We start from the raw sequence: 122,770 nt of genomic DNA, 5'->3' as shown, positions 1-122,770 counted from the left end.
TCGGATGCTGGGTGTCTTGCTGGGTACAGACACAAATATTGATCGTCATGTACTTCCTCCCTGTTGAAGGTTTCTCGGGACAAAGACCAAGGTTCTCCTGTTCATGGCGATTTTTATTATTTCTAAATCATGAATGTTTTATACCATCTATTTGCTTTGAATGCGTTGAAGCAGATCTCCAATCATTCAAAGCTAGCTCATATAGGCAAGCAGGGAAATATACGACACATTTAACTGGATTTAAAATATCAATACGCGAATGACGCCGTATTAGCGCTAAATGCAATTTATTGGTTTCGAGTTAAAAGCGTGTTAGACTCATTGTTGAAATTCGATTTCATATTGTGATGACGGGAAATGTGGTTTGGATAGCAGGCTGCCTTAATGTTTTGCAGGATTTCTGGCTTTACTGCGGTAGGGAATCACTGTAATCTCACCACTGTTAACAATTTCATTTTGTTGGGGGCTTTTATGTTGTATTCTAAGTCACACAGTTCATGCAGTGCATCCATCTCTGGTTCTATTGATCAGAATATAGGCCCAAAGTACGTTCTGATTCAGATGCACGGGTGGCCCAGTCGTCTAAGGCGCCGTGATTCGCTGTCCAGAGTTGCGTCTATGATGAAACCTATGATTGTGGGTTTGAATCACGGTTCGCCCCGATTAGATTTCTAGGTTTGTCAGCACCATAGCCGTGCTCTTGGGTTTCACCGAAGTGGTAAACGTCTGAGACCTGCTTCACTTCGGGCTTTCCTCCCACATTAAACTGACACGCCGCGATATAACTGGAATACTGGTAAAAGCGGCGTTAAACCCAACTCACTCACTCTTCACGAATGCCATCGACCAACTAGATTAATGTAGATTTACAAGTTATTACTTACAGATTAATACAACACATGCTTTGTAAAAGACCGCTTTGGCGGCTCTTATGTTAGTCCCCTTCAAATGGTGTACACAGTAGAGAAGATGATCTTTGCGACCCGTGAAGATCCGGGTTAAAATTGGTCGTCAGCAACCCATACTTGTCGTAAGAGGCGTCTAACGGGATCGGGTGGTCATGCTCGATTGATGCATGTCGATGCTCATGATATCAATCAGACAATCACTGGTTTGTCTGGTCCAGATTCGATTATTAACATACCTCTGTCATATGGCTGTGTGTGGCGTTAAACAACAAACAAACAAATTAAATCTTTGCAGGGCTGATCGGTAAGCCGTGATGTGCATGTGTCGTTGACAGAATCAGTATATTTACATGTACTCTGAATTATGTAAGCAAGATGACAGTAGCTTGAGACAATGTGCACAGAAGTAGTCTTCGCGCGGGAGCGACGCTGTCACATGCAGCGGTATCGTGTATTTGAAAGGTGTGCATGTTGTTCCCTGCGGTCAAAGGCAAAACATGACAAACGTTTTGTATCGCCCTTTCAAGCGTAACGCCGACTGTTTACCACGCGTATCTGCGAATCTTCAATACATTTGTACCCATCTGCAGCGGCCAAGGCGTATGACATGCCTGTCCTGGTCCCAACACTCACAGTAGGTTTGACACTCAGAACAACACGGCTGTGAAATGAGGCATGTGTCACTGCATATCGACAGCTGGTCCAATCCCGGCCAAGGTGTCGTTCTACAAAACAACCTTAGCGCTACGACCTTCGTAAATCTATGTTAAAGTATGGGAGTTACGATCACTTTAGCGCCAAGATCGCTCTGCACAACGGCACCCTGGACTGGAACTAACTCCTGAATCTTACGGGTCCCAAAACGATAACATACAAAATGCCCAATAATAGTTTGAGTCGTTACAAAACCACTGCAACTAACTGTCTTGAGCTTGAATGTTTTTCATATTTCTCTTTCTACAGCTGATCTCCGTTTGATTGGAATATTATTTTCTATCTCATGTAAAACACCCTCTTAGTATGAGAATGAGTTCCCAACTTGTAAAAGTGAACACACAATGCCTTTCAGAAAGTGGTCAAAAGTAACAATTGTTATATTTGGGATAAAACTTTCTAAGTAATGTAATTTCTTAGTAAAATTTTTATTGGTGTAATGTACGTCTTTTATCTATTATTTCACACAAACCAGCATCGGTGGGGTAGCCTTCTGGTTAAAGCGTTCGCTGATCACCTAGAAGGCCCTGGTTCGATGTCCCACATGGGCAGTGTGTGGAGCCCATATCTGGTTCTCCCGCCGTGAAAAAGTGGCGTGAAACTCACTCACTCATAGGGACTAATTGTGCTTCAATGCCCTTCTTCTTGTTTTGACTTTGCATTGAACATTTATTATTATTTGTTGATCAACCCAAACATATTGTTATGGTATTGACATTTAACTTTCTTTGTATGACAACATATCATAAAGGAGGTCAATTTCCCAAATGTTTACTAACCACATAAGACAAAATAGGTCGGATACGGAAACAATGACCTACGTCAGCCCATTGTCTGTCTATTCTGTATGTCACCTCATTGCCATGTGATCACAAACAAAACGAAACGACGAAGCATTGTTTTAATTGCCAATTGGTATTCATTCAGCGCAGTATTTATTTTACCGTGTTCAGTGATCCGAACATGTAAGACGTCACAAAAGCTCGGTTTATTTGCTACGCAGAAACAACCCAACATGCCATAGGTGACACGTCTTTGTTTTATATACTATCGTTGATACAGGTGATATACCCGAGAACAGGCGTGACGTAGATGTAGGGGACAGAGGTCAACAGAACCTTCAAGGTTCAAGTCATTTGCACGTAGGGCAAAATTTGATGCGTAAAACCAACTTTAATTGTCGCACATCTCTCTGTAGATGTGTTCAGTGTATGGAATTCAGGCCTCGTTCCACGAAGCGACCATAAGAAATTGAAATTCAGTGTCTTAGTTCCATTGTTTTAGCACAATACCTTTAGGCGGACCCCCCCCCCCCCCCCCCCCCCATTATCCTTTTGAAAACCAAATGTTACGTAGTATGTTGTAGGCAGTACTATATCCGAGATAGGATTTTCAAATTTTGGTCCCTCCCTGTTAAAAATGCTGATACTTTTTGCTCGTGGCTTTCACCACTGTGGTAAACATTTAAGACCTGCATCCCTTCGCACTTTCCTCCCTCATTGAGCTGACACTCTGTGATAAACGTAGACTTAAGAAGCCGCTTTGTGTCACGGTCCTTGGGTGGCAGCTGTTTTCCGGTATGAGAGTTAATATTACAACGGCTTGTTGGCAATGTACGCTGGTTGTGATACACAGACACGCATGACATTGTTTAATTAGGCGAACGAATGTGAGGTTACCCAAGGCGTATGGAAAGCACCTACACTACACAAGTATTACCATTATCTGTATTCACTGCTTCTATTGGACCCTTCATATCTAAGATATCCCCTTTAGTCACCTGTTCTTGTACATGGTGGATGTGCAGGATTGCGTCATTTGCTCGTTCCAGGATCCGCTAATCGTTGGTTCGAATCCGGATTTCATCACGATTATGATTCTTGATCTGTCAGCACAATTTGGGCGATAAACGACCTGGAACCTGTTCCACACAGCGATCTTAGTGCTAAGTTGGTCGTTACTCCCATACTTTATCATAGGCTTACGATCAACGTAGCACTAAGATCGCTTTGTGGAACATGGCCCTGGGTTCTTGACTCTGTCCTTTCCTCTCCATTGCGTTGGTTCGCCTTAATATAACTGAACAAAGTGGCGCTGTTCCCCGACTCACTCAACAGGAATTCGGGGTTTATAAAGAGGTTTGTTTAATATTTTACATGCCAATTGTATATGTAACTAAGGATAAGATATATGGATGAACAACTTCTTTATTACAATTAGGGTCGACGTTCGGTGTGGGTTCTTACACCGTTATCAAGCAAGTGATGTACAGATTATGGTTGACAAGTATATATACAGGAAAGGAGGCAGTGTTTATACAGTTGAGTAGGTTTCAGATGCAGTTATACTGCTGGAGTGGAGAAGTCTGTTATGTGCACAGAAGGGTAAAACATATTGGCCCCCGAAGCCTGTAATGAAACAAAAGGGTGAAGCCAGTAATATAAACAATAAAAGGATTATGGCTGATTGGGGTCTTTGATGAGTTGGTGGTACGCCGGAGGTATGTAATAGCCTTGGTCACAGTTGTTTGATGGTTGGAGCCTTTTGATGTTTTTGACTCCAACTTGCTTGATAACGATGTAAGAACCCACACTGAACGTCGCTCCTAATTGAAGTAAAGAAGTTGTTCATCCATAGTTATCCTTACTTACTTAGACTCCAACTTCTAAATGAAGAAGAAAGAAGAATTGTATATGCTTTTTGTCTACATCGCATGTCATGTCACAGTACGATATTGTCGCGCCGCATTGTTGATGCTTACACACGGGATGTATTTCTATGCCAGATTAAATCCCTATTTTGACATAAACCCCAAACGACATCCATGACAGCTGTGACCATCTTTCCGAGGCAAGGGAGTTAACTGACCATAAAGGTCCAGTTCCGACCTTTGCCGAACTAGGATGGAAAAGGTGTCCAACCTCGCTATGAGTGCATCAAATATATTGTGGACATTGATTAAAAACATGAAAAAGATTTGGAAAATATCTACCAAAGCCGAGTTGACGGGACTAATTCTTTGCAAATCCTGTAGTCGACCGAAATCTACACGGCAGTTTACGAACCGGATGCCGATTTTATAATTGGACTATGTACGAGTATAGCTAGACTGGTTAATCCAACTAAACTCTACCTTCACAATTCCAGCCATGTACGGCAAGGGTGGAAACTGGACTTCTATAGCCAGTAAACGCCCTTGCCTCGGGTAGATGTCGGTGACAGTTAAGTACCAGTTATCCATATTTTGCTTCCACTAACCATATATATATATACCCAAAATGGGCGATGGATAAGTGATATACGTCTGGTAGTTTATTGGCAATAACACTGTGTGTGGAACTCATTCGACTTTTATCGAACATGAAGGGTGTATATGCTAAGAATACTTCCATAGTGAAGCCAGGGTTTTCGCGTTGGTTGCCTTGACCTTAACCCCTTTGATGCTTTGCACCATAGCGATCTTAGACTCAGACTGGACTTTGTTCCCGTCAAAACTCCGAGCGGTTTATATGCCGGGACATGCGCCAGGTGGCAAACTGAGATTAACCAAGAATACAATAACAGAACAGTTTCACTTCATTACATCAACAGCATGATGTATATTGAACAAGGACGACTGGCGTCTTATACCAGTGTCATAGTTTGGTTTATTACAAATCAGTGTCTGGCAGTGTTCGAAAAATTCACCTCTCGATGCACAGCCCATTGAACAAATAAGATAGTAATCTGCCACACAGACCTTGAAACAAACACATCTGGTATACTATTTGATAACTGTATAGATAACTGCAGTTTCAGGACATGAGACGTTGGGCTCCTCTTTATTATATTTTATTAAGATAATCTAACAACCGTTTCTTCTCTAAAATATTTTCATTCCTGAGACAGTTATATTCGTCTAATAAGCTAGTCACAGCCCAAGTATTCATATTTCTGTATGTTACACTGTTGTAATCTCTGGCGGCCTACACCTCCTGACCCTAACCACTTCAGCGATCACTAGCTGTCCACATGCCCACCCACCCTCCCTCCATGGGTTTGACCGTGTACTCGATGGTGATCAATGGCTCAGACTGGCTGTGTACAATGACGTCTTGTAGGTTATATGCTGGGACATACGCCTGGGTGAGAATCCCCACGTTCTTACAAAGTCAAGGCATGTTTTTCTTGCGATCACATATCTAAATCAACGCATATTAACAATCTGTCGGTCAGTTTGAGGCCAGTCACGAAATGAACAGCTGTCGCTTCAGCGGGAGTCAAGGCTCTGGTCACTCATTCATGTAAATGGGATTGGTGTCAATCACCGGGCAGAAAGTCCTAATGCAGTGCCCACTCAGATATGGAAATGGTTGTTAATGATTTTCAACTATTTTGGGCACTTGGTATTTAGATTTTACCAGGGAGCACGGGTGGTTCTGTCATCTAAAGCGCCGCAATTCCCTGTGCGGAGTTGGTGCCAAAGGCGTGCCAGAAACGCATGTTGGTGGGTTCGAATTCGAGATTCGCTATCTTTGTTTCTTTTTCAGCACCACATCAGTGATAAACTTCATCATTTCGGTCTTCCCTTCTAATTAATCGACAACATGATGTAAACTGAAATACTGTTCAAGTAGACGGAAAAATCACCACACTTTTACCACGACTACAATTTTTCTTTCCATGAAACATCAGCTTAATTGAGTTGCTCTTTAGGTTTCTCAAATTTTTCCTTGAACCCTATCCCTTTCTTTATGAGCAGAATTTGTATATCCACAGTAACCCTTCCATCAATGTGTGTACCCTGACATCGTCGCCCCCAGGATGGAATGTCAGTGTGACGTTATGTTTCGACTCACTCACTCTGACCATACTTATACCGGAAGTCGTCCTTGGGAAGTCGAGATAAGATGCCAACGAAATGAGGATCGGGTGGATGGACATTATAGAACGGACGTTTTCAGTCACCGGTTTGCATGCTCATACTCAATTATTTACAGGCCGACGTGATATGTCTGGAAGATTTTTAATACGGCGTTTACGCAGCATTCATTCACTAATGCAGTTTTCGCTAATGAAATCATTCTGGAGTTACTAGTCCTTGACCCTCCTGATGTAATATTTCTATTTCCTGCAGGGCACAAATAACGGCCAGAACGACGCTGTCCGATGCATCATAACTTCTGTAATGAGATAGTGTTCATGTTGTAATGATTAACCAGTGCTGACATGCTTGGATGTGGTGTGTAATTACGACCACCCGAGTCTTCGCTTGTGTTCATATTCAGAATCTTTACGTAATATTTTCTATTGATTTTATCACAGTTACACATTGATTATATAACGACCAAAACATGTCTTCCAACGTTGTTGACTTTGAAACTGGTATACAGACCCTGAAACAAATATATCCAATACAGCCCATGCAAGTCTATAATATTTGGCAAGTCTAGACTACTGCAGTATCTGAAAATGGAGAAAGTCTCTGGGCTCCTATTTATTATATTTTATAACTATAATTTAACTTTTTTTGTGTAAAATGTATTCATTTCAGAGACTTGATGTTAGTCTACTGGTAGGCGTATATCATCAGTTATTCCATGATGATCAAGCCAGAAATACAATTAAATGTAAAACAAATAGGTCTTTCCAACGCAGCATCTTGTCTCTGCAGATACTAACTAGACGCATTCAGAAATTGGTAGACTGCAAATGTACCTTCATAGTCGTAGGCATATTATTCCGTTTCTGATGATGATGACAGTGGGACTGGCACATCTTGAGTCAAGAGCATGAAAGTATTCATGCTTTGCACCCTTAACCATTAAGATAGAAAATCTCCCTCCGAAAATCGATAGCTCTCGTGTGTAATGTATACCATATCGCGTGTCATGTAGCAACAATTGATCTTTGTAAGCTATAAATATAGCTAGATCAATGCTGTTATTTTGATGAATGGAGTCTCGCCTAACGGCGCAGAGTTTCAGCTGCTACTTGAGATTCACATGTGACATGTCGGCATACAATTTGAAAAAATCCTCTTTGAGATAAATTAGTACCCTTTTTGTTCATGTTTAGGCTACGCTTCTGTCACGCTATTGTGATAATCTTGTTTTCTAAATACTATGAAAGTCCGTTTTATTCAAAACATAAATCTGCGCGTACCCTTGCTTCAATAAGTCGATGGAACCTCATCACAGACTCCAATAACTCCGCGGGTCAAAAGTTGAAATCGTTCCGACACACTTCTACTACGCAGCTAGAGGTTATGGCCGGACAACTGACCACATGTAGCAGGTTAATTACTGCCCACTACGGCCATCGTGTCCATTGATATCAATCGTCACAGCTGACCTGTTCCGCATGCGTCAGAAGGTCTGAACTTCAAAGGTGAAGGTCGCGTAGAAGGGTATCTAAGTCAACACGGTTTTTTTATCGTTGATTAATTCTCCTCCGTGAAAAATAAGGAGATCATACGCTTGATGTTAAGTTAATTCGCCGTTTAATGTATTACCCAGAATAGGCAGAGTAGGACAAGGACAGTCTGGTTTCACAAACGGACCCGGGTTTGATTCCAACCTGGGTACTGAAAATATAGCCGATTCCCGGTGTGACATGACTGACTGCAAACGTATATTATCTCACTCGCTCATTCACTACATTGTAACTGACTCATGCTAATACTACTGTTAATTACCCATAAGGTTAGAAATAACCGAGTTCATAAAAATCATATGTGCACTAGTGCAAATATCATTTCATGCGCACGAATTTGTTTACGTCATGTGGACGGCATTGTTGACGTCTTTCGAATCTTATAATATCTCCTTGTTCTCGTCGCTATATGGCTGGAGTAATTCCGATGCGACGTTAAATTTTAACACACTCACTCGGATCTTATTGTGACGTAAGGTCAGAATGACGTCACACTAAAAACGAAGTCAGCTGAAGATTATTGACGTCATTCGACAATTGTTGCTTTCTAAGACGGCAGTCGTGATCTGGGCATTTTTTAAAGGGGAGCTCAAGCAAAGAAATAATGGGTAATAACAAACTTATTATACTCGTATGTCTGTTACTCTGATTTTACGAAACTCATGAAAGAATTGATGTCTTACCCTCGTTCTAGCTCAGGAAATACAAAAAGTCTGACACTCGTTTCGTAAAATCAGTATGACACATGCTCTTATAATGAGCTCGTATAATAATCTCTATCTATGTACTTACAAATCTGGATTCATGCAATTAATAAACGACACTGTCACCATGAACAACTATTTAGACAGTTAAGAGTAGAAGTAGGCTATAAGTAAGTTTGGGGTGGAGAGATCGTCATTCTGTATATGTATTACTGTAATTGGGGAGTTGTTTCAAACCAACCAATGAGTACACCTTCTTTATGACTAAAACACTGTGATTTAATCATTTATTTCAGAAATGATGTTAGTTCAGCATTTTTGTCAATATATCTGTAACCTGTCGCCCCTTCAATAGAAAGACGTCATGTTGATTTCCATGAAATGACTTCATATGCAAATATGTAACAGAATGCCTTGAAATTAAATATTCTGAACCGCAAAAGAGACGTCACCCCAAGTAAACATTGCATGAAAAGTTGTCTTTTAAATATCTGGGTAATTTTTGTCAAAGTTTCTAAAATTTAACATTACTTTGTCCTGAAAAATGAAATTTGATGATAAAAAACAAAACAGATGACAATAAAACCGATCGCCCAAACGCATCACGGCAACGGCCATGGTAACCCTATGCACCTGAGTTACGTTCAAATTGAAACGCACATGCGTTCCCCCATTTCTTGCCCTATAAAAATCCACTCAGATCGGATAACATTCATTTGTTATTGAATTGCTACCGCATGCCAAGATTGACAAGAAATCAGCGACACCAAGCCATTGGACGATTGCAAGCTGGACAAACCGCCTGGCAAGTAGCCAATGCATTTCCACGTAAGGACCATATACAGGCTCCAGCAACGGTACCAGACCACCAACACTACAAATGACCGACCACGTAGCGGAAGACCAAGGGTCACCACCCGACGTCAGGATCGTCAGATTCTTCATCAGCATCATCAAGATCGCTTTATTACTGCTGCGGAAACTGCTCGACAGACCATGGGGACACACCAGCGACACATCAGTGCGGACACCGTGCATTGACGATTGACGAGCAGACACCTCCACTGTCACAGGCCACACCGAGGACCGATTCTGACACCACATCATCGCCGGGACCGTCTTCAGTGGGCAACACAGCACTAGCATTGGCGCCACCAGCAGTGGAGAAGAGTCCTCTTCTCAAACGAGAACCGTTACTGTATCTCAACAGCAGATGGCAGAGAGAGAGAGTGTCTGCCGACGCTGTGGGGAACGTTATTCGGATGCTTGTGTTGTTGAGAGAGACTCGTGGGGTGGTCCGAGCATCATGGTGTGGGTTGGAATTGGTCTTACACAGAGGGTCGGCCCTGTGGTCTTCCAGAACATCGGACCCGGGAAAAACAATGGTGTCACAGCAGCTCGGTACATTGATCAAGTCTTGAGACCACACGCCATACCTCATTTGGCACGTCGCCGCAACCACGAGTTCCAGTATGATAACGCCCATGCCCACACTGCGAGAGCAACAAGAGACTTCCTCCATCAGAATGGCACCAGAACCATGCTGTGGCCTGCCCTCAGTCCCGATTTAAATGCTACTGAGCACCCGAGGGACGAGATTCAAAGACGGCTGAATGACGTCCGACCAAGGCGTTCCTCAGAGTGTGGGCCTTCATCAACAGCCTCATCCATTCCATGTATCGACGTTGCACGGCATTCATCAATGCACATGGCGGACACACGAGACACTTACTTGTGATGCCATTTAATCAGAGACTAGTGTTGTATTTCACTTTAGAACATTTGACACTTTAATATCAACCTTGATGATCAGTTTGCCAAGTTTCATCTTTTTAATATGTTTCAAAGTATGTTTACAGTGTTTGGACAAATAAGGTTTCTCATATGTCTATCCGTGATGACGTTTCTATTGCGGATTCTATATATATATATATCTCTCTTGAGAGTTATTTCATGAAATATATTTGGAAACAGTGTATATACTGAACTACTATGGAGTCAATAATATAAGTAATTGTAACTTGCGTATTTCTGTTTATGTTGGTCACCAGCTCTGACCCTAGTCTGTCTTACAGACCCTGATACATTTATATCAACTACAGCCCATGCAAGTCTATAATGTTTGGCAATTCTAGATTACTGCAGTATCAGAAAATGAAAAGAATCACTGGGCTCCCTATTTATTAGATTTTTATTAAGATAACTGAACAACTGTTTTTTCTGTATGATATGTTCATTTCAGAGACTATATGTTAGTCTACCCCTGACCCCTGTTCGGTGCGTTATGGCTGGCCTATTTGTCCATGTGTAAGTACGCATTCCAAGAAAACACCGTTGTTAAAGCTCTCTTGTCGTGATCTTGAAATGGAGATAATCCCATTGTGTTTTAAACATTCCTATGCTAAACGCTTGGTTCCAATTATAAATAAAGAAGCATTTAATATACAGTTAGACTGCAGTACCCCATGTGTCAAAACGTATTAGGTTTATCTCCCGAGTCACTCATTCGCTCAAGACCGTTTTGTTTTATATTGATGTTTTAATCATGTTTATTGATAAAGTGAAACAGAAACTAAAATCACACATAACTAATGATGTCCAGAGCGTGATACCCTGAACAGATATGTCTTTATATGGCTAAAACATCGCCAACGAAACGTTCAATCGTAACTAACGTACTCACAGAAAGGTCGAAAGTCAGCTGCCTTTATGTTTGTAAACTCTTAGGAGAGTCGACTGCAACTCCTTCGCTTGGGACAACCAAGAACATATAAAACGTCAACGCCAGAAAATAACCAGTTTCGATTATCCAACGAAACAGATTCCAATTGGTGCATAAAATAGCGGTGACACTTATATGAATGAATCACTGAAAACCATTGCTGACATCAGGAGTTCGCGAAAAGTGTAAACACTCCCTGCGCAACCGGGGGCACCCGCGCCACTCCCCTAATCTGCTTGAAACGCTCGTCGAGGGGTCTTTAATACTGACTGCACTTGAGTGTATAACGTACAGCAGCATGCATTGCACAAAAAAACTGTTGTGTTTGTTTACAAATGTTCACACACATGCAAGCGAAATTTAAAAATTAAGAGCAGATTTGATTACGCTAATTGAGTGTCTATGCTGATAATGCACAGCCTGACATATTTTGACAGCATCCTGCTGTCTCAAGTAACAATATTTGCGCCAGGCATAGATATACAGCACCACGTGTGGTCAGGGGCTTCGTTTGCACTTAGGTGCAGAACGCACATCAACGATGATACACCGTTCGTCACTGGCTGCGTAGTCTGCATCTACAGCGCGTTTGAGATAAGTACGGTTTTGTGTCTTATTTTCGTTACGACAGAGTTAAATTTATAAACGTGATGCATTATTCTGATATTTTGAAGAAATAATAGTAATACATCTTGTTCAAGAGAGTTTGTTCAAAACACGTATATATGCATTCAGTAATATGCATGTAATTTGTGAAACTAAATCTTGGCTCGCTTCTAGAATTTTAATCTGGGGAATATTTCTGGAGGAAAGTTTCATCTTACTGTAGTGAAAATAATTAGTGCGTTTAACTAGAGTTTGCTAATTTTAAAGACATGTGAGTTGATGGAATGTTTTCAGAATAGACAGAAATGAACAAACAATATGATAAGACGCAGTGGTCCTATTCTAATGCACATCTTGCTTCAGTCCATCGGTCTGGAAATGTACACCTTTTGTGAAACTGAGACATTGTCGCATCTGATAAGTGTATTTTTTCTTTGGCGGATTGAAGATGATAACAAAAGATATATTATCAGGCGAGTGTTGTTTGAAGGCCTGATTAATAATCCAAGGCCATCGAACCAGGACTCCTTATTAAAACATTTGTTAGATATAAGATAGAGGCATGAGTTATATTCGCGCAGAATTCCATACAGCTCAGCATTTTCTCATCCATACACTCAGCTCACATATGAATTATGCACATGTAATATCACAGGCTAGTATGTCATACAGGCCCTCAGGCCTGAAACAAATATATCCAATAGAACCCATGCAAGTCTGTACCACTTGGCAAGTCTAGATTACTTCAGTTTCAGGAAATCAAGTGAGTCCATGCAGGGGCTCCTTTCCTAGTATATTGTATTAAGATAACTTAACAACTTTTTTTCTGTAAAATATTTTAATTTCAGAGACTAGATGCTAGTCTTACCCAGTGTGTTAGTTAACGTTCTAGACACCCCACGGTCAGCTGTTGGAGCGGGTCATTACATCCATTATCAAAGCAGCGAAATTGTAGACGCTGGTATTTGTGACCCAGATAGGCATGTATTCATATATGCGAGCTTGCCACAAGGTCACGCATTGTGATCCGACCCTACTGTAAACATTACCAATAACATGAAATTCTTCTATACTCTATAGGTAAATGTCCCAGCAGAAAAGATAGTATCTAACGGCGGTGCGGCGATCATTCAACGCCTATTGGACTGTTTTCCTAATCTCAACTACAGGGCACTGTGGCCGGCTACGTACGTAGTTAAGACGGCAGTAATGATTTGTTCTGATAGACACTAACTACTTGCCGCTGGCTGTACATTTGAATTACAGTCCATTACGAGAAAGTCAGGACCAGCGGAGACTGTTAAGATTTGACTGACGTTAGACATTAAGACGTTAGTTATGTCAGCGTCACACTGATCTCATATTCCGGACATTCTTTGCATTGTGGGACAGAGAAAGGGGTGTGATTAAGTCGGGACAAAATGGTTATCCACACCAGGGAGACGGAATTGGGACGGGAATGTGGTTATCTGGAACAGAGGAATTGACTTTGGAACCAGAGCATGTGTGATTGTTTTGTAAATCTGGACTGATTTCATCACAAAGAAAACAGGAAAACGATTTGATGGTTATTACCCCGACGGGTAATTCTAGTCTATCGTCGTCGGGTGACTCCATAGTTGCATCTGTGATGACATATTAACACTGATGAGGCGTGTGAATTAACACTTGTGACTGAGGTTGTATTACCCTTTGCTGCAATTTCTTTTGTATCAGCTGTGCGTCACCAGTGACAGCGACTTCCTTTACCCCCACCTCTTCACCTCAATCATCCTCCCTGATTAGGTTCTAAAGAACCACATGTTTTTTTTCCATACAAAGTGAACGGGCAAGGATTTTCATCCATATCATTATTAGATTTGAAATAAAACAAATCTTCAGGACATTTTGGATGACATTTACAGGAACAGACACTAGTCAGGTAGTCCGATACTATTGAAAATCTAGACTAACATTTAGTCTATGAAAACTTATATTACACAATACCCTTCTTGACTCTAAAAATAAAAATATAATTTTCCCCATGCTGATTTCATATGATAACCACATGTGTGGAGATCAGACATCCCAGGTCACCCTGCCCCCTGGTATCCCCTCAATGCCTCTCCCCACTGCCTAGCTAGCTGTATTTTGTTACAATAAACTAGATGGGAGCACTGCCAGTGCTAGGCTGTCATCTGGCCAAGATTCTCTGATATGATGAGGGACTTAAATACCGATCTTCTCCCCAAAATAATATGACTGTGGAATCGAGCTAGATTGTGTTTGTTTTTTCATAAAATAAACATATTCCACAGTTATGGAGCAGGACTATTGTCTTCTTCCAAGATTTAGCTATAAATACATAACCCACTACTCCGAAATGAGCTCTCAACTATTTGGATTTGACCAAGGTGTCTACTCCTGAATCATTGATCACTGTCCTAGAAAATATACGGGTCTGAATACTTTGTTCTTCATATTCATCTTAACCTCCAATACAAGATCCATATCTTTAATACAATCACCTCGCCGTTACCTTATCTTTGAATTCATCCCCGAACGAAGATCATAATGTCTTCATCAGAATCACTATATCTGAAACATGATCCGCACTTGTGATAATCCCAATCCCACTTTTTCAATAGCTAGTCCTCTGTACATGCGACATGAGTTCCACCGTTTAACTTCACCTTCACCTCTACTGTTGATGAAGATCACATTTAACTTATCACCCACATCTGAGATGCACAGTTACATCCCCAGGCCCGTTCATGACCTATTCGCCCTTCATCTTTACCCGCTAAACCCAATTTAACATCCTCCAGTCACTGTTCTGAACTCGACAATGCACATTTCCCTCACCCATCTATGATAAACAGTCTGATACCCGCCACGTCAACCGTGACTGTGACGTCGTTTACAAATCCTTTTATCCTTAAAGGTATAAATATACCTTGTGTTGTTGTAGACCCCCTGCGGCAGCGGACCCATCCCTAACTATCTGCCACGATACATCTTGGACTCGGTAGCCCCTTAATTCTTGGTCCATCACAAGGAACTAAGTAGTTCATTATACTCTTTCATCATCCCTTATTTATTTCACCCTCATCCTTTATATGTCCATCTTAATCCGCTGCACCTCTCTATCTTACCCTGACACTGTATCTAGCCTTACATACACCAGCAAATCAACCCTTACACACCACAAGATCTACTCTGACACACACCACCAAATCCACTCTTACACCACCATATCCACTCTTACACACCCCACTAAATCCACTCTTACACCACCATATCCACTCTTACACACACCACTAAAAACTCTCTTATACCACCATATCCACTCTTACACACACCACTAAATCCACTCTTACACCACCATATCCACTCTTACACACACCACTAAATCCACTCTCACACCACCATATCCACTCTTACACACACCACTAAATCCACTCTTACACCACCATATCCACTCTTACACACACCTCTATATCCACTCTTACACCACTATATCCAATCTTACACACACCAGTAAATCCACTTCTACACACACCACTAAATCCACTCTTACACACACCACTAAATCCACTCTTACACACACCACTTTACACACCACTAAATCCACTCTTACACACACCACTAAATCCACTCTTTCACACACCAATAAATCCGCTCTTACACACACCACTAAATCCACTCTTACTCTCCACTAAATCCACTCCTACACCACAAAATCCTCTCTTACACACCACTACATCCCCTCTTACACACTCCACTAAATCCAGTCTTACACCACTAAAACCACTCCTACACACACCACTAAATCCACTCCTACACACACCACTAAAAACTATCTTACACACACCACAAAATCTACTCCCACACCACCCAATCCACTCTTACACAGCACTAAATCCCCTCTTAGGCACACCACTAAATCCGCTCCCACACCACCCAATTCACTCTTACACTGACGACTAAATTCACTCTTACGCTCCACAAAATCCACTCTTACACAACTAAATCCACTCTTACACTCCACCATCTGCCAAACTTATACACCCACCACGCCACCTTCCCTCCATCAACACTATAAACAACACACTGTTACATGTAACTATGTTTCACACACTTTGTGATCTGTAACCGGGAGAGATGCATTCAGTCGTGGCGCGTGAAGTCAGGTGCATCTTCCTGCTTGACAACGTAGTACATCGTGACCTGCCTCTCTTATCGGTGTGATCCACCTCAAGTATCTTACTGCAGGTCATTAATAATTTGTAACCAATGTAGGTACCACTGATACTTCATTTAATGGGAGATTAGTTTTCGGTGAGACGTTGGCTTTAGATAAGTAACGAAGTCAATATCCGAAAAATGACAATCAACGTTACTGAACGCACTGAATTTTGATATCACTGTTGAATTGCATGTACAGTGAGTGAGTGAGTTGTATTTAACGCCGTTTTTAACAGTATTGTAGTTATATCACGGCGTGTCAGCTTAATGTGGGAGGAAAGCCCGAAGTGATGCAGGTCTCAGACGTTTACCACTTCGGTGAAACCCACGAGCACGGGTATGGTGCTGACAAACCTAGAAACATAATCGGGGCGAACCGGGATTCGAACAATCATAGGTTTGTGGCGTGCCCAAGGGACGCAACTCTGCACAGCGAATCGCGGCGCCTTAGACGACTGGGCCACCCGTGCCCCCCCGAATCGCATGTACAGCAAGCTGCATTGTTACAATATCACGTAGATGATTGCTAAACTCGCAATACTTCAGCAATATGACGGCTGCCTGTACATAATCGTCAAACCAGTGATTGAAAGTTTGATCAATGATTACTGATTGAAAGTTTGACAAACCAATGATTAAAAATTGCTTGATCAATGACCAACGCCGTCGGAGTACGATGTTTCAGCAATATGACGGCGGCCTGTAGATATCGAGTCTGGACCAGCCAAACCAGTGATTGAAAGTTTTGATCAACGATCAACTCCGTCGGGGTACGATGACGCGTAATTACCGAGCCTGACCACTGATCCATTCGGTTGCTGTGGTTGCTATGGACCTTGGAGAATGCGTTTTATTCCGAATTGACTGTACTTTGCAACTGAGAGGAAAATCTTAGTTCAAGTGCTTAACCCTTCCTAACAAGGAGGCCATTGACCCGATGGAATTCGGTTTCACACGTAACTCTTTCATGTAAGGTTTTCTGATGAAATTCGACATTCCAGATAGGAGTTTTTGTTATTTGTCTTTGTAGATACATCCCTAGAATAACATTTAGTCTCTGAAATCTTATACTACACAATATCCTTCTTGACTCTAAAAATAAAATAAAATTCTCTATGCTAATTTCAGTGCTGTGGAATAGAGCTAGCATGAGCTGGCTAGACTTGGCTAGACTTGCTTTCTTCATTATTTTTTCAAATAAAATAAATATATTCCACGGTCATGGTGCAGGACTAATACTTCCCCCTACTCCGACATCGTTTCGACGTGCAAATCGTAACCGACCGTAAAAAAAGGTCAAACTGATGTATTTATAACACCCAGATCGGTGATTATGAATTATATGAGACGAACAGAGCACCCGCCTTGCTGGTGAAATCAGACGATTGACTATATGTCAAATAAAAACGCTTGGTTCTCCATGTGTTTAGTGTGCACCAAGTCGCTCATCTCCGGAGGCGCAGGGCAACTAGTACACGATGGTTGCATGGCCGGATGATGCAGTGTTCTGTGGTGCGTGGAAAATGCACTGTGGGACTGGGAGGGGGAGTGGAAATAACACAAAAAGGAGTGATCGAAATGTTGAACATTGAAAGAAGATAATGTAAGCTAAGATTGTTTGTACAACAGCCACATCTAATGATGTGAAAAAAGGCTTACACCCCATCTGCTAGAAAAAAAAGTTTGCTAATGTTATGGCTTCTGCAGACATGTTGTATAATTTTCGGGTTACGTTGACACGACATCAACCAAGGTCAAGAAACTGACCACCCGTTAAGTCGCCTCCTCTGACAACCATTGGTGACTGAAGACCTGTTCTAACCTAGAATCCCCACGGGGAATTTATATACTGACATATTGTGTTCATGAAGGTTTGGTTTGGTATATTGTTTAACGCCGCACTCAGCAATATTCCAGCTATATGACGGCGGTCTGTAAATAATCGAGTCTGGACAAGACAATCCTGTGATTGACATCATGAGCATCGATCCACGCAATTGGGATCGATGACATGCATCAACCAAGTCAGCGAGCCTGACCACCTGATCCCGTTAGTCGCCTCTTACGACAAGCGTAGTCGCCTTTTACGGTAAGCATGGGTTGCTGAAGAGCTATTCTACCCCGGATCTTCACGGGTCCATTTTGTATAAAGGAATAATGAGATGTATTATTTCAAAGTAGTGCAATACACTATTCACGAGGGGGAAGGCGTCGGTATACTCTGTGTAGACCCTTACACGTACCAGGAATCAGGGACCGCTTCCGTGGTCTAATGGTAGAGCGTCCGCCCGGAGTGCGGAAACTCGAGGGTTCGATCCCCGTCATACCAAGACGTTAAAAGATGGTACTTGTTGTTACCCTGCCTGTCGCTGGACATAAAGGGGCTAAAACAAGGACTTGTCTTGAACGCGACGTAAAACGCAATTTCATCTCACCTCATCTCACCAGGAATCAATGATCGTGGGGTGATGGTTCAAGGTGTGTCAGCTCGTGTGTTTCACCAAATTAGTTTCAGACCTTTATCGTTTCGGGTTTTCCTCCCACATCAAGCTGACTCGCCTTGATATAACTGAAATTTTGCTTAAACTCTCACTCAACCACCCATCCACACTCACTCACTTACTCACTCACTCTTGGTCATGATAACAGGGATATTCAGGCAAACTGGCAGCCCTAGCCTTTCATAACGTGGGACGTGTCTTGTCGATGGCGATAGTTACAGGGACGTCGACGGGAAAGATTGACTGCTTGATTTCAGAAACAGAAATCTAATCACGCGTTTTTAAAGCATTTTTGCTGCGTGTATCACAAACCGCAAAGTTATAAGTTAAAATTTTCTTTGTCAAATATTTCAGAAATGACTCGAACAAAAATGTCGATAACTGGTCGTTAGTAAGTAGGTCTAGATTTAACATGGTCAACGAACCGTGGAACATATTGCCCATCTTAAAAATAAAGTCTGTATGCTATAGGGATAATTGTTTAGTTGAAGCCTAACGCCCTTATAATCTTTGGCGAAATCAACATTTTGTGTATTCATAATTCATATCCTTCAACTAAAATTCGGTATTTCGTTTTTTCTTCACATTTCATATTTTTCAGAAACCTAATACAGGTATTGTTGTCTCCCGTGGGAAGCAAGCAGAAGGGACCTCTCCTCGATCAAATAGCGATTTCCTAAGGCAACATATAACATGAAGTCGATATTCTACCAGACATATAAGTCACAAGTAGCATGAGGTCACACTGACACCGCTAAACATCCATCTATTACCTCCGTGTATACGACGCGTACTCGTTGATAGGCATTTCCTCCAATGTAATTGGTGTGTTGACATATTCATTGCGAATCAAATAGTAAAAGTCGCAAACAATGTCAAAACCGTTTCCATTATCACAATAATAATATCAATGTAGCAACAAAACCCTGTCTATATCCAATAAAAATCTCTGCATAAAGCAGAGTTGACGCTGTTTATGAGTCACTATCAAATAGTGATGATACCAGGTGTAAGAAATTTCTATTGAAAGTAAAGTCCATTATGCGATTGTATTAAAATGAGATATGTGTTTATGCATCACTATCAAATACATCGTGGGATATATTAATGTGCGAGATGACCATTTATCCCTGAATTTATCGCTTCTCTATTGTCTGATTCTGCTGGTTACCTGGAGTGGTTTACGTAATCTTACGTTGCTTATTATAACTGGTCTCTTTTGCTTGTTTGATTGTTAAGCGCCACACTCAGTAATATTCCAGCTGAGTGACTCTTGCGTGGAAATAACCGAGCTTGGGACAGGTAAACCAGTTGGATTATAAGAACAACGTCCGATACGAAATTTAACGATGTCACTGAGATTGACCATCTGTTACATGCATGTAGTCGCCTCGTATGACCAGCACAGATTGTCGGTGAACTATTCTAAGCCAGTTTTCCCACGCGTTTTTTGTTACTATGGCTAAATTTTGTTACTGGCGCTGATGGATGTGCCATAGTATGTATCGGGTGATTGCAGTTGGTTGTGTTGCCGTAACTGATGGTCTGTCATTGAGGCCAGACGGAGTGGATCATTGCTTAAGCAGTTAACAAAACGATTGCCTGGCCCAGACTCGATTATTGACAAAATGACGCTATATAGCTAGAACTTGGGATGCATTATTCCGTGATTCACCGGTATGTTAGGCGAATAGGCAATATTATGACTAGGAATATTATGGATAACAACTTATTTATCATACACACAGAGCATTTCACGTCTCCTCGTCCCCTCATCGGGTGAATAGGAAACATTACATACCTAAAGCCAGCGAAGCTAGTTACGATTATATACATCTAAGAATAAACAATACATACTAATTTAGCCTCATTATTTTTATTACAATGCACCACATCTCTTGTCAGGCGGAACGTCGAATATTGTCTTTGATATCACATGGATAAAAGACTTAAACACCTAAAAATCTGAAGTAATGGTTCTCATCCAAAGAATGCATTTGAAAAATTTATCAAGAACCTCATTTTGTACTACGGAACGTTTCTCGGTATAAATAGTCCTCTATACTCCTCAAATCAGGTTTGATAGGAAACGTCAACAGAATATATATGTGTGTGTATTTTAGTAGTAACGTGAGACGGATATATCTTCGCTGTCATGCACCTGATCAATTATCACCTCAGTTCACTGCTGCCAGAGAGTCGATGGGCGCAAAGATTACGTAGATTTTGTTATTGTGATCATACCAAGTGACACCGAGGAGATGTTTTTCTCTTGTTATGCACCAGCTAACCTCGTTTTATAACTTCATTGCGATCCGACCACGACCTGTCTGGGGGCAGTGCTGTTAGTATTACATCTCCAAGGCATTGTGAATCGCATAATATGTTATGCTTCAGTTGCAAGAAACTGAACTCAAACTTGCTGCCTTTTGGGCTTGTTGGCACAAAGCGCCACAGAGAACAACCGGTTATTTTACATGGGATATATAATCACATGCCATTCATATAATCGAGAATAAGAACGACAGTTTTTATCTTCGGTTCAATAAGTTTGCTCTCGCAATGGATGCGTAACACACGATCTGGTGTTGCAGGAACTGAACCATTGCATTACGTGAACCAATTTAGTCCTTTGCACTCAGTGCGTTGTGCATGTGTCACAAAAGAGAGAGAAAAAACTGTGTTCATGGGGATCGACGTTTCAGTGTATATTCTTCTCCATATTAAAACCCAGCTTATTTGCTTTTGAAACGCTTGTTTTTGTAACAATATCGAGTGCTCTCTCGAATACTTGATGACCCTCTGGTTGAATATCAAATACTTCATGATAACTTCTCATTATTGTTGATTCAGCGATGTTGTCCTATGCCATATGTCTCCCAGAGGAGATGTGCAAACCCGGACTGAGAGGCATACCAGAAGATTGTACGGGCAATATGAACTGTGTTAGACTCGTCATGTCTCTGAAATGAAAATATTTTACAGAGAAGTTGTTAAATGTTAAATTATTAATGTTAATAAAATACAATAAAAAGGAGCCCAGAGACTCTCTTCATTTTCAGATATTGCAGTAATCTATACTTGCCAAATATTTTAGACTTGCATTGGCTGTATTGGATATATTTGTTTCAGGGTCTGTATGACAGACTAATGCTCACACTCAGACATGGGTTACTGAATCAGGCTCATCATGAATGACGCATAAGACTACACCTAGTATAGACTTGCATGGGCTGTATTGGATATGATATATTTGTTTCAGGGTCTGTATGACAGACTAATGCTCACACTCAGATATGGGTTACTGAATCAGGCTCATCATGAATGACGCATAAGACTATACCTAGTATAGACTTGCATGGCGGATGTATTTGAAATATTTGTTTAGGGTCTTTATGACAGATCAGAAGTTTGTGGCCGTTGTGAATACACATATACGTGTTGCGCATAGACTACGTAGAGAAGATATCCTTAGGTTTGTCCTGGAGGCAAATACGTGATGATGGGTTGACGCCACTTTCTTCCATATCATCAGTTTCATTTTGATATTCAAACGGGACCAATCCGAGTTTTAAGGACGGTGGAGTACCCTAGTGGTTAAAGCGTTCTCTTGTCGCATCGATTCTCAAAACGTACAATGTGTTGATCCATGACTTATGTTCAACGGTATGGTAGGACTGGATGTGTGTCAAAACAGGGTAAAATCAACTCACATATGACTGTCATCATAAAGGTAAACCCCCACATCAAACTCAAACTCGCGGTGGAAATTGATACACCGTTCTGGAAACAAGAACAACTCCTTAAATAGTATAGGACTTAGTTCAAGCTCGGCCATATCCTACACCTCATCACTGACAACTTTATCGCGACTCTATCCTTATTCCTTATCTACATTCGACTGTTTATACTTTAATATTCAGTCCAACCCAAGTAGAGTAGCAGTGGCTATATTCTGGGTAATTACTGTCAGTGCTAGATATTCAATAACTTGACACCAGAGGCTATCTCAGTTGGTCATCAATGTTGAGGCACGCCTCTAGTTTCTGGTCCTGATATAGGCCGGGATTGTAAATAAGTCAGCATGTCAGAGCAGCTAGGTCTCCGGGGTGATGCTGTTGTAAACGTTGATACAGGTACCTGTTACACATCATCCGGTTCCTCAAACGCAACGCGGGCAATGGGTTAGTTTAGTGGTGTAAGGGTTTGCTCGTCACGCTTAACACCTGGTTCGAGTTTTTACATGGGTACAATGTGTGAAACAGTGTGTAGTTTCTCCCGACGTGATGTATGGAATAATTATAAAAAACAACATTATATCTTACTCGAGGTTTTCAGATCGGTTCATTTTCTAGGACACTGACTGATTGTATTATCCAAAATGCCCATAAGATATTTTTTCTTGTATGGTGATGGCATCGAAGAATGTCTTGTCGAAATTTCCTAAAATCATGCGACTGTCAGTGAAACGGACCAACTGAAGGCCAGAGGACTTTTGCGGAAAGAACGCTGGAAAGTTGCGAATACATACGGCACGTTTGCGAGTGAACGCTGTATATTTGCGGAATACAATTGTACAATCGTACAATTGTTCGGTCCCCAGCGTTATATTGCTTGTCATAAGAGGCGTAATAGTAAACTTTGTTGGGTAATCAAGCTCGGTTGATGGCGTGTCATCACACCTCGACGGTTTTGGAATTTCGTCATGATATCAGCTACTGGTTTGTCAGGGCTAGACTCGATTGATTGCAAACCGCCGTGATATATCTGCATCACTGACTGCGGCGTAAAAACACATTCGCCCACTCACTCCCCTGACCCAGTGACACAAATAATATCGGCATATTGCTAATGAACAATCTCCTCAGTGTGCCTATGTTCCCAATGGAAACGACAGTGTAGCGCGATCCACAGGCTACTTAATCATCAATACTTATTACTCTTAAATTTAGTGATGAATTAAGCATTGACGCTATTTTGGCCATGGATACTTCTCATGGGGTTTTGTTTCAGAGGGAATATATCTCATTGTTCTATACAAACCAGTTTCAGCCACAAAATGATAAAAGGTATATGCTGAAATTCATAATGCATCATATAAGTTAAATCACCGTCTGTGGCGATGACAGTAGGGAACTCGATACAACCAACAGAGCAGCATGGGGATTCTGGGTGAAATAGGTCCTCGATCAGCACATTCTGGGCGTGAGAGGCGACTTAATAAATTGAGTGATAAGGCTTGATGATTTGGAGTACCATCGTTTATCGATTTCATCGTACCACTACAGCGTGGATCGTTGCTCACAATATCAATGCATTGCTCGGACTTGAGTATTTACACAGATTTGCCGAGTAAACAAAACAACCATGGCATTCTCACTGTGGGGATTGCATTGCAATTTTTGTTGCAACCCTTTTTTTGGTTCATTGATGTGATATTAATAAAATAATAAGTCAAATAAAAGCAAATGATTAGATGTGACCGGGTTCAACAATTTGTAGGAATTGTGGCTTTAGTTAAGGTAGACTGATTGTAAGAATGCATAACCCGAATGGTTGATGTGATGGTAGGGAAAGACATGCTCGTTTCGCGAACACATGGTGTCATCACTCACTGTGTAACTTTACTTATTATATTGTGATTCATGAGTGGGGGTTCTTCAATTTGTCGCTTTGAGGTGAGGTGAAATGGGGTTGTTAACGTCGCGTCCAAGATTATTGCACTTATATAGCGCCGTACATGCACGTGTATGTGTGTGTGGCTGCTTGTACTAATCCGGACTGATGCCGATTTATAGTGCTAGCTCACTGAGATACCATGCCGCAGTTTAACATGAATACCCCACTCAGACACAGTATACTGACTCCGAGCCGACCAGTCCTTGTTTTAGCCCCTAAATGCCGAGCGCCAGACAGGGTAACAAAAAGTACCATCTTTTAACGTCTTTTGGTATGACGCGGCTGGGGATCGAACCCCGGACCTTCCGCTCTCTTGTCGCTTTGACCCATTTCTCCTCTCATGACAGTGATACGAATACAAATATCCATACCATGCTATTTTTGTCTGTTCGTTAACGCCGCACTCAGCAATATTACAGCTATATGACGGCGGTCTGTAAATTATCGAGTCTGGACCAGACAATCCAGTGACTGATATCATGAGCATCGATCTACACAATTGGGATACGGTGACCTGTATCAACCAAGTCAGCAAGCCTGACCACATGATCCCGTTTGTTGCCTCTTACGACAAGACAAGAATAAGTTGCTGAACACCTTCTAACCCGGGTCTCCACGGGGCACATGATAGTCATTACCTTGGTGTTTCCATTGCCTTTGTATCATAGGATACAAGCGACATATATTCATGTTCATATGACACTATATCAAAGTAAATCGTGTTTCAGTGACACAGTTTGTCAAAGATGCGCAAGGAAGCAAAAGAATGAAGTCTCGAAAGTAGACATGACATTGAATGATTTTACTTTTTAGAACTTAGACTTGCTTGTATGGACGTACAGGACAGATTTGTTGAGAGAAGGTGTCCAGTGTTAATTAGCTGTGAGATGTCCTGCTTCGGCATGTATCACGAACCACACATTTAGAGAATAGTCGCTCCCACTCCCAGAGCTTGTTATTTGGAAATTGGGATCTGCAACAAACACATTTTCAGATAGTGTGTGTTTGTTGTTTAACGCCACACTCTGCAATATTCCAGCTATATATGAAGGCGCCTCTAAACAATCGATTCGGACGAGCCCACCCAGTTATTGACCTCATGAGCAAGGATCGACACCGTAGGGGAACACTGACACGCTTTCAACACCCCTCCCCCTTCTGGCGAACACCGTTAGGTTGCATCTTGCGCCCACATAATTTGTAAGGGACGAATTTGGTGAACGATGGTGATTTGTCATTTCATGGTTGGAATTTGTTAGCTTGAGTATTTAAAATGCAGGCACTAAGCTATCCTTAAAGCTAGTTGTGATACTACTACTACTTGTACTACTACTACTACTACTACTACTACTACTACTGCTTCTGCTGCTGCTGCTGCTGCTGCTACTACTGCTGCTGCTACTGTTACTACTACTACTACTGCTACTACCAACACTACTACTACTACTGCTGCTGCTGCTGCTGCTACTACTGTTACTACTACTACTACTGCTACTACTGCCACTACTACTACTACTGCTGCTGTTGCTGCTGCTACTACTGTTACTACTACTACTACTGCTACTACTGCCACTACTACTACTACTACTACTACCACCACTACTACTACTACTACTACTCCTGCTACTACTGTTACTACTACTACTAGTACTACTGCTGCTAATACTGCTACTACTGCCACTACTACTACTACTACCACTACTACGGTTCGCTGAAGTAAGATGACGATACCCGAAAGCATACATGAAAACCTGACGCTTATTACGTCAGAGGCCACATTTCATCATCATTAGGAACGACTGGGGACCCGAGCAATGGTATTTAGTTAATTAAATTTGCCATGGTTTCAAGAGTATATTGCAATTTAATTATTTGCATCCAAAGGGAGCAGTTCCAAAGCGGGTCGTTAACAGGTCTGCGAGTTATCCATTTCAATCAACTGCTCATGGTTTTTACCGTTCAGTAAATAACGGCCATAACTGTCATATTATTTCAGTGGACAGTGAACATCACGAACACTGTTATGTTCCTATGTTTGTCTGACTCTTTAGATCCGGGTTAGAATATGTCTTCAGGAACCCATGCTTGCCGTAAAAAAACGACTATGCGTGTCGGAAGAGGCTACTAACGGGATCAGGTTCGCTGACTTTGTTGATACATAACATCGTATCCCAATTGCGTAGATCGATGTTCATGATGTAAATCACTGGATTATCTGGTCCAGACTCTATTATGTACAGCCCGCCGTCATATTTGGTTGGCTGGTTGATTTGTTGTTTAACGCCGCACTCAGCAATATTCCAGCTATGTGACGGCGGTCTGTAAATAATCGAATCTGGACCAGACAATCCAGTGATTAATATCATGAGCATCGAGCCACGCAATTGGGATCGATGACATGTATCAACCAAGTCAGCGAACCTGACCACCTGATCCCGTTAGTCGCCTTTTCCGACAAGCATAGTCGCCTTTTACGGCAAGCATGGGTTGCTGAAGACCTATTCTACCCCGGAATCTTCACGGATCCGCCGTCATATAGCTGTAGTATTGCTGAGTACGGCGTTAAAAAAACAACAACAAACGTTGCGACTGATACTGTGGTTTTCAGTAGCAGACCCCATGCTTATGTCCCATCATAGTCTTGTACTTGAAATACGCCTTCTTTCAAAAAAAGTATCGATTATAGAACTCATCAACATAACAGTGAATGTTGTGCTTCAGTCCCACAACAACACAAACCAGATCCCACAACCCGACATAGATGTTGTGTTCCTGCATGTCAGTCTTCACAGTGCAACATGGCTGTTTGCAATGTTGTTTACTGAAACTACTGGGCGAACATAGTGGTGTCCCTTGTACATGCCAAAATTTGAATATCACCATATCGCGAGGTGAAGACTTAAACAAAAACAAACCTGTGTATCATACAAACCACCATCTTCGGTAAACATGTTTTCAGACTGAAAGAACACCAAACACTGGCCATGACCGCAGCGCAGATAGGACGAATGTAGGTTACACTTAGAGATGAACTGCATCACTACCCTATTTAATATGTTTGGGGTGGTGTCTGGTAATTTAGGTGGAGACGGGTATGTCAAGACATACAATTGTTTACTCTAAGAAGCCGAACGATTTTCTTTGTTTGTGACTGGTGTGTAATCGATATGTGTTTGTACTAAAATATTCTTTGGCATTTTCTTGAACATTTTTTTGGTCATAAAACCTGCCGGTCCCTACAAAGCACATATTCTACCATTCTGGGTAATTAAGAGTACGATAATGTTTCAAGTTTCGGTGTGGTTCCTGATATCTTTACCAGACAAGCTGGTGATGCTCAGAGTCTGGGTGGTGCAGCCCTTCACGATAACAACGGCATCTCGTGAACTCCAGTCACCATGCACGTAAATGGCCTAGTTTCAAATGCCACAGGAATCTGGATTGCTTGACACAGAAAATACTTAGAACACAAACAAATACCAGCCTACAAACAAACAGCGTGTTACGATTGTGATACTCCTCAGTCGGCGTGAATGGTTGTTTGGTTTGTGTTATTTTTTTTTATATGTTGATCTGCCGTGCTTGTCAACATGGAAGTGTATATGTAAACAAGATTAACGACATATTTTGTGTGTGTACTTTTGTAATTCAGCAATAACAGGGAGTTATTCCAAATATAAATGTGGGCACGGGTGGCCTAGTTTACTAAGCCGCCGAAATTCACTGTGCGGTGTAGCGTCCCCTGGGCACGCTTTAACCTATGATCGTAGTTTCGAATCCCGGTTCGCCCCGATTCTGTTTCTAGGTTTGTCAGCACCATACAGGTGGGTTTCACCTAAGTAGTAAACGTCTGAGACCTGCATCACTTCATGCTTTCCTCCCACATTAAGCTGACAGGCCGTGATATAACTGGAATACTGTTCTAGGCGGCGTTAAACCCAACTCACTAACTCACTTAAGTAAAATCTCATGTTTTGATATTGTTCGGGGGATTTCATAAAATATTTCGATCGTGTCACAACTCTCGTCATCTCGGAAATCGGTTATCTCGAAATCCGTGCTTATATGAAGCTGTACACGGTCACATTACTTAAGTGTAGCTGGATGCAATGGTCTTATGGAACAGCCGACAGCAGATCACTTAATTAAGTGTGATGGACATACTCCTCACTTGAGTAAGTGCGTTTGACGAATATTGATTTAGTTTATTGCCTCTTCAGTCATGTGTTCCCAAACAGATCGTCCGAGGTTTGTCAATTAACTCTAAGACGTAAAAGGAAAACTTCTCCGTAAACCTTTAACACTGACGAAACCGTCGAGTTTCCCGCCAAAGTCCACGCGGTCATTTCTTATCGTTTGATGACAGGTTATATATGTAGTCTATTTTATATTTATATAATCAGACCTTATTTGAATTACGAAGTATCCTCACACACAGGCAGGAACAGTACACTATGTTCTCTAGACACTAGCTGTATGCAGAACAATACATAATTTACTTCATACATATCCTGGCAGGTTGATGGCATGACACAAACACTCACAGAGACAATGCATGCACAGTAGCAGAGGCAGGATATAGGGGCACCTGGATGTATTCCCGGCAACCTTGCCTTGTCAGTTTAACAGCTGAAGGAGACGGACGTCTGTGAAAGTTGAGGTTTTGTGTGTAAAAGTTGACAAGACATGGTGATTTCACCGAAAAGCTGGACATTTTACACGCATGCCCCGTTATTAACCTTTGTTTGGCTATTTGACAAGGAATCTGTCATATTGATACTTTTCACACCACATCTTGATGTCAGATAGCTGTACGTGTACTGCCTTAGTTAGAATTAACTTACATGTGTTATTAATTATACACGTAAAACGGAAAATCAAAGACTGATTTAAACAATTCAGCATAAGCACTTTGGTGAAAACAATGTAATATCAAAAGAATCCTTGCGGACTTCCACTGAATGAAATATGATAATTGTAATATTTAAAGACGTTCATGCATGTACAATATGTAATTGATACTGTCTGGAACTCGAATAAACTGCAGTAGTTGAAGGTCATGTCAACGTGACCTAGCACAGTGTAGGTCAGCATTGACGTCAGGCGGGGACTGAGAAATACATTGTGAACAAGTAAACCTTTCCCTTCTTTGAACGTATACACCTCGGAATTAAGACGCTCTGAAAGCAAACAAGGACGCGGGGCTGATTGAGCTATTTCAAACAAAAGCAAAAGAGAAGGTTAACATCTAAGTTTGTTAAAATCACATCATGTAATCTGTTTCAAGTAACGAGCATTTATTAACGACTGTTTCAAACCAATTATTCAGCAGCTTGAACAGGAAGACATCACATGAAGGCTCCTTGGTTCTAGTAAGAGAAAGATGACGTTTAAAGGTGAAACACTTCTTGTTTCGCTTGAACAGAAAGAAATTACATGTCGGCTCCTTGGTTCTAGTAAGAGAATGATGACGTTTAAAGGTGAAACACTTCTTGTTTCGCTTGAACAGAAAGACATTACATGTCGGCTCCTTGGTTCTAGTAAGAGAAAGATGACGTTTAAAGGTGAAACACTTCTTGTTTCGCTTGAACAGAAAGAAATTACATGAAGGCTCCTTGGTTCTAGTAAGAGAGAGATGACGTTTAAAGGTGACACACTTCTTGTTTCGCTTGAACAGAAAGAAATTACATGTCGGCTTCTTGGTTCTAGTAAGGGAATGATGATGTTGAAAGGTGAAACACTTCTTGTATCGATTGAACAGAAAGACATTACATGTCGGCTCCTTGGTTCTAGTAAGAGAAAGATGACGTTTAAGAATGAAATACTTCGTGTTTCGCATGACTCTTTTTGTCATTGGCTCTTGTCGCCTGTGCCGCCGCATTTCTTGTCTATGTCTCTTAGGCCTGCCAGAATCCTATGATCGTGTGTTCGAATCTCAGATTCGCCAGCACCATATCCTTGATTGTGGCTTTAGCCAAAGTGGTAACTGTCTAAGAGCCTCTTTACCTTGAAGACCGCCTCCGTGGTCTAGTGGTAGAGCGTCCGCCCGGAGAGCGGAAGGTCCGGGGTTCGAACCCCGACCGCGTCATACCAAAAGACGTTAAAAGATGGTACTTGTTGTTACCCTGTCTGGCACTCGGCATTAAGGGCCTAAAACAAGGACTGGTCGGCTCGGAGTCAGTATACTGTGTCTGAGTGGGGTATTCATGTTAAACTGCGGCATGGTATCTCAGTGAGCAAGCTCTATAAATCGGCATCAGTCCGGACTAGTACAAGCAGCCACACACACACGCGCATGCACGTCGCTATATAAGTGCAATAATCTTGGAAGCGACGTTAAACCTAATTTCACCTCACCTCTTTACCTTGAACTGAGCGATACACATCGGTCAGGGGAGTCAATGTATTGACTTCTAGAGCCAAGCTACGGTGTCACACCTTGTATTATCGAATTTTATTGATGCATATTTCGGTGTGAAGATCACGTATCTCTTTCGGCATTTGTATTTATCGACGAAGTGGTTAATTATCGACAATCCGCTTTTATATGCTTCGCATATAGAAGATTCTTTTGACATCATAGCAACTTTGTTTTTTCTGTTTATTTGAAATTTATTAAGTATCAACATTATATATTATGTTATTTGGGGAAAACGACTTTTTATAGAATTATTTTGATTGAAGTTAGAACTTCATCCTGGCTCATAATATATTTGCTAATAATGTGAGTGTATATAGATCGCCATGTCGCATTGTCGATAATTCTAATAGGTATCGAATATATACAGCTAAAATTGATTGCGAACGAGTAGAACCCAAACATGCGATGTCACTATGATCAGGTCGTATGGCGCTGCCAGTTTTGATATTTATGTGTTATTATTTTACGGTTTTGAATTTCTTAGTAGAACGGCTTAATTTATCTACCGAGCATTTCATCACTTCCTGTTTCAGTCACTTTAGGCGTCTTTTTCTTAAAATTGAATTAAAATATATAATATCTCCTTATATTTCAGAAATATGCTTCCGAAGACCCCAAATTCTCAGTTTAAGACGCCATACAGAGCACACACATCTCCTGCCACAGTCTCGCCACCAGCAACATGGTCTCAATGTCCCGACCTCCTTCAAGCTACGACCCCCAGCTTTACCATGGCGTGTTCCCAGATGTCCACTCCCGGTATCACCGTCGACGTCCTGCAGGCTATCAGAAAAAAGCCGTCGGGAAGACGTGGCCGTGACAAGGAAGGTATTAGCACAAATCCAGATAATGGCCAACTGACAAAGAAGCAAGGCATCCACAAACCCATTATGTATCGACAAAGCATGAAACAGAGTAAAGGAAATGGGTTTCGGGTGACTTCATCTCCTGATGGAGGAGGGATTGGGAGTCATGCCGAAACGGTTCTGTCTGGAGAAACCAACACGCACTCAGGAGCCGCTGTGGCAATAAGTTACAAGGGTAATACAGGCCAAAAGACCTATGGTTGTCACGACTCAATGGGAGAGTTTTGTGAAAGCCCGGTCGTACCTGTGCAGACCATCAGAGAAAATAACAAGCCTGGATATAGAGAGAAATTACACACTGTCAGGAACTCTTTACCCCAAGCAGCTTTAAGCAAAAGAAAGCAAGCGGCTTTTACTTCCAAAGACGTCACAGTTAAGAGACCAAAACAGGTTGTCAAGGACACTGTCAGAACCAAGAGTATTCTTGATAAATATTTCAAGACATACTTAAATTGTTCAAAATCAGGACATTCTCTGTCTTTTGTTGAGAAAAACAAATTGGAGAAGTCACACGGGGCAACAGATCAGATTGTTTTAGTAAATAAGGATGACTACGTGTATAGAGATACTGACGGGGAGATAAGGGATGTAAAAAACACCCCTGCTTCACCAGAGGAGGCGTCCCGGACCACTTGCAGAGCCAGGAAGAAGAAGAAGAGAAAAGAACAGGTGATCGGTTAAAAACGTCCATAAAGTAATCCGTTGTGGTTGTTTCAGTGAGTTGGGTTTAACAGTTCTATATGAATGATGCTGAACGTTGGAAGAAATTTGTACGTGATATTCGTGGGAAATTTGGGAAATGTATTGAGGACTATGACATAGAAATATGTTTTTTTTATAGATAGAGCAAGACCTATTTCAGGTTACTACGAACAGGAATGTTGCAACAAATGCACCGTATATATATTGCAGCATGAACTATTTTTGAAAACATATACAGTGTTTCGTAACACTCCATTATTAGCGTGTTTTCTAAATACCAGTAATACGTTTTATCTCCCGATTGATGACATGCAACCAAAGGTCTCCAGACAATGGTTATTCTAGAGCACGAGGAAGAGATCAATGATGGTTTTATGTTTGCATCAGTCTCATGCCAATCCTCAGAAATGAAAAAAATAGTGTGTGCGTGCTTGGTTTCTTTTTACGATGGACTGTCTCAGATTGTAACCAAGGACCCGTTTGGCTGTGAAATTGTTATCAGTGTTCTTGACATTTATGTTACCCTTAGTACTTGGACGTCCCTTGGACGAAATTCCTCAAAGGGTTGTTTTAACGTAGCAAACTCATAGGACTGATGGCTAGTTCAATTTATATGAATATTTTTCAGCGTACAAGTTGACAGGTTATTATCACAATCAATACAACGTCAAAATAAGCAAGCATGATTTACAGGTTAATAGAGGTAAGATAGAGCTGGAGATTAAATGGAGGCAGGGCTACCAGACTAAAAGGCCATCAGGCCCTTTTGGGATTCGGGGCAGAACAGGTCCACAACGTCCACCCATCCTTTAAGAGCCAACCGCAATGATGTGTGACCGGTCTGGTTATCAGATCAAACAATGGCTTGTGTGTTCAAGATTCGATTATTGCCATACCATAGCAGTGATTTCGCTTACTGCGATTTGAAACAATTTTGACTCTCTCGTTACCCCTCATAAATCATGAAGCCAATGTCTTCCTTTCCGACTCCGTGATGTTGTAGGTGCGACTTCAGGTGCTGAAGACCATCTACATGATCGAGACGGAACTCGCTGTACTCCGATACAGGAGGAAGCAAATCCAGGAAAAGCTGAAAAAAGGTTTGAGTAAACTCGGGGATCATAATGATGATTACTTGACATGACGTACTGTGTGACAGAAGGTTAAAATAACCTTTTAATGAAACTGTGTTTCTTTTAATTATGATATATGTTCTTTGACGCTTTTTGTTATTGATTTTTAAAAAAAGAATATTTAGTTTTGCTCGATATTTTTACATTTGTTCTCTATCTGTATGTATATAACTATTTGCTTTTTGCTTTTTGCGTGCGTGCGTGCGTGCGATTTACCATTAATGGTAGGGTGACGTGATTACGGCTATTATTTTTCAAATTTCAAAATGTCACGAAATATTCAGTAAAGACTTAGATGTTTGAAATACACATATTGGTTCTTTTAGTCATTAATCCCATAGTTTCGTACTTATAAACTCATATTATCCATGGTTGTATGACGTTTAAGATATTACATTTGCTATCCATTTGAACTGGTATTACATTAAAACTCCTCGATGGTTCCGTTTGGCTTTGTAAGTTGAATGTTCACAGAACATTTAACATTTTCACAATCGGTGACTTGAAATACCGGAGAGAAAGATAGTCTTTGCGCTGGGTTCAACGCCGATATATTTCAATTATTTCAGTGCTTGTACACATTCAGCACTTTGGTTTGACCTGTGAACGCGTTATCAGACAAAGTACGTGTTATCAGACAAAGTGCGTGCGTGGTCGGGGCTAATCCTGGAACAGCACCGCGAAGGGATCACCAGGCCACCCGTGAACACAGGTGACAATCCTTGCGTTCGATTTCAAAAGCCTGGACAACCCAAGTGAACCTTGATTGACCAATGTCAGTTCATGTTAACTGATGTACGTCATACTTCGGTTGATCTAAGTTGTCCATACCTACTGGGGTGCGATACTCTGGTTAGCTGTCTCCAAGTGACGACATCGTTAAAGCTCATTAGTATCTTTCATTTATTGATTCAATCATGAATATGAGCCGTTTAATGAATACAATTAACCCGGTAGTGATAGTATATATGTATTCTGATGTGCGTCAGGGAAATTAAACTTTCGAAAGTTGATATAAATACTTTGGAATCAATAATGCAAAATCGTTGATTAGTGTGAATCTCGTTTGATTTTCAACGTTATTTTGAATTTTCTTGCTTTGAATGCATTGAGTAGGAACGGTGCAATGGCAGCTTTGTCAAGCAGTGAAACACAGTAAATCTTGTAACCCCTCATAGCTATGTGTTATAGCGATGACTGTTGCATTTCTCCTCCTCCTGGTAGCCATCATCATAACAAAGGTTGAAATTTATGCGTTTTATTTTGGTTACTCCGCAAAGTTCCCCTTGTTGAACACTGGTGATCTGAGACGGAATCTAGTCAACCCTGGTTGCGAGAAAAATGGTAACCACAGTAGACTCATGTTACTCATATTTACGTAGTAGTAATGCATATACCATGTGTAAACAGTTCAAACTAAAAGCTGAAACCACGATCGAATAAGCAAATTGACTTCATTAAGCAAAAAGATACTTTAGGCTGAAAAATAGATTCTCAAATAACCAATTTGAATATACATACGAGGAAGCACCCCAGTATATTACCTATATATTGGCACTCTTACGTCTCACAAACAGCCACTCCGATTCCCGCAGAGCAGTCGACAGAGTAAATGCATACATCTTGGAAAATTAGTATACATTAGGCGCCTTTTTCTCATTACTCTAATGTAAACGTAAATTCTTGAAAAATATCAGCCACAAATCGATATCATTATTGGCCGTCTCAGGTTATTACTGAGTAAAAATTGGAAATGAACGTACAGAATTCAGTCGGTCGCTGGCATACATCAAGTGTGAATTACGTCTAGTGGAGTTACATCATTAAACAGAGATGAATCTTTATCGATTGCATGATTTAACTACAGGAGCCCTTCATGCTTAATTAAGGAGTCCCAGAATGGGTTCATCCCCAGGAGTGAGCGGCGATCTTGACTAACTCTCTCCCGCGAGCCTTCGACCCAGCTGCTTGGCGTCACTTCCTGTTCATTCATTACTGATACTGCATTATGGCAGTGTCATGGGGCATGATTTCGTTGGTGTTGATTACAAAAATGATTTTAGTTACTTTTATTGATTACTGTAAGGATAATGTGGTTTGATTAGTGTCAGTGTAAATGATATGCATTGTATACTCCTCCATAAAAAGTTAAAGAAAGCGCGGTTCGTTCATGTTACTACAGTTAATATGTCATGGCATGACGTGGTTCTTTCACATAACTGACCGTGATGATCCAGGTTCGAGTTTAGACGCCAGGAACCCATTTATTTACAGACCGCCGTCATATAGCTGGAATATTGATAAGTGCGGCATGAAACAAACAAACAAACAAACGCTTATGTTATATGAAAGAATCGGTTGTTCTTTAACGTTTTTTGAGTTGTCTACAACCGGATTATATTCATGTCATATATATCTGGTGGTTGTCAAGGTTACTGATGTAGATAATATTTCTTATCTAACCAGATCCCCACGAGGGTGTAATGTCGACCTGTCCGTCGTTGATCTTTACATTGTCGATACCTGCTCTGAAACTCCGGATCTCTGTAGAGATTGCGAGGCTGTATAGGTCCCACGAATACCGTGCTTGTCGTAAGAGAAGACTTCAAAAAGTTGTCATAATGTATGTCATAGTTTATTGTGTACAATAATGTCTCGACGGCGTGGATTGCTGCTCATGTTATCAACCACTGGTTTGCCAGATACTTACAATCCACCGTGACGTATCGGGAATATCGCTGTTTGCCCGTAAACAAACATTTACTCACTAACTGCTGGCAGACCAAGGGTCTTAATCGGGGCGAATCTGTGATCCTAATACCTAATACCTTATACGTCAGACCAGCTGCAGAACTACGTCGTGGCACTTCGTTCATAAACCGCCATACGTCTAGCGTGTTGTCATCCTGCGGATAAGTAATCTGATTAGTCCTAGAACCGCTTTATGCCTGGACATACACATTACTATTTTTGACGATGCATCTCATATGTTTGCGCTCGATTTACGTCATACAAAAATCTTTTTACAGCTCTATGATATGGATTCTCGGCATGAGGTATGAAATAAGGCCGGGGTTATAGAGAATAAGCATATGTTTTGACGTCATGATTCCAGAAACCACGGTTGAATATATTTCGATAAATTTACTTACTTTTGTAGCGCGTTATGTGACATTTTCAATGAATATTTTGTATAAAGCCAAACTGGCGCCTTTAATGTCTTTCGTCTTCATAACTACTAAGATGTCTAACATCAGCAAGACTACGCGGGAGTGTAGTATGACGGCGCCTGCGTTATGCCTTTATGACAGACCTGGTGTCTAACGTCAATATGACGGTGCGGGCGTCAACATTTGTATGACGACGTTGTAGTCTAACGTCAGTATGACGTCGCGTGTGTGTTACGTTTTGGCGAAGGCCCTGATGTGTGAAGTCACTTTGACAGCTTAGGTATCGTACATCAATATGAAGACTCTTGACTAAAATGTAACACTGATGTCTAACGTCAATGCGACAGTGCGACTGGTTTACGTCAGTATGACGACACTGTTGTCTAACGTCAATACGACAGTGCGACTGGTTTACGTGAATATGACGGCGCTGATGTCTTACGTCATACGACAGTGCGACTGATTTATGTCAATATAACGGTCCTGGTGTCTAACGTCAGTACGACAGTGCGACTGTTTTACGTCAGTATGACGGCACTGTTGTCTAACATCAATACAACAGTGCGACTGTTTTACGTCAGTATGACGGTGCTTGTGTCTAACGTCACTGTAATAGTGTGACTGATTTATTTCAATATGACAGTCCTGGTGTCTAACGTCAATGCGACAGTGCGACCCATCTACGTCAATATGACCACGCTGGGGTGTCTAACGTCAATGTGACAGTGCGACTGGTTTACGTGAATATGACGGCGCTGATGTCTAATGTCAGACAACAGTGCGACTGGTTTACGTCAATATAATGTCTCTGGTGTCTAACGTCAATATGCCGGCCCCGGTGTCTTAATGGCAATACGACAGTGCGATTGACTTACGTCAATACATCAGTGGTGTCTAACATCAGTGTCATCAGTATGTCTTATGTCAGTTTGACGGCGTGGATCGTCAACATGACGAAATATCGAAACACAATCTACCAACCTCCGGTCCGCCAGTCAGGAACATATGTTGCATGGATCCAAAACCCTACTAACAACGTCACATCACTTCTGCCTTAATATTCAAAACTCGAACATCTACCTTCAACGCTTAAAACGATATGCGGTGGGGGAGCTGGTGTTCAAACTTCAAAGGGAATACGAGAGCTTGTGCCCACCTGCAGAAAATCTAGTGATCTCTAAAACTAATCCTTGGAGAGAAAATTGAGAAAATATTGAAACAGGAAAAAGTTTAAATCGATAACCTGTTCTGCCTTTTCCGGGGGAAAACGACACTGTGCTGCTTTGCTTTGAAGGAGAGACTTTGTGGGCATGGTTAGATTTGGTGATTAATTCGACAGCGACACATCAAAAAGACTTTTGTGCAGAGATTTGTATTTTTAGCGACAGTTTTTTTAAAGAGACAATACAAGATTACTCTGTTTTTACTTCATCAGTTTATTAGTTTTTATTTAGTTGAATTTGTTAATTTCTGGGTAGATATGACATGAACTTCACCAAACAGATGAGAGCTTTGGTCCACCGGGCACAGAGGGCATCATTAAACAACCTGTTCAGTTGGCACATGGGTTATATTGTCACACGACAACTTTATCAAAACGTAATTTATGTCAGGTTGTACTGTCATTATAGTGACAATATATTATAACATTCTGGATTGTGTGAATAATAATTTTAGAATTTGTGTCAGTATATACATAATGTCTTCAGGTTAGCTAAAAGCTTCATGTTTGAAGGGGCGGTCGGGTAGCCTAGTGGTTAATGCATTTGCTCGTCACGCCGAAGACCCGGGTTCTATTCCCGACATGCGTACACTGTGTGAAGCTCACTGAGGGGTTCCCCGCCGTGACATTAATGAAATATTGATAAATGCGGCGTAAATACACACTCACTCACTTCATGTTTAAAACACCAACGTTAAACCTTTCAAGCGTTTCCAGGAACGTTCCTTTCTGTTAAGATGAACAATTGACTTGCCTTTACATGTGTTTGTGACGGGTGCCACCAGTGGGGCAGAATACGCTCACGTTTTCGCGAACACCTGGTATCATCACTAGTTGATAGCGTTTCACATGCTCATGATTTAGTCGAAATATAACAATAGACTTTTTTGGGCAGAGATTTCTTATGAGTATGGAAAAAGTTTTGTTGCTTTTATTTGATTGAGTTAATGAATTAAAAAAAATACAAAATTTGTAACAGATGTTTGCGGTGACTAAAATTGTACATGCGTGATACCACCTGCCATAGATTGCTCACAATATGAGGCACTTGATAGATAAATGATTTTCCCAGTTGTATTTTGAATTGTGACCATTTACCTTTCTTATTCAAAATACAATGTGACACTTTCGGTCAAGAATCAGGTGAGCGACACACCCCACTGTTTTGGGTGATTATTTGGGGACATTCTTATTATTGCAAATGCAATACTATGGCGAGAGTTCAAACAAAGTTATGCTCTTGCAATAGGTGTCCCGCAATAAAAATACTTATTGATATAGGATGGACTGTACATATACTTTCCCACAATACAGATTTCCTTGCTTTATTTGAAATATCAAAATCTAGCACGTCCGTTATTGTGTAGCTGTTATAAGTGTGAGTGAGTGACTTTAACGCCGCTTTGAATAGTATTCCAGTTATATCACGGAGTATCAGCTTGATGTGGGAGAAATGCCCGAAGTGATTGCGGTCTTTGACGTTTACCACTTTGGTGAAATCCACAAGCACGGGTATGAAACTAAATCGGGGCGAAATGGGATTCGAACCCAGGATCAAAAGGTTTCTGGCGAGACCTATGGGACTCTGCACAGCGAATTGCGGTGTCTTAGACGACTGGGCCATCCGTGTCCCTTAGGTTTTATAATTGCTATCTCTGAATATTGTCATACATGTTTTTCTTATCGTGTGCATGGAAACTATCGACACTGTAGCGAGCCATCGATGTTGAGTAATGACACTTACGTAAGCGTCGACAAACAGCCGGTTCAAAGGAAAATGCTAGTATTTTGTTACTTACACACCAACTGATTCAGTCTTCATATGGTAATATAAGGTAATATCTAGTAATGCTCTTTTGTTGAAATAGTAAGTTGTTTCTTTTTTCAGATAACAGGATGAATACATTTCTCGGATAACAACTATAACCAAAGACCACAGGTACAGTAAACGGTTAACTGTTAACTGATACGTTGTATTGTGTTAGTACAATTGGATTTGTCAAAACCGGTCTCTGTGCTAATAATATCGGACCCATCCAAATGCTTTAATTTCTCATCATGTAAAATCTGTATACCCCGGAATTCCGTCCAGAGTCCCGGCTGAAAATACCCGACAAAGGATCAATATATATAATGACCAGTTGTCGCTGCCTGATCCGGATGTAAACTGTGCACACACCTCACTCACACGTCCATTATCTGTTCTTATCAATACTCTGCAATACATTATCCGGTATGTCACAATAACTTTGCGTGTACAATACATAGAAACGTAATCTTTGCCATCTGACCTAATATGTCTCATTTGATTGTGGACCCGTGAAGATCCGGGGTAGAAAAGGTCTTTAGCAACCCATGCTTGCCGTAAAAGGCGACTATGCTTGTCGTGAGAGGCGACTCACGGGATCGGGTGGTCAGACTCGCCGACTTGGTCATCGATCCTAAGTGTGTGGATCGATGCTCATCATATTAATCACTGAATTGTCTTGTCCAGAGTCGATTATTTACAGACCGACGACATATAGCCGGAATATTGCTGAGTGCGGCGTTGAACAACAAACCAACCAACCAAAAAATCATTTGATTGTGCCAAATTTGCTATTTCTTGCCATGGATGTCAAGGACCACTGTCTAATTAAACCGGATCAACCACACTGCTTAGACAGATTCTACTGTATACATATACCAAAAAGACACAAGTTTTTCAGGTTTACTTATCCGAATTGACCACGTTCATTAACCGTTAGTAGGACATGCCCCTGGGGCAGTTGTATGATGACCTTGACCTCACTGTCGGCATGACGGAACAGAACGTGTCAACTCGTCTCGTCTTGCGGAGATCAGGTGCACTGTAAGATGCAATGATTCATGAAATATTTTTCTTTCTTTTTGTGTTGACTCATCGAACAAATATAGGAGTGTGAATCATTCACCTGATGAGTAAACATTTACTCAGAAACGTTGTTTTCCTGATTACATAGAAGTTGACATATTAATTCTCTTCCTTGTGTGCATCACTTCTAAATGTCATTCAAAGACGTGATATATTTACTTCAAAACCGTCACAACAATCGTTGTCAATGGGCAGGAGACATTCTGAAGCGGTCAAGACGTGCCCATTCTCTTTATTTGCCTTTATATTTAGATTGTAGGTACTAAGCCGTCATCTCACCACAGACAATGTTCAGTGAATGCACTAATACGGCATCAGCGCCACATAATATGCACATCGCAATCCCGATTTACTTTCTATAGTTGCTATTGCAAGCATCTGACTGTCATAATAGATGATGACAACGACGGCCTATTTGAAACACGTAGCTAATGAAAGCATATTTAAAACATAAGCAGCTTTACTAAATCCCTGTCATATTTCTCAGCAATTTGTGATTAAAAAATCGAATATTTATGCGGATTTTAGCACTTGATAAAACATGTCAGCCTCTTCAGGTACATTTATTGATTCAGTGATTCATAAACACAGGCTTATGATATTGTAGGAATTAATTGTGGAAAGGGTTTCGATGTTTTTATTAAAATGCTCCTTCTTTACACCCTTTGCACTTGTCACAAACACATGCAAAGGCAGTCAATTGTGTACCCGAAAATAAATACGGATACATATCAGCCAAATAGTTTTGGTACTGATGCGTATGTACCATAAAACATTTTGAAAGATATCCTGAGGCTTGAATGTTAAAACCTTGATCAAACAACTTTTGAGCAAGAGTCACATGATGCATTTTTAAATCTTCGTAAAAAGAGCAAGCAAAAGCAACCACATCACTAGCGATACATCCAGTATATCTATGTATTAGCTTGGGGTTTTCATACATGACCGACGGAGGTGAATATGCATGGGCACTATAAGTTAGATTTTGACACGACTGGTTCTCATTTTTCTTGTTGTCTCATTCCGAAGGGATTTCGGGGTAGAATATGACCCCACAGACCGAGTTGTGAGCCGGGTAAATGAGGAGTTCTCTGAGTGTGTCATCGTATTTCGTTATTCGTTTCTCATGATGTCACCCACTAGTTCGTCTGGCCTAGACTCGATCATTACCAGATGCAGTATCACTCTCTATTACTGAAATTAGTGATAACCATGAGCGATAAGTCAATACACTGGGTACCATGTGTGTTAATATTATCTTGTTGCATGCATTGCAGGGGCGGTCGGGTAGCCTAGTGGTTAAAGCGTTCGCTCGTCACGTCGAAGACCCGGGTTCGATTCCCGACATGGGTACAATGTGTGAAGCCCATTTCTGGTGTCCCCCGCCGTGATATTGCTGGAATATTGCTAAAAGCGGCGTAAAACCATACTCACTCACTCACTCACTCACTTACATGCATTGCATGCTGGTGTAATCAGGTACGGAAATAAAAGCTACGAAGTTCATAAATATTAATCATATAGCGTTGTATGTCAAGCTGGCAGTTGATTTACGAGAGGCCAGATAAATAAAATACCTAAATACAAACAATATAATATGTTGAATGTCAAACAAATAACAGAACATGATTGTAGTACATGTATCTCAACATGGTCACTGAATTATAATATACATGCATCACCATCCCAATGACTACAATGGCAAAAGAGTGAGTGAGTTGGGTTTAACAGTATTCCAGTTATATCGCAGCGTGTCAGCTTAATGTGGTAGGAAAGCCCGAAGTGATGCAGGTCTCAGACGTTTACCTCTTCGGTGAAACCCACGAGCACGGGTATGGTGCTGCCAAACCTAGAAACATAATCGAGGCCAACCGGGATTCGAACCCACAATCATAGATTTCTGCCCAAAGGGACGCAACTCTGCACATTGAATCGCGGCGCCTTAGACGACTGGGCCAACCGTGCCACAATGGCAAAAGAAGAACAGAAAGGTGTATATTAGATGTCAGTACACTATCGTCGTCCATGTGTCGGACTGTGAAGGTGGCAGCTGTGATGTCTCCGAATTCGAAATTTCTGTATCTCTGTTGAAGCATCGCAGTTTGAGCACTTCATTGCGCTTCAGACGTATACTGGAATCATTCTCATACAGCAGTAAACGATATTCACGGAGGTGAAGACTTACTGTCTCAATTTCAAAGAAGCATGTTCAGCATGTCCCAAAGGTGTATGTCATTTCATCCGTTCTATAGCTTATCAACAGTGAGACAATTGAAATCAGAGGTTCGGTTTACAACGATAATGTTTCCATAGTCGAGTGAACAATCAGTCAAAGACACAGCTAGATCAATGCTGTGAACAGGAACCAAGTGATTGACTGTATGATCTTTCCAAACTACTCTCACCAGCCTGTTCGAGGTTTTATTCAATTTGACTGCTCACCACCGTGCCCCATCTTATTGTGTGTGATGCGTTTGTTAGTTAGTGGATGGGTGTGCGCGTGTGTATGGTTGAGTGGGCTTGTGGGTGGCTAAGGGTAAGAATAGGCCCTCATTTCCCCACACCTGTACTTTATAGACCTGGCTTATAAGGGGTTAATTGTGCAGTTAAATGGCTCTAACACTTTGATGAGTTGCGTCCCGCGTATGGACCCGAGCTGACTCGGGACTACTCGTATGGAGATCGTAGCGAGGTCGTACTCGGGGATACCTCGCACTGATCTACGAGAGTTTTGGAACTGCTCAAAACACCCGGGCCGCCAGCCAACTCTCGCCAACAAACTCGTAACACACTCGTCCTACTCGTAGTACCCTCGTGGCGACCTCGTGCCGCGTTGACCGAGTCTAATACGAGCTATACGAGCCTCCATGTTAAATCATGTGACAAATTCCCGCCGAATTATTTAGCAGCTCGTAGCCACCGCGTACCGAAGTCGTACCAAACTCGTACAGCTCGCATCGAGATCGTTGTGCTCGTATGCAACTCTTAATAGACTCCTATTAGACACCTATTAGATTCCTATTGGACTCCTATGGGGCTCGTACGACACTCGTATATATGTAGTCTCTTCCCGAGTCTTAGCCGAGTTAGGCTCTGGATAACTCGGCAACCACCTTGGCAAAGTGTGAGAGCTGCCTTACGCCCGTTGCATTGTTTAAGATCACTTCACGGAAGGGTATCTTTTGGAATGAACTTTGTAAGGCTTTTGTCTGATTGATAAATTGCGTCTTCTACTCAAACAATGTTACAGATATCCTCCGGTATAGTCGGTACTTTATTTGTTTGTAACGACTCTGGACATATCCGCTACTTCTCTGAACACGATTGGACATTTTCCCTGAGAACAAGCTACGGAAATGGGTGATGTTGGCCGTCTTCGCAACTATAGCTCCGGTTGGATGTGACGTCATGATCTCCGTCTCTCTTACTGGTAACTTCGCACATAATTTATCTAGAATTTGAGTGTGTTGGATGGGAAGGCTATTTCAAGCGTCGAACCTGACTCGGAACGAAGCTCTGATGGCTAATAGGCCCTCGCTTCACAAAGCTACCTTAGGGCTACGAATCATCGGAATATCGTGCGAGGTGTGAGGTGTGCGAAATAAGCACCTGCCTAAAGTCTGTGGCAACTTGGTGTTTTTTCTGGCTACTGAAAATATAATCTAGGTTGCACGACTGGCTAGCTTAATTTTCTATCTAATAAGTTATAATATTGTTATTCAACTGTCAAGTATGACAGTTTAATAAGGGAATTCCTGCATAAATAGTCAGTCAGAATTAAATGTCTGGGATGCAGTATTACATTTGTCATACTTGTCGTCCGTAGTCATTAATTCTGCCAGAAACCTGTTTGATTCTGACTCAGATTTAAGTTCTAACCTTGTTGAAACCTGAAAAAATATCCTGTTTCCGGATTTCACCTTGTATCCGGTAGGGTAAAACCCATGACTACTCAATTCTTAAACTTGCACGTTCAAAAATATCTAGCTAACCTGCAGGTTATTACTGTTGAAAAATGGTCACACACTCGCGTTAGCCTTTTATAAATATGGGAGATACGATCGTCATCGCACAAAGATCACTTTGAAGCCCATGGCATTACCATTACAGACTAGAGGTATAATACATTCATTTGGGTAATTAAGTATATCGTTCAAGCAAAATGTAACATTATATGACCACAATTAATGTTTCTTAAGCAGCGGAGTGCTGACACAGCTACTCTGACCCTTACGTCACCGTTACATTGAAACCATGCGTTCTTGTACAATACGATGTGGCAAATGTAGGTTAAGTGTGTTAAACCGCAGTGGGAGAAAGCTGTTGCGTCCATAATGCTAAATCTCATTACGTAGCCTACATACATGGGCCATTTTGGACAGTTGTGTGAGCATTTCAAACAATCAGTCACCAAACCCCTTTGCATTGTGGCGCACATGTACCCTGCAATTGCCTCGCTTGTAACGAGGCACTTCAGGAAGCTTTTAGATCGGCTTGCAATCAATCTCAGACACATTTCAATTTCCTTCAGACTTACGAGTGCTTGGAGAAGATTCTTAAAAGGTGATAATTATATGTCGCCAAATTGTGAAGTGTCTATACCGCCGTGCGGAACCGAGGTCGATAACTCCTGTTGAAATAATCATGAATGACACGACCCAGCAGGCTTGTGTGCATAAAGAGTTGCACTCTTGACAACGGGTTATTTCTTCGTTTAGACGATACATTCATCAATTTTGGCGTCTTCTCATTAAATGTACTTCAACTAGTAACAAATGTGTTGCAATTTTGGAAAATTACATTTCTAACGAAATGAAAAACCAGTCATGTGTTTACACAAAGATTTATGTTTTTCTTCATACTGTAAAAATGTTTCAAACTAAAATTTATTCATGGTTACTGGATACATTCCATTAGCCCCTTGGGTATCCGACATTGTGTCTTCGGTAAACGATTTAAGAGGAACGTTAATAATTCAGATCGTTTGATGATATTTATTTCATTAGCAGTCTTGGTTTGAAGCATTAAGACTTAAGGTAACGCAGACTGTTAACGTTCGCGATGGTTGAAGTTATTGAACGAGAGGAGAAATAACTAAGGATAGTATAGACCGGAGAGAGAGGCAAAGAGCAGATAACTAGGTCACAGTTTGTTGATAGATAAACAGACGCCATGTTTATTACCACGATGCTGACAAGAATTTTTTTTTGTTGACGTCATGTATAAGGTGGACTTTGGCAGGCAATTGCTTGGTAACTTAACATAGGTTTTTATCCCACCATCACGGGGCACCGTCAGCTGGTGATAAATGATAACGCCGTGACATTACATATAGACCGCCCCATGGTAAAATATACCCAAGATACAGCTTAATGTGTTTAATCATACGGTTTAATACTGTAAGTCCTGATGTGTTTTCAATAGTATCTTGAATATATATGGTATATGGGGGAAATATACGTGAATCATTACGCAACCAGTTTCCAATTCTTAAAGCTATGCCCGTTTGCGCTTAGGCGGAACCCAGTCGCAAAAATGGCCACGAGATGGGCACGGGTCGCTATTCGGCTTGTCCCGGAATAACACGAGTTGGTCACGAATGGTCGTAAGATCGGCTCGGGTGCTTACAGTGTAGCCTGAGTCTGTCAGTCGTATGTTTGTTGATCGTCCCATCACTGTCCATATACGCAGTTACTTACAACCCCATCGTATTTTTCTGGAATATGTCTAACTGTGTTTTAAAACAGTATTCTCTCACCTAAATAGGATCTATCTGTGTCATAGATTCGTAGATGATGATGTTTCCCTTAAAAATGCACGAATAAGCTGAACTAGATCAGATATTAAGTAAAAGTATTACGGACAAAGGGCGTCTTGATTTAGCACGTCACGCATCCGTTAGCATTTTATTTACATAATCCATCTTTAAACGTGTAACTAAAACATGTGGACAGTCACAGCTTGCAGGAAATGCAACTGACACGGGCCTCGGAAGTATTTATTTAAAAAAATGGTTCAAACTTACAGATCGCCGCCAAATAGCTAGGATAATGCTGAGTATGCCGTCAAACGACTTACAAACAAACAACACACACTTGTCATGGAAGTCAGGTGTATTGATTACAGCTGGTCATATATGTTAAACACTTACTGACCGCTGTCCATGTCTTGTGCTGATTGCTTCAGTGTTGTAGATATGTATGTGCTAATTGTATGTGGACGTACTACTGCTTCGATTGTATTTATTGATTCTAAGATCGAATTACCTTCGTGAATACTGATAGAATTCGGTGACCCTTTTCGGAGAAAAGCGCAATTCTTCAACTACACTCAACAAAATTTGATTGAAGCTAAAAATACACCACAAGTATGGTTCGATAAGCAAGATCGTTGTTTTCGCGTACAGTGAAACCACGAACTTGCAATTTGCAGACAAACATGGGATCATTACCCTTGTAGAGGCAGGGTGAGAACCATCAACAGTCTTCGTGTCACACAGGGAACGTCGCCTCGGCCTCGAGCTTCGTTAGAGGAAGTCATCGAGGGATACCAAAAGACTGGAAGATATAAGTAACACGTGATCAGAAGGCGTCACAATGGAATTCCTTTTTACACACAACACTAGTGTTTTTACAACCACTACATTATACAAAATGTGGATGAACGTATCACTCAAAATAATTACATGGATAGAAAGTCCAGTAGCGATTAAACAATGACGTTGATTGTTTGGGGATGAAACGATGTTGTGAATAAGTGCTTTTTACAAGCAAACTGATCTCAACCCATGGGGAATAAACCGTAGCAATAAAGTAACAGTGTTATGAAAGGTAGCCCCTTAATTGAGAAATAATTCCAAACTTAATAAAACATATTGAATTACAGTCTGGAATTAGAGTGCATTTTTGTTGATCAAACAAAACATCATCTTCGAACCAAATACTCATGCCATAACTATGACAACTACAGCTATTTTAATTCTGCTGAATCTGTACGTGTGGTGTGCCATGATGCATTATCTCACAACGTGATAAAGGAAACGTCACTCTTGACGAAGTAATTCCGAGAAGAGAGGTCTATCTAGAAGGAAGCTAGGTAATCAGGTGCATCTTCAACAGGATGGCTAACTGAGTTTACCTGTTGTCTACCTGAGCCTCTAACTGGGCCAAGGTAAGATTTGTGTAATCTGGATCAGAGGCCAGCGAGTGTAGGACCAGTATGAGAGTTGTGATAGAGGCTGGCTACGTGACGGTTGACACGGACTGTTTTACTTGGGATCGGGTAGGCACGTGGATGGGTGGGATGGGCCGGTCGCGTGACTGAATAAGTGGCCCTTGAATCTGTTCTGGTTCATCATCCGTCTTGTATAATCTGAAGTAGTTCAATGTTAATATACGTGAAGTAAGTATTATCCTGGAGATGTCAACGTTGCTTTTGTTTGGTCCAGCTTTCGTTCTGGTAGACAAGCAATATTCTTGTTCTGTGGTATCTAATTGTGTCATTGATATCAGTGACAGTGTGACAGGGGTATCTGACTCTCTGTAAACAAGATAATCATGACCGATAGTAGCGGTAGTATTTGTCGCGTCATGCCCCCTTAGCAAATAGTAATCGAACATGGCTGGTCCAGTTCTCCGTCCTGTGGTATGTGTATGAGTACAACTGATAATGGAATGAGCGTTGGATAGAAGTTGGACATTGAAATACCTAAGTGGGTGATTGAGTTTAAACGCCGCTTTTAATAGTATTTCAGTTATGTCGCGGCGTGTCAGCTTAATGTGGGAGGAAAGACCGAAGTGATGCAGGTTTCAGACGTTTCCCACTTCGGTGAAACCCACGCGCACGGGTATGAGGCTGACAAACCTAGAAACATAATCGGGGGGGAACCGGGATTCGAACAAACAATCATAGATTTCTGGCGTGCCAAAGGGACGCAACTGTGAACAGCAAATCGCGGCGCCTCTGACGACTGGGCCACCCGTGTCCCCTGGAATACCTATGAAAGTATACCAAAGTAAAGGTATTTCAACAATTTAAGGTAAACTTGATCCATAAGATGTAGTGTTAGAACCAGTCATATACTATTAAATGACGCGTCATGTTAAACGCCCCCTCAGCAATATTCCAGCTACATGTCGGCGGTCTGTGAACAGTCGAATCGGGATCAGGCAAACCAGTGATTGAGAATGAATTGCCCACTTTTTCAGCAGCATGAGACATTTGTGACCGATTCGTCTGAGGCCACAATCCGATGTGCAGATTCTCTCTGATTTTGATTCTAGGTTTGTCAGCACCATACCCGTGCTCATGGGTTTCACCAAAGTGGTTACCGTGTGAGTCCTGCATCACTTTAGGATTTCCCCCCACGACAAGATGGCACGCTGAAATATTGTTCAAAGCAGCGTTAAGCTAACTCACTCATAGCAACACATAAATACTCTATCTCTCTATAATGAGATCTTTTGCTCCTGAAGGATACCCCTCTGCAAGAAGATTTTACCACCCCTCCATAACGCTTATGGTTTAATTTGTTATTATAGCAGACCGATGATACTGTGCACCTCTGTATCTATTATTGATTAAACTGAATATGATTAAATATTCACAAAACTTGTGAATTCATTTCGATTACAAAAGAGACTGAAAATGAAAAGAACTATTGCAAGCAAGTCAAGCTAATGTCTGTTAGTTTATTTGTTGTTTAACGCCGCACTCAGCAATATTCCAGCTATATGACGGCGGTCTGTAAATAAGCGAGTCTGGACCAGACAATCCAGTGACTAATATCATGAACATCGATCCACGCAATTGGGATCGATGACATGCATCAACCAAGTCAGCGAGCTTGACCACCCGATCCCGTTAGTCCCCCCTTACGACAAGCATAGTCACCTTTTACGGCAAGCATGGATTGCTATTCGACCCCGGATCTTTACGGGCTCAAGCTTATGTAATGGGTTAGAATGACATTTGACAATGAAGGTGCTGGTCCTTATCGGTATTCTCCACAGTGTCTATGCGACTGTGATACTGCCCTGAACAAATGAAATGTCGCAGCAAAAGGTCAAAAGACGTCATTTGCATCTTGAAGGGTATAATGAAGTTATTGGTGGACAGCGAGCAGCATCAAGCATGGGCTGATCTTGCAAGTGTCTTGGTTACCGGAGTGGAAGTTGTTCCCCGGAGGAACATTCACGCGGTTATTCTGAGCGTGAAGTGTCCATGTTAGGTTCCCAGTTTATGTTTTGGGAAGCCTTGTGGCTCAAGCAGTGAGTCGTGATGGCGCAAGAAAGGCTCAGACTTGGAAATAGTGGCATACAATGTTCGACAATGGTGATCAGAGTGGAGGGGTCAAAATGGTTTGAAGTGGTCTATATTTTGTAACATGAAGTTTATGAAATACTAATAAGCCTGTCCTGGGTGAATTGGTCACAATTCTCCATGCATGTCGACCGAGCCGGCCATAGGATTGAGTGGTCTTATGTAGGGGCGGTCGGGTAGCCTAGTGGTTAAAGCGTTCGCTCGTCACGCCGAATACCTGGGTTCGATTCCCGACATGGGTACAATGTGTGAAGCCCATTTCTGGTGTCCCCTGCCGTGATATAACTGGAATATTGCTAAAAGTAAAACCATACTCACTCACTCTAATGTGGGTTTGGCTCGATATGTAGACAAACCTTTAAAATATGTCCGTACAACATATTTATCTGCCTATTAAATCATGTATGAGTATTATTTATATATATAGCTACCAAATAGCTATTTATATATTTCTACACTGTTATCTATATCAATTTGTGCCCAGAATGATGTCCGCTTTAACATGTTGATGTCTTTGTTGTTAAGGAGTGCCGCCGTGTTGATAGACTGTAATAACGTACAAGTCAGTACAGTTTTGTAGACAAACTTTACCATCCCATTTTGACCGATTCTCTGCGTTTCGGCCAATAACCTTTATGTGTGGCGTAGCTGATTAGTTGATGGCTCGAAATGTGAATCATGCTATGAAGACGATTCGGCTTATTGCGACGTAGTAATCTCTTGCTCGTGACTGAGAACTGCTGTTTGATAAAGGGACAGTAAAGTGAAGCAAATGAAGCAGATAAACAACTAGCTGATAAGAATTTGCACACGTTGTAGTACGACAACACACTATATTCTCACAAGATTTTGTCCTCAGAAATTGTATCTAGCCCTGTGACGAAGTCATGTTATATACGAGTGAGTGAGTGAGTGAGTTGGGTTTAACGCCGCTTTTAACAGTATTCCAGTTATATCACGGCGTGTCACCATAATGTGGCAGGAAAGCCCGAAATGATGTGTTATATACGAATAGAGGAAGTTACTGATTATCAATATGTTATGATAAAATATTTAGTGAGTTGATATATTGAGCTACAACCCAATACTCTTCTATAGCCATGGTTACATCACGACCGCAATAACAAACACAGGTTGGTTTTTACGTCGTCGTTCATTACATATCTCCGCTCTCGCGTTGGAAAGGGCATGGGACGTTGTGAAATTATTCTGTCTGTTGTTTTGTTTTTTCCAAAGAAATCGGTCAAAAGGGATCGGAAAAGTCGAAGGTCGTAGGTGCCAGGTGCAGTATGTCATTGTCAGATGATTTGTGATCTATTAATATTCCCAACACGATTCACCGCCACTAGATTTCGACACCGAATAAATATCTCTCACAGCATGAATTGAATAGACAGTGTGACACCTGTAGAAGGTGTTTGTTTCGTTAACGTGAATTGTATTTGAAATTTGTTGTCGGTTTGTTGTCGAATTTTGTAAAATATAAGATAATGTAAAAAAGTTTTTTTCATCACTATTCAAATACGATTATATGCCTAGTGTTCAATGTGTGTGTGTGTGTGTGTGTGTGTGTGCGCGCGCGCGCGTGTGTGTGTCTGTATGTGTTTCTGTCTGGTGTGTGTGTATCTGTGCCTGATATGTTTGTGGGTGTGATGTGGGTGTGTCTCTTTGTGTGTGTGTTGTTTGGGTGGTGTGTGTATGTCTGTCTTTATGTGTTTGAGTGTGCGTGGTGTTTGTGTGTGTTTCTTACTTTCAGTTGTCAAACCAATACCTGTGCTCGTGGGTTTCACCAAAGTGGTACTAAAAAACCCGTCAAAGACCTGGATCACTTCAGTTTCCATCAAACATTATGTTGACACGCCGTGATATAACTGAAGAACTGTTCAAAGCGGCGTCAAACCCGACTCATCCACTTAATCGCCTTGAGCGAGAATAGAGGACGAAATTAATTTATCATAGCTTTTATTGACTCAATGTTAGACGCTAAAACAGATGTCCTTCTGCTAAAGGCGTGTTTTATAAGCTGTGCACACTAGAAGCTACATATGTACCCATGCTCGGCAGATGCTAGACAACGAACTCACGTCTCAGACAGTTGCAGGTATCTGCCAAGAAGCACTGGTTTTACATACATGAATGTGATTTATCGACGGTATAAAAACCAACCAACCCGATATCAGGACATTAACTCTGTGATAGGTCTGACATCATCTTGTAAATGCAATCGACCCATTAACCTTACCTATTGCACCGGGGACGCAAATGGTGACGGTATGTCCAACATGGCTGCGGTACAATGAGTGTTTCCCCGTGTTATTGGTTTTCGGACGCATAAGAAACATTCACAGGGTTCTGGCTATAATCACAAGCACAAATGTACTCTCACCCGCTTTTAAAAGACAACTTGATCTTTAAAACGAACCATCATCTGAGTATATTTACAATGTCTGTGTGACGCCACACCCCTCGTTAAAGCGCGAGTAATCGATATAAATGCGGCCGCCCGAAAAAGTTCAATGATGACACATACATGAAACTTACGAGTGAGGATACTTGCCAAAAGGCGCTTGCTTTTTTCTTCCAAACCCCAGTAACCTTGTGGGGATTCCGTTTGACATATGTCGTCAATACCTTATGGGTTTTCAAGAGCCGAACTGAGAGGATCGGGTGGTTAAAAGTACGACCTGCTGACTGTGTGTCATCGTACACCGACGGTGGGGATCGTTCCTCTTGCCATCAACCACCGTTGTACTTGGTACAGACTCGTTTTAAGTTTATATACCCGACCCATGACATATCTGGAATATTGCGGCGCAAAACAACACTGTTTTATAGCCCGTACCATGGGCGGATACAGGGGTGTGTGTGGGGGGGGGGGGGGGGTGGGGTGGGGGTGGGGGGGGGTGGGGATGCGCACACACCCTTTTTATTTCGAAAAAAATCTTTATTTCTGTATGAATTACCACCACAGACAATAAATAGATCTTAATTGTGCACCCTCCCTTTTCAAAAAAGCTGCATCCGCCCATGCGTACATTAGTTCGAGTAAACTGGCCCCCAGCCTATTTTAATACCAGGAAATATCCATGATAGCCCCATGACGTATATACTGCAAGGTTCTTGTTTATTTCTTCTGTTTCAACACAGGGCAAGATCGTTTGCAATAAACATTCGCATTAAGGCATTAGTTGGTGGTTGTGCCTCACCCTTGCGTGTGGCTGTTATAATTGTACATTTATTATCTAGTTGAAAGCACTAGAGCACATATGTAAGCCCTAAGTAACTGTTAGATCATGGACAGGTGTGTTTTGTATCTTATCGTTGTCTTCTCGTTTGATAACACGCACATACACTGATGTTGCTAAAACGAAGCGCCGTGAAACACGCATTTTTATTTTGAGTTTTTGAGTATGGTCTAACCGCGGTTGTTCCCTTAGTGATTCTTTTGACGTTTTTTCAGCTATTTTAATCGCCAGTTTCTTAAAAGGCCAAACAGGCATGTTATTATATATTGTATTTTATTTGACAATATTAATGTGGTATGTGGAGCATAAATATATAGAACGTATGCGTTTAGGTCCCTGGTTTGATATTGGACCCAACTATGACCTCTAGCCATCACATTTTCTAGTGTTGCTTTTAAATATATTTCTTAAGTATCATCATGTAGTTTCATGTGTAGTAAAAGCCTATGTATGCTCAAACATGTTTTGCTTGTATTGTATTTTGTTGACACATAGTAAACATTGTCCTTTAAGTACTGCTGTGGCTGCAAATAGCACTATGGCAGTCATGATGAACGAGTATATCCGACGCTCTATATGACATCATATGAAAAAAGTTAGGTGATATATTATTTTTTTCAGAAATTGTAATGATATATAGCTACGCTAGCTGACTGTTATATTCGAGGCTGTTAGCCAATTTCCCCCTACACTAGACTGCCCAAAGTAGATCCCAAGACCAGAATAGGCCATCGTGTGCTCAGACCGACTCCGTGGTCCAGTGGTGGTCGGGGGTTCGATCCCCGACCGCGTCATACTAAAATACGTTAATGATGGTACTTGTTGTTACCCTGTCTGGCGCTCGGCATTAAGGGGCCAAAAAAGGGACTGGTCGGCTCGGAGGCAGTATACTGTGTCTGGTGCCAAGACCCAGAAAAGGCCATCGTGTGTTCAGACCGACTCCGTGGTCTAGTGGTAGAGCGTCCACCCGGATAGCGGAATGTCGGGGGTTCGATCCCCGTCCGCGTCGTACGTCTTGTGGATCGGGACGCCACAATGGCTGCTGAGGACGAATGGTACTTTCCTATCAAGACCCATGTACGAGAGAACTCGTAACCAGAAGGCTACCCCGATGCCTTCCAACACGATGAGACCCGTGAAGATTCCGGGGTAGAATAGGTCTTCAGCAACCCATACTTGCCATAAAAGGTGACTATGCTTGTCGTAAAAGGCGACTAACGGGATCGTATGGTCAGGCTCGCTGACTTGGTTGATGCATGTCATCAATCCCAATTGCGTGGATCGATGCTCATGATATTAATCACTGGATTGTCTGGTCCAGACTCGATTATTTACAGACCGCCGTCATATACATGTAGCTGGAATATTGCTGAGTGCGGCGTTAAACAACAAACCAACCAACCAACCAACCAATCCAATGAGAGGCAATTAGTATTAAATCAAGAAAAGAAAACAAACTAGATCTTTTGAGAAACGTATTCTTACCGTTACGAGGATGTGCTGGTATTATAAAAAAACATACTTATATTCATAATATACTTTACATACAGCATAAATACATGTAACGCTTTACTATTCCAGCCCTATGACTGTGGTCTGTACATTATCGAGTCTAGAGCAGACAATTCAGGGAAGGATATTATTAGTAACGACTCACGCCGTTTCCACGTCATTCAAAGTAGTTGTATTTCTGCCACATTTCAATCGTAGAATATGTGTTCTTTTAAATTTCGGCTAATTGAACAATAATGGTCAACATCAGATTATTGTCCTGAAGGGATGGTGTTAACCCTGCTGGGTCCACGGGATAACAAGGGTGCTGTAAGTCCCCGTGTCTCTAGTATTGTGATCTACTTTCAGTCGCTGGTAATTCATAGCCGATAATTTAATTGCGTTGCTGAGTGATAATTTATTCTTTAAAATGTTCTCAACTAAGTTTTAAATGGAATCTGTAATAATCTAGTTATTGTACTGTCCATCGATGAAAGGTTCTTATTCCGATTAAATATATTTGTTATTAATGTATAACTTCTCGTATGGCTGTAACGGACCGATGACCATGTCACCTGGCTTGACCTTCCGGTCCATTTTGTAGCTTCCTTCGACAATCATAGATTACTATATGGGAACCTGTTTTAACCCGGAATGTCTTGGAAAGAATTACAACATTATTATTATTTATTCAATTGGAACTATCTGACATGAAATATTGACATATATACTTTGGGGAATAAGGATTTGCAGTTGTAAAATGATCTCTCTTATCTGTCTGTACCATTAACTTACTGCTCTCAGCCATCTGCAGTTCTCCAACTATCCGTGCCAAGCCTGTCCCTACAATAAGCCATGTAAGGTTATTGTTAACTGAAGAGCGAAGGGAAGGTCCCCTCTGTCTATATTGAGTCTAGCTTGTTGAGAATGAGTGGCCTTGCTGTGGCTTTAAACATTTAAGGGTCTTTAAGTTCTTTTTGGCAATCTTAAAATAATCCTTCTTATTTTTGGGAAGGGGGTGGTGGGGTAGTCTAGTGGTTAATTGCGCTTGTCACGCTGAATGCCTGGGTTCGATTACCCACATGGGTATATTAATTGAAGGCCATTTCTGGTGACCCCCGCTGTAATATTCCAAGATTATGGCTAAAAGCGGCGTAAAACCATACTCGCTCACTCACTTATTTTTGGGAAAATATAACAATAAATCAAAGTTTCTTTTGAGCTAGCATGGATATCATAAAATACTCAGCATGTCTATGCTCATATTTCCCTCTTCTCCTGCTAAAGGTTCTGATTTTGGCTAGGGTATATTGCTGCATAGTGAAATGTACCTGGGGTACGGGTCTATACAACCCGTGACGGCAGCGAGACCTCCGTGTATCATGAACATGCTGACTTTCTTGATGCATGTCATCGTTTCCCAATTGCGAAGATATATCAATCACTGGTCGGCCCAGACTGGAATATTTACAGACAGCATTATTTGTTTTATACTTCAGTGTGAAAGAGTGAGTTTTCTGAAGTTGAGGAAAGTGGTATTTTCACCGCAGTGAATATAACACTTTGACGGAACTTTTGTCTAACAAGAGTTACCTCCTCGCAAATTGTCTCAAATTCATCGTAAGTGTCTGGCTTGTACGCGAACTGTTGACGTCCTCTTTACGTTAGTTCCACATTGACAACGCAAACTAATGACAGGGGGTAATTTATGGAGTTAATATGGCTTCTTTCTGTTTGTTATTCTCTTGAAAATGTTTCGTTATGAACTGTAAATATCTCATTTACCTCGTCATTCGAGACTCTTCGTTTCGCAAATCATTTTTGTGACTTGACCGGCGTGAATTCTTTCGCTTCTAACAGCGGTCCCGTGAAATATTTTTTGGTTGAAGGTGATTTTTATAGTGAGTGAGTGAGTGAGTTGGGTTTAACGTCGCTTTTAACAGTATTCCAGTTATATCACGGCGTGTCAGCTTAATGTGGGAGGAAAGCCCGAAGTGATGCAGGGCACAGACGTTTACCATTTCGGTGAAACCCACGAGCACGGGTATGGTGCTGACAAACCTAGAAACATAATCGGGGCGAACCGGAATTCGAACCCACAATCATAGGTTTCTGGCGTGCCCAAGGGACGCAACTCTGCACAGCGAATCGCGGCGCCTTAGGCGACTGGGCCACCCGTGCCCCCTGATTTTCTATAAAATCATATCCAAATGTATGATAGAAAATTTTAATGACCTCAAATGCTACTTTTGTACATATCATTTTAAGGTTTATCAAACACAGAAGTGCGTTTTAAGTCGAAATAACAAGAGGTGGTGAAACGTCCCTGGGTATTCGGTATGGAGAATTTACGTTTCAGGGTTTTACATTTGTAATGAAATAATGTAATTTTCTAGTACACATCAACATATAAAGTATACAATCAATATAATATTCAATTTGTCGAGTGGAATATCATTTTATTTCACTCGACACATAAATATTATCTACATATCTGGAATATTGCTGAGTGAGTCGTTAAACTACAAACAGACAAATTAACACACACACACACACACACACACACACACACACACCACTCCCCGCCCCAGTGTCGAACTCTTCCTCACGCCTCCCATCTTCACCCACGCCTCATCCCTGTACCAGATGTCGATTGTTGACATTAAAACATCTGCCAGATCAAATTGCCACAATCAGCCTCGTTGTCACTGAGGCGACACTCAATGCGTTGCGATCTGGTGCACCACGTGCTGCTCGCGTGCTGCTGACGTTACGTGCCGCACGTAGTTTGTGACCTTGCTGGCGCTGGTGTTGTGACGTCACGACCCGACAAAGACAGCTGCAACCTCGCTCACAGATGTGTCTCTTTCATTCAACAACATGTGTGTCGGATTGACAGACTTATGATAAATATGTACATATTGTGAAGGGGTGATCTGGTTGAGACTTACAATATTACATGATACACGTGGGCGGTATTTTCGTTTGATTAATATTAGGGAAATATGGATGTTGGTTCCTTTGAGTGGGTGATGTCTGTCTGCGACTTCATCAACTCGATTGAGTGAGTGAAAGAATATTGCTTAACGCCGCATCATCAGTCTTGTAGCTTTTCGCGGCCCGGGGGCACGGGTGGCTCAGTCGTCTAAGGCGCCGCAATTCACTGTGCAGAGTTGCGTCCCTTGGACACGCCAGAAATCTTTGATTGTGGGTTCGAATCCCGGTTGGCCCCGATTATGTTTCTAGGTTTGTCAGCACCATACCCGTGCTCGTGGGTTTCACCGAAGTGTTAATTAAACGTCTGAGACCTACAACACTTCAGGCTTTCCTCCCACAATAAGCTGATATAACTGGAATACTGTTAAAAGCGGCGTTAAATCCAAATCACTCACTCACTATTCGCGGCCAACATCTTGTTTGTTGTTTAAAGCCACACTCAGCAATATTCCAGCTATATAACAGCGGTCTGTAAATAGTCGAGTCAGGACCAGACAAGACAGTGATAGACATCATGAGCATTGATCAAAGCAATTCGGAAACGATTACATCCATCAACCAAGTCAACGAGCCTGACCACCCGTACCCGCTGGTTGCCTCTTACGACAACTGGGTTGCTAAAACCAATTCTAAACCGGAAGTTTCACGGAACTGTAATCTCATCTAATAAAAGACCATATAGTAAAATGATGCAGACGAGACAATTTCGGCCTTGCAACCTCAAACGATATTGTCGTTAATGCTATATTTTAGGAAGGTTACACAATACTTCCTATTGTAAGGTTAAGGGAATTGCAAGAGAACATACAAAACATTTATGAAGTCAATGAGTCTAATATTTTCCTCACACTCCTTGCATGTACTGTCATAAAATATGCAATTTATTTCCATGACTAATAACAGATACCGTATTCGACATAATAAGCGCCCTGCTCTAATAAGCGCCCATGGCGATAATTGCTAACATATTAGCTAGTGAACAATCCCAATTAGCACTCCTTCCGATTGATCAATGTACACAAGACTTTTATATTCGCGTATAATACGCAATCGTGTGTTATATGCACCCTTAATTATGGGCAATTAAATTATGGAAAAATATATCTGTCGTACATAAACATTTCAGGCTGTCACCATAAACCACGAAATTTATCTTTCAACTGTTTTTTCCACCAAAATAATATTCTAATAAGAGCCCACTATGTGTAATTTCGAGAGCGTCCTGGGCGCTTATTACGTTGAATACGGTATTCGTTTTAACATGTCACCATTGCCGTGTATGGATTCGGGGTCAGAACAGGCCCAAAAACCTGTTATAAGACTTCTAATTAGAGCATCGTGTTGTCAACAGCGTGATGAGTACGGCGATAAACAGCAAACAAACATGTCGTCATTGTATTAGACGAGCATCCATGACACGACCTATTTTACATTAAAAAACCAGTTGTTTATTTAAATTAATATAATAGAAAAAAATTGAGCCCAGAATCTTTCTCCATTTCCGAATATGGTAGTGATCCAGACTTATATTATAGACTTGCATGGACTATATCTGATATATATGTTTCAGGGTCTGTGTGACAGGCTATCATTGTATACATTCATACTTATTAATTCGAATAGGTTAAGGGTCACGATGCGATACACATCTCGGGAAATAATATGGCGTTGCACCTATTAGAGTTCTACTGCGTAACGCCTCCGATCTGAAAAACGTTATTACCACTATGAATAATATGCACCTCTTAAACTCCAGTTGTTATTTTTGTATTTGTATGTAATAACCCTTATTGATTTACAGTAGCTTTCCATGAGACATTGCCTAGCAGAAAATCTCGTTTTGCACCGGAGCTAATCTTTTGTGTTCAGAACTTAAAATAGAAAAGGAATCCATGTTTATGTACCAAGGTAGGGGTTGGCGATCATACATGTCACAATCGCCTTCATACAATGTTGTCACGTGTCCTACAGTTCCTCCTACAGGTGGGGATTATAATTAGTGACTGCTCGGTATTCGCACTGTTTACATTATTATATAAGGATATGTTTTACACCTGTCGATGATACGGCTATCGACCTGAACTAAACACAACGTTGCATGTTGATATGGTCCCTTTCTATAAATGTCCTATCTGTGAGTGATCATGTTTTGTCGGGGCACGGTGGCCCAGTCGTCTAAAGCGCCCCAATTCGCTTTGTAGAGTTGCGTCCCTTGGGCATACAGAAACCCGTGATCCTGGGTTCGAAACTCGGTTTGCACTGATTATGTGTTTACGTTTGCCAACACCATACCCGTGCTCGTGGAATTCAGCAAAGTGGTATATGCCCGAGGCCTGCATCACTTCGGGCTTTCCGCCCACATGAAGCGGACACGCCGTGATGTAGTGAGTGAGTGAGTGAGTGAGTATGGTTTTACGCCGCTTTTAGCAATATTCCAGCAATATCACGACGGGGGACACCAGAAATGGGCTTCACACATTGTACCCATGTCGGGAATCGAACCCTGGTCTTGGGCGTGACGAGCGAACGCTTTAACCACTAGGCTACTCGACCGCCCCCGCCGTGATGTAGATGAAGTAGTGTTCAAAGCGGCGTTAAACCCATCTCACTCGCTCATATTCTGAATAGACATATACTGTATACAGATACAGTCAGACCTATATCAGCCAAAATGCCCATACCCGTGCTCAGGGGTTTCACTGGAGTTGTGGGGCGCTCGGTCCGAAGACCCGGGTTCGATTCCCGAAATGGGTACAATGTGTGAAGCCCATTTCTGGTGTCCCCCGAATATTGGTAAAAGCGGCGTAAAACCACACTTACTAACTCTCTCACTCACTAGAGTGGTAAACGTCTGAGACGTGCACACTTCTGTAAGCTCACACTCCGTTATATAAATGGAATAGTATTCAAATCGGCTTTAAACCAAACTCACTGACTCACTCAGCCCAAATGCTTCTCACGAGTACGATCCATATAGCTTTCTCAGTTTCTATGCCCAGTTATGTTCATGTCACGGTTGTCCACGGTTTATTGGTTTTATTATGCAGAATTAACGGACAAAATTCGTCACAAGACTGACGAGAGAGTTCATTCTCTACCATATATCTTGGGATATGTCTTTGTTCAGCCCCCGTGGGAATTCCGGGTTAGAATTGGTCCCCCCCCCAGTAACGTATGCTGGTCGTACGAAGCGATTTAATGGATCAGGTGGCCAGATTCGCTGACCTAGTTGATGGCGTTACATCATTCCCGACGATGTGGATCACACACACACGCACGCACGCACGCACGCAAGCACACACGCACGCACACTCGCACGTGGATACAGCGTGTAAATTATTTTGATTAAACCAAACTAAGGAACTCGTCCCAAAAATCTCTGTATTTGAGATATTTCCAACAATATTTTTATTTGGTCATTGAAGCGGTAGCCATGCTTTAAACACAATTAAAATGATATAAACAACGAAATCGATCTCCCCGTCCCTTCTCTAAGTGATTTAATTCTCAGAAATGTGAGTTCGGCCAATAACCAAACGTAACTTCATTATGAAATATCTGCTGAGCGTAGAACAATTATTGTTTTCTGCATCACCGCATTGTGATTTATAGTTATTGCAAATCTACCGCTAATATCTGACAATTGGATTTTGTCCTTGGTCTGTCAGTTATACAGTAGTAGTATGTGGCCAACATGCTGCATGTGGCAAGTCAGGGCCGCGGTCGGTGGAAACAGCTGGCTTGTCATATATTGTAAACACCTTCGCCATAACCTAACCTCGTTTCACTGTCGACAGGTGGACACGGAACTGCATTAATGGCGTTTTTGTGAATCCGTGTGACAGTTGTAGCACTTTTGATTGAATTTCCAACTAGTATGATTACATCTGGCACACGCATATTGGGACATTATCTTGAATTTATGAGTTTAGAAGTAGTGACAGAAAACATATTTTGTCTCAGCAAACAGAGTGCTATCAGCTGTTAATGTATGTAGGTGAACAAGCCTGGTCTGAGACCTGCATCACTACTGTTTGTTTGTTTCTGTCTTTCTTGTTTAATGCCGCACTCGGAAATGTTACAGCTATATGACGGAGGTCTGTAAATAATCGAGTCTGATTGAAATCATGAGCATCGATCTACGCATTTGGGATACGATGACATCATTAACCAAGTCGGCGACCCGGATTCCCCGATCCTGTTCGTGGTCTCTCACAACAAAAAATAGTCGCCTCTTACGACACACATGGGTTGCTGAAGATCATGCCTGACCCAGATCTTCTCGGGTCGCTTCACGGCACCCACATCAAGCTGACACATCCGGATATAACTGAAATACTGTTTAAAGTGGTGTTGAACCAAATTCACTCACTGAGGTTCAGATGCCACTACCCAGCCCCGCTTCCCTTAAGAGGCGATTCCTGGTTTGAATAGGTCCCCAGTGCCGATGTTGGTCGTAGGAGGCGTTCGTTTCGAGTATCTAGACTCAGGTGGTCAGGCTCGTTGACAGCGTGTATCGTTTCTCACAATATCCATCACTGATTGTCCAGGCTCGATTTTTCCAAGGCTGACGTCATGTGTCTGGAATACTGCGACATCAAACAACACGCAAACATAGTTTTTGTGTTTACATCCAGTAAAATACAGAAAATAATAAAAAAAACTTGTCCTCGATGAAAAGTCTCCAAAGTCAACATATTACTTTTGATCCTGTTAATTTATGTTGCAAGTGTCACTGTAAACTCCATCTTCCCTCAACATGTCATCAGTCTCTTTATGTAATTCCTTGCATGCTAATAACACTTATCAGGGGTCAGATATTTGTGTGATTTCCCCAGAGAATATTGTGACCAGTTTATACCCATCGGTGGATTCTCTAGGGCTGCAAGGTCATTTTAGGTCGTGACCTTTCTATAACCAGGTGGTTTACGGCAAGGTCAGACTGATAGCTAATTTCCGCTTGGTGACAAAGAGGGCCTTATCACTGGCAGCTTGTTGGCAGGATTCAGCTGTCACACTTGCAGCGTAAAATAGACACGGATTTAGGTGCCGGATAGGCATCGTTCTGTCTACAGCACTTGCTGTCGCAGTAATTTGCGTAATGAGGTTGTACAGCGCGTTACTCTCTCATACTTTTTATGCTTGTACTCTTCTGTATAATTATGCAATGTTCTACCCTCTTTTCCGGAGCTCATATTTTCAATTCATATTTTATATTTCGCATATATAGTTGTTGTTGTTTTGTTGTTTTACGCCACACTCAGCAATATTCTAGCTATATGACGGCGGTCTGTAAATAATCGAGTCTGGACCAGACAATCCAGTGATTGATATCATGAACATCGATCCACGCAATTGGGATCGATGACATGTATCAACCAAGTCGGCGAGCCTGACCACCCAATCCCGTTAGTCGCCTTTTACGACAAGCATAGTTGCCTTTTGGTACTTATTCTACCCTGGAATCTCGCATGTATAGAATATTATTGCTGTATATCAATAACAACACTCCCAAAGCCATTGTGTACCTTGAATTAGCAACCTATTTATCACAAATTCGACTGATAGCTTTTTTTCTTAACACCTAAATTGATACCTTAATAACTAGAGGTCAAATTCAATATTTTAAAAATCCTAGTAGCTCTTAAGAAATTAGTAAACTTACTGCAACATTAGTTTTCTTAAATGCCATGCATTGTAAGATAATATTTAGTCGGGATTTATTTTTGATTCAATAGGGAAATTATTACAACCTAAGCTTCGGTAAAGGAGCTTAATTTGTGAAAATCAAAAGACTATGGAGAGGAGGAAGGGTAGTTTATTCAATGTAATCCGTCAGTCAACGTTAACCCAACCAGCACGGTGATTGATGTGAAATCAATGTAGTCTGTAAAACAATACGTTTTTTCGGGTTTTCAAAAACGAGAATGTTTTGGACCAAATGTCTTTTATGCCGCTCAACTGTTCCACTATTACGAGCTGATGACGTTCGTTGTTGGAATGTAATTGTTGTGACTGAGTGAATGATAAGTTGGTAACCCAGATTTGAGAAAACTTACAGTTTATAAATCCCCGAGAACACGTATGTTTGTTACAAAGCAGAGATCATAATCGGGGAGAATCGGGGATTCGAACCCACGATTAGCGGGTCCAGATTATAGACTTCTTGTGTACCTATCGTTGAGGTCAGGTTACACTCAATAAAGACATGTTTTAAGACATTTCCCAGCAATACAACAAAACGAGAATATAAGCTTTTGATGTATATCCATGCCCTTCATTTTACAAATGTGGGCCCACAAAGCCAACCTAATGTAGCTAAGCCTTTTACAAATGTGGGCCAACCTGTTCCGATCCCAATATGACGGAAAAAAATGCCCCCATATTTAAGGAAGTAGTTCGCAATAAGATTCACGATTTAAAAGCCCTGTCGGCCCACGTTTAGACGTTTAGATATTGATTATCAGCGCTTATCCAACATAAAAAAGCGACCGCCTCCATGGTCTCGTGGTGGATACAGCGTCTGTCGACAGAGTGAAGGTCGGTAGTTGGGTCCACGGCCACATCATACTAAAAGACGCTCGGCACAAAGGGGATAAAACAGTGACTGGTCGGCTTGGAGTCTGTATAGGGTGTATGTGTGAGGTATCCATGTTAAACACACACACACGCGCACACACACTCACACACACACGCACGCACGCACGCACGCACGCACGCACGCACGCACGCACACACACAACTCGTGAAGCTCGACCGCACACAAAATGTGAGCCAACTTGTTTCAATCACCATATATGACAGTGGAAAAGCGGACCTACATGGTTATCAGGAGTACAACAACCTAAGAGAATGTGCATATCACACACACAACATCGTACAACTACTGACTTACTTAAATGTGCGCCTACCTGCCGCCATGTCTATACCGAAAAAAACTACCATGGGACGACATATGGAGAAAACTACTATTCGCGAATATGTCATTGGGAAAAACCGTTTCATTCGCTGCATGTGATGGCTGAGAAGATGGAAATAAAAAATATTCAAACATTTGATTAAAAATACTGTTTACGGTAAGGATTAGAATTAATAATTTGACCAACGACGTGCAGCGTGACTAATTCCATTTTTTCGCAAATAACGGTGACAGGTCCAGATTGTAATTAGAGTGACCTCCTTTATTAAACATGAACCACCGATAATGCTATTTCCCCCATATTTCTGCTTTTTATTTCAGCAAAATGTCTCACCGTAAACCTCCAGCCGGTTCGTGCGGCGACAAACTACACATATCGCCGAGAAAGTAGTGTTATGTAATCATGATGCATATGTAAGTGTAAGTGTATGTTAAGAAATACCTATTTTCGGAAATCAAATTCACTTCAACAGCCTCGGATTCAGAGCTGAAGATTATTGACCTTTGTATATATATCCCCGGGCCTGTTTGACTTTCACACGCCCTCTTCCCCACCCTGGCCACTTCCCCTCGCCTAACCCCCTTCCATTACCCCAGGTGACTAGCCCAGGACAATTGGGTATATCAGTGGTGCAGAAACGCCTCATGTCTCGCTCCTGTCACTCATGTTCCTGTCACAAGCTAAACACCTGCCCTGTCACAATTTGCATTTTCGCAGATTCAGCGTTTCGTTTCATAACATACAATCGTATATTCGGCTTTCACACACCTCACAGATTTACGGCCACTGGCCTTACCACATTTGCACAATGAATGTATCACGAAAGTTCAACCTTTCACCTGTGACATGTATGTCAAACTTGCACATATGGTAATTAAAACCGTGACAATCGATCGTTAATGTAAAAGTAATCTGTCTCTGTTACCCAGGATTGAAGATACACTGAAGCAGAGTGAGCACTAAGATCTCTCTTTAACCCAGAAACCATTCATCTGAATAGGTCAGAAGGAATGATGTATCCTACGAGTGAATAATAGCTGCCAATTTCCGCCATCCGTCAGATATTGCCTCGTTGTCTCTTGTCTGTAACGAGAAAGTTACGAAAGACGACAAAAAACTTCCTGTGCCCAATTTGTATACACTGACCCGATGTTATTCATTACGACTGCTCTGCCAACTGACGGAAACACTCTCTGATGTGTTAGATGGTTCAGTCTATGAATTATTCATAATAGTCCATGATTGTAGTCAGAGAGGGTGCCCAAGTACATTGCGGTTGGGTGACATGAGTTTGTTACACGTAGTAATGTGTTAGTGAGTGTGACTTTGGTTTTACGCCGCTTTTAGCAATAGTCCAGCTATGTCATGACGGGGTACACCAGATAGGGGTTCATTGTACCAAGTGAGCGTTTTAACAGCTGGACATACCCATCGCCCCACTATCCTTAAGGGAAAATAGGTCTCCAGTATCGCCTGGATATCTCAGAACCCTACTAAAGAGGATTGCATGGTCAGGTTAGGTGACCGTGTAAATTACATTTCATCGTTCCAGAACGGTTTGATCGTTACTCAGGCTTTCAGTCACTTTTTTGTCTGGTCCAGCAGGGTTAGAAACTAACAGTTTTCGTCCACTAGTCCTTATAATGATATAATATAGCAAGACCCTTAAAAATGACAAATTTCTACTAGTCCTTATGATACCTGTACCATTGGGCACTTTGGCAAGGACTATAGAACTAGTGCCAATTTCTAACGCTGTCCAGATTCGATTATTTAAAGACGAAGACTACCCATACCACTAGTTCTTGTCAAATGCTACTGGTACTACTTCTCCTATAAAGACTTTCACCTTCAAAGCTTTTCCGTTCAGTAATACCAGGTTCTATCGACATTTCTCTCCAAACCATACTTTGCTTTAGAGAAAAGATTGATGACAGAATGACAAAGGCATGGTATTTACTGTCTGTGTGTAATGGTAGTGTCATGTTCAGTATATCTGTCTGTATTGTTAAAGATTGATTTCTTTTTGTAAACAAATGAAGATGTAGCACACATTTGCTGACACATAGTTAACAAACTTGCCATAGCATATTTGGATAAAAAGGACCAACGTAGTTGTGTCTAGCTCCAAAGTCGACACGACCTTTCAGTGAATATCGTGAAACTTGAAGAACGGATGTTTTCGATCTGCTACATAAGAAGAATTAATTTACTGGTCACGTGAGTTACTTAAGACGTTATATAACTTAAATGTTGTAAGTTAACTTCAAAGAGGCGTTAAACTAACTCTTAAATTTTGTGACAATATTTAGTTTGGCTTAGACTCTGTATGTCTAAGAACACGCCTCTCCGTCTTTTGGGAGATTCCTCCAATCACGACATTCTTTGTTTGCTCTCCTCTGAGTTTTCAAACATGAGTGTGACCTCGACACAGTTTTATTTTAGCCTGTCTTTCTTTCCTGGTGTCTGCATTTGCATAGTTAATCCTGAGAACAAAATTTGTAAAAGCTGCAGAATTAGTTGTGTCTATTGGCACTCGACATCGCTCTGATCCTCAACGAGCATCCGCGGGTTACATAGCTGACCTGTACCATGACCTGTGTCATCCTGCCCTGTGGCGTGGACATTTGCTGAAGTTGTCAATCACTGGTTTTCTGGTTAGTCCAGACTCGATTATTTACAGGGGTGAGTGAGTTTTACGCCGCTTTTAGCAATATTCCAACAATATCACAGCGGGGGACACCAGAAAACGGGCTTCACACATTGCACTCATGTGGGGAATCGAACCTGGGTCTTCGGCGTGACGAGCGAACGCTTTAATCACTGTTGTACCCCACCACAGTGATGTAGATGTAGAGTAAACTTATTAACTAACTCTTGCTATGGAATACAGTTTTGAAGCACAGTGTAACATAAAACATGTATTTAATTAAAGTAATAAATGTCTTGTTTTGCACAGCATTCATATATGATGTATGTTCGGTCTTGTTCTCAAAAGTATCGTTTTCATGAACATTTTCATCTGTGATTTGAAATCATTTGGAAAAAGTTTGATAATGTATACGTAAAGTTCCCGCTTTGTTGGTGAATTTTATTTGTCCCTAACATCTGTTAACCAGTAATTAATTGAAAAATGTTGAGTTTGATGGGTGGTGAGGACAGTAGAATAGACGACAAGGGAAACACGTAAGAAGGAGTTAGAACCCTGTAGTCCCATAGCAGAGGCTGATAGCTACTGCACGGTTTCTAGGATGGAGAACACATGGACAATGTTCCTAATGTAGAGGGGTCTTTGTGGCTTAGTGTTTTAATACGTCCTTTAGCAGAAACCATCCGCTGTTCGTCGATTAACATGACAGAGTCCCTTATCGTGATTCCTCTTGGTCCGTCAGCATCATACCCCTTCAGATCTGTTTCCGTACAGAGGCAGTCCTCCCACACGCCGTGATAGAACTGAACTATTGTCCAAAATCGGCATGACACTCACTCACTCTTGGATTTAATGACAATGTTTAGTTTGGCTTAGACACTGTGTGTCTACAACACGCCTCACCGTGTTTTGGGAGATTACTCCAATCACGACATCCTATGTTTGCTGTGTGCTAAATCCACTGTAGATCTCGTCCAAACGTGAATATGACCTAGACATAGTGATGTTTAGCCTGTCTGATCTTCCCTAACGTCTGCGTTTGTCTAGTTAATCGTAAGAACAAATTTTGTTAAACTCAAATATTGCTGCGTTTGCAGTTATTTGTAACTGTTGTTCATTTCATCTTTGTGTAGATGCACCCACACCCAAAATACTGTCAAACATATTCAGTTATACGTCAACCTCAGTGTAATGCATTATAAGGATTTACCCTTGATAAGTAGGCTGGTATGTTAACAATGGTATATAGGATATGCAAGAGGTTGGGTAAGGCTGACGTTTAAATATATCATGCGACTCGTAAATACCTTCATTTGAACAAAGTTGATTTATATCAAGCGAATCTTCAGATTAATGGCCGAAAGCCTACACAAATAATGACAAGAATTATTTACATTCATTTAGTTATCATCTATAATTTGGCATTAAATCTTTGTTGACAGCATATTCACTCTTGTAAGATACTTTACTGTTGAAACGTCAATTTAACAAACTTTATATTTCTTTGGATTGTTATCTCAGTGTCGACATAACATGGCACCTTTGGAATGACCTATAATTTAAAATGGCGTTGTTAGGTTCATACCTGACAGTGCAAGTATGACTGAATGTTGCTGTATTTTACATAGAGCCAAATGCTTTCTCCAGACTGGTTAATCTGGATCGTAGGTTGTGCCAAATGCGACAATGACCAAGCAAAACTAATTCACTTTGACGATCTTTGCCCTGAGAAACCTGACGTAACGTTGTCTCTGGGCGAGTCTGTGTATGTTGCATCCAAATGATTAAAACGTCAGGTGGAGAAACGACTGTAGCTCCCACGGTAGTCTGTGGTACTCGTACCAGAGGTCGATCATGGATTTTGTAAACGGTTAGAGAGGATATTCTTGAATATAAGGGAGCGGGTATTCTTAGAATACTAGTATATTGGAGGGTGTGTGGGGAGGTGGGGACAGTTTCAATTTTAATCTACAGTATGATGGGGGCGCAATATATGCGTTATATTGTGTTAGTTTGCGTGGTCCAAACATTGTTCTATTCAAATGGGGAGGTAGAGTGGAGAATGGGAAAAGTGGGATTTTATATTCATTCATTTAATGTGCCACACGATTATTAAACCAGGTATCTTACACAGGTGAAATATCCATCGTAATGGATACCCGTAGCTATATAACACATGCATACTACTTACGCAACGATACGTTTAATTCGATATCCTTAAAACACGTCAATTTCGTAAAGAAAATGAAAAAAAATACAATGCAGACATGAAAGTTTCACGTGTTCTTTTTCAAAAGGAGGTCTTTGAGATTAAATACGACGCATATCTTAGAGAAACTTGAAACTTGGTTCATATTTTTATCACTTTCACTGATATGAGGTACATATGGCCGAAGCTCCTAATTTTTTAACCTTTTCAAGGTTTATTTTGAAATGTGAGAGTCAGCCGATGAATGAACGTAGAGGAAGCACGAGGTGTGAACATGTTTGGAATGGGGACACCTGTCACACGTACACACGTATTGACGAGGTGTATCCAGTGCCTGGTCTGATAACCTACATCCCGTGGGACTGTGTCATCTCACATGGTGCCAGTCATTACACTGTGAGCAGTCCACTCTCAAGACTACGTGTGTACCGTCACATGTGTTTCGTGTTTATTCTGTGCTCAGTCTTTGTTCATGAATACGTTCGTTTGTATGTGTTATGATTGCGTGTGTTGTGCCTAGCAATTCATGAGTTGACGGACAATCCGCATTTAAAATGATCAAAATCATATCTAGATGATAAAAAATAGGAACGTCTAGCTAAATCAGCATGAAAAATAAAATAAACGAGAGAAATGCATTGTTTAATGAAATATATTATAGATATTATGTAATTAGTTCAATGAATATCTGTCTGTGGTTTGTTTTGGACATTACGGCCGTGTTAGAGTCGTTGATTACTTTCATTTCGCGTTGGGCTGTGGTGTGTCGTGTGTGATCAGTATAAAGAGTATGAGGTTGGATTGTGGAGTGAGGTGGAGGGAGTGTTGGGGTTGGGATGTGGAAAGTTAGGTTTGGGGAATTGGGTGTGTGGTTTAGAGCTTGAAGTTGGGGTTGTTGAGAGTTTGTTAGGTGATAGATGTTAGGTTTGGGGAGTTGGGTGTGTGGTTTAGAGCTTGAAGTTGGGGTTGTGGAGAGTTTGTTAGGTGATAGATGTTAGGTTTGGGGAATTGGGTGTGTGGTTTAGAGCTTGAAGTTGGGGTTGTTGAGAGTTTGTTAGGTGATAGATGTTAGGTTTGGGGAATTGGGTGTGTGGTTTAGAGCTTGAAGTTGGGGTTGTTGAGAGTTTGTTAGGTGATAGATGTTAGGTTTGGGGAATTGGGTGTGTGGTTTAGAGCTTGAAGTTGGGGTTGTTGAGAGTTTGTTAGGTGATAGATGTTAGGTTTGGGGAATTGGGTGTGTGGTTTAGAGCTTGAAGTTGGGGTTGTTGAGAGTTTGTTAGGTGATAGATGTTAGGTTTGGGGAATTGGGTGTGTGGTTTAGAGCTTGAAGTTGGGGTTGTGGAGAGTTTGTTAGGTGATAGATGTTAGGTTTGGGGAATTGGGTGTGTGGTTTAGAGCTTGAAGTTGGGGTTGTTGAGAGTTTGTTAGGTGATAGATGTTAGGTTTGGGGAATTGGGTGTGTGGTTTAGAGCTTGAAGTTGGGGTTGTGGAGAGTTTGTTAGGTGATAGATGTTAGGTTTGGGGAGTTGGGTGTGTGGTTTAGAGCTTGAAGTTGGGGTTGTTGAGAGTTTGTTAGGTGATAGATGTTAGGTTTGGGGAGTTGGGTGTGTGGTTTAGAGCTTGAAGTTGGGGTTGTTGAGAGTTTGTTAGGTGATAGATGTTAGGTTTGGGGAGTTGGGTGTGTGGTTTAGAGCTTGAAGTTGGGGTTGTTGAGAGTTTGTTAGGTGATAGATGTTAGGTTTGGGGAGGTGGGTGTGTGGTTTAGAGCTTGAAGTTGGGGTTGTTGAGAGTTTGTTAGGTGATAGATGTTAGGTTTGGGGAGGTGGGTGTGTGGTTTAGAGCTTCAAGTTGGGGTTGTTGAGAGTTTGTTAGGTGATAGATGTTAGGTTTGGGGAATTGGGTGTGTGGTTTAGAGCTTGAAGTTGGGGTTGTTGAGAGTTTGTTAGGTGATAGATGTTAGGTTTGGGGAATTGGGTGTGTGGTTTAGAGCTTGAAGTTGGGGTTGTTGAGAGTTTGTTAGGTGATAGATGTTAGGTTTGGGGAGTTGGGTGTGTGGTTTAGAGCTTGAAGTTGGGGTTGTTGAGAGTTTGTTAGGTGATAGATGTTAGGTTTGGGGAATTGGGTGTGTGGTTTAGAGCTTGAAGTTGGGGTTGTTGAGAGTTTGTTAGGTGATAGATGTTAGGTTTGGGGAATTGGGTGTGTGGTTTAGAGCTTGAAGTGAGGGTGTAGGGGATTTGGAGAGTGTATGAACTATACTGTGATTATTTGTGATCCATAAACTTAGTTGTATACGGACTAAAAGTTATATTTCACTTGTCAACATGAGTACGTGCCAACCAACATATGCACATTTACATATTCATAACCAGGACTAGATCTCCCCCCCCCCCCCCCCCCCCCCCCCATTTCAAGACAATCTACATGTTTGTGCATATATGCGTTCTCGTGATAAGTATACTATTAGTTATGGTGTCTTTGGATGCCGTGTCATATTAGGTTAGCAGAACCAAATAAGGCGAGGCGTTAATCTAACCTAACCTAACCTAACCTAACTGACGGTATAGTCGCATATTAGGTCAGTTACAATCATCTTGGATAATTACTGCCGGCGTATATGGGCTCATATGGGGTTAGTAGTATTACTCTCTGATTGGTCAATCTCACTTTGAGGCATGCAAAAGTCGTGCAATGGATGCACTGTGGATAACCACGTGGCTTAAGTATGAGTTGACTCAGCTCTGATATAATACAGAGAAACATTACGTCACGTTTGGACAATGAAGATGGTACCATTTAGTTTGATTTCCATGCATTGTTAATTATTTAGCACGACACGGCGGCTTCCAGCCATATCAGCGTAGTTCAACGCGACCATTGTAACCTTTTAGTGAGTGAGTAAGTTAGTGGGTTAATGAGTGAGTTTGATTTAACGCCGCTTTCAGAAGTAGTCCAGTTTTATCATGGCCTGTCAGCTTGACGTGGGAGGAAAGCCTGAAATGACGCAGGTCGATGGTTACCACGTCACAGTCTGTGTATAGTGCTGTAAAACCTGCAAACATACAACCCCTTGTCATACATTTAGTTGGTATAACAAGTGGTTGTATGGACTGGCTTCTAAGGCAAGTGGTTGTACGGACTATTGTTTGTAAGGCAAGTGATTGTGTGGACTATTGTTTGTAAGACAAGTGGTTGTGTGGACAATTGTTTTTAAGACAAGTGGTTGTACGGACGATTGTTTGTAAGGCAAGTGTTTGTACGGACTATTGTTTTTAAGACAAGTGGTTGTGTGAACTATTGTTTTTAAGACAAGTGGTTGTGTGGACTATTGTTTTTAAGACAAGTGGTTGTGTGGACTATTGTTTTTAAGACAGGTGGGTGTGTGGGGACTATTGTTTTTAAGACAAGTGGTTGTGTGGACTATTGTTTATAACACAAGTACTTGTATGTACTATGTGTGCAAAACAAGTTGTACAGAAAACTGTTTTTAAGACAAGTGGTTGTACGGACTATTTTTTGTAAGACAAAGGGTTGTGGGACTCACGTCTTGTTTGTAAGACAAGTGGTTCTACGGACAATTGTTTGCACGACAAGTGGTTGTATTGACTATTGTTTGTAAGACAAGTGGTTCTAAGGACAATTGTTTGTGAGACAAGTGGTTGAATGGACAATTGTTTGTAAGACAAGTGGTTGTATGGACTGTGTGCGTGAAAACACATCTAGTCATGTATCTACCGTTAGCCAAACAAACACAGGTTCAAATTGACTCTCAACCCCATGCACATGCCTACATGTGTATTCACGACTACAATCCAACAGAACAAGCGTTCTGTAAGTACATTCCTACATGTGTATTCTAGACAGCAACTCCGTTCACGGCAACAGTACAAATGTTCTATAATTCATTACATGCCTACATGTGTAATCACGACAACAATCCAACACACGGCAACAGTACACGTGTCCTATAAATCCATGCCTACATGTGTATTCACGACAACACTCCAACACACGGCAACAGTAAACGTATTATACAAGTACATGTCTACATGTGTAATCACGACAACAACCCTGTACACGGCAACAGTACACGTGTCCTATAAGTACATGCCTACATGAGTATTCACAACACTCCAACACACGGCAAGAGTACACGTGTCCTACATGTATAAGTACAGGCTTACAAGTGCTTCCATGACAACAACCCCGTACACGGCAACAGTACACGTGTCCTATAAGTACATGCCTACATGTGTATTCACGACAACACACGGCAACAGTACACGTGTTCTATAAGTACATGTCTACATGTGTATTCACGACTACTATCCAACATACGGCAACAGTACGTGTGTCCTATAAGTACATGCCTACATGAGTATTCTCGACAACAATCCAACACACGGCAACAGTACGTGTGTTCTATAAGTACATGCCTACACGAGTATTCACAACACTCCAACACACGGCAACAGTACACGTGTCCTATAAGTACATGCCTACACGAGTATTCACAACACTCCAACACACGGCAAGAGTACACGTGTCCTATAAGTACATGCCTACACGAGTATTCACGACACTCCAACACACGGCAACAGTACACGTGTCCTATAAGTACATGCCTACATGAGTATTCACAACACTCCAACACACGGCAACAGTACACGTGTCCTATAAGTACATGCCTACATGAGTATTCACAACACTCCAACACACGGCAAGAGTACACGTGTCCTATAAGTACATGCCTACACGAGTATTCACAACACTCCAACACACGGCAACAGTACACGTGTCCTATAAGTACATGCCTACATGAGTATTCACAACACTCCAACACACGGCAACAGTACACGTGTCCTATAAGTACATGCCTACATGAGTATTCACAACACTCCAACACACGGCAACAGTACACGTGTCCCATAAGTATACGCCTACATGAGTATTCACAACACTCCAACACACGGCAACAGTACACGTGTCCCATAAGTACATGCCTACATGAGTATTCACAACACTCCAACACACGGCAAGAGTACACGTGTCCTATAAGTACATGCCTACACGAGTATTCACGACACTCCAACACACGGCAACAGTACACGTGTCCTATAAGTACATGCCTACATGAGTATTCACAACACTCCAACACACGGCAACAGTACACGTGTCCTATAAGTACATGCCTACATGAGTATTCACAACACTCCAACACACGGCAACAGTACACGTGTCCTATAAGTACATGCCTACACGAGTATTCACAACACTCCAACACACGGCAAGAGTACACGTGTCCCTATAAGTACATGCCTACACGAGTATTCACGACACTCCAACACACGGCAACAGTACACGTGTCCTATAAGTACATGCCTACATGAGTATTCACAACACTCCAACACACGGCAACAGTACACGTGTCCTATAAGTACATGCCTACATGAGTATTCACAACACTCCAACACACGGCAACAGTACACGTGTCCCATAAGTATACGCCTACATGAGTATTCACAACACTCCAACACACGGCAACAGTACACGTGTCCCATAAGTATACGCCTACATGAGTATTCACAACACTCCAACACACGGCAACAGTACACGTGTCCTACATGTATAAGTACAGGCTTACAAGGGCTTCCATGACAACAACCCCGTACACAGCAACAGTACAAGTGGTCAATAGATACAGGATGACATGCAGATGTACACACAGCCCGATGACCTTTGTGATTACATAAAGTGTTCTTATCTCAGTTTTCCACAGTCTTTTTCTCCCGAAAATGTCAAGGCCTCCAGCGCAATACCTTTGTTGATTACAAACACACTACATGGAGGTGAACTCCTGTACGTGGCATCAGTAGCCGATACCAGCACCTCTGTACACATACTTACAGGACTACAGACATAGTATTGGTATGTCTGTTCAAGGCTCTGTGACATTTCCCCTGAATTCCAGGGTAATGCCTGTCCTGTCGCATAAACTCTGTACACAAAGAAGTTTTCAGCGTTTGGATTCCGGTTAGTTTGGTTCTTAGCAACCCACATGCTTGTACGTGGCGACTTTTTGGATCGGATGGTCAGTCCGGGGCCCACTTGCACAAAGCGATCTTGGTGCTAAGATGATCGTAACTCCCATACTTGAACATAGGCTTACAATAGTCGTAGCGCTAAGATCGCTTTGTGCAAGTGGGCCCTGATGACTTGGTTGATTGCGTAACCTGACGACGTTGCTGAGAATATGACTCACTGGTTTATTTCCCCCAGACTCGATAACTTACATGCAGCCGTCATATGGCTGGAACACTGCTGAAGTGATTAAACAACAATGACACTGTGGGAAATCGCACAACTTGTAGGACTAGTGGCACCCTGCCCCCGTGAACATCCGGGTTAAAATTGGGTTTCAGCCACCAATGCTTGTCGTAGGAGGCGACTAACGGGATCGGGTGGAACACTTGCAGTGTAAAGTCACCGCATCCCAGAACTCGTACCCTAGCGCTGTGAACTCACACCACACCGGGACTAGTACACTTGCACTGTAAACTCACACCACAACGGGACCAGTTAACTTGCACTGTGAACTAACACCACAACGGGACTAGTAGACTTGCACTGTGAACTCACACCACACCGGGACTAGTAGACTTGCACTGTGAACTCACACCACACCGGGACTAGTAGACTTGCACTGTGAACTCACACCACACCGGGACTAGTACACTTGCACTGTGAACTCACATCACACCAGGACTAGTACCCTTGCATTGTGAACTCACACAACACCGGGAACAGTACCCTTGCACTGTGAACTCACACCACACCAGGACTAGTACACTTGCACTGTGAACTTACACCACACCAGGACTGGTACCCTTGCACTGTGAACTCACACCACACCAGGACTGGTACCCTTGCACTGTGAACTCACACCACACCAGGACTGGTACCCTTTGCACTGTGAACTCACGCCGCCATCACTAGGACCCTGATAACGTCAGTGGATCACCACTGTTTATAGGTCATAATTCTGAAACAGTCGGTTTTGGGTCTGCAAAACACATTGCACACCGCCTGACAGACAATTACAATCTATAGTGCGAAATGATGTTGTTTATGCAGTTGTTCATATATTTAAAATCAGTTATTGACATACTTATTGACTGACAATTTCATTATTCTCAGTCGTCTAAACACCTTTAGTATACAAAAAACAACACAAGGTTAAAAATAGCAACTGCTCGGTGTTCGTGTACAAATGCGCGACGCGTGTTTATTGATTTTGATGTGTAAACATACAGAATTCATTGTTTGGTTTGATACTTCTCGGTGCGAGGTAATTGTAATCAGACTATGTCTGAACTGAGAAAACAAACCTCCGTGCAAAATGGGAAACAAGGCAGGAAGAATGAACGACAAGTATGGAATCCCGATACGGACACTTTCCCCACAGTGTTATCGAAGGCATGCCGCATTGTACGGGTGACCCATATACCCATCTCGGACACTTGACACAGTTGTCATCTGGCCCCACGGGACAAACGTGTCGTTGAATCGTTCCCTATATATACACTTTGAAATATCCCTTTGAAAGGAGAAATACTATAAAAAGAAAGGTTTGGGCAAGCTGTATTTATTTCACGTGGGACATATTTGATGAATTAAATACGAATGAGCCAAGTGTTATAAATGTTAATGTACATCAGTACTCAGAACTATGCCGTTTAACATGTCATAACAATGTATTTTAGGAAACGTCACCTGGGACCTTGACGTCCTCCGACAGCCAACTGAAGGTGAAGGTCAACATGGGCAGCCATTGTAACCTTGGGAAGGTGCAATGAAGATGAGGCTGACACGGCGGTCATGGCCACAACGCCATACGTTTTCTTCAACTACACCATCAGTGATAATGCTGATTAGTTTTGGAAAGGCGGTCCCTTCGTTTTTATTTATTTTCGTTAGTTCTGTTATAGTTGATTTTGTTAGGCTCGAAATGTTCAGAGGCAGCTCACGAATATATTTATGTTTCAAGTGGTGTTAGCTTTTGGAAGTGTTTGTAAATAGTCTATTTCAGGTTGATATTGTGATATGTGATACATGGGTTCTGTCGAAGTTCACTGTGACATCAGGCTGTGGTTTTCTCTGTGATAGTTGTTACAATATTATTGTCTGTAATATTTTGTATGACCTATTCATCGTCTATTCGATTTTTTGGTAAAAGAGTCCTGAATTAAACACATTATGTTTGACGTTATGTTTTTTCTAAACACTACACAACTAAACTTAATTCAAAATTCACTTAACCAAGTGGAATATTTTCTTATGTCTCAGCGATCATGAAGTTTACGATCCCAGTCTATTGGGAAAATCACTATTAACGTGAAACTAATCTCAAATTTCCATTAATTAAGACAGCGAAATTCTTGTGTCAGTTATGCGTTGCTGATCGATGACATAAAGTTCCACAGTTTGCTTTGAAATTTAAGGGAAACGACCATAATATGACAGGAAAATGTCCTTTTTATCGGGAAGAAATACAGTTGTAAGTTTTATAACTGAACCTCACTTATTGTTTATTTATTTAAACAGTGAGTATCACAAAAACATAAAACACTTTCGAAATTATAGAAGTGAGTCCGTTTGGTTGAATGCTGTTTTGTACAGTATTTCCGATTTAGACCCCCGGTTCCCCTTCATGTGGGGCGGTCGGGTAGCCTACAAAGCGTTCGCTCGTCACGCCGAAAACCCGGGTTCGATTCCCGACATGTGTACAATGTGTGGAGCCCATTTCTGGTTCCTCGCCGTAATATTGCTGGAATATTGCTAAAAACGGCGTAACACCATACTCACTCACTCACTCCCCTTCAGACTGAGAGAGACTGCCTACAATTTTTTATCGAACCTACGAGTATCAGTAGGATGTGGACAGATCTCGGACCATAACCATTAAAATCTGGGATTCAAACCCCACCACAGTGGATCCTGGAGCGACTAAGGGACTTAACTCTGCACGGGACATTGCGGCGCAACGACAACTGGGCCACACTCGCCTCGCCTATCGAATACGTTTGTATATATACCGATTATTTGGACATATTCGAATGAATGGAAAAATGAATAGCGCCATTTTTATGTCTCGTTTAAGACGAACATACGAATACCATACCTAGAGAATTATTTATTTACACCTTTAGTGTTAATCATATTTCAGTAACACAATCGTTTTTGTTCATCACAGTATTCTTTTTCGCAAAGATAATGAATATATTGGGGATTCAGATTTAGCTTTAACTCGTTTCCTTACATGGTACTTGATCATCATATCCGTTTGTCCTATATGTCTTCATCTTTTTTAGCTTCATTATGTCTTCATGCAATATTCCTATGTCATAGGAATTTCGATCTTACGTGCATTGGTTATATCTGAAAGTTCAAGCAATTGTGGGGGGCACGGGTGGCCCAGTCGTCTAAGGCGCCGCAATTCGCTGTGCAGAGTTGCGTTCCTTGGACACGCCAGAAACCTATGATTGTGGGTTCGAATCCTGGTTCGCCCCGATAATGTTTCTAGGTTTGTCAGCACCATACCCGTGCTCGTGGTTTGCACCGAAGTGGTTAACGTCTGAGACCTGCATCACTTTGGGCTTTCCTCCCACATTAAGCTGACACGTCGTGATATAACTGTAATACTGTTAAAAGCGGCGTTAAACCAAACTCACTCACTCACTCAAGCAATTGTTTAAAACAAATGCGAGCTATGTACGTTTGGAATTGCCTCTGTGTGTCATTATATGAGAATTTTTTTTTAGCCCCATAGTTAATACAACACTAGCTTCAGCCACGCTGCCCCAGACAGACAAGGGCACACGGTGCAGTCTGACCAAATATTTATACATGTGATGGCAATTTTACAATGTCAGCCCGCGTAACCGTTCGGGTAATGCTGGAGTTAACCCCGTGATGTAGACTATTTACACGGCGACCCCAGCATTGAAAATTTCGGCCTCACAGCCGGGTTCTTGAACTTCACAGCCGTTCTGACGTCATAGAAACACGTCCAGACGTCACGTGGACATTGCATTAACGCTCGTGCCTATGTGACAACACCGATATCTGTGTAACATTTGCTGGTTGTGACCTTGATCGCTTAAGGTCAAAGGTAACCTAATTACCGCCATTACTTCTGTAAAGGTCAAGATAGCTCAGACCCATTTGATCACGTGAGTGCTGTACCAAATGACACGAGTCATCGCTGGGGGTATGTTTTTCGCGTGTTTCCGTCATATGGTAATTAAGTTTGTATAGAAGAAGGATGCGCAAGCAATAAAGCTGTGCCCTGGGCAGGTTTCTCAATAGCTCTTATATTAAAAAGTTCACTTAATCCTCGCTATATGTTGCAGCTTGTCTCTGGATTTAATTTATCACGCTGGGATATGACAAAGTGATGTTTTCGTCCCAGAATGCTTCTTCTATAACATACATGGAAAACATTTTTCGAAATACCTACTGTCTCTAGGCTGGTGGTATTTAGTACGATAAGTAGATTAACTCAGTTAATGATGTTTGTGTGTTTGTTAACGCCGCAGTAAATGGCGTGTCAATATCTAGGTTGGATATCTAGGGATTGATATTGTGAGCAATACGATGACACGCTGTCACCGAGCATGACCAACCGTATCCAGTTTGTCGCCTCTTACGACCAGGGCCCACTTGCACAAAGCGATCTTAGCGCTACGACTATTGTAAGCCTATGTTAAAGTATGGGAGTTACGATCATCTTAGCGCTAAGATCGCTTTTGCAAGTGTGCCCAGAATATCATGTCTCTTTTGTTTCAAACGTTCAATAAAGATGTAATAGTGAACTCAACAGAAAAGGGATTCTAATTTGGCGTGTTTAGGCCACGTGATAGTTTAGGTCTGCCATCCTTTTGGTATAACTCCATGACTATCTCAGTACACATTTATTAACACTCTTATCACACAGAGACAATGTTGAAGTTTAAAACATGATACTATGTATGATGTCTCGTCTAGAATTGAACTTGAACCAGACCGTAGAACATTGTTCCACTTAAAGATATCTGATTTGACACAGGTAATGTGATATTTCAAACTGTATGAAAAAGAAACACATGTTTTTCCTGAACACGATATCGATCGAAATGTACATACTTCAAGTTCAGACAGTAAAGTAGTTCACCGAGTTCTTGAATTTCAACTGATTATCGATATCAATACAGCACGTACATTTTGCGTTCATGGTAATTGTATTATTCGAATATGCAGGAAAAACGAACCACGCTATAACGTATACACAAATAGTATCACTTCAGAGGCCTGATATGAATCAAATTTAGTCTCGACCAGCGAATCAAATAGAAAAAAATATATTCCATTTATATGAGGCTTTTTGCTATCCAAAGACACCCCGATGACATTTCAGAAGTCATTAAAAACCTCTTACTTCTCCCGTCTGTAATTAACATGCGATACACGCCGAAAATTATCAAGCCTCAAATTGCTTCAAATACGTGCATGATTCAATGGTAACAAAGTGGTTCTAATGTAAAAACGAGCATAGACCTGCAGTCACTCTCGCATGCCTAAAGTCAATTTGCACAGGTCCACAGCAAGCAGCTTGCTCTTGAAACGATATGGCTAACTTCATGTTCTTTGAGCAATACGTTTAAGTGCCTACTTGGAATGTAACTTAAGGTTTTGCTTGTTGGGAAACTTTCAAATCCGGCATCAAAGCACGCCACCCATTTATGTAAAAAAAAAACACCCACTGATACACTTAGAAAACTACGTAAATATGCTGTATGAAAATGACATTTCATCTGATCACGAGTGACAATATTGTAATGCATAGCCTTTTGAATGTAACCATGGAAGAGCTCATTTTCTACACTTATTTACTTGCAGCGACATGTAAATTTGTCTAAGATGTGAACATGGATCGCAAGCTGCGATATCATTTATACATGTAGAAAGTGCACGTCATTCTCAGGAGATATCATCACAGCAATGAGTCATGTATACTTTAGGGAATACGTGTTCCAGCCACATAAGAACATGTGTTCACGTCTTTGTAATACCAAGTCACGGAATATATAGACCGAGTCGTAGCTCTCAATTTACGCCCATAGCATTCAAATTTATATCATCACTGTTGGGGCGATCTGAACTGCTCCTTGTTGGGAGCTTGAACATGATATCCAGACAACATCAGACCAGAATATTATCTCTTGGGACCGATCATTTGACACTTGGGGGTGCCATGGGTTAAGAACATAATTTGTTCCGGGAAAAAGTCATTTTGGCTTAGGTTTTACGAAAAGTTTAATCGTTGAAATAAACGGATTGTCACAAATAGAAGTCTCCGGTCCCCTTCAGAGAAAATCTTTTAATTTTTAAAAAAAAGTAAATTTAAGCAGTGATCTGAGGAATATTCTGTCTCTACACATATTTCAGTCTCTCCTAGAATATTGTATGGAAATGAAAAGGATCCGGGTAAGAATCTAGACCCAAGCAACCGAGATTTAAAAGGCGATTTAATGGATCGTGGGTAACGCTCGGTGACTTGGTTCCCGGTGGATCGATGATCATGCTGTCATTGAATTGTCTGGTCCAGAGCCGATTATTTTCAGCTGCCTTGCAGTAAGTAACTCAACACTCAGTTACCGTAATCGGGAGATAGAAAGAGGCAGATACACTAACACGCCTGCAGCCCAGAGATGATGCATACTCTGCAACCTAAACAAGGTAGAGGACTAAATACACTTCTGTGATGCCCATGCTACAGTACAGAATAGACAGTTACTTCTTCTGACACTAGATTTATCAAACTGTCAAAATTTTAGCAACTGTCTTTACTCCTTGCAAATTATGGCCCAAATGTTCTGACGTGTTTATGAAAAGAACCTTTCTGACAATGCTTAGACATGAAGTCAATCTTTGATAAAACATACTGTGATTTATTACTGATGTATTTCATTATGTGTACGTCATCAATCAGCTTATGGTATATGTAAGGTGAGGTGAAATGCGTCCAAGATTATTGCACTTATATAGCGACGTGCATGTACGTGTGTGTGTCGCTGCTTGTACTAGTCCGGACTGATGCCGATTTATAGTGCTAACTCACTGATATGCCATGCCGCAGTTTAACATGAATACCCCACTCAGACACAGTATACTGACTCCGAGCCGACCAGTCCTTGTTTTAGCCCCTTAATGACGAGCGTCAGACAGGGTAACAACAAGTACCATCTTTTAACTTTTTTTGGTATGACGCGGTCGGGGATCGAACCCCGGACCTTCCGCCATCCGGGCGGACGCTCTACCACTAGACCACGGAGGCGGTCTGGTATATGTAAACCTTTATGTATCTTGTATAACAATAAGATGTAATATCTTCATGCATATTGTGCATTTTATGTATATTTACCTTTCATGTTTGCAATTATATTTACTCCCCAATGTAGCTACTTTGTTCTATTCCCTTTGAGGGTGTTTTTTACAATATTATCCTCGATTCTTGATTCTATACCTGCAATATTGGTTATTGCGACATTCAACAACAAACAAGTAATGGATTACCAACCAATCCATCATTATTGCCAATCGAGACTGCTTTAGCAGCCACTTGATCGTATGTAGGTTACCTACTGAGGGCAATTATTGCTGTGGTGGCCTTGAACACGTCAGCCTAATTGCGGTTGAATTTCCCTATTAGCAACGGAACTACTAGAAGGAATAATGCTCAGGGCGTTATCGCGAACCGCCTGGAAAACGTGGCTTTATTAGCGAATGTTGACAGCGTATATCTGGTTTATCATACGCCATGGTAAAGCTACTCTGATAATGCTATTTTAGGGACATTCTTGGTGCAGTGTTATGGGATTTGGACACTTTTGGTTGATAAGAAGATGTTGTCGTTTCAGGGTGGTTTTGGTGTTTTGGTGCTATGAACAAAACGACGCAAATCGACCCCATATTTAGTATGTTGATGATGGAAATGATGATGATGATTGTGAAGACGATTGATGGTGGAGTTATTGGGAATCTCGTGGAAGGTCAGGCCTATGCGTACTTAGAGATGCAGATTACTCATGAATGAATGTTCATATCAAGCAAAAACTACGGGCAGAGTACAAAAGTAGACTTAAGAAAATCTGGAGTTCAGAGGTGAACGCTCGCAATAAAGCTTAAGCCACACATACTTACGCTGTACCCGTCCTTTCATACTCTTTTGGTGTTGTTGATTGGACGAAACAAGACATTCGGGGTATTGATAACCTCACACGAAGAATCATGTCAGACAATAGATCCCAGCCCTCCGCTCTTCCCTCAATCGCTTATATTTACCAATCGTTATGGCTAACATGTCAAGGCTCATGATGAAATCAAGGTATTCCCTGCAGAGTCCTTCCTTTGGCCTGAAAAGTGAAACAGAGGGCTTTCTGTTTGCCTCTCAATCTGTTGACTGACATTTGGAGAGTAGCCGGGTTTGCTACCAGGAATACAGCCCTTCTGACAATTTGGGTAATGCAGGAGGCTACAGTGTTGGGCTACAGTCTTTACATTCTCCGAAAAGTTCTGGGTGGGTTTGACTAGGCAGCGCTTCCTGGGTGAAGTCCCATTCACTGTATCGGCTGCGTGTAATGGTGGAATCATGATGAAAACAAGGCATTCCACAGTTTCCTTAAACGAGCCAAGGGTATGGGACATAATCTTAATGTCAATGTTGATGTTGTTGATGATTACCGTACCGCTGGACGGTAAAGAAATGAGTGTCAGCCAAGCGAAGTGCCATATCAAAATGTCCCAGACTCAGTTTCAGAAGGAGAGGCTGTCTGAACGACCACTGCATCGAGTTTATGTGAAGTGTGTGCAGTGTGATCAGCAACCCTGCAGAGTCGTTCCTTTGGCCTGAAAAGTGAAACAGGTGGCTTTCTGTTTGCTGCTCAAGACCAGTCACTTACCACCCGAAATCAAAATGTAAATATGTAATGTAGATTATGGAATAAATTTAATGAGACTGTCTAACACATTGCCAGTGGATGCCCAGCTTTGGCACGAACATAGTATCAGCGACATGATGGATCATTTTATAACCGTCTTCGCCATGCTTGTGGTTTTGACACAGAAGTCCATCCATGGTACGATCCAGAATATGTAGAGGGTATCTTTGAAAATGATAAATACACAATTCTTTGGAATAGGCCTCAGACGTATCGAGGCGAACAAACCTGATCTTGTCCTTTTTGATAAGTCCAATGAAAGCATTTATATCATTGAATTTTCTGTCCCTTTTGACACTAATGTTATTGACAAGATTCAGGAAAAACATGGCAAATATGCGGACCTCGCTTTCAAAATGTCACGCTTGAATCCCGGTACTAAGTTGTCCGACTCCCCATTGTTCTCGGTGCCTTAGGTTTGGGACCTCTCAATCTGTTGACTGACATTTGGAGAGTAGCCGGGTTTGCTAACAGGAATACAGCCCTTCTGACAATCCGGGTAATGCAGAAGGCTACACTGTTGGGGAGTCTTCACATTCTCTGAAAGGTTCTGGGTGGGTTTGACTAGGCAGGGCTTCCTGGGAGAAGTCCCATTCGCTGTCTGGGCTGCGTGTAGAGGGGGCAAGGGCCCTGAGCTGATGATGAGCCTAACCAGCCTGACTGTGCCAGGATCACCCAAACCCTCTTTGCTGCATTTTTTATTTTTATATGTAAATGATAATAATAATAATAATTGGGATCACAGAAACGTCATCCTCTTTAGATATTGTAAATCTTGAAATAAACGCGAGGGTGAATTAAATGCGTAAAATGCGAGGGGTCTTTTTAAGAGTTACAGCAATTGCAGGTGAACACTTTCCTTGATGCAGTATAGTCTAATGGTTCAAGTGTTACCTTGTCACACCAAAGACCCGGTTCAAATCTGCCGAGGGCGGGATAAACCCTTCTAAGTAACTTTGACCTTGGGTTACCTTCACCTACTACTGACCTTTTCGATGTACTTTGTTAAAGAAGTTTTACCTCTGGACACTCCCAGGGGATTAATTAGGGATTAGTTTATGCGCGGATATGGAATTACAGATCAATCATGCACACAGCGGCATGCCCCTTTCCGTACAGATCGGAAGTGAAGTCGGGTTTTCTTTTAAGAACCTCAACGTTATTGCCTTTGTAAATCCATATCACGAAAACAGACGTCGAAAAGACAAAACGTCGATATTGACGTAACAAGCAAGACACGTTGCACAAGACGATTTGTGTGTTTCGTGAGTGTGTTGTGGTCAACGTGGCTTTCAACAGTAGTGTAGTTATGTCACGGCGTGTCAGCTTAATGATGGAGAAAAGTCCAAATGTCACCTTATCTTAGAAAATTATCAGATAAAATTTTGGAGTCGAAACCATGATCATGAAATGCTGTCTAAAAGGATTCAACTCTACGCCGACTTGCGTCGAATCAGACAACCAGAGAACCCTGACACCCTGCGATTGACAAATCTGATAAAATAATCTGACGGGCAAAGAAAAAGGATTCACCTATTTAGGTTGGTGGCTAAAAATGTAACAAACAAGAAATGGTTATTCGATGGTGATATATTTGATACGGGTACCATAGTTGTGTTTTGGTGTATACTTTCTTTTGCCCGATCCTTTCATGACAGTTGCGGCAGTAATATTCGTTTTACCGACACTTAATTTAAATTTTTGTTGTATGTTGTATGTGAGTGAGTGAGAATGGTTTTACGTCACTTTTAGCAATATTCCAGCAATATCACGGCTGGGGACACCAGAAATGGGCTTCACACAATGTACCCATGTCGGGAATCGAACAAACGCTTTAACCACTGGGCTACCCGACCGCCCCGTATGTAGTATGTAATATGGCGTTAAACATATCTCTGTATCACGTCACTGCATATGTGGAGTATTTTCACTTCAAATGTCTTGCATGCACCAACTATTTCACTAAATAACGTACCCGTGAAGTTCCGGGTTAGAACAAATCTTCAAAACCCATGCTTGTCGCAAGAGGCGATTAACGGGTTTGGGTGGTTAGGCTCGGTGACTTGGTTGACGCATGTCATCGTACGCAATTGCGTGGATCGATGTTCATGATGTTAATCACCGGATTATCTAGTCCAGACTCGAATATTTACAGACCGCTGGAATAGCTGGAATATTGCTGTGTACGGCGTTGAACAACAAACAAACAAACTCAATAAACGTATATTCTAATGTTTCTGTTGTAGTAGTTGTCCAATGTAAATATTTATAAATATGTTTGTTTATTATGCATTAAGAACGCATCAAGGTTGAGGGAAGTCCCAACACTGAACTTGACCCTTGATCTAAAGTCGACCTCACTTTCTTCTCTAACGTTGCTAGCGGCAGGACGTCACGCTGAAATCTCGTTATGTTGAAACGGCACGATGCAGTAGCGGCGGTACTCGATACTGCGCTGAAACATAAGAAATGAGATCGGGTCATGGTGCTGATATATATGCTGTAATGGATGCATCGCGTCGGATGATGCAGCGCAGCCACACGATATAAAGACTGTCTATATATGGGCTGGTAACATTTCACCATCCATGGAGATGAAGATAATTTTGAAGTCTATTTCATCATGTGCCCGGATAACGTACATGCATTCGAATTGTGTAAGCCACGTGTAGACTATGTTTGTATTGGACATGATAAACGAACCAAATCGTCACGATTTTAATAATGACTTGAAACAAGTACCTCCTGGTCTACGTGACATCATTATTTTGTTTGTATGTGTTTCGACGGACACACGATGTCAAATTATCGAACCAAGAAACCTGAAACGTCTCACATTAAATATTAATTTTTCAGATTTAGTAGAATAGGTCTTCAGCAACCCATACTTGCCGTAAAAAGCGACTATGCTTGTCGCAAGGGGCGACTAACGGGATTACGTGGTCAGGCTCGCTGACTTGGTAGATGCACGTCATCGTATCAGAATTGCGTGGATCGATGCTCATGATGTTAATCACTGGATTGTCTGGTCCAGACTCGATTATTTGCAGACCGCCGTCATATAGCTGGAATATTGCTGAGTGCGGCGTTAAACAGCAAACAATCAAACGGAAAATAAGTTTATATATTATTTGTAGTGTTTAAATAAGATACCTATTTTTACATATTTACCCTTACGATTGTCATGACCGAACGGATGGAGTAGCGACGCCATCTGCTTATTCTCTGACTTCATTACGACGTCGACGTCGTTGTATTTTGTAATGGTACCAAGACGTGTTGTCAGTCAGTCATAATATGACCGAATGAGTATCTCTGTATTCAGTGTCATGTTGATAATAACTGTTCATGCCTTTACCATAGGCCGCCGTGATATATAGAACCTTTCAAAGCGGGGTTAAACACGACTCACTCACTCCAGCGTCAAAATAAATGTTTTGTTTAAAAACTGACTTCTCACAGGCATTGTCTCGTATATCTTAAATAGAGGGCGGTCGGATAGCCTAGTGGTTAAAGCGTTCGCTCGTCACGCCGAAGACCCCGGTACATGGGTACAATGTCTGAAGCCCATTTCTGGTGTCCCCCGCCGTGATATTGCTGGAATATTGCTAAAAGCGGCGTAAAACCATATTCACTCACTCACTCTTAAATAGAAATCAGCCAAGACTTGTCAGACTGTAATCAACACAGATATATCACACACAGAGACAGAGACAGAGACCACCCGATCCCGTTAGGCGCCTCTTACAGAAAACATAGTGGCCTCTTTATCTACTGCACAATATTTGAATAAATGTTTTTTTTCGCCAGATAAAACGGACACGTGCCTCCATCTTTCCCGCAATCCGTTAGTGACAGACAAGTATGAATTTCGATGTAGCCTATGGGTAGGGTCGATGGCGTAGTATTGTGTTGTTCTGAGACTTCTCGGTCAAGATGTAATAAGTAGCTTCCTGGTGTGTATTCCCTGTAATAAATAGCGTGTCACAACACCGGCGACGTACATACGTCATCTTAAATTGTCAGACGGAGAGCAGGATTGACACAACAACAATTAACACAATTCACCATAGAAATGTCTCGTACATGGGATGAAATTAATTTTGGGCATATAATCTGTAACGGCAGGTCATTGACAGCAGCAGTGGGAATGCATGCACTGAGCATGCTGCTGGGGACTAATTGAATATATACACTGTTGGCGCGCTGAGGTTGTTGGCCGCTAGAGATGTGCTAGGGAATATGATATACTGAGTGACAGCAACTATGCAGGATGTGTCATGGTTTTGCTAACTAATAGTTCCTGTCTACAAAATAAATTGTATGTAATTCATATCTGAAGGACCTGTTTGTAAATAACTTTCCCAAGGGTGATGTTCTGAAATTTGTTTTTTTTTTATCTCTACCCTTTACGTAGCCAAGTCAATACTTGTAGTCTAGTGATAAAGATAATACTTGTAGTCTAGTGATGAAGACAATACTTGTAGTGTTGTGATGAAGACACTATTTGTAGTCTAGTGATGAAGACAATACTTGTAGTCTAGTGATGAAAACAATACTTGTAGTGTTGTGATGAAGACAATATTTGTAGTCTAGTGATGAAGATAATACTTGTAGGCATAATGATGAAGACAATATTTGTAGTCAAGTGATGATGACAATACTTGTAGTGTTGTGATGAACACAATATTTGCAGTCTAGTGATGAAAACCATACTTGTTGTAGTCTAGTGATGAAGACAATACTGGTAGTCTAGTGATAAAGACAATAATTGTAGGCATACTGATGAAGACAATACTTGTAGTCTAGTGATGAAGACAATACTTGTAGGTCAGTGATGAAGACAATACTTGTAGGTCAGTGATGAAGACAATACTTGTAGGTCTAGTGATGAAGACAATACTTGTAGTCTAGTGATGAAGACAATACTTGTAGGTCGGTGATGAAGACAATACTTGTAGTCTAGTTATAAAGAAAATACCTATCGTCTGGTGATAAAGACAATACGTGCAGTCTAATGATGAAGAGAATACTTGGTAAGTAATGACGGGTATCTAATGTGCAGCTAGGACAATAAATGTTAGTTTGGTGGTTGATGGAAGAAATCTGAAGTGCAGCGCGGACACTACTTGAATGTCTAGTTGTTATGGGAGGGTATCTCATGTGTAACTAAGACAATACTTATCTAGTGATTTATCGAGGGTACCTAATGTGCAGCAAGGACAATACTTGCAGGTCCTGCGGTTATAGGAGGGGTCTAATATCCTAACTTTCAACATTACGTCCTGTATTAAACAGTTCAGGTAATGTTCATACTGTACAGGGTATCAACTTCATCCACACCGCTATATACACTTCAAGTCAGGAAAAGTCAACGCGTTACGCCAAGTATGAAGGGAATATTCGCCAATTCGTGTGCCTGATACGTGCTGACACATTTCTTCACGTGAGGAGTGACCCCCACAGTTGATGTATATATGGAGTTGTGCTACGTGCGAAAGGACATTGTTTAGGAATGGTACGTCAGGAATATGTCAACAAACAGATGTATTTTTTGAATGTATTACTTCCAAACCAGAGGCACAGTCCCGATGTCTGGCGAGTGTTGGATGTGAGATACATTACATATTACATATTACATATTACATATTTATTAACGACTACATCTCGGTCAGTGTTATTCATTGCACGTTGACATATTTGGCAATCCCTGTCCCATTTGCATTTACTATGGTAAAAAGTACCGTGCATGGATTTATTTACACGTCGAGCAAGTTGGGGGCCTTTTCTGGGATACTGAAAAGAAGGAGGAATTGGATTTATCACTAAACTATTCTATTCTGTACTTGTTAGTGCAAGGTGTGGGTGAGTGAGTGAGTTGGGGTTTACACCGCTTTTAGCACATATTCCAGCAATATCACGGCGGGGGACACCAGAAATGGGCTTCACGCTTTGTACTCTTGTTTGGAATCGAACCCTGGTCTTCGGCGTGACGAGCGAACGCTTTAACCACTAGGCTACCCGACCGCCCTGGGTCTGGGTAAGGCTCAGAGCTGTTGGTCCATTATTACCCGACTGTAGTGTACATCGAGTCATTAACGTAATGCTTTGGAGTAAATATTTGAAAATAAGTTTGAAAGTATTTCATTCGTTGTTAGGTTGTTTACATAACTAACACTTGAGATGTTGCAGTTGGTTTCAAGTGAGGTGAGGTGAAATTGGATTTTACGTCGCGTTCAATAGCACCAGACAGGGTAACAACAAGTACCAACTTTTAACTTCTTTTGGATCTTTTGGATCTTTTTGGCTCGAACCAACGACTTTCTGCTCTCGGCAGACACTCTATCCATTATACCACGGAGGGCACCCTTTGATACCGGACACGACAAAATGAAATATGTCCATCACAGGAGAAAATGAACAAACAAGATAGTATAAGGGACGTTATTGGAATAGAAACATCACTGAGATAAGAATTTTGGGTTTTGACAACTGCTGGTCACGCTTTGTGGAATCAAACTGCATGTTGTTTTACGTACCAGTAATGCAGCAATGTGCCAGTAAAATTAAGGCGGTCTGTAAATGATCGATTCAGTACCAGGCCAACCAGTGACTGATACCTTTTAGCGACGACCTACTGAGTAGGGATAAAGTGACTCCCAATTAGCCAACTTACTTTAGATGAGACCCCTCTTAAATCCCATTAGATCCTTTAATATGCAACACACACAGAAATGGGAAAAAGGTATTCAAAACTTTTACAAATGTTTAGTAAAAGAACATTGTGTATAAAATCAAATTTCCACAAAATGGAAAAAATATTTTACAAGAAGTAATATCTTCAGAGGTGAGTGAGTGAGTGTGGTTTAACGCCGCTTTTAACAGTATTCCAGTTATATCATGGCGTGTCAGCTTAATGTGGGAGGAAAGCCCAAAGTGATGCAGGTCTCAGACGTTTACCACTTCGGTGAAACCCACGAGCACGGGTATGGTGCTGACAAACCTAGAAACATAATCGGGGTGAACCGGGATTCGAACCCACAATCATAGGTTTCTGGCGTGCCCAAGGGACGCAACTCTGCACAGCGAATCGCCTGGGCCACCCGTGCCCCTTCTTCAGAGGACTGGACAAACTATAACACCATACCCTTGAGGTGCACTGTTGCTACTAAGCTCCAATGGTTTCAAAACAAAAATCTACACCACTTCCCACCTATTAATAGAATATTATTCAAAATGGGAAATGTAGACAGTAATACATGCAGCCTTTGTGACACACACATAGAAACGACGGCGTATTTGTGTTGGGATTGCAGCAAAGTAGAAACGATATGGACAGCACTGGAACTGGCTAAATACCAGCGCTCAAATCAAAGGAAATATCACCAAAAACAACATGTTTTGCTTGGATACCAATTCAGAAGTAATGACCCATGAAATCATAATTATTCTTTGCCAAAATTGTCCTCTCACGTAAAGATACAAGGCATATACCATCGTTCCAAATCTTCCAGAATGAACTGAAGTAGTAGTACTTCATCTCAAATGTACAACACCTTTGAGTGGTACTTTAGACAGATTCTATACATTTTCCTCATCATATTTGTAACAAAGAAGGCATCGTTTTCTGTTTTGTTAAAACAATATAAAAAACAACAAATAAAAATATAGAAAGAAAAAGTTAGACGTTGTCCACTTTTTTGGGGGGAACATGGGTTGATGTACCCTCTAGTTTATAATTAGTTCATGGTTAGTCTAATAAACGCATGCTATGGTCGGAATGGGTAAGATAACCGCAGTTACGCATGTTATCCTCTTCTTTCATTTTCCATATTCATCGAAAAAGAGCAAAAAATGAACACAAACTTTAAGTTGTACCCCTTAGATCTTTTTCATTCGGACCATACCACAAGTATCGAGAGAATGACGTCTTACATAATTAATTCGAGAAACGAAGTTGCTTGTGGTATGTTGCAAATGTAATGCCAACCTTTCGGCAGTTCGAGATCGGAACATAAGAAATGTACCTTGCATGTAAGCGGGGCACACTGAAAATAGTAGAAGGGTCTCAGCCAATCAGAAAGCGACAGTCATGTGTAAGGTAAGATGAATTGTTATCAATCATCCGGCTATCATTATTCGACTATTAGTTCGAACATAAAGCAGTTGTGATCTGTTCTGCCCAGAACACCGCCCCGGGATCAACATGGGAAGATGTGTGACGCATCTATGACAAGATACCATTCACAATCCCTTCCTCACAGAGGATAAGACTCGAAAGGTAATAATGCCCCAGGTGTGATGCCGACACACGCGGGGCTCATCTTCCCGAGGCAAGGGAGTTAACTGACAATAAAACTCCACTTTTCCCCCTTGCCGAAGCAGGTGGGTATTATGGAGTTATAGTTTGGCTGGACTAACGAGTCAATGCATAGTCCAATCAAAATTGCTTAACGAAATCAACATCCGGTTCGTAAACAAATTTCGGTCGATTGCAGGATTTGCAAAGCATGTGTACGGTCAATTGGGCGTCAAAAGATATTTTCCCAATCTCTTCATGTTTTTAATCAAGGAGCTCGCGTAATTTCATGCAGTTCGCAGGGTAAGACTCCGGGATTTTATTACAATACAGATCCTGATTATCGATCAGATCGTCTTGACTGGGCGACGCCATTTTGTCTGAAGCAAACGCATGTGACTATGAGAGGTGGAATCTAATTGGTCAATAGGAGGGACATAGAAGGGGTACAACTCGTCATTGACACGATCGAGGCAAGTAATTTCAGCCTAGTTCGGCAAGGGTGGAAACTGGACTTCACTTAACGCCCTTGCCTCGGGAAGATGGCGGGGCTCGGCGGTCATCATGTTAAACATTGTTAGGATCATGAGCGCGACATCATCCTGATACGTTCTGGAACAAATCAATACCATTTTCACCGTTCTCATGAGGAAGAAGGTACCCTATTTTGTCAGTGTCAGTGAGAGATGATGCTTACTTTGTGTATTGTAGAAACTTCGGTTGCATTCTGTTTTCTATTGAATCCTAGAAAGGGCATTGTCGCGTTGTTGCCCTTAGAAAAATAAGCAAAACGTGTAAAAAATAACCAAAGCGACCAATCGTCAATGTCCCTTCTTTATTCCATAGTGTTCTGTGACAAACAGTATTGTCTAAAAATATACCATAGAACATAAGTGCAGTAAACAATGCCTGGAATTTCGTGAACGTTTGCAAGAATCACCTGAGACCCTTTTATAATAATTTGGTTGATGTTGTTTTTTTCTAAAGGATCCAGGGTTGAATTTAAAAAAAATAAATCTTACAAACTAATTTTTTAGTCCTTATGGGACCCTGAAAGATACTGTCGGTTAAGGCAACAAATTAACATTTAACTTAAATGAAAGAAAAGTCTTTTTAAATAGACTTTCCTTCTCTTATTGCTCTCTAGTTTTATTACGTAAATTTGTTACAGTAAACTACGGTTATAACGAACGCTCTTATAACGAACTGACGGATATAACAAACTTACTTTTTTGGTCCCGACTATATACTGTAGTTATGCTGTATATATGCTTATAACGAACTACGGTTATAACGAACTAAAATTAGTAGTCCCTTTGAGTTCGTTATAACCGTACTTTGCTGTATATGTAAATTGTGATGTACTTTTCTTATTTTATATTAATTGTAGACTTTCGAACACCATGTCGGGAAACCGAGGACATGTCCTCAGGAATACCACGGCTATAAAGACCCATGTTTTACAGTTCGTTTTATTGATGTTCTTGTCTGAAGAGAGATGGGATTACAGATGCTGATATTTAAATTAGACTCCTACTTCCCCGCTCTGTCATCAAAGAATCTTTCACGTTCGTGATGGACAGGCTATCTGGAAATCGGTCAAGACTGGTCGTTATTCTTCCATCGATCCACATTGGACACAGGCACGATTTGGGTCAGATGTGTTTACCGCCCGTCACCAGGATTCATGTTTCTCATATCTCGTTGAACGAGATCTCACAGTGATTCCGTAATTGCGTCGTAGTAACCGGAACATGACAGTAAAACCGGGCAATTATCTGATAATTGATCGCCTGTCTTGTCTGATTAAAACAGTTGTCCTTGTTTTCATGCTCATCCAACTGCCGCTCTGGTCATGAACCTGACAAATCACGTGTGATAAAGCTCTGATATTTCATTTCGTCTGTATTGTCAAAATACTTAATGGAGATAAATGAGACTGTTGTAAAAATATATGAATGAACACATGGCGACTTATGACCAGATTACAAAAGAATGAATTTGTTAGTTAGTTGATAACCCGCTTTCTGCAATATTACAGTTATCTCAAGCCGGATACATCAGAAATGCACATGAGTGAGTGAGTTGGGTTTAACGCCGCTTTGAACAGTATATATAGTTATATATAACGACGTGTCAGCTTAATGTGGGAGGAAAGCCCGAAGTGATGCAGGTCTCAGACGTTTACCACTTCAGTGAAACCCACGAGCAATGGTGTGGTGCTGACAAACCTGGAAACATAATCGGTGCGAACTGGGAATCGAACCAACAATCATAGGTTTCTGGCGTGCCCAAGGGACGCAACTCTGCACAGCGAATTGTGGCGCCTTAGACGACTGGGCCACCCGTGCCCCCTAGAAATGCTCATGATGTCAATCACTGGATTGTCTGGTCCAGATTATTTACAGACCGCCGTCATTTAGCTGGAGTATTGCCGAGGGCGGCGTTAAACAAAATGCAAACAAAACAAACAAACCATCGGACATGGGCTTTACACATTGGGGAATCGAACCCGGGCCTTCGGCGTGACAAGCGAACGTTTTTATTACGGAGTTACCCCACCGCCTTATCAGTGGCGTTAGCCATGTCTGGACTGGCTGATGTTGATGTGGGGTAAGAATGCTTTTCCTAGATGTGTGTCATCGATTATGGAAGAGTATCTAGTATGCACAAAGGACAATCCCATGCTTTATGGGAGAGCATTCTAGCCTTCACACAGGACGATACTTTTAGGTCTAGTGATTATGGGAGGGTATCTAGTATTCACACAGGACAATAATTTTTGGTCTAGTGATTATGGGAGAGCATTCTAGCCTCCACACCGAACGATACTTTTAGGTCTAGTAATTATGGGAGAGTATCTAGTCTTCACAGAGCAAATACTCTTAGGCCTAGTAATTATGGGAAAGTTTCTAGTCTTCACGCAGGACAATATTTTTAGGCCTAGTGATCGTGTGAAAGTATCTAGCCTTCACACAATACAATACTTTTAGGTCTAGTAATTATGGGAGGATATCTAGTCTTAACACAGGATAATACTTTTAGGTCTAGTGATAATTGGAGAGTATCTAGCCTTCAGACAGGACAATACTTTTAGGTCTAGTCATGGGAAAGTATCTAGTCTTCACACAGCACAATACTTTTAAGTCTAGTGATCCTGGGTACTCACCAGTATTCACACAGGACAACACTCGTAGTTTAGTGATTATCGGAGAGTATATAATATGCAGCTTCTTGTGAAGCTCTACAATGCTTGTAAGTGATGTAGATGGAGTATTGGTATCTGACGCACAAAGCAATATTCGTCTGGTGGGAACCACTGTTAAACTACAGCTCTGAACGACGTCATCATCATCACGGCATTTGTTTCAAAATAGAATATGTATCAGTTTAAAAAGAAAATCGGTGAACTCCAGATATAGCGGTCAATGTACAGATTAAAAATGTTATGACGTTAAACTATAGAAACTGTTCAGCGAGTTGAAAATAGCGAGTTTAGAATATCTGTGTCTATCGTGTTGATATTTAACTGAGTTAACTGATTCGTGTTCTAATCTTTCACAACAGTCGCATATGTCAAGCATAGTACCGCTTACCACTGAAGTATAATTTAATGTATTACCTATTAATAACATCACTCGTCTAAAGTAGAAAGGTCCGTTTCCACGACAGTGCTTGTGGTCTGAACGACGCCCACTGAGAGAACGCATGTACTTTTGTTGATGATGTTTAGCGTTGAACGCGGCTGTCAGATATATTACAGCCACATGGGAGCAAAATCTCGACCAGACAATCCCGTGATGTAAAGAGCAACGAGGTACCTTGACACAAAATCAAAAATAACTCGAATCCCTGAGGTTGATCTAACCCGAAAAATATTGATTTTGGTGCAGTTGCGTGGCCCAGTGGTTGCTACGTTGAATTGTAATAGAGAAGACTGGGTTCGATTCCTCGACATGTATTATTGGTGTTTCCTGACGTGGCTTTACGTCTTGTCTGTCACTTTCTCTATAACGACGGGACGACTCTCACAGAAGAAAAGGGTTACGTACAATATGATTTAGATTTTAACATTACATAGATGATAGGTACGAGATAAATCGCAAAGAATAATGAAGAACGAAGCGTGGTTTATTTTTACGGTAAAACATTGTTCTATCATCACGTCATTTCTGGAGATTCGAACCTGCGCTCGCAACTTGATGACGTCGTAAATAGAACGACGTTATTTGTGAGAGGGAAGTGTCGATTGAGTTGGTCCTCATAGATGTAGCTGGACAGCGCAGATGAACGCAATGCGCCCCTCGTGGTTTATTCTCCCTGCAGTGTTTTATTGTACGAGTGAGTGAGTGAATATGGTTTAACGCCGCTTTTAGCAATATTCCAGCAATATCACGGCGGGGGACACCAGAAATGGGCTTCACACATTGTGCCCATGTCGGGAATCGAACCCGTGTCTTCGGCGTGACGAGCGAACGTTTTAACTACTAGGCTACCCGACCGCCCCTTTATTGTACGACAAACAACGACCTCGAGTCGTTTATTTCCTTAGGATAATGCCATATAAGTATATGTATCACACCTATCATTGTCGACGTCATGAAAACCTATTTGTTTCGCAAGCTTTATAATTTGGAAGTCGCTATTTGTTCACAACAACTTAAAAAATATATATTATAAGCAGATTATCAAATGCATGTGAACCCTAATGCTTTTTCGAAACTTAATCGGAAAATACATTTGTTCGGAAAATCAGCAAGCCACACATACTTATAATTATGTCGATTCGTCCTTCAAGGACACTTTAACTGCACGCTCCAGAATATAGTCTGTATATATTGGGTTAAGCTGCACTACCGTTGGTATATATCACACTATGCTGAGAAGATCACCGATTAATAAATTATATATATATAACGGTATATTCGATACCGCCTGCATAGGATATGGCTAATGCACCACACATTTGTGTATCACATTTCTAATATTGGGAGATGAAAAAAATGCTGTCGATAATAAGTGGTATGTTTTATTCAGAAATTATACATGTATGGTTGTAAAAGGCCAGGGCTCTTTTAAAGTATATGTGCGTTTGTGTCGTTTATTTGTGGACAAGGTGATCGCTTTGATCTATGACAAAGCCACGTAGTTGTTATTGTTTAACATACCACTTGGCAATATGACGTATGTCTCGTATATCTTAAATAAAAATCAGCCAAGACTCCCATGAGACTGTAATCAATACACATATATCACAGGGACTTGTCTTTTTTTTCTGTTTTGTTTGTTTGCTTGTTTGTTTAACGCCGCACTCAGCAATATTCCAGCTATATGACGGCGGTCTGTAAATAATCGAGTCTTGACCAGACAATCCAGTGTTTGAGATCAGTCTACGCATATGGAACACGATGACATGCATCAACCAAGTCAGCGAGCCTGACCACCCGATCCCGTCAGTCGCCTCTTACGACAAGCACAGGTAGCTGATCAATTCTGACTCGGATCTCCACAGGTCCCAGGTGTCTAACGGCGGCCTGTAAATGACTTACACTGGTCTAGACAAACCACCAGTGATTGATATCATGACCAACGACCGGGATACGACGGCACACACTCAGACTAGTCAGCGAGCACCTGACCACCCTATTCATTAGCATGCCTCTTACAACGACAATGGGTAGCGGGGGAATCACTCACTACTGTGCTATAAACATCCAGTATTTGATCACACTGGAGCATGTCCCCGTGTTTTGTCGGATGAACAATTGACTTACCTTTGCATGTGTTTGTGACGGGCGCCACCAGTGGGGCAGGATAGGCTTACATTTACGCGAACACCATGTATTATCACTGTTTCATAGTGATTCATAAACACATGCTCATGATATAGTAGGAAACGTACCATCGACTTTGCTTTATGCAGAGATTTCTTATGAATATGGAAAGGGCTTCGTCGCTTTTATTAACTAATTTCCATATTTCAACTAATGCGAAAGTTCCATTAACATATATGAATGCCTCAACCGTAAAACGTAAATTGATAAATGGAAACGTCATATAAATGAGTGCAATGTTATCTGATACTGATGTTTACATAAATCACGGTGTCACCGATCTCTCTGTCTGTGTTATTGTATGTGTTATTGAGGATCAATTACCTGAATATAGCTGTAATGTAATATCACATAAATGATTGCAATGATCTGTTGTTATACAATACTTATGTTAACTTCAAACACGGTGTCACCGATCTCTCTTTTTGTTTATGTACATGTTATTGAGGATCAATTCCTAATTACATGAAGCCAAAGAAAATAATGATGTGTATAACACAGGACTCCGCTACCAACACATGGATCTGATTACTGGAGTAGATGCACGTCGTGTTTACCAATGGCTTCATGTCATAGACACGAGCTCCGCCAACACTACACTGTCTACATCCGGGCGTCACAGACGTTCTACATAATCCAGTCACTACACTGTCTACATCCGGGCGTCACAGACGTTCTACATAGTCCAGTCACTACACTGTCTACATCCGGGCATCACAGACGTTCTACATAGTCCAGTCACTACACTGTCTACATCCGGGCATCACAGACGTTCTACATAGTCCAGTCACTACACTGTCTGCATCCGGGCGTCACAGACGTTCTACATAGTCCAGTCACTACACTGTCTACACCCGGGCGTCACAGACGTTCTACATAGTCTAGTCACTACACTATCTACATCTGGGCGTCACAGACGTTCCACATAGTCCAGTCACTACACTGTCTACACCCGGGCGTCACAGACGTTCTACATAGTCCAGTCACTACACTGTCTACATCCGGGCGTCACAGACGTTCCACATAGTCCAGTCACTACACTGTCTACATCCGGGCGTCACAGACGTTCTACATAGTCCAGTCACTACACTGTCTACATCCGGGTGTCACAGACGTTCTACATAGTCCAGTCACTACACTGTCTACATCCGGGCGTCACAGACGTTCTACATAGTCCAGTCACTACACTGTCTACATCCGGGCATCACAGACGTTCTACATAGTCCAGTCACTACACTGTCTACATCCGGGCATCACAGACGTTCTACATAGTCCAGTCACTACACTGTCTGCATCCGGGCGTCACAGACGTTCTACATAGTCCAGTCACTACACTGTCTACACCCGGGCGTCACAGACGTTCTACATAGTCTAGTCACTACACTGTCTACATCTGGGCGTCACAGACGTTCCACATAGTCTAGTCACTACACTGTCTACATCTGGGCGTCACAGACGTTCCACATAGTCCAGTCACTACACTGTCTACACCCGGGCGTCACAGACGTTCTACATAGTCCAGTCACTACACTGTCTACATCCGGGCGTCACAGACGTTCGACATAGTCCAGTCACTACACTGTCTACATCCGGGCGTCACAGACGTTCTACATAGTCCAGTCACTACACTATCTACATCCGGGTGTCACAGACGTTCTACATAGTCCAGTCACTACACTGTCTACATCCGGGCGTCACAGACGTTCCACCTAGTCCAGTCACTACACTGTCTACATCCGGGCGTCACAGACGTTCTACATAGTCCAGTCACTACACTGTCTACATCCGGGCGTCACAGACGTTCTACATAGTCCAGTCACTACACTGTCTACATCCGGGCGTCACAGACGTTCCACATAGTCCAGTCACTACACTGTCTACATCCGGGCGTCACAGACGTTCTACATAGTCCAGTCACTACACTGTCTACATCCGGGCGTCACAGACGTTCCACCTAGTCCAGTCACTACACTGTCTACATCCGGGCGTTACAGACGTTCTACATAGTCCAGTCACTACACTGTCTACATCTGGTCTTCATCACTATCCTGAAAGGTCTCGTGAGCAATTTTATACGAGATTTTGACAACGCGAAAAAACAACGATAAAGCAAAGCACTCAGACTTATAGAGCACCATAGGTAAGCGAGGCTTACGCTTGGACTAGAAATTCAACGACCAGTCCAGATTAATAGCGATAGAAACCGAAGCCTAAGAGACATGGAGATATTGAACAACCTTGTTGTACACCAATCCAAACGTGAGATCGATTTGCAGTGTGATCATTCTGTCGTGAAGCCTAAATCAATGTCTGACGCTTATCAAATCTCAACTTATTTACGTTAACACAGAAGCCATGTTACACAGCACTCACGGAATTCCCTCAACTGTCAATGATTTAATACAGTCTCACGTGGATCGCAAGTACTGTGTGCAGGGTATTTTGACTATGTGGCTAATCCACTCTAGGGATGTCAGAATATTTTTTGTCTGTTTGTGTTTATCATGTTGTAAATTCCATTTTTTAAAAGTTCAGTTATATTGTAAAAGACTTTGTAAATTCAGGTGTTCCAATGATAATTTAATGGTAGAGACGGGGATAAAAATGCCAAAAAAATTAGTTAGAGAAAATAGGTTACGTTTTGTATTATTCGTGTTAAAGAAACAGAGTACCATTTGTGGTATATCTTGAATATTCATTTTATGATGACCCTTGTATCAATTGTTAAACATAGCCTGTTATTGTTGCCATACATTAGGTCTCCCAAGATATATTGTATGTCAAATGTGACCTACCTTAAGAAATGGACTCTCTGTCTCATTCGAATTCTTGCTTTGATGGCACGGAATCCACAAGAACAAGTGCTGACTAAATAAGTGAATAAATATGTTTATTGACATAGATACAGTTTTCAAACAAATGCTCCAAAAAATGAAGATTCAAATCCCTTTTATCTTACTGCGTTCTGAAAGATGAAAGGGTCAGTGGTTGTTGTTATCTAGGACTGACGTTTAATATTTACAGACAACGTAAATCAAAGGTTTCTTGATTCATGGACCCTGGACCCTGAACCCTGGACCCTGGACACAAACTGAAAACAATCTATATATAATGGGTAGCAACTCTTTGATTTGTCATTAAAAAACATTCAAGTTTTTTTAATCTCATTTTGAATTTCAAAATATATTTTGCTTTATAACCAAGAATAACAAATTAAACTGAAGAGCTAAAAAAAATATGCCTCTCAGTGGATATTATTACAGTAAACTACGTTTAGAAGGAACTTACGGATATAGCGAACTTATTTCTTAGTCCCGGCCATTTGCTGTATATATGATATATATATATATGCTTATAACGAACAACGGTTATAACGAACTAAAATTAATGGTCCCTTTGGGTTCGTTATAACCGTAGTTTACTTGAAAATATCTTAAGTTAGCGAACATGATATTAAAAATACCGAACTGTACTTGCGCTCCGTCAGAAATCAACAAATACTTCTCCATGGAAATATTATCTTTGAAAATCAATAAAGGTGATTTTCTCGACACAAATTTACAACATTTTAAACACGGAAGGGGTCATGTGGTTGCAAATCTATTTCTCACCCAAGTCTTCATTGAATCAATTTATTGTTACACAGAATTACCCAGCCATAGATAACCTTTTATCATCCAAAACTGGCTCCCACAGGAGCTATAGCGATATCTACATTATAGATATCGCTGCGATGAAATTGCATCACAATGCTTTGCAGACCATTTGAAGAGTCATTGGTTACCAAGACGTCACAGTCAAATGATCTCACTAATGGCTCTGCTACTTAAACTGTTAGCAGTACTTTTAATACTTAAGTGAGTGAGTGTGGGTGTGTATGGTTTTACGCCGCTTTTAGCAGTATTCCAACAATATTAATACTTAAGACACTGCTTATTACTGTCTACAAAATGAAGACGTTGGAAGACTGATGTTGGATGATAAATAGAATCCCACCCTTGTGTCTTTTGATATCAAATATATCAACACTCGTGTTAATATATTTTATATCAAAAGACTCTCGGGTGAGATTTTATATTTAAGTTACTGTTGCAGGACTGACTGATGGTTAAATAGACATAATCAAACTCAACAATTACAAACAAATCCAACTCATTATACTTTCTGTTGCCCTCTGTTTATAATAAATTTCGTTTGAATGGGGCGGCGATCACTGCAAACATCACATTTGGCGTTTGGGTTAATTTTCTGCAATCAGTGGGACGTTTCGACGCTTTAGGTGAGGGCACAGTACGACAAGACACCACTTTATGACAATTCACTTCCAGCTGACCAGACGGTGTATAGAGTATGGGACGCCTTTACCAGCTAGGGAGGTCCATCACCCAGAGGCTCCATCCATCGCGTGAGAAGGCATTGTTTGTTCTGCCATGTGTTTGACATATCATGTATTAATATCCGCCATCAGTTATGATTACAACAGTTTATCTTTTTTTCATGCAATAAAGGAATCGGTATGGAATGGAATCTCCGCAGTGACAGTCACCGGATTAATCACCCTCCAATTATGGCAGTCTTGGGTTATTGAGGTTGTAATAATAAAGTTGGCAGTAGTGGTATCAAGAAGTCTCGGTACTTTTATTCAAACACGGCTAGCTTTCTGTGTATGGGGTGATATACGACCATGTTTGCTACAATAAAAGATCTATTTCAGTTTTATCTGTATTTGGCGAGTGTAAGATATTTATAAACCGTGTAAGAGTACAGGTAGATAAATCTGTCAACAGAAGTGTTGTGTTGACATTTCTATACCGAGAAGGCCTCGCGGTGTACCGGTCGCTGGTACTCGATGCGTGTTTTACTCAGGAGACGAGGCGATAGTCGAGATTGGAAGGGTGAGTAAAGTTGCGTCCCTTGGAAGTGTCAGGAACCTATGCTCGTGGGTTCGATTCGTGGTTTCGCCTGATTATGTTTCTAGGTTTGCCAGCACCATATCTACGTTCTTGGGTTTAGGCAAATTGTTAAAGATAAACTATCTGTATGACTCAAGGCTTCGGAAGATGTGATGTAACTCAAATGTTCAAAGCGGCGACTCACTCACTCACTCACTCACTCACTCACTCACTCACTCACTCGTTTTCTGAACCTAATCTGCCTTATCATCGCCAAACCGATTGTATACTAACGGGAAAAAAGATAACTGTGCTTCATATAAAATGGCTTCATGAAAATAACAACATAATATTTGGTGATTTGTCTGATCAAAATATGTCATAAGAAATTCATTGACAAAATCTATACCTGATTACAGGTGAACGCACTTAAAGAAAGGGGAGAGGGGTGGGCGTAACAACTAAATATCTGGTGTGACCTGCATTTGCGTTGATACAGTACGGGCGGCGCATTGAAGACGCTAGATGGTGATGTTCCAAATGTCAACCAAAGATTGTCCAAATTTGCTTGTTACTGACTGTTTCTGGTCCTGTCGTAGGCGCCGTTCCGTCTCATCCCAGTCATGTTCTATAGGGGAGAGGTCCGGAGAAACAGCCGGCCATGGCAGTACAGCAATGTTATGCTGCCTCAAATAGTCTGTTACAACACGTGCAACATGTGGGCGGGCAGTATCCTGCTGCAACGTGACGTCACGTCCGTGCATTAGTGCAAGGGGTAGAACATGATCTCGAACGATGTCGGGTAGGTCGCGTGTGCCTTTCAAATTGCCATTAACAATGATGAGTTGTGTTCTCCCATGAGCTGTGATGCCACCCGATACCGTTACACTTCCACGCCCAAACTAACAAGGTTGAGCAACGCAAGCGTTCTCCTGGACGCCTGTAGAGTGAGTGAGTGAGTGAGTATGGTTTTACGACGCCTTTAGCAATATTCCAGCAATATCACAACGGCGGACACCAGAAATGGGCTTCACACATTGTACCCATGTCATGAATCGAACCCGGGTCTTCGGGGTGACGAGCGAACGCTTTAACCACTAGCTTACCCGCCCGTCCGATTGCGCCTGTAGACCATTAACGACCATCAGAACTGCCCTGATGAAACCCGAACTCATCTTTGAACAGTATACTGCCCCAGTCTTATGTTCGAAACCTCAGATGCTGTCTACACCAAGCTAAGCGTGCCTGATGGTGATGTGGAAGCAAAATTGAGAATATCGATGGCCGGATGAAGTGTTCCTCAACCGGTTGCGTAGGGTTCTGACACTTAGTGGTCTCAATCCAGGAATTGTCCCAGCTGCATTTGTGGCAGTTTGGTTATCAATGACCTAGATGCACCAACGAAATACGGTTTTCTTGTTGCCGTGACGTCACACTTGGACGACCGGCCCGTGGCGAGTCATGAGTGTTGCCCCACGCCGTTCCCGTTTGTAGCATACCCACGGCGTGTAGTGTTGATTTTCAATGTCCGTTACGTACGGTTACACAAAAGTGTTTATGTGAGTACGTGAAAGCTAAATATTCATAATGTACTCGTTACATTTACAAATGACGTATAAGAGTATAATGTCCCAACAAACACGCAAACATCCATATTGTGCGCCGAGCATGAACAAGCACGTGCAAATTGTCAATCACGATCCTCAAGTCGAGGAGATGTCTCCATGAATATGCATTGAAAGTTGCATTATATTAATTCCGAATAAATTTATTTTTATTGAACTTTATAGGAAGCTTGTTTCCACAAGTATTAAAATAAGGAAAAGATTGTTTTGTATTGCGTGCGACACAATCTCGACCTTGGTAGCATTACTGACACAGACACACAAAACAAGCGATAACTGAGAGTACTGTGGCTTTGACGTCATTTCCGGCTTCCTGTGTGTGAAGCAAAGCGGAAAACCACGATGTGAAGATGTTTGTTTCTGTAACTGTCTGTCCCAGCGCCCTGAAAGACCTGTGGGCAACGTGATATGATCAAAATGGAATTTAGAATTTTTTGTTTCTTGATCATATTATGCATCACCGTAGTTGCGAAACAATGTTCTCAGATTAAGTTAAGTTGCCTATAGTAACTATAAGGTAGCGCAACATGTACACACAGGTGATGATTGCTGGTCCGAATCGATCCTTATGCTCCATGGTCGTCTTAAACTATAGACCGCCTCCGTGGTTCAATGGTAGAGCGTCCGCCCAAAAGACGTTAATAGATGGTGCTCGGCATTAAGGGGCTAAAACAAGGACTGGTCGGCTCGGAGTCAGTATACTGTGTCTGTGTGGGGTATTCATGTTTAACTGAGGCATGGTATCTCAGTGGGCTAGCACTATAAATAGACATTAATCCGGTCTAGTACAAGCAGGCACACAAACACACACACGTACATGCACGTCGCTATGTAAGTGCAATAATCTTGAACACGACGTTTCATCTCACCTCACCTTAAACAATGACTAGAACCATAAATTAGGATTTGATCCTAACAGTGGCCTGACTGACTGTGTGCCGTCTTTCCCAGTCTGCGTGGTCCGACTAATGTCTCATGTCTTGTTTGCCTGCCGTAAACGTTCCGATGGATTTATGATAAGTATTTATATAACTGTTATGTATCCAAATACTTTCAATTTACCAGTGGTAACAACCAGCTGTTTGCATGGAAAGTTTCGACAACTTTGAAACTTTTTACAAGCTGAAGTGTCGTGAAAACAAAAACAGTCATGATATCAGATGACGTCATGATGAATGACTGAGCTTTGATCAGTATTAAACTGATATTACATCCGGGCGTCACAGACGTTCTACATAGTCCAGTCACTACACTGTCTACATCTGGGCGTCACAGACGTTCTACATAGTCCAGTCACTACACTGTCTACATCCGGGCCTCACAGACGTTCTACATAGTCCAGTCACTACACTGTCTACACCTGGGCGTCACAGACGTTCGACATAGTCCAGTCACTACACTGTCTACATCCGGGCGTCACAGACGTTCCACATAGTCCAGTCACTACACTGTCTACATCTGGGCGTCACAGACGTTCCACATAGTCCAGTCACTACACTGTCTACATCTGGGCGTCACAGACGTTCTACATAGTCCAGTCACTACACTGTCTACATCCGAGCGTCACAGACGTTCCACATAGTCCAGTCACTACACTGTCTACATCCAGGCGTCACAGACGTTCCACATAGTCCAGTCACTACACTGTCTACATCCGGGCGTCACAGACGTTCTACATAGTCCAGTCACTACACTGTCTACATCCGGGCGTCACAGACGTTCTACATAGTCCAGTCACTACACTGTCTACATGCAGGCGTCACAGACGTTCTACATAGTCCAGTCACTACACTGTCTACACCCGGGCGTCACAGACGTTCTACATAGTCCAGTCACTACACTGTCTACATCTGGTCTTCATCACTATCCCTAAGGGTCTCGTGAGCAATTTTATACGCGATTTTGAAAACGGGAAAAAACAACGATAAAGCAAAGCACTCAGACTTATAGAGCACCATAGGTAAGCGAGGCTTACGCTTAGACTAGAAACTCAACGACCGTTTAAGCCCGGTCCAGATTAATAGCGATAGTAACCGAAGCCTAAGAGACATGGAGATATTGAACAACCTTGTTGTACACCAATCCAAACGTGAGATCGATTTGCAGTGTGATCATTCTGTCGTGAAGCCTAAATCAATGTCTGACGCTTATCAAATCTCAACTTATTTACGTTAACACAGAAGCCATGTTACACAGCACTCACGGAATTCCCTCAACTGCCAATGATTTAATACAGTCTCACGTGGATCGCAAGTACTGTGTGCAGGGTATTTTGACTATGTGGCTAATCCACTCTAGGGATGTCAGAATATTTTTTGTCTGTTTGTATTTATCATGTTGTAAATTCCATTTTTTAAAAGTTCACTTATATTGTAAAAGACTTTGTAAATTTAGGTGTGCCAATGATAATTTAATGGTAGAGACGGGAATAAAAATGCAAATAAATTTAGTTAGAGAAAATAGGTTACGTTTTGTATTATTCGTGTTAAGGAAACAGAGTACCATGTGTGGTCTATCTTGAATATTCATTTTATGATGACCCTTGTATCAATTGTTAAACATAGCCTGTTATTGTTGCCATACATTAGGTCTCCCAAGACATATTGTATGTAAAATGTGACCTACCTAAAGAAATGGACGTCTACAAACTGAAGACGTTGGAAGACTGATGTTGGATGAAAAATAGAATCACACCCTTGTGTCTCGTGTTAATATATTTTATATCAAAAGACTCTCGGGTGAGATTTTATATTTAAGTTACTGTTGCAGGACTGACTGATGGTTAAATAGACATAATCAAACTCAACAATTACAAACAAATCCAACTCATTATACTTTCTGTTGCCCTCTGTTTATAATAAATTTCGTTTGAATGGGGCGGCAATCACTGCAAACATCACATTTGGCGCTTGGGTTAATTTTCTGCAATCAGTGGGACGTTTCGACGCTTTAGGTGAGGGCACAGTACCACCACTTTATGACAATTCACTTCCAGCTGACCAGACGGTGTATAGAGTATTGGACGCCTTTACCAGCTAGGGAGGTCCATCACCCAGAGGCTCCATCCGTCGCGTGAGAAGGCATTGTTTGTTCTGCCATGTGTTTGACATATCATGTTTAATATCCGTCATCAGTTATGATTACAACAGTTTATCTTTTTTTCATGCAATAAAGGAATCAGTATGGAGTGGAATCTCCGCAGTGACAGTCACCGGATTAATCACCCTCCAATTATGGCAGTCTTGGGTTATTGAGGTTGTAATAATAAAGTTGGCAGTAGTGGTATCAAACAGTCTCGGTACTTGTATTCAAACACGGCTAGCTTTCTGTGTATGGGGTGATATACGACCATGTTTGCTACAATAAAAGATCTATTTCAGTTTTATCTGTATTTGGCGAGTGTAAGATATTTATAAACCGTATAAGAGTACAGGTAGATAAATCTGTCAACAGAAATGTTGTGTTGACATTTTTGTACCTAGAAAACCTCGCGGTGTACCGGTCGCTGGTACTCGATGCGTGTTTTACTCAGGAGACGAGGCGATAGTCGAGATTGGAAGGGTGAGTAAAGTTGCGTCCCTTGGAAGTGTCAGGAACCTATGCTCGTGGGTTCGATTCGTGGTTTCGCCTGATTATGTTTCTAGGTTTGCCAGCACCATATCTGCGCTCTTGGGTTTAGGCAAATTGTTAAAGATAAACTATCTGTATGACTCAAGGCTTCGGAAGATGTGATGTAACTCAAATAATGTTCAAAGCGGCGACTCACTCACTCACTCACTCACTCACTCGTTTTCTGAACCGAAGCTGCCTTATCATCGCCAAACCGATTGTATACTAACGGGAAAAAAGATAACTGTGCTTCATATAAAATGGCTTCATGAAAATAACAACATAATATTTGGTGATTTGTCTGATCAATATTTTGTCATAAGAAATTCATTGACAAAATCCATACCTGATTACAGGTGAACGCACTTAAAGAAAGGGGAGAGGGGTGGGCGTAACAACTAAATATCTGGTGTGACCTCAATTTGCGTTGATACAGTACAGGCGGCGCATTGAAGACGCTAGATGGTGATGTTCCAAATGTCAACCAAAGATTGTCCAAATTTGCTTGTTACTGACTGTTTCTGGTCCTGTCGTAGGCGCCTTTCCGTCTCATCCCAGTCATGTTCTATAGGGGAGAGGTCCGGAGAAACAGCCGGCCATGGCAGTACAGCAATGTTATGCTGCCTCAAATAGTCTGTTACAACACGTGCAACATGTGGGCGGGCAGTATCCTGCTGCAACGTGACGTCACGTCCGTGCATTAGTGCAAGGGGTAGAACATGATCTCGAACGATGTCGGGTAGGTCGCGTGTGCCTTTCAAATTGCCATTAACAATGATGAGTTGTGTTCTCCCATGAGCTGTAATGCCACCCGATACCGTTACACTTCCACGCCCAAACTAACAAAGTTGAGTAACGCAAGCGTTCTCCTGGACGCCTGTAGAGTGAGTGAGTGATTATGGTTTTACGCCGCCTTTAGCAATATTCCAGCAATATCACAACGTCGGACACCAGAAATGGGCTTCACACATTGTACCCATGTCGTGAATCGAACCCGGGTCTTCGGGGTGACGAGCGAACGCTTTAACCACTAGGCTACCCGACCGCTCCACTACGCCTGTAGACCATTCACGACCATCAGAACTGCCCTGATGAAATCCGAACTCATATGTGAACAGTATACTGCCCCGGTCTTGTGTTCTGAACCTCAGAAGCTGTCTACACAAAGCTAGACGTGCCTGATGATGATGTGGTAGCAAAATTGAGAATATCGATGGACGTCGGGGCCGGATGCAGTTTTCCTCAACCGGTTGCGTAGGGTTCTGACACTTAGTGGTCTTAATCCAGGAATTGTCCCAGCTGCAAATGTGGCAGTTTGGTTATCAATGCCCTAGATGCACCAACGGAATATGGTTGTCTTGTTGCCGTGACGTCACACTTGGACGACCGGCCCGTGGCGAGTCATGAGTGTTGCCCCACGCCGTTCCCATTTGTAGCATACCCACGGCGTGTAGTGTTGATTTTCAATGTACGTTACGTACGGTTACACAAAAGTGTTTATGTGAGCTCGTGAAAGCTAAATATTCATAATGTACTCGTTACATTTACAAATCACGTATGAGAGTACATGTCCCAACAAACACGCAAACATCCATATTGTGCGCCGAGCATGAACAAGCACGTGCAAATTGTCAATCACGATCCTCAAGTCGAGGAGATGTCTCCATGAATATGCATTGAAAGTTGCATTATATTTATTCCGAATAAATTTATTTTTATTGAACTTTATAGGAAGATTGTTTCCACAAGTATTAAAATAATGAAAAGATTGTTTTGTATTGCGTGCGACAAAATCTCGACCTTGGTAGCATTACTGACACAGACACACAAAACAAGCGATAACTGAGAGTACCGTGGCTTTGACGTCATTTCCGGCTTCCTGTGTGTGAAGCAAAGCGGAAAACCACGATGTGAAGATGTTTGTTTCTGTAACTGTCTGTCCCAGCGCCCTGAAAGACCTGTAGGCAACGTCATATGATCAAAATGGAATTTAGAATTTTTTGTTTCTTGATCATATTATGCATCACCGTAGTTGCAAAACAATGTTCTCAGATTAAGTTAAGTTGCCTATAGTAAATATAAGGTAGCGCAACATGTACAAAAAGGTGATGATTTCTGGTCCGAATCGATCCTTATGCTCCATGGTCGTCTTAAACTATAGACCGCCTCCGTGGTTCAACGGTAGAGCATCCGCCCAAAAGACGTTAATAGATGGAACTTGTTGTTACCCTGTCTGGCGCTCGGCATTAAGGGGCTAAAACAAGGACTGGTCGGCTCGGAGTCAGTATACTGTGTCTGTGTGGAGTATTCATATTTAACTGAGGCATGGTATCTCAGTGGGCTAGCACTATAAATAGACATTAATCCGGTCTAGTACAAGCAGGCACACAAACACACACACGTACATGCACGTCGCTATGTAAGTGCAATAATCTTGAACACGACGTTTCATCTCACCTCACCTTAAACAATGACTAGAACCATAAATTAGGATTTGATCCTAACAGTGGCCTGACTCACTGTGTGCCGTCTTTCCCAGTCTGCGTGGTCCGACTAATGTCTCATGTCTTGTTTGCCTGCCGTAAACGTTCCGATGGATTTATGATAAGTATTTATATAACTGTTATGTATCCAAATACTTTCAATTTACCAGTGGTAACAACCAGCTGTTTGCGTGGAAAGTTTCGACAACTTTGAAACTTTTTACAAGCTGAAGTGTCGTGAAAACAAAAACAGTCATGATATCAGATGACGTCATGATGAATGACTGAGCTTTGATCAGTATTAAACTGATATTACATCCGGGCGTCACAGACGTTCTACATAGTCCAGTCACTACACTGTCTACATCCGGGCGTCACAGACGTTCTACATAGTCCAGTCACTACACTGTCTACATCTGGGCGTCACAGACGTTCTACATAGTCCAGTCACTACACTGTCTACATCCGGGCCTCACAGACGTTCTACATAGTCCAGTCACTACACTGTCTACATCTGGGCGTCACAGACGTTCGACATAGTCCAGTCACTACACTGTGTACATCCGAGCGTCCCAGACGTTCCACATAGTCCAGTCACTACACTGTCTACATCCGGGCGTCACAGACGTTCCACATAGTCCAGTCACTACACTGTCTACATCCGGGCGTCACAGACGTTCTACATAGTCCAGTCACTACACTGTCTACATCCGGGCGTCACAGACGTTCTACATTGTCCAGTCACTACACTGTCTACACCCGGGCGTCACAGACGTTCGACATAGTCCAGTCACTGCACTGTGTACATCCGAGCGTCACAGACGTTCCACATAGTCCAGTCACTACACTGTCTACATCCGGGCGTCACAGACGTTCCACATAGTCCAGTCACTACACTGTCTACATCCGGGCGTCACAGACGTTCCACATAGTCCAGTCACTACACTGTCTACATCCGGGCGTCACAGACGTTCTACATAGTCTAGTCACTACACTGTCTACATCCGAACATCACAGACGTTCTACATAGTCCAGTCACTACACTGTCTACATCCGGGCGTCACAGACGTTCTACATAGTCCAGTCACTACACTGTCTACATCCGGGCGTCACAGAGGTTCTACATAGTCCAGTCACTACACTGTCTACATCTGGTCTTCATCGCTATCCTGAAGGGTCTCATGAGCAATTTTATACGAGATTTTGACAACGGGAAAAAACAACGATAAAGCAAAGCACTCAGACTTATAGAGCACCATAGGTAAGCGAGATTTAGCTTAGACTAGAAACTCAACGACCGTTTAAGCCCAGTCCAGATTAATAGCGATAGTAACCGAAGCCTAAGAGACATGGAGATATTGAACAACCTTGTTGTACACCAATCCAAACGTGAGATCGATTTGCAGTGTGATCATTCTGTCGTGAAGCCTAAATCAATGTCTGACGCTTATCAAATCTCAACTTATTTACGTTAACACAGAAGCCATGTTACACAGCACTCACGGAATTCCCTCAACTGCCAATGATTTAATACAGTCTCACGTGGATCGCAAGTACTGTGTGCAGGGTATTTTGACTATGTGGCTAATCCACTCTAGGGATGTCAGAATATTTTTTGTCTCTTTGTATTTATCACGTTGTAAATTCCATTTTTTAAAAGTTCAGTTATATTGTAAAAGACTTAGTAAATTTAGGTGTTCCAATGATAATTTAAAGTTGAGACGGGAATAAAAATGCAAATAAATTTATTTAGAGAAAATAGGTTACGTTTTGTATTATTCGTGTTAAAGAAACAGAGTACCATTTGTGGTATATCTTGAATATTCATTTTATAATGACCCTTGTATCAATTGTTAGGCATAGCCTGTTATTGTTGCCATACATTAGGTCTCCCAAGATATATTGTATGTAAAATGTGACCTACCTAAAGAAATGGACTCTCTGTCTCATTCGAATTCTTGCTTTGATGGCACGGAATCCACAAGAACAAGTGCTGACTAAATAAGTGAATAAATATGTTTATTAACATAGATACAGTTTTCAAACAAATGCTCCAAAAAATGCAGATTCAAATCCCTTTTATCTTACTGCGTTCTGAAAGATGAAAGGGTCAGTGGTTGTTGTTATCTAGGACTGACGTTTAATATTTACAGACAACGTAAATCAAAGGTTTCTTGATTCATGGACCCTTGACCCTGAACCCTGAACCCTGGACCCTGGACACAAACTGAAAACAATCTATATATAATGGGTAGCAACTCTTTGATTTGTCATTAAAAAACATTCAAGTTTTTTTAATCTCATTTTGAATTTCAAAATATATTTTGCTATATAACCAAGAATAACAAATTAAACTGAAGAGCGCAAAAAAATATGCCTCTCAGTTGATATTATTACAGTAAACTACGTTTAGAAGGAACTTACGGATATAGCGAACTTATTTCTTAGTCCCGGCCATTTGCTGTATATATGATATATATATATATGCTTATAACGAACAACGGTTATAACGAACTAAAATTAATGGTCCCTTTGGGTTCGTTATAACCGTAGTTTACTTATATGTTTGATCTTCAATTGAAAATATCTTAAGTTAGCGAACATGATATTAAAAATACCGAACTGTACTTGCGCTCCGTCAGAAATCAACAAATACTTCTCCATGGAAATATTATCTTTGAAAATCAATAAAGGTGATTTTCTCGACACAAATTTACAACATTTTAAACACGGAAGGGGTCATGTGGTTGCAAATTTATTCCTTACCCAAGTCTTCATTGAATCAGTTTATTGTTACACAGAATTACCCAGCCATAGATAACCTTTTATCATCCAAAACTGGCTCCCACAGGAGCTATAGCGATATCTACATTATAGATATCGCTGCAATGAAATTGCATCACAATGCTTTGCAGACCATTTGAAGAGTCATTGGTTACCAAGACGTCACAATCAAATGATCTCACTAATGGCTCTGCTACTTAAACTGTTAGCAGTACTTTTAATACTTAAGTGAGTGAGTGTGAGTGTGTATGGTTTTACGCAGCTTTTAGCAATATTCCAACAATATTAATACTTAAGACACTGCTTATTACTGTCTACAAAATGAAGACGTTGGAAGACTGATGTTGGATGCTAAATAGAATCACACCCTTGTGTCTTTTGATATCAAATATATCAACACTCGTGTTAATATATTTTATATCAAAAGACTCTCGGGTGAGATTTTATATTTAAGTTACTGTTGCAGGACTGACTGATGGTTAAATAGACATAATCAAACTCAACAATTACAAACAAATCCAACTCATTATACTTTCTGTTGCCCTCTGTTTATAATAAATTTCGTTTGAATAGGGCGGCGATCACTGCAAACATCACATTTGGCGTTTGGGTTAATTTTCTGCAATCAGTGGGACGTTTCGACGCTTTAGGTGAGGGCACAGTACCACCACTTTATGACAGTTCACTTCCAGCTGACCAGACGGTGTATAGAGTATTGGACGCCTTTACCAGCTAGGGAGGTCCATCACCCAGAGGCTCCATCCATCGCGTGAGAAGGCATTGTTTGTTCTGCCATGTGTTTGACATATCATGTATTAATATCCGTCATCAGTTATGATTACAACAGTTTATCTTTTTTTCATGCAATAAAGGAATCAGTATGGAGTGGAATCTCCGCAGTGACAGTCACCGGATTAATCACCCTCCAATTATGGCAGTCTTGGGTAACTGAGGTTGTAATAATAAAGTTGGCAGTAGTGGTATCAAGAAGTCTCGTTACTTTTATTCAAACACGGCTAGCTTTCTGTGTATGGGGTGATATACGACCATGTTTGCTACAATAAAAGATCTATTTCTGTTTTATCTGTATTTGGCGAGTGTAAGATATTTATAAACCGTGTAAGAGTACAGGTAGATAAATCTGTCAACAGAAGTGTTGTGTTGACATTTTTGTACCGAGTAGGCCTCGCGGTGTACCGGTCGCTGGTACTCGATGCGTGTTTTACTCAGGAGACGAGGCGATAGTCGAGATTGGAAGGGTGAGTAAAGTTGCGTCCCTTGGAAGTGTCAGGAACCTATGCTCGTGGGTTCGATTCGTGGTTTCGCCTGATTATGTTTCTAGGTTTGCCAGCACCATATCTGCGCTCTTGGGTTTAGGCAAATTGTTAAAGATAAACTATCTGTATGACTCAAGGCTTCGGAAGATGTGATGCAACTCAAATAATGTTCAAAGCGGCGACTCACTCACTCACTCACTCACTCACTCACTCACTCACTCACTCACTCGTTTTCTGAACCGAAGCTGCCTTATCATCGCCAAACCGATTGTATACTAACGGGAAAAAAGATAACTGTGCTTCATATAAAATGGCTTCATGAAAATAACAACATAATATTTGGTGATTTGTCTGATCAATATTTTGTCATAAGAAATTCATTGACAAAATCCATACCTGATTACAGGTGAACGCACTTAAAGAAAGGGGAGAGGGGTGGGCGTAACAACTAAATATCTGGTGTGACCTGCATTTGCGTTGATACAGTACGGGCGGCGCATTGAAGACGCTAGGTGGTGATGTTTCAAATGTCAACCAAAGATTGTCCTAATTTGCTTGTTACTGACTGTTTCTGGTCCTGTCGTAGGCGCCGTTTCGTCTCATCCCAGTCATGTTCTATAGGGGAGAGGTCCGGAGATACAGCCGGCCATGGCAGTACAGCAATGTTATGCTGCCTCAAATAGTCTGTTACAACACGTGCAACATGTGGGCGGGCAGTATCCTGCTGCAACGTGACGTGACGTCCCTGCATTTGTGCAAGGGGTAGAACATGATCTCGAACGATGTCGGGCAGGTCGCGTGCGCCTTTCAAATTGCCAAATTGGGTTCTGACACTTAGTGGTCTCAATCCAGGAATTGTCCCAGCTGCAATTGTGGCAGTTTGGTAATCAATGCCCTAGATGCACCAACGAAATATGGTTGTCTTGTTGCCGTGACGTCACACTTGGACGACCGGCCCGTGGCGAGTCATGAGTGTTGCCCCACGCCGTTCCCGTTTGTAGCATACCCACGGCGTGTAGTGTTGATTTTCAATGTACGTTACGTACGGTTACACAAAAGTGTTAATGTGAGCACGTGAAACCTAAATATTCATAATGTACTCGTTACATTTACAAATCACGCATGAGAGTATAATGTCCCAACAAACACGCAAACATCCATATTGTGCGCCGAGCATGAACAAGCACGTGCAAATTGTCAATCACGATCCTCAAGTCGAGGAGATGTCTCCATGAATATGCATTGAAAGTTGCATTATATTTATTCCGAATAAATTTATTTTTATTGAACTTTATAGGAAGCTTGTTTCCACAAGTATTAAAATAAGGAAAAGCGTGTTTTGTATTGCGTGCGACACAATCTCGACCTTGGTAACACTACTGACACAGACACACAAAACAAGCGATAACTGAGAGTACCGTGGCTTTGACGTCATTTCCGGCTTCCTGTGTGTGAAGCAAAGCGGAAAACCACGATGTGAAGATGTTTGTTTCTGTAACTGTCTGTCCCAGCGCCCTGAAAGACCTGTGGGCAACGTCATATGATCAAAATGGAATTTAGAATTTTTTGTTTCTTGATCATATTATGCATCACCGTAGTTGCGAAACAATGTTCTCAGATTAAGTTAAGTTGCCTATAGTAAATATAAGGTAGCGCAACATGTACAAAAAGGTGATGATTTCTGGTCCGAATCGATCCTTATGCTCCATGGTCGTCTTAAACTATGGACCGCCTCCGTGGCTCAATGGTAGAGCGTCCGCCAAAAAGACGTTAATAGATGGAACTTGTTGTTACCCTGTCTGGCGCTCGGCATTAAGGGGCTAAAACAAGGACTGGTCGGCTCGGAGTCAGTATACTGTGTCTGTGTGGGGTATTCATGTTTAACTGAGGCATGGTATCTCAGTGGGCTAGCACTATAAATAGACATTAATCCGGTCTAGTACAAGCAGGCACACAAACACACACACGTACATGCACGTCGCTATATAAGTGCAATAATCTTGAACACGACGTTTCATCTCACCTCACCTTAAACAATGACTAGAACCATAAATTAGGATTTGATCCTAATAGTGACCTGACTCACTGTGTGCCGTCTTTCCCAGTCTGCGTGGTCCGACTAATGTCTCATGTCTTGTTTGCCTGCCGTAAACGTTCCGATGGATTTATGATAAGTATTTATATAACTGTTATGTATCCAAATACTTTCAGTTTACCAGTGGTAACTACCAGCTGTTTGCGTGGAAAGTTTCGACAACTTTGAAACTTTTTACAAGCTGAAGTGTCGTGAAAACAAAAACAGTCATGATATCAGATGACGTCATGATGAATGACTGAGCTTTGATCAGTATTAAACTGATATTACACGGCGTGAGAGTTTAATGTTGGACGACAACCCGAACTTATGCAGAGGTCTTGGGTGAAACCCAAATAAAGCAGCGACTTCGACCTTAGCGGCGAGCGAGTATAAACACGGAATGAAGTGATACCTTTCATCACTTTGATCGCTGACAAACTCATTTGTGTATGAAAGTGACAACACGCAACGCGATTTACCTCAGATCCGCACAACGCTATTGTCGTAACAACAGATCAGTAACTACTACTAGTAAATTAGACAGTCGGTTATATCTTCATTATGAGTGACAACTATTGAGTAAGATAGTAAGTGAGTATGTTTTCCTTGCAGGGAAACGAAGCCGGTTTATCGGCACGACTAGTCAACTCTTATCCGCTTAAGCTTGTCATCTTAATCAGTACGAGAAGGAAACCTCACAAGCTCAACGCCGCTCTCATGTTCCAGCTCACAGACGTTTTTTGAGAAAGACGAAAAGTTCTCGTTATTCAGTTTGCCAACTCTGATTCCGGAAGCTCATAGCATCCGTTCTTCAATGAAGAAATGCTGAATTGTCAACGATATATATCCCATATATATTACCTCATATTCGTATCTTTATCATAAAAATGGAATTAAAAAGGAATTTATACAATATATGTGGAAACGACCAATAAAATTGGAGACTCAACCTTCGAGACGGCCCTTTGTGTCGATATTATGATATACTACTCAAAATACGTTAAAGAACTTCCACAATTGGAAGACTCTGTTGTCGTTAAACGCCGAACTCAGCAATACCCCAGCTATATGATGGCGGTCTGTAAATAATCGAGTCTGGACCATCCAGTGATTGCCATGAGCATCGATCGACGTAATTGCAACCAAGTCAGCGAGCCTGACCACCAGATACAGTGATTCTCTTACATTAGTCTGTGTCGACACTATTCCCTGTTCAGAATTGCATTCTTAGTTTGCCAAGCTCCAATGAGCTATGATTGGAAAGATTATGGCCCTAGGTGTTCAAACGTCATCCCGTGCTCATGGGTTTTCCCAGACTGAGGAGATCGAGTGGCCCAGTCGTCTAAGGCGCCGCAATTCGCTGTGCAGAGTTACGTCCCATGGGTACGCCAAGAACTTGATCATGGGTACGAATTAAAATTCGCCCCTTACATCACTTGGGGGTCCCAGTTGTCGAAGGCGTGGCAATTCGCTGTGCAGAGTTGCGTCCCTTGGGCACGCCAGAAACCCATGATGGGTTCGAATCCCGGTTAGCCTCGATTATGTTTCTAGGTTTGTCAGCGCCATACCCGTGCTCGTGGGTTTCTTTGAAGTGGTAAACGTCTGAGACCTTCATCACATCGGACGTTCCCCCCGCATCAAGCTAACACAATTATACTTCTGTCCAACCAAACTCACTCATTCATTCATTTTGATAGATCTATGCGCTTGCACACGGCCACAGACTTGCCCTACGCCAGCCTTGACTGGATTTTAGAGTCACATATGTGTCAGGTGTTAAAATATTTGTTGTGAAAAAATATTTTAATGATAATAAATACACAACACCTAAACAAACAATCAACAGAAAATGAATCCCAAATATTTCTATAATTAGAAGATAATTTTTATCTCTAAAAGCTCTAACAACACAGTTAGCTTATTTTTTTATACGTACAATGTACGTCTTGTATGGTTGCAAATGTCAAACGTCCAGAGAATACAAGTCTCGATTATTCACCAGATTCTATTAGGCAGGCGTAAAAGGCAAAATGAATGGATATATGAATGGAATGGTAACACAAACTTCAAATACGGTGAAGCTACTGTGACACAGACAATGCGACCGCGATTCAACCTCTTGGCGACTGATTTCCTTTGCGACCGACTGGCGATCGTTGAGCCCGTGCAACTCCTTCTGCCCATATTTGGAATCAGGGTATGATCGCCGATCAGTCAGCGATAGGTTTTGCAACTTGCAGATTCGGCGAAATGACCAGGACTGGTTGAGAGCGATCGGTGACCAGTCAGCGAATCTTCGTAGGCTTGTTGCAACTGAACGGGGACTGGTCGGTGACAAGTTGTCGATTGATCACCGATCAAAACATAATGCATATATAAAGGGTGCTTTTCTGAAACAAATCATTTCTTTGCAAGTTGTCACCGATGAAGCGCTGGTCGATCACCGATAGGTCGCCACGAGTCACCATCCTTGTGTAGACGAAACCGATCGCCGCACATTGGAAACCAATCTGCGATTAAAGTAACATCACTTGGGGACCCCTAAGGGACCTATGAAACCTCCGAGCGACCAAATCGATCGCAGCCAGTCTTTTGTGCATGTTCAAAAGACTGGTTGCGGCCGGTTTTGCGACCGCTCTGAAACCTTGTAGCGACCTCAGTGAAACCTTTCAGAGACCCCATTGCGATTGTCAAATATTTTGGTCGCCAGAAGGTTGCATCGCGGTCGCATTGTCTGTGTGACTGAGGCTTAAGCGTTACGTTCTAAGAAACATGTTGTTCCCAGTATTGAGTGAGTGAGTGAGTTTGGTTGAACGCCGCTTTTAACAGTATTCCAGTTATATCGTGGCGTGTCAGCTTAATGTGGGAGGAAAGCTCGAAGTGATGCAGGTCTCAGACGTTTACCACTTCGGTGAAACTCACGAGCACGGGTATGGTGCTGACAAACCTAGAAACATAATCGGGGCGAACCGGGAATCGAACTCACAACCATTTCTGGCGTGCCCAAGGGACGCAACTGTGCACAGCGTATCGCGGCGCCTTAGACGACTGGGCCACCCGTGCCCCCGTTCCCGGTAATGATAAAAAAGATGTTGTGCTTAGGTGTTTGTTCTATTCCGTGGAAACAAAACACACACAAAAAGAATTTGTCTGAAATCGGATAAGATTATTATTTTAAATCTGGAATTCTTTGAAAGGAACAAAGTATTATTTTTCTATCATTTGAACAAATTCCGTTACTAACCAACTATATAACCTATAACGAACTTTTTATTCTTAGTACGTTGATTAAGGACATTGGGATAAAACGCCTCTCATTTGCAACCACATTTAATCTCCTAATGGATTTTCTTGGAAGAATGACGCAGTTTCAGAACTTTCGTTTCTTTGCTTTCACATTCAGCATGTCTTCCGTCAGATGCAGGATCTTCAGCGTTGTCTGGGATAAAGAATGACTGGTCGCATCTGTTTCGAAGACCGCTCTTCATTAAGATGTGTCATGTCTTGCTTTGTTCGTGAAGGCTAAGGAACATTACTAGCATTGTAGCAGAGTTTATCCGTAGTGTGTGTGCCTTCAAATTGATATGAAATGATTAGATAGCAGGTTGATGTTGATCGAATTAATTCTTGAAAAGATAAAATGGTAATAAATCAATACTACTGATTGTTTTAAAATCGACACGGATTATTTCGGAGGGCGACGGAGGCAATCACTGTGACAAATGCTTCAAGGGAAGAGGACAAACACATCTCTTAAAATTCAAATGGACATATAAATTTCAATTCCTAACGACTAATTCCTAAATAATATTGTTTTATGTATAAAAATCAGTCGCAAAGCAGAGGCGTCCTTGTTTTAAACAGTTAGTTTGAATCAAGCGTTGCATGAGTCATATTCGATTCCCTGGTCTATCCACAATAAATTAACCTCCGTCTTTCCCCCTAATTCTGTTTCAAATGACCAACTTGCACTTAATAAGAACCAGATCACCATTTGTCTTCGAAAACATCACTGGGGTTACTGAGAGTTTCCAAGACAATGTCATTTTCACCAACATAGAAATTTTCGCAAGTAGTTATTTTCAAGATTATATTTAATGCATTAAGTTTCATTCCTTGTTCCCTCGCTCTACTGGTTGAATGTCTTTTATGTGTATATTATTGACTATATTTGTTTAGTGAAAATCTTGTGACAGATTGTTGACAGTTGGAAATGGCTTCTTCACTTCTTTTTATTGCATATAAACATTCTATATATCATATTCCAAGTCATTATACTGCCCATTCTCACGTTCGGCTAAACTCGGAATCCGAACAATAGAACTCGCATTTATTGCACGTCACATCCGCCAAAGTCAAGATATATTCCTACGCGTTTTCCTATCCGATACATCAACTGAAAAAAATACTTTCATTGTTGCGAAATAAATGTAATATGTATTTCTTACTTAAAAAAAAAACTTTTCCAGATTTGCAGATCCTTCCAAAGTAAATATTCGAAAACGTCAACTGACGCCATTTTGGAAGTAGTCCGTTATCAGAATAGACTGCGCATGCGTGTCGAGGGAATCCACGAAGGTGGTTGGGGAGCTTGATGATAGATTTTTGATTATCCACAAGCGAACCGAGCATATGTACCATAAGCTGCCGCAAAAACCTCGATGTGAATATCCGAGCATTTTCAGACAGTGTAGGCGGCTTTGATCGATCAGCCTATTATTTTATGTGTCGTTTATCCTCTAGTGGTTACATGTGAATAATTACGCATATTTACAGCCATAACAGTATGAAAGAGCTGTCACCTCGTTCTCCCTCTTCCATCTGCTCCACTGATGGAACATAGATTAGCGTGTTTTCATTGTCAGGGGAGATTTCTATATGAATTTCTTTAAAGGTTGGTGAGGTAAAATGGTTTAAGCGAGTTCAAGCGTATTTCCCTTATATAGCGATGTGGATGCATTTGTGTGTGTGGCTGTTTCCAGACATAAGCTGGTTTCATGCCCAAATTTAATTTGGATACCCCACTGAGACACATTCATCTGATTCCAAGTCGACTGGTTCTTATTTTGTCCCTTTAATGTCGAGCGCCAGGCAGGATAACAACAAGTACCATCTTTAACGTCATTTGGTATGACGTGAC

At 41.5% G+C, this 122,770-nt stretch overlaps 1 protein-coding gene and 1 long non-coding RNA gene across 2 annotated transcripts; one reads left to right on the top strand and one right to left on the bottom strand.

Annotated features, from left to right (window-relative positions):
- Positions 1-11,988: 11,988 nt before the first annotated feature.
- On the top strand, positions 11,989-77,728 carry LOC139453169 (uncharacterized). Its single transcript, XM_071234801.1, has 5 exons — positions 11,989-12,060; positions 31,492-32,431; positions 33,468-33,564; positions 39,878-39,928; positions 77,476-77,728. The coding sequence occupies exons 2-4, from the start codon at positions 31,496-31,498 to the stop codon at positions 39,904-39,906; spliced, it is 1,062 nt and encodes a 353-aa protein (XP_071090902.1). The 5' UTR covers positions 11,989-12,060; positions 31,492-31,495; the 3' UTR covers positions 39,907-39,928; positions 77,476-77,728.
- Positions 46,876-50,600, bottom strand: LOC139453251 (uncharacterized). The gene is made up of 3 exons (XR_011652412.1): positions 50,526-50,600; positions 48,020-48,253; positions 46,876-47,439 (listed from the first exon to the last, which is right to left on the bottom strand). It is a non-coding gene; the product is annotated as an uncharacterized lncRNA (long non-coding RNA).
- Positions 77,729-122,770: the final 45,042 nt, after the last annotated feature.

Source organism: Haliotis cracherodii, unplaced genomic scaffold (genome assembly GCF_022045235.1).
Source record: "Haliotis cracherodii isolate W230 unplaced genomic scaffold, xgHalCrac1.p SCAF_9, whole genome shotgun sequence".
NCBI classification, from domain to species: Eukaryota; Metazoa; Mollusca; class Gastropoda; order Lepetellida; family Haliotidae; genus Haliotis; species Haliotis cracherodii.
The sequence above is the reverse complement of the archived record's forward strand: the minus strand, read 5'-3'. Positions and strand labels throughout refer to the sequence as shown.

Bases quoted from the DNA above. Each gene is read 5' to 3' on its own strand.
- LOC139453169 (XM_071234801.1), top strand. From the start codon at position 31,496: ATGCTTCCGAAGACCCCAAATTCTCAGTTTAAGACGCCATACAGAGCA. The intron at 32,432-33,467 runs GTGATCGGTTAA...GTGATGTTGTAG, and splicing joins AGAAGAAGAGAAAAGAACAG to GTGCGACTTCAGGTGCTGAA. The intron at 33,565-39,877 runs GTTTGAGTAAAC...TTCTTTTTTCAG, and splicing joins CCAGGAAAAGCTGAAAAAAG to ATAACAGGATGAATACATTT.